Genomic DNA, 109,922 nt, shown 5'->3' with positions numbered 1-109,922 from the left:
AATGTAGTCAGTTCCTTTTGGCATCGCTCTAATAATTAATGACAGGCCAACGTATAAAAAAACGCAACTATGTGGCTCCTCCAATTAATGTCCATTTTTGGAGTCGGACAGAAATCGTTAAATAAAAGCTCACGGTCTCCCCCTGGTGGTTCCACATGAAGACGAGATAAACTCAAGCTCAGTCACGCCAGCTCTTACATTATGAAAATTTGCTTTAAATTGTGCGCAAAACAAAAGTTTTTTTATTTTTTTTATTTTTTTTTTTTTTTAAATAAAGGCGCCAGAGTATTGATGCAGATGTAGATCAAAGTCATGATTCAAAAATCTGAATGTAAGAGCACAACAAATAATGTTCCCTGGCATTGTTCTCTCATCATGCATTATTCAAGTGAGTCCACATAAAAAGGGATGTTTTGATAAATTACTCAATTCGAGCCAAGGGAACTGCCCTTTTCAAATGTTCAGCATTTTAGTGAATCACTCTCCCAACCAACACCACATTGCTATGGACATGTTTTTCTGATTTCCATTAAAACAGATGGTTGTTTGAGATTTGTGATCATCTCTGTGGCATATTGTGTTGCTTGCGTAATGGTGATTGTTAATTGCCTTGTTTCCTTCTGTGATTTTAAATGAAGCCTCAAAAATACAAGAATCTTCTTTTTACCATTCCATGACACAATGAATGAGAAATTGTGAACTTTGTTATTCTAGCACTCTCTTTGAATAATCAATTTAATGGGCTTATGAGATTTGAAGTGTTAATCATATGCATTACCTGTGGACTCTTGAATCTCTATGGGACTTGGGGAAGCATATAATTGTAATGAGTTGTGGCAACTCAACAATGTTGATTAACTGTGTATCATGATGGCATCTGGAGTCCAAACACATAATAGATGTTCAATTTACATGCAGATCTTCACTGTCAAATAATGAATGTTTGAAAAACAATTCTAAACTACTTTTGTGTGCGATTTTTGATGCTCACCTGGTTCAGTTGAAAAGAGATCACTTTGCTTCTGCTCCTATCAAGGCTGAAGTGATGAGGAGTCGATTACAGGCTCAATCTTCATAGTAATACTGTAATAACAACAAAATTGACAGCAAGATACTCTAAACAGTATCTACAATAAGTTGCAGTTGGAAATACAGTAATAATACTGTCAAAACAGCAAATAATATTTACTGTGAAGTGACTTTTTTATTTTTATTGTTCATCCATCTGTTGCAACTCAATTATGGGGAATGACTGCTTTGTTGAAGTCTAAAAACGAAATTATGAATTTAAAATAACTGCCAATTTTGGGAGGGAGGAGCATATTTCTCAGACTATTACATTTATTTAGCAATGCAACATGAAATTGTTCAGATTTGTTCTATTTCTATTTTATTCTTTATTTTAGTGGTTCAAGATAGACAGCCCTGAACTTAATTTGCTTTGTGTAAATTCTGATTCAACTTACTCATCTGTGACTAGAGCAAACAGATGCAAATCATATTTCTTAAAATTTGTCATTGATTTAGTCAGTACCGCCGCTCCCTACATGCATACAATGCAGTCTGCGTAGGGCACCAACTTCTTAGGGGGGCACCATCTTACCCAGGAGGGCACCAGAAAGTCCACCGGCTGCACTTACTCATTATACGTTATTCAAGGACCCGAAAGCAGTTGAGGAACACAGACGATAGCTTCACTCTCATATCACGCGAGCCCCCTACATAGCATTTGCCATACTGCCATTGCACCTGGCTGTTCTCCTTTTACAACAGTGTTTACTAAGTCTATTGTTACTGAATGTTACACACTTAATAAGAGTGATGTTATACAACTCATTCAGGCATGAGTCAATGAATGTCAATGATAAAGCAGTGACTGATTCTCCAAACGTGTTTAAGTATGTTTAAATTAATCAGCTAGGAGCTTTTGCCCTGCAGTGAAAAGGTGGAGAGTACTGTGAAGAAAAATACTTTTGAAAAATGTAATTACAACCTCAAGCTACCTTAGAGATAATCAATGTCTCTGTGAGAGCTGTGGTGTTGTATGTGTGTATAGAAAAAAAGGGGGATTTTCAGTGTATTGCTAAAAGAATTGAACTGCTGCTAAAGGATTACAGATTTTGTGATACAATAGACTTAGAGATGTATTTTCTTTCCTTGTCATTTTTAAGAGGGTTTAGTCCTTCAAGCTAGACAATACTTGTTTTATAAATGCTTAATCTGTTATCTGGCAGCAGGAATGTCACTAGAGAAAAAAATTGGGAGCTCGATCTACGAATAATGTTAGTCGAGTGAAACTGAAGCAGGACTAATTAAGTAGGCTAAATGTCAGTTACTGTTCCTCAATAAGTGGTTATTTCATACAGACGGATTGTTGACTGGCCAATATCTTAAGAAAAATTATTTTCTGGTGTCTATTTCAATATTGCCCAATTCGCAAATGAATTTGTCTTTTGAGTCGGTTCTTTTCAAGGAATTGCTCACGTGTTGGCAAAACGGTCTGAATTGGTTCACAATTAACTCGTAACCATTTGGATGCATCCAAACTGAATTATCTGGAGCTGTTTCTCACACCGTAAAACAGTAATGATATAATTTAGAACACTAATACACACACCATCAGTTCTGATATTTTCAAATCCTAGAATCACCCCTGTCTGGCAGGTATAGGCTGGAGTCTCATTTCATCATGATCACAGTCGGCATGTTGTTTCCCGAGAAGCCTATTGTGCCCTAGGATTGGCTCCATTACGGCGATTAACTGACAAGGGGCATCTCCTTTTAGACATTTTTGCATCATCTCCAATGTGTTTACCTTCTGTTGTGGTTTGACTGGAATTTCGTCTATGAGGGACACAGGTCTAAATCCCGTGCTGAAACAAGGAAGTAATCGCATTTGCTTAATTAGAGAAAACTCACGAGAGTGATTTGGAGTTTGCATTTTCCCTTCTAACAATTTCACTCCACTGATGTTTAGGTTTGGGGTTTGGGCTGGGGTACAGATATGCATTTCTCTTCACTGTATTACAGTTTGTACATCTGAAAACAAGTTGCTTCACAACTTGCTTTTGGTGCCGCTGTGTGTACATTTCACCCAGAAAATAGAGCTCACATTTGCTTATACATACAACACCGCTTTGGCCACTGAGACTGCTGTGGATATTACTTCTCAATTGCAATTAGGTACTGATTACAAATTACATAACACAAATTGCATTCAGTAAAGTAATCTTGCAGATTACATGTTTGGGGTAATCTAATCCGATTACTTTCAGATTACTTCCAACCTTACTTTTTTACTTAATGTCACTTGCATTACTTATGTAAGTTTCTAGAAATATGGACAGGTTCCTGGGGCACGTTACACAAACTTGGTCATGCAATTTTGCCATTTTACAAATGCCATCCATGTATGGTAAGAGATCAGACTAGTTATATTTGTGAAAAATGCCCTCAAAGTTATCACTAAAGCAAAATTGCATTTTTGAAGCGGAGTACAAAAGCAATTCAGGAAACGAAAAAATGTTTTATGCCACTAATGCAATTGAATTACATTGTGAATATGAAATGATGTGTATTTGGGTATTTTGATTCATTTGATGGACAAAACCCTTCCAAGCACATAGTGACACATGGTTACATTACACACAGAGTGATAATTCAAGTGATGTTTTTTTCTTCCCGCATGCCACCTTAAAAGTGAAATTATCTCTGTACATCCAGTGGTCAAACACTGATTTAGACTGCTCCATCTTCGCCTGGCAAATGATGAGTATCAGGTCTGTGGGCAATTTGACAGCCCTCCTCCTCTCACTCTCATCTAAAAACACTTGAAGAGTTAATGAACATACATCATAGTTAGGCTGAGTAAAAAATGTAAAAGATTTAAAAAAGAAAAAACATTCCATATAATGAACAATTTACTGTTGTAGCCTAATTTAATCCAATTACAAGCACTTGATTTTCATAATCTGATTACGTACAACCCCAATTCTAAAAAAGTTGGGACAGAAAGAAAAATGCTAATAAAAATATAAAGGAGTGATTTATAAATTATATTCCCCCTTTGCTATATTGAGAGCACTACAACTACACCTTATATTATGTTTTTACCTTGTGAATTTCATATTATTATTATATATTTTTTTTAAATGTGCAGTAATTTCAAATCAGTTGATCGCAACATGCTCCAAAAGAGTTGGGGCAGTCGAGTGTTTACCACTGTGAAACATCACACTTTCTTCTAATAACACTTATTAAGCATATTGGCACTAAAGACACAAGCTTGTTACATTTAGAAAGTGGAATTTCATCATTCATCCATTATGCAGGTTTTCAGCTGCACAATTGTATGGGATCTTGATTGCCATTTGGTGTGCTTCATAATGCGCCACATGTCAGGACTGCAGACAGGACAATCTATTACCCACACTCTCTGCTTACACAGTCATGCACTTGTAATCCGGGAAGTATGTGGTTTGAAGTTGTCCTGTTGGAAAATGCAGGAACAACCTTGAAAAAGATGGTGCTGGATTGCAGTATATGTTGCTCTAAAATTTTTACATATCTTTCTGCATTAATGGTGTCCTCACAGATGTGTGAGTTACCCATGCCATGGGCACTGACATACCTTTGGCCTATACAGCCACTGGCTTTTGGACCTGATGTTGATAATAGCTTGGATATTCCTTTTGACCCTGAGAACACAATGGCAGTGTTTTTCAAAAACTATTTGAAATGTGGGCTCGTCGGACCAAAAAATATGGTTCCACTGTCCTACTTTCCATCTAAAATGAGACCGAGCCCAGAGAAGTCATCAGCATTTCTGGACAGTGCTAATCTAGGGCTTCTTCTTTGCATAGTAAAGTCTTAACTTGCATCTATGGATGCAGCAGTGCGTGTTGTTGACTGACAAAGGTTTACTAAAGTAATCCCAAGCCCATGTTCAAGAGATCCATTACAGATGAATGACATTTATTAAAACAGTTACATCTGAGGGATCGGAGATCATACACATTCAGAAGTGGTTTTCATCTTGCCCTTTACGCTCTGAGAATCTTTTAACTATATTGTGCCCTGTAGAGGGTGAAATTACCAACATTCTTCCAATTTGTGTTTGGGGAGCATTGTTCCCAAATTGCTGGATTATTTGCTGAAGCATCTGTTTGCATACTGACAAATCTTGAATGATCCTGGCTGTTTTTGGAGGCTCCTTATATACTATGACACGATTGCTTCGAATTAAACTCGTCAAATTGTTATTAGTTTTAAATTGCCCCTGTCATTTGGAGCATGTTGTAATCATCCGATTTTAAATTATTGTATATTTTCAGAAAACAACGAAATTCACAAGACCTAGTTGAAACCTCTCTGCAATAAAGACAATATTCTAATATTGGGTATGGTGTTTGAGCACCGTCTGTTTTGTCACAAAACTGTCCACTGTAAAAACAGATGCACAAACACCATTTCCTAATTTACTGAGAACAAGGAGCACATCACTCATGCCTCAAGAACTCTTGTCTTGTTGAGTCTTGTTGTGCAGCTAGCATTCACAAGTTTGGTTATGTACATAACCGAGATGTTCCCTTATGACTCGGTACAATTGACATTGCATTTATTAATGCATATGGGGAACAGAATCCCATCACGCCACACTACACGTCATAACCTCCCAGAAAGGAAGCATGACACCACAGTCTCTTTGGATGGAGACTGACATGAGTATGCCGTAGTGAGTTACCCTCATGTTGGGTCAGGAGGGGAGCACTCAAAATGAATATATGAACGATAGTTATATAGTATGAATTAACTTCTTCACGAACCCACTAGGGAAGGGAGTTTATTTATAATGTAAGTGCTTGTGACAAAGTGCTTGTAAATTACAACGGCCTGGATGCAGGCAGTTATATAAAAAGATAGGGAGCTTGTCCTTAAAGGGAGGAACATAAGTAGAGTATATATATTTGGCCAATGATTAGCATGCACTCTAAACAGAGAGGACTTGTGTTTTGAGAAGACCATCCTGCTGCAAAACATATGTCTTGTAATGGCACACCATTCGTCCATGCCCATGAGGAGGCCATGCCTCTAGTTGAGTGTGCATTAACACCAGTTGGGCAAGTCTTACCCAGCGACTTATAAGCCAGGGCAATTGTATAGACAATCCAGTGAGAAAGTCTTTGCTTGGAGACGGACATTCCTTTTGTGCATCCTTTATATCACATAAAGAACTGATCAGACACTCTGAACTGGCGTGTAAACTCAACATATGCGTGTAGCGCCCGCACAGGGCATAACAAATGCAGTGATTGTTCCTCATCTGAATTAAATGGAGGGAAGAAGGCCTGAAGGTGAACCATCTGCGCTCTGAAGGGTGTGGTTAGGACCTTAGGCACATAGCCTTTTCTGGTTTTGACAGTGGCTTTTGAAAGACAAGGGCCAAACTCCAGACATTAATGGTTGATTGATAGTGCATGCAGGTCAAAAACCCGTTTTACTGAGGCCAAAGCCATCAACAGAGTCCAAAGGCTCGAAGGGGGGCCCTGTGAGTGCTTTTAGGACTAAAGTTAAGTCCCAAGTCTGGACTGTAGCCAGCCGAGGTGGGTTTAATCATCTTGCTCCTTTAATTAACTTTATGTCAATCCAGTAAATCATGATTGCCTATCGCAGGCTTCATGTGCATGATACGCAGATATAGTCGTCATACTCTTTGAGCGTCAACGAAGTGAGTCCTACGTCTAATCGCATCTCATGGATGGTGCTCTGGCCTGTAAAATGGAGTCAGTTCAGGCGCATTTAGCGCAATCTATTCAGAGGATACATATGCAAGTTCCACGGCTTGAGCTGGGGATGCCAGATTGTGCCTTGCGCCTGAGAGAGGAGAAACCTCGTTAGCGGTATTTCCCATGGCGAGCTGTACAGCATCTCTATCATTTCTGGAAACCATGGCTGGTTGGGCCATTTCGTCGCAACCAGTAGAACTGTTTTCTTGTCCTCTCTGTCTTTGCATGTGACAGAGTGAATCAGGCACACCAAGGGAAATGCATATTTGTGTTTTTCTGGCCATTTGTGGCCCATTGTGTCTGCTTCCAGCTGGGCTTGGGACTTTGAGTACAAGAGGGGACAGTGGGTATTCACCACTGAGCCCAAAAGATCGATTTCTGCTTTGCAGAATATTTCCCAAATCCTCAATACAGATTGAGGATGAAGTCTTCATTCTACCGGTATCACCCCTTGGCATGACAATAGGTCCGTGCCATAATTCAGGCGGCCTGGGACATATGTCGCTCTCAGGGAGAGGAGATGACGCTCACTACATAGGAGGGGGTAACGCGTCAGTCTCAACAGTGGTGGTGAATGAATTCTGCCTTGGCGGTTTATGTATGTCACAACTGTCATATTGTCTGAGCAAACCAGGACATGACAGTTTGCTATTTCTGACTGAAAAGCCTTTAAGTCTTGGAATACATCCGCCAGCTCTAGGTGGTTGATGCGCCAACCTGAGTTGGAATACTGATCCAGCATGTCCTGCCACTGAGTAAGCTTTTCCAGCCAGTGCAGATGTTTGCAGACATGCTTGGAAGGATGTATGGGGCATAATTTCCACGTCCTGTTACTCTCTGGGCAGAGGTGTACCGCTACCACCCCCTCCACAGGGGGTAGTTGGGCATAACCATTATGACCACATTAGAGAGAATGGCTGAGAAGGGCGCATGCCAGGACTTACAGTAGACAGTTTGTTATGTACTTTGAGGAAGAATGGGGCAGATATGCAGAACGCGGCCACTTGACGGTGCACACTCCTCTGCCCTCGCTGGGGGGAGGGGCAGCAGCATCATCCACAAACCACTCGCCTGATGGTGTGCCTGATGCACACCATCATTATCATCCCCAGTGTCAGAACTGCTGAACGAGACATGGCCATGCGTTCTTTCAGAGGGCTGGAGCTCGTCTCGCACATAGCGTAACGGAAAACATGTGCATGGAGAATGAGTGTCTCGCGGGGCGTGTGCTGGCACAAGGACCAACTCAAATTCATCCTGCTCAATCTCGCGACCCCGCCATGCCTCGTGTGAATCCTATGGAATCACAGAAGAGGTGGGTGGGAGGGCACGTGATGCTGAATTGTCCCTGAGAACAAGGGCAATTTGCAAACGAAGCATCTTGAGACTCATGAAATGAGAGCTGACTCTACGTGGGAGCAGCCCAGACAGTAAACGCAGCTCTCTTGCTGATATGATGGCAGGATGTGCATCTCGCAAAAGGAACACTTAAGGAAGGACATCTTTAAAAAAATGCGAACACGTATGTGACTCTTTTAGATATATAAATAAATATATATTTATATTTATATCTCACAACATACAATTGTTTTGTAAGAATACACAGCACCTGCCGAAGCACTGCGGGGAATCAGGATGCCTTGTTTAATTGCATATTCATAGTTTGCAATTTTACTTTGTTGTTGGTGCTGTATTTTATTGCATTGATTACATTTTCCGACACTGAGCAATGTTTTATTTGTCTTTTTTTCCATCTATAGAGGCATATAACGATTCAGAGGGACTCAGCGGTACCTCATTTGCAGCAATGCAAAAAATGCTGCAACAATTTGTGTAAAGGGCAAAGGGCAAACCCTTTTTGTGTTGTCAGTGTTTTTAAACCGACCAGATGGGACTAATTGAATTCACACATTCAAACTCACTTCTTGAGTTATTTGTTAATATACAGTGGCAAGAAATAGTATTAAATAGTAATCCCTTGATCATGATTTGGTCATAAAATGTCATCTCATCTTCATCAAAGTCATAAGTTTAGACAAACGCAATGTACTTAAGCTAACAAACACAAACAATTATAGTCGTTCGTGTCTTTGAACACATCCCATTAAACATTCAATCAAACCCACAACAGGGGGTATGTTTAAGTAGGGTTGGAGTTACACTCTGCAGGACTCCAAGTATTGTTTGCTTACTTTTTGTTTTTTTCAGATTTCACTTTTCACAGATGTGGATTGGCTGCAGACCAACACAACATTGCCACTGTCTCTACTGTACAGCTACAATTTTAAGGAGAGATGATTTTCAGAATCATTTAGATGTTTGTAAATGCAACCAGCATCTCACTTCATGCAAAATCCTGTCACTCACCAGTGCAACATTTACCATACCAGGGGTAGCAACCATGACCATGACAGTGATTACTGCGACCCCATCAGCCACCAGTACAACAGTCAACATGCCAGCAACCACTGGGACCCCATCAGCCACCAGTACAATACTTAACATGCCAGCAACCACTGGGAACCCATCAGCCACCAGTACAGTGACTGCTACAGCAATCTCATCAGACACCATTGTTTCTTCAGGTAGGGTTCATGCACAGCCTGTTATTAAACAGAAATGCCAATGTGCAGTACCCTCATGAATAAAAAAATATAAAGATTCGTATTGACTGTAAACACACAAACCAACAAATTAAGGACATTAATGCCAGATTCCAATATGCCATCTTGCAAGCCAGTGTATTGACAAAACTAATGGCATATTCACCGTGCTTAATGTTGCAAGAGGTCACAGTATTCCTCTTCATATTCAGTACCAAACATGGGGAGAACAACAAAAAGTCTTCTGCCTTTCAAATGAATGCCAAGTAAACATGGATGTAGCACAGAGGATTGGTCTCTTATCATATCAATGTAAGCATGTCAGATCAGCAATTTACTGCACATCCTCAGCTGAACCAGTCACTCTAAAGGAAAATGTTTTAACGGAAATGGTGAGAGCAACGTGTTATGGTAATGAGAAGAAAAAGCTATGCCTTGCTCATCAGCAGCTTGCCAATACTTGCAGTGTATCACTGTCTGTAGAAACCACAATTGGCAGCCCTCAAACAAAAAAGTTAATTTCAGTTTTTGAGCCAAATGTGTTCTATTATAGCCGGTTGGGGCGTGTCGTTGTTTACAACACCAAATTAAACCCATGGCTCTGCCCCTGTGCCAAAGTGCGCCATTTGTGTCTGCATACATATATTGCCAAATGGCATCTATTTCAAACAGACTGTGAGCTTTTCTGTACTGTCTTCAGCAGAGAAGAATCCCCACTTCAAAAGGCACATACACATTCAGAGGAGACCAATGTCACAGATCCTGTGTACATCCTTTGTATACACCACAAGATCTGGGACTGAAACAAATGTTGCAGTACATTCTACAGAACAAGAAGATACTTGCTGTCCTACCAGACAATATACGTGTACCAACACCAGGCAAAGAATACCCAAAAAATCTTTGTCCAGAAGAAACTATATGTCACAGATGGCCAGATGTCATCCCCCTCAGTGACCCTATTCTGATTGCAAAGAGGGCTAAAATACCCTCCAACTGGTGCATTGTCGAAGGTAGGATGGTGTTATCAATATGCACGTGTGCTATGCAATTACACTGTCCTCTGACGTAATACTTGTTTTGAATGTGCCCACTGTGTGGAATGTTTTATCGCTACCAAGAGTGGAAAGACCAACTCCACAACTTTAACGACTACATCATCCTTGACATACACTTATGCCTAACCTTAAGAAACCTTCTCCAGGTAACCTTCAGTCAATGTATAATTGTGGTCAATAAGAACAGTACTTTTCAATGTCACAAAGTGTGTACTTCGATTATTTTTTATAACACTTTTTTTCAGGTCCATACTGCTGTGAGCAGAGCAGTTCAGTTTTTACAAGATACGATATCTGTGAAGTTTCCACCAGCCGACACAGTGCTGCATGCATACTTGCACGTTGAAGCCCTTACAGATCATGAGTACAAGTATTCCTGCTTTACTTGTGGTGATCACCCCCCAGTGGTGATCATGGATTTACACAAAAAAGGGGTTTACCCATTTATCAGGTATGACTATTGTGAGACTCCCTGCTTGCTAATTGTATTTACATTAACATTTATGTATTTGGCAGACACTTTATTCAAAGCGACATACATTGCATGCATTTTTTTCTGTTCATTGTAAAAAAAACATTTTTTAAGGTTTTCTCAGTTTTATGATCTTGTTATAATGCACTATTTATGTCACTCTTTAGTAAGTGACATTCAAGGTCCTGCAGAGAATTATAATGGCGAGGTCAAACTGGAAACGTTTTGGGAGGCCATGTCCAGTGATTTGTTGCAAGTATGAACACAGTGCTTTGTACACTATTGGAAAGCATGTCAAAAATGCAAATGGAAATAAAATGCTATTTTCAGTCCATTTGCGGTATCACCAACATATCATTTTTGAGCCCCATACTAAACAAAGAGTCTGAAAAGATTCAAACTCTTTCAAAGTCTGTATCCGAAATCTCAGAAATTACAGTTACAGAGGACAGACTCAGAGAAGAACTATTCAAACAAAAGGTAGTCAAAAACACCCAACTGTGTTGTGTTTTTTAATATTACCTTATTAACAAGACTACATTTCTAGAATAATATTTATTTTGTTAGGTTGAGGTCATTAGAAAGTTATGCAAATAATGTGGCTTGGACTCTTCTCCTTCTGAGGTTGTCAAATTAAATGTAATCCAGACAAAAGTATGACAAAATCTTTGACAAAATCTGGGGTGCCTCTGGTAAGCTTAAGTTGTGTTGCCCATAATGTTTTCATTGCAATCTAGTTAATGTGTGGTTAGAAACAACAAACCAAAATTATACTTTGATTTACTCATTGGATGTGACTAATATCTTGTCTCTTATATATTTTCTGTCCTTTTAGGAGGCTGGGCAGTGATCATGTGCCCATGTGGGATTGTTTACATTCTCAAATGTAATCAGTGAGCTGAGAGCTCTCGAGACATTGCAGACTTTCTTTAATACTGGAAACATATGCCAAATGTCATAATTTATGACTTTGCACGGGGTCTTGCAACACACATCAATTTAAGGGCATCAGAAAATGTTTTGAGTAAAAATTACCCAAATGAGACAATTGCTCAAGGTGGAAATATTACACTGCACTGAAAAGATTTCTGGACCTTGGGCCTCAATGAAGAGCTTGAGACGACAGTAAATGGACACACAATGGTTTCAAAAATAAAAAAACATTTACTGTACAAATGACATGTTCTTTTGAACCAAAAAAAAAAAAAAAAAAACAGATTGCAAATAGCTGTCTTGAAGGTATTGCCATGGTGGCTAAGGAAAAGGTATGTTTTCCTACAAATAATTCATGAACACCTGGAGACATAATTGTCTTTTGTAATGGTTTTGCAATTGAATGCTATGCTTAGGGAATGGATGTGTTGGCAGTGGATTCCTATGTTGTAGTTACCTGGCTACAACCACTTGATTTGGACCCATTTTGATCATTTCCAGTAAGTCAATAAAGTTGTATTTTATTTAAAACTGGAACTAAAGTTAAATACAGTTACAACAAATTACTGAATCTTGTGTTACCCCCAGAATAACATTGCACCCAAAGACTACATTCTGCTCCCTGCTTGGAAGCCAGGACTCTGGATGCTATGTGTATGTTTTTCCTTAATTATTTCTCAATTTAATGTTGCATAATTTTCTAAAAATTGCATTAATTTCTAATTAAACTGATTATTTGGATTAAATGTAATTTAAAGTAATATTAGTATTCAATACAATAACAACTGTATTTCACAGGTTCTGAAGCCTAAAAACAACACAATGTACTTTCTTGATTCAAATCGCCTTACGGGATGGGTGATACACGATGTGTGACTGTCTTCAGGTTGCACAAACAAATCTACAAAATTTTTTTACTGAGTTCACAGTTAAAACAGGCGGGGGTCAAACTCCATAGCCAATATTAGAATATTGCTATTATTATAGAGAGGTTTCAACTAGGTTGTGTAAGAAGGCACTCCCCATATGCATTAATAAATACAATGTCAAGTGTAGAGCGTTTGTAGCATCATATATATGTGTGCATTCAATTTAGCAGGTGACTCTAATCTATCATATCTGTCTATCTGTTTGTCTATCTATCATACTCTATCTATCTATCTATCTATCTATCTATCTATCTATCTATCTGTCTATCTGTCTGTCTGTCTGTCTATCTATCTATCTATCTATCTATCTATCTATCTATCTATCTATCTATCTATCTATCTTTTAAATATCTGCTGGCCCTTTAAAGGATTTGTCCACTACATCATGTTGTTTTGGTGGTTCGGACTTGTTATTGGGATAAGAGTTTGCCGTACACTTTACAACTGCAGATGATTTTTTAAAAACAAGTCAACGGAGTCGACAGCAAAATTGAACACTCGAAGGAAGTAATCATGGTGCATTCACATGCTTCTTAAAATATGTCAAGCGGTCTGTCTTCTCTAAGAACAAAGGCTGATTGAGTGTTAGCGGCATCGGCTAATAATATCTGAATGCATGGAAGGCACAGGCTGAACTTAGTTAATGCTGTCACCATGCCGTCCTACGAAGAATGGAGGAAAACCATTAACTTCTATTATTTCGTGAAGTTCTCTCTAAATGTCTATTCAATGCTCTTCTCGGTAAGTAATCGTTTAAAATGAAAGCTGTCCTAGACTGGCTTTGTTTTGCATCTCCCTCCTATACACACACACACGCGCGCGCCCTCATTAAATAGGCAGTTTTGTATCGAATTTATAAGCAGTGTTAATAAGTATAAGTCATGTTAAATTACCGTGTTTACATTTTTTTTTAACCTTCTTTGCTTTGTGGCTCAGCAAATGCAAGGAAATGTGTTGCTGACAGACTTAAAGGTGCAGGACGCTGTTATTGTTACAGCAGATTAAACGTGTGTGAATGTGTCTCATTCTACTGAAGGACCGTATTTATTGGTTTGTTTATGATGGTTCCTGTAATTTTGGAGACTATTTTTAATAATCATCAAATGAAACCGTGACATATACATGTTATTTACACTGGCGGCCAAACGTTTGGATTAATGTACATATTTTGATGTTTCGGAAGGGAATTGGCACTTTATTTCACCAAAGTGGCATTCATCTGATCACAAAGTATAGTCAGGACATTACTGATGTAAAAAAAAAAAACTGCATCATCATTATTTGAAAAAAGTAATTGTTGATCAAATCTAGACAGACCCTATTTCCAGCAGCCATCACTCCAACACCTTGTCCTTGCCATTATACAGAACACTGCTGAAAGCTATTTTGTTCAATAAATGAAGCTTAACTTTGTCTTTGTGTTTGTTTTTGAGTTGCCACAGTATGCAATAGACATGTCTTCAAGTCAATATTAGTTCAAAAATTGCTTTCTCTAGAAACTCGTCAGTCAATCATTGTTTTGAGGAATGAAGGCTATAAAATGCTTGAAATTGATTTCTTACAAAGGTGTACACTACAGTCTTCAAAGACAAAGGACAACTGGCTCTAACAAGGGCAGAAAGAGATGTGGAAGCCCAGATGTACAACTAAATAAGAGGATAAGTACATCAGAGTCTCTAGTTTGAGAAATGGATGCCTCACATGTCCACAGCTGACAGCTTCATTGAATTCTACCTGCTCAACACCAGTTTCATGTACAAAAGTAAAGAGAAGACGCAGGGGTGCAGGCCTTATGGGAAGAATAGCAAAGATAAACAAATTTTGTAACAGAAAAGAAAAAAAAGGCAAATTGGGCAAAGAAACACAAACATTGGACAACAGATAATTGGAAAAGAGTGTTATGGATCTTAACCCCATTGAGTGTTTGTGGGATCAGCTAGACCGCAGAGGTGCATGAGAAGTGCCCGACGAGACAGCCACATCTATGGCAAGTGCTACAGGAAGCGTGGGGTGAAATGTCACCTGAGTATCTGGACAGACTGACAGCTAGAATGCCAAGGATCTCCAAAGCTATCATTGCTGCACGTGGAGGATTTTTGAAGTACTTTTAAGAAGTTAAAATTGTAATAGTAATGTATCACGTTATTAATGTCCTGACTATACATTATGATCAGTTGAATACCACTTTGGTGAATAAAAGTAACAATTTATTTCCAAAAGCAAAAATCCAAACTTTATTCAAAATTTTGGCCACCAGTGTAACTGGATAGTTCACCCAAAAATGAAAGTTCTCTCATCATTTACAAACACTAATTCCATCCCAGATGTGTAACCTTTGACTTTTACTTCTGCAGAACACAATTTTTTTTTGAAGAATATTACAGCTCTGTAGGTCATAACAATGCAAGTGAATGGGTACCAAAAATGTGAAGCTCCAAAAAGTACATAAAGGCAGCATAATAGTAATCCATATGGCTCCAGTGGTTAAATCTATGTCTTTAGAAGTTAAATGATTGGTGTGGATGAGAAACAGATAAATATTTAAGTCCTTTTTTCTATAAATTGTACTCCCTGTCCAGTAGGTAGTGATATGCATGAAGAATGTGAATCACCAAAAATAAAATAAGAAGAATGTGAAAGTGGGGATTGATAGTAAAAAAAAAAGACTGAAATATTGATCTCTTTCTCACCCACACTTAAATGGCTTCTGAAGACATGGACTTAACCACTGGAGTCCTATGGATTACTTTTATGCTGCCTTTATGTTCTTTTGGAGCTTCAAAATGTTGGTAGCCATTCATTTGTGAGGAACAACAGAGCTGAAATATTCTTCTAAAAATCTTTGTTTGTGTTCAGCAAAAGAAAGTTAAACACATCTTAGATAGCATGCATGTGGGTGCAACATGATCACAAGGAAAGTCGGCATGCTGTTTCCGAAAGTTCTGTTACCCTAAGATTGGCAACAGTATGCCGACTCACTGACATGTCCTATATCCATTGGACATATTTGGAACGGCTCAACAGTGATAACTTTCCCTCATGGCTCGACTGGTAGCGCATTGCATCGGTTGCATGGGAGACCACAGTTCAATCCCCAATCAAATGAGGAAGTAGTTACGTTTGTATAAGCAATCACGAGCATGATAAGGAGGTTGCATTTTTGTCCATGAAGTTGCATTTTGTCTCTACTAATGGTTGCCGTTAGATTTGTGTTTTGGTTGGGGGGTAGATTAAAGAAAATAAGCATTTCTCTTCACTGTTTTACACCCTGTTCAACTGAAAACAATTATTTTTACAACTGGCTTCTGGCAACCTCTCCTGGAAAAACATTTCACACTTGTTTATATTCTCTGAAACACTTACTGCTTTAACCTCTAGAGGCAGTGTTTTCAATTTTGGTCAACGTATACTGATTTTGGCTAAAGAAAATCAGCACATACTTGCCGATTTTTATGTGAGATCAGGCTGGTGGGTGAGTAAATTATGAGAACTTTCATTTTGGGGTGATCTATTCCTTTAAATGATTTTTGCCTGGTCCTGAAATAACACCTTTTAGGTTTCAATCAGTTTTTTTAGTTGGCTAAATGATGTGTTGTCTTACCACAATAGGTTATGATTATGATATTGAGTTAAAGAACACCATAAACTTTAATTTGTAAAGTTTTGGGAATAGGAAAACCCATTATTCTGCTGAACCCACTATCCCACTAACCCACTGAAATGCTATAAATCGGTGCCTTATGGGAGTATCATTACTATTAGAGTTTCAGGAACAGGATGATACAAGCAGAAAAGCCTCTCAGGATACTCTCCAGTTCTCTCTCTCTCAATTCAATTCAAATTAGCTTTATTGGCATGACAAATTGTACATTGTATTGCCAAAGCATTTATATGAGCATGAAAAATAAAACAAATGAACAAAGTAGAACAAATTCTGTCTCTTTCTATCTATCACCCTCACTGTCACACACACACATTTCTGTCCCTATCTCTTCTCATAAGCTCAGCTTGTAGTCTTTACTCTTGCTTTACCAAACAGGTACATCTGTGAATACCACCATCTGTAAATGAAAAGAAAATTAATTGAGGTTGTCAGGAAACTGAAATTGCCAGATGATAAAGTTAATCAGCCAACCAGACATGTTAAATTAACCTTCCAGGAAGAACAGTCAGGAAAGTAAATTGGAAATTAAGTGGTTTCAATAAGGGTGTCTTGCACTAATATATTCTTTTGTTCATATACAAGCTGATATTAAGCTTGGTACATCAATCTTATTTATGATTTGCGTCATTCCATTGACATTGTTTGTGAGTTTTAACTATGTGCTTTGAGAATTAAGTCTGTTGTACAGTGATTAATGTGAGGAACCCACATGAGTCATCATCATTTAGTTTGTTACCAGTTGATAATAAATCAAAGACTTACCTTTGAACAAGTTCACAAATCTTTAATATATGTATAGTTCTAATTCTGTAAACATAATTTTATAAAAATTGTAAACTGCTGTGACCATAATAGATATGTTTTATCAGTCCTACCACTGTCCCCGTCCTCTCAGTTACTAGGTCTGTGCGTGCTAAGTATTGGAGTGTATGCAGAAGTGGAAAGGCAGAAGAATCGGACCCTGGAGGGTGTGTTTCTGGCTCCTGCTGTAGTCCTTATACTGCTGGGTCTTGTCATGTTCACAGTGTCCGTGATGGGTATGGTGGGCTCCCTCAGGGACAACAAGACTCTACTGCATATGGTGAGGATTTTACTGACATATGTGTGTGTTTATTCTACCATTTTATCCAAGGTTATATTGTGCTCTGCTAAAAGTAAGCATTCCCATGCAGTTCCTGTGCGTGCTCTGTGTTCTGCTGGCTCTCCAGGCTCTTGCCCTCATCATTGCCCTCATCTTTGAAAAGACGGTAAGATATGGGAAACAGTTGGAGAGAGCGATGGGGATTTTGTGTGGAAAGGCTCTGTGCTAATGAGTTAAATTTGTTTGTGTCCATAGACAATCAAGTTGTTTCAGAACAATATACGAGAGGGAATCAAGCACTACTATGATGACCTGGACTTCAAAAACATATTGGACTATGTGCAAGAAAAGGTTGTTTACTTAACTGTTTTATTACTGAAACCTATGGGATTATATACTGATAATAAAATAATACCCATCATTTCCAGGATAAATGTATAGTTTACATCAATATAAACCCCCATTTTGATTGCTCAAAAGTCTTTATAATAATTATTGTAATAAGCAAAATAATTATATTATTATTATTAATTAGTATTATTTGTATAGTTATAATAATTGTACTGTTTATAATTATGTATAATGTAGAACTGTAATAACTTATAAGTGTTTTTATAAAAATATTATGTCAAGAATTTCTGTTTACAATTTTTTTATTTGTACCAATACTATCACTCAAATTATAATTAAAATTCTGCTGTTTGTGCTATTGATTTCCATCACTTTGTCTTTGCAGTTTTCTTGTTGTGGGGGAGATGAGTATAAGGATTGGGAAGTAAACCAGTACCACTTCTGCAATGGCACTAGTCCTTTGGCCTGTGGCGTTCCTTACACCTGCTGCATCCGTCAAAGTGTTAGTCATTCTGTTCACTTCTCCCAGTCATGATACGTTAATCAGTGCACCCCCCGGGAGTCCGATGAGAAGTCCCACGCCACAGAACATTTTTCATGATTTTGCCTCCCTTGCCATTCTCATTCCCAAAGAATGCGTATTTATGCAGTGGATTGCAGTCTGACCCACAGGTCTCTGAGTGCAGGGAGCTGATTTCTGAGCTTTTTTCTGGGGGGTTTAGAGTGCTGTCTAGAAAATGCTGTTCTACACGAGTAGTGGTCTGAGTCAGAGGATAGTGCGTCATGACTGAAAGGATTCAATTAGCCTGCCCTCTACTCCATAAGTTGTTTATTAGCACCGCTCTCTCTTTCTGTCGGTCTCTCTCTTAGTTAATGAATGTTGATTGGACACTAATGCACTGTTGTCTTTATGGAATGGCAGCTCGTTATGATTTGAGAGAGTACAGGCCTTTCCAGGCCAATTCTGAAAGATCAGCAAAACATCTTCCTCAGAGTATTCTTCTTTATTTAGTCCTTTCTTAATACAAAATTAGATTTATTTTATTTGTGGCTTCAATTGAATATCAGGCTTAGTTTGTTTTTAGAATATTGGGCTTAGCCATGTTCTCCATAACAAGTTCAATCTTGTCAAATTGGTAGAGGGTACTTAGGGTTATTATTAGGCCCAGACAGAATCATGACATTTTTGTTGTTTTCGTCTTTGATTTTAGGGGGAAAATTATAACCAAATGAAGACCGCAGAATACTACACTCCCATTAGTAGCTGAAAGCATCATCAAATTAGCCAAAACGTTTAATAAACAAATGCTATTTTGTTCAGTAAAAATATAATTCTCTTGATCCATGAAAGATGGATGTTTATCAAATAACACGGCTTCTGGTAGCTGATATCCTCCCTCTTTTATTTATATATATAAAGAGAGAGAGAGAGAGAGAGAGAGAGAGAGAGCACTGTGGAAAAGTCTTAGGCACATAAGATGTTTCACAAAATCATTTGTATTAAGATGGTTATTTAAATCATCAGCTTTAGTGTGTCAATAGGAAATATAAATGTTAGACTCCCAAACTTTCTTAGAATATTATCCTTTCTATTTGAAATAATTTGTAATCTGATTAGATGGGCTCCCTGCTTATCGGTCCTATTACAGAATCCATCTCGTAAATGCCACTCTTATGGTTTATAAGAGTGTGCTGTCCTTGTGAAATTCTGCAATATGTGATTCAGCATGAGGGCATAAGAACACAACTTTTACACTCAGCCAACACTCTTCTACTCAAACAGCATCTAAATGCCCAGGGATCAAATGATCTCTCTAAGAGTTTTCAACTGGGATTTCATTAAAACATATTTAGATACATAATACATAATATACATAATACATAATACAAATGTAATACATAATACAAACTCAGTAGTGTTTCACAAGAGAGTTGTGTGTATTTTTCCATCAGGTTGGAGAAGTTGTCAATACACTTTGTGGCTATAAAACTCTCAATCAGCAGGTGAGTGGAGCTCCAAATGGACATTTCAAAATGCAATTGATTCATCCTTTTCAAAGCAGAGAAATATTAGCTCTCTGGGGTTTTGTTTTCCAGAACACAAATGTAGCAATAGCTACACTGATGTGTAATGGCTTCTATAATTTACTTAATGCTCACCTTTGTTCTTTTTTTAAAGTAACACTTTTGGAGATAGAACCATTGCCAGACCTTTCTATGAAGATATCTTTTGAAAAGCTGTGATAGGAAAACAAAAACCTCCAATAGCCATTTCAAGCGCAATCATCTGTAATGGTGGTTTCATTTAGTTGTTTACTCAGTAGATAAAACCCAACCAAATCACACCAGAGCCATTACAAGCACCAGCTCTGCCATCATGCCATTACTATGGCCTCTTGTGGTGGTGTTGTCCTTGTTTCCTTGAGAGAATCAGTACTCCCCTGTACATGTTAATTTGATTTATTTTTCTCTTTATTACAGCGTGAAATTTTAGATGGTATAATCCATGTGCGTGGCTGTATCCATGCTGTGAATCTGTGGATGGGTGACAACATTGGTGCTACAATTGGAATTTGCTGTGCCGTCGGGCTACCACAGGTTGTAAGATCGTCCTTTCTAGCCTAACTTTCCCTCTTGTGCTTTCTATTGATCTGTATCATCTTGTCCTCAATTAGATTTATCTCTCCATCTTTTAATTTTACTTCTGCACTTTCGCTCTCCCTCAACGTGCCACATTTCCATTTTGATTGCCTACCACCTATTCTGTTTGACTCTTCCCTCATTAAGGGAGGCTCCTTTGCCAAAGAATAAATTATAAAAATATTTGCATCTGCACTGACCAGATGCAAATTACCAAAGAGGGGTGCATGAGAATTTTGTGCCCAGTTTTCCTAAAGGGCAAAATGAAAACTTTTTCCTGTAATTACTGGCCAGATCATTCATCCCTCTCTTTCTGACTCATCTGGCCCTCTAAGAGAGAAAGTAGCTTGCATTAAATAGAGCCCCCAAGGCTGTGCTGCAAAATTCCTCCATTTAAACTTTAATCCTCTAATTAGAGCAGAGGAACAGTTCACTTCCACAAATATAATTGATTGTTTGAAGGAGAACCTGTGCAGTAAATCACAGTATGCATTTAAGTGTTAACATCCTGCCTAACATAATAGTTCACTCAAAAATCTCAGCTCTGTAGGTCCTGACAATGCATGGGTATGAACATTTTTAAGATTCAAAAGCTTTTTACTCTAAAATGTCCTCCTTGCCCAGTCGGTGGTGACATTTATGAAGAATGCCATCAATCCATCTTCTATAACCGACCGCTTGGCCTATGAGGGTCATCGGTAGTGCTGGAGCGTTTCCCAGCTCTCTCGGGCCGAAGGCAGGGAAAAACACTGGACAGGTGGCCAGTCCACCACAGGGCAACACACACAGACATAAACATTCACACTCTCAAACCTAGAGGCAAGTTAAGATCTCCAATTAACTTAACTGTTTTTTTTTTTACTGTGGGGGAAACCAGAGCACCCGGAGGAAACCCACACGAACACGGGGAGAACATTCAAACTCCACACAGAAAGGCCCAGTTGAGTCGGGACTCGAACCCCGGGCCTTCTTGCTGTGAGACAGTGGTTTCCCACTGAGCCACCCCATGTATGAAGAATGTGAAAGTGGAGATTGATAGTAAAATAACTACTTAAATATTGATCTGTTTCTCATCCACACCTATCATATCACTTCTGAAGTCATGGATTTAACCACTGGAGTCGTATGGATTACTTTTATGCTGCGTTAATATGCTTTTGGAGCTTCAAAATTTTGGTCACCATTTACTTACATTGTGAGGACCTACAGAGCTGATATATTCTTCTAAAAAATTCAGCAGACAAAATTATATTAGAAAAGTCATGATGAGAGTAAGCTCATTTTTGGGGGAACTATTCCTTTAAAATGTTTGCAGTATTGTTATATGATATATTTAGATAAAAGTGGTAAAAAATATGGATTTGCTTTGAAAAATTACCGGTGGTATTCTAGACTAGAACGGTGACCTTATTTTAGCTATATTTAGCTACAGCTATATAATTACATATATCATATAATCAATTATTTATTTTTTCCCCAAAGTTCCTCTTATAATGTTAGTAAAGACCAATCTCCCTTACAATTTAACAGGCTCCAATTTATTTATGCTTTATTTTGCATGTTATGCTAAAAAAGCTTGATGCAGCGCAACAAAAGTTCTGAAAAGTTGCCATTCCTTTTAACCTGACGTGGTATCTAATATGCCATACTCCTGCGTGAGACGCTGAAAAACAGCAAGACACAGCACAACTGTCAAAGTTCGTATATGTGCTCCGTGTGAATGGCCTCTAAATCCTAAAGTTTAATTTTGTTTTACGGTTAAGCTAGCTTATGCGACCAGGACAAGTGATGTACATTTCATCAGCAGAGTGCTCATGCGCTGCATGCGTGTGGCCCAATTTTATTCTAACCATGCATACTCCGTATGCATAGTCTGTGCATGCGCCTGTAATTTGTTTGCACTCATTAGTAGTTCCACAAGGTGGCAACACTCACTGTTGGGCTGTTGCTTTCACAAAGTAGTGCAAGAAGATGATGTAAAAGCAGGAGAACAACAGGAGACAAAGGTGGAAACAACAGCGGTGGATGTGCACATCAGTAGCGCGTGTGCAAGGAGGTCAGGAGACACCTGCATTTGGATAACTTGAGACTAAAAGTCTATAAAGACATATTATGTCTAAACACCTGAGGAGAAATAGTTCAGTATGTCATAGCATAGAGCATAATTTGAAAGCCTAGAGCTTTTGACTGTACGTATATGCTAGCACTCGTGAAAAAAAGTATACTTTGGGCTTAAAACTTAAGACTTAAAAAATCCTTAGATGTCCAATGAGAAACATCCTTTGTGTTGCACTCACAAACAGGCTGAAGGTTTGCTTTGAAGTTCAATGTAGTTTTAACTGGATGCATATAGTACGAGTAATTCTTCTTAAAAGGCATTTCTGACTCCTTTAAATTTCAATGTCTCTCCATAGCTTCTGGGTATACTTCTTAGCTTTGTCTTCTGGAATCTTCTGGTGGAAATGAGTGAGTCTGTAGATATGGTGGACTTCAAAATCCTGAAACGTGCCGGATTTAAATACAGCGATCTAGACCTCTCAGGGGCTGGTTGGTGTATGTGTCTACCTCGAGATGGAGGTTACCTGCCTGTACCTGTAGCAGAGCCTGACACCTGGTCTCCAGACCCCATTCCTTTCGACCTGGAACAAGAACAGTCCAAAATACCTCTCACATATTCCCAGCAGGAGAGCCAAAGAGTCGAGTCACCAATGGGAATGGATGAGGTAGACAATCAAGCTTAAGAACCACACAGAAAACGAGATTGCGTCTTCAGTTTAATTTTTTTACATTTTTATTTTTTTTTGTACATAAGGTTTGCCCTTTTGCACTGTGCGTTGAGATAAAGAGAGTTGTTATTTGCACAATGTGTTGGCAAAATTGGCATGAACCAACCAACAATTCATTATTTATTTAAGATGATATGACACTGAATTTGGAAAGCAAATGTTTTGGAAAACATTTGGTAACTGAGGGAATCTTGGTAGTATGGAAATCTCCACAGGCTTGTATTTATCTAACGTTTAAGAACATATCACTTCAAAATGCTGTTTACTTAATCAGTTATTTTTCACATCATTTTTATTAATTCTGTGTCTTTAAAAAGTTAAGGGAGTTTGACTTGTTTTATTGGTCGTATTGTTTTAAATATGTTAATTTATAAGGGAAATGATTAATTATTGGCAATCAATAATGTTTTTGTTTTTTTATAATTTATAATTTTAAATATAACTTATGCCTGTACATCAATCAATTCAGGGAAAAATTGGTAGCTTTGAAATTCCTTATAAATGGTGTGACTGTCAGATGAAGCTGTGCGTTCATCACAAGTAGGTGCATTGTTTCTATAAAGTTTGACATGTGCATTTTTTAAGGCAGGTGCTATTTGCACCCTGGTGTAAATAGTGGCAGATATTATTTGCACCCCAACCCTAGTGCAAATAATGGTAGATACTAATTGCACCCTGGTGCAAATAGTGTCAGATAATATTTGCAACCATATTTAAATACTAACATACAGTATGGGCATCACTGCAGTATGTTTATTGTGTGACACACTACATTAACCCCTACTCCTAAACCTTACCTTAAATTTGTTAAAGTTAAAAATTTAGTTTAGTTTAAAAAAATAAACTTTGTTTTACTGCAGTAACCATGGCATTTTTGTACATTTACAGTAACCACAAAATGGTCTGGGTAGCTAAGCAATAAAGATGCTGACTACCACACCTGGAGTCACAAGTTCGAATCCAGGGCGTGCTGAGTGACTCCAGTCCAGGTTCCTAAGCAACCAATTGGCCCGGTTGCTCGGATGGGTAGAGTCACGTTGGGTAAACCTCCTAGTAGTCACTATAATGAGATTCTCGCTCTCGGCAGGGCCGCGGAGAATAGCGAATAGTGGAAACAGGAAATCGGTAGGGGAAAAAGAGTGGGACAAAATACGGTCGCTAGGACAACCGTAGACATTCACATGGTCTTTAGACCCCACACCACTGCAGAGACATCTACTGTTTAGTGTTTTGTATATTTCCAAGTGTCCCTGGCTGCAGCTTGCAGAACGGGGTGGGGCAACACATTGGGGTGTGGCTACACGTGTCGCCCCACCCATAACTTACTCTCAGTGGCTCATCTTTTATTGGTGTAGATGCATTTTAAAATAGCGTAGCCCGGTAATATTTATTATAGTGCTGTGGTTCGTTAGTGATATGAAATTGTGTTGTACCTCACGGTTCATTGCAAACAGATGTAGTAGGAGTCTGACTGAGCAGCCTGTTTTTGTTTCAGTCGTGTTGAAAGCGGAGGGCTAAATTACTAATCCTACTATGTTGGTTGTAGTCAGTGTTGATATAATTAGGAAAAAATACTTTTATTTTAGTGCTATGACTCGTAAGTGACTTTGTTGAGTCGCATGGACCGATGAACAAACTCTGTTGATGTGTCTGCTGTCATTCAAATCTGTAAATGCAATTTCACAAAGCAATTTCACAAGCCAAAGACATGAATTATTAATTAAATTAATTATAACATTTTAATTGAGTGAAAATGTAAAAGTATCAGTGTTGTTGTAATTTGTATTTTAATTTATGACCCAACATATGGATTATGAAGCTCTGTCTACTGCAATTTAATTGTAAATTACACTCCAATTCTCGCAAAAGTTATATAGATGTAATGTAAACGTATTTTCAAATTTTCTAAAATTGGTAGACAGAATACAAAAACCCACATTGTTCAGTCATTTGTTCATAAGGCATATGCTTGTATGCAATGGGCACTTCTCTAAAAGCTTTTAGTCTCCAGGTTTGTGCCGCATCATCATTAGTGAAAATTTTCCATGATTAATAAATAATAGATTCTTTCATTGACCAAGTTTGCTTTATGCACGCCGTCTGTATCTGCTCGATCTATTGATTACTCTGTATTTTAGGAAGTTAGTCTTTTAATTTATGCCATCAATAATAGCAAACAAGAGGCTGATGAAATGATGAAAATTGTTATGCCATTCTTGAAATAAAATCCATGGAATTTAGGATTGAATATCACATACAAGTAATCAAATGGTTTGGCTCAACTATTCAATATTTCTCAAACTGATAACACACCAGCAACGATGACCACATCTCCTATCATGTATGTCTATGAAAGATGAACGAGCCAATGAGATTATGTTATAGGTGGTTGATGCGTGTAGCCCCGCCTCATTCTGCAGGCTGCAGAAAGGTCCTTCCTCAACATTATGGATCTTCTTTTATTTTAAAAAGGGCAAGTGGTTTTTGTCATTTCATTTGATTTTAGTATCCTTTCTTATTGGTAAGATGATGAATTAAAATAATATTTATTGTAGTGTTGCCTTAATTACATCAAAAGCTTTTTCCCCCTGTACCTCAGGCTGTTCTGGAATAGCCACCTTGATTTACAGGTCATTTATAGTAATGATTTTTAATACTAAAGGAAGTTCTGGCCTTGTGTTTAACACTACTTGAAGTTTAATTTGTCTATAGATAATGCTCATAATTAACATTTGGTTGTTGTAAAGTGCTGTCCTAATGTGGAGTTCATGCTTTATCTTTGATTTTTGATGATGGAAAAAACTGACAAGTTTAGCTTGAAGGATGTCATAATGCAACTGCCATTAATGCATAAAAAACGCCTTTTAGTTGCATGTATTCATTTTGAATACCTCACGTTCTCACCTCTTTGCTAATACTGAATTCCTATTGATGGTGTTGTTCAAAATAGATTGCTCTGCTCCAGCTAATGTAGCTCTGGTTTTGTAGTGACACTAATGTGACTTTGAATAAAATGTGCTTGAATTAACCTTTTAAATATGTCTCTCTGGTTGATGTTGCATTCTGAAGTCTCTCAAGCCTTTTTACGATTACCAGAGCTGTGAAAACTGTGAGAACTGGGCCTTTGGATAAATGCAGTGTATTCTTGGAAACTGCCCAGAGACTAGCTGTACTCTTGAGTATATAAACTGTTTGCTTGTGAGTAATCATTCTTTTAAGTCTTTCTGATGAGTGAATGTTGCGAAAAGACTGTCGCATTGAATCTATGAATGAAATGTTGCCTACACAGTTCGAAAAGGTTCTAAATGCGTCTTTTAGGAAAATTGAAAAATGGAGAATTCAGAAATTAGAAGTTACTACACTGACAGTAAGTTCTTGACAAATTAATGATTGTCTTATTGATGCTGATTTCTGTGCATCATCATAACACATCTATGCTATCATATTAATTCCTCTGCAGAGTGATCACTTTATAATCATTCTGCAACCTCTACCATTGTTCATGGTGATGGCCATCAAGAGTTAGCATGATGAGTAATTATAGCGGGTGCCTCAGTGGGAGGAAATGAACTGCAGCACCAAAAATAACACTCTGTGTGCTGAGAGCGTGGAACAAAACGCATCCACACTGGCATAATTATGATAATAATAGTGTTAATTACCGTAATTAACAATTGCTATCTCGGGGCTGTATAAGGACAAGTTCTTTATTCTCTCTGGCAGACAGATGAATGAGTGCATCAAAAGAGGATGAGGAAAGGAAGTGATGCACTGCAGGTGTATTGCAATACTCAAGTAGATTTTAAGAATTGATTTTCTTTCCTGCCTGTGAATCCAGTGGTTAAAACCATGTGTTCATACATGATATGATAGGTGTGGCTGAGAAACAGATAAATATTTAAGTAATATTTGATCATAAATTCTTCTCCGTGCCCAGTAGGGGGCGATATGCATGATGAACGTGAATCACCAAAAACAGAAGAAACTTAAATATTGATCTGTTTTTCACCCACACCTATCATATCATGTATGAACACATGGATTTAACCACCAGAGTCATCTGGAGTACTTTTATGTTGCCCTTATGTGGATTTTAGACAACATGATCACACGAGAAGTTGGCATGCTGTTTCCAAATGTTCCGGTACTCTAGGATCGGCAACATTTTGTCGACTCACTTACATACCCTATCACCCATCGGTCATATTTGGAAAGGTTCAACAACAATACATTTCCCTTGTAGCAAGACTGGTATCGCGTTGCGTCAGTTGCATGGGAGACCACAGTTCAATACCCATTCAAGCAAGGAAGTAATCACGTTTGTTTAAACAATCATGAGCATGATAAGGCAGTTTCATTTTTATCCCTAACATTGCATTTTGTCTCTACTAATGGTTAGGGTTAGATTTGGGTTTTGGTTGGGGGGTAGATTAAATAAAATAAGCATTTCTCTTCACTGTTTTACACCCTGTGTACCTGAAAATAATTATTTTTACAACTGGATTCTACAACTAGTCATCTATCAACTTTGGCTTGCAACTTTTTCAGATAACGTTAAAGCTGCAAAAACCTCCTATTACCAGACCAAGATCAAGAGCACCACAGCTTATTTAGAACATTCAACACATTTCTCTGTCCTCCCCCTCCACCACCTGACACATCACTGATAGCAGATATCTTCGCCACATTTTTTACAAATAAGGTTACAACCATCATCAATACATTCACTACACCACACCCTGTCAAACACCTGGCTCCTGTATGCAACCATTTTTTCTCTATGTTCTCTCCTCTGACACTGAGGTCTCTAAACTCCTCCTCTCAAACCACCCCACCACCTGTTCCCTTGACCCCATTCCATCACACCTTCTCCAGGCCATCTCTCCTTCCATCCTACCTGCACTTACACACATAATTAACAAATCTATACTTACAGGCACTTTTCCCACTACATTTAAGCAGGCTCGAGTAACCCCACTGCTGAAAAGCCTGCACTTAACCCCACACAAGTAGAACACTACTTTTTTATCTCTCACAGAACAAGCTGCAGGATGACAATCAGTCAGGCTTCAAAAGTGGACACTCCACCGAGACTGCCTTGCTGCTGTCACAGAGTCGCTGAGACAGGCAAAAGCTGAATCCAAATCATCTGTTCTGATTCTGCTGGACCTTTCTGCAGCCCTTGACACAGTCAACCATCAGATCCTTCTCACCACCCTCTCTACTCTGGAAATCAGTGGAACTGTGCTTGACTGGTTGATCTCCTATCTCTCAGATAGGTCCTTCAAGGTATCCTGGAGAGGTGAGGTATCCAAGCCACATCAGCTACTTACTGGGGTACCTCAGGGATCAGTACTTGGGCCACTTCTCTTCTCCATATACACAACATCACTGGGACCCATCATTCAGTCACATGGTTTCTCTTACCACTGCTACGCTGATGACACGCAACTCTACTTGTCTTTTCATCCCAACGACACCACAGTGACTGCTCGAATCGCTGCCTGTCTGGCAGACATCTCAGCCTGGATGAAGGAACGCCACCTGCAACTCAACCCCACCAAGACCAAACTCCTTGTCTTTCCAGCCAACCCTGCTGTTGAACACAACATCCACGTGCAGCTGGGTTCAACTACAGTATCGTCTTCCAAAACGGTCAGAAATCTAGGGGTAACCATCGATAACAAGCTAAATTTCACAGACCACATCTCAAAGACTGCAAGATCATGTAGATTTACACTCGGCAATATCAGGAAAATAAGACCTTTCCTCTCTGAACATGCCACACAACTGCTTGTTCGGTCACTTGTCATAACTAGACTGGACTACTGTAACTCTCTCATTGCAGGCCTTCTTGCATGTGCTATTAGACCTCTGCAAATGATCCAGAATGCAGCAGCACGTCTGGTCTTTAATGAACCAAAGAGAGCACATGTTACACCACTCTTTGTCTCTCTCCACTGGCTGCCGGTTGATGCACGTATTAAATACAAGGCTCTGATGCTGGCATAAACAGTCACTGGGTCTGCTCCAGCATACCTAAAATCATTTATGCAGATCTACACTCCTGCCAGAAGCCTGCGGTTGGCTAAGGATCGTCGCCTTGTTGTACCAACACAAAGATGCACCAAAACACTTTCCCGGACTCTCAGTTTCATCATACCACGTTGGTGGAATGACCTTCCCAACTCCATCTGTGAAGCAGACTCACTCTCTGTCTTCAAATAATGGCTAAATACACATCTTTTCCAAGAGCACTTAACCAGTCACTAAAATAAAAAAAAATTCTTGTTGCACTTAAATCTGTTTTGAATGCTATTCTGATGCTAGTAAAACTTAAAACACTTTTCGTATGTCTCCTTAAGATGATTCGCTTATGTTTTCCTCTTTTGTAAGTCGCTTTGGATAAAAGCGTCTGCCAAATGAATAAATGTAAATGTGGATTCTGGCGACCTCTTCTGGATATAAATGGATGTCACACTTGTTTATATGCACTGAAACACTAACTGCTTTAACCTCTGGGGGCAGTGTTTTCAAATTCGGTTAATGTATACCGATTTCGGCTAAAGAAAAATCGGCACACACTTGCTGGTTTTTATGTGAGATTAGGCTGTTTTGCATCCATTCACTTGCATTGTGTATGAACCAAAAGAGCTGAGATATTCTTCTAAAAACCTTAATTTGTATTCTGCAGAATCTGGGATGGAATGAGGGTGAGTAAATGGGTGAACCTTTCATTTTTGGGTGAACTTACCTTTTAAGTTTTTCCAAACCTAAATTACTTTCTTCTGTGGAACACAAAAAGTGGACCTCACCATTCACTGTTATTGCATAGTTTTTTCCATACAGTGAAAAAACAAATGGTGACGACGGCTAACCTTCTGCCTAACATCTCCTTTTGTGTTTATATGATGATATTATTTTTACTTTAGTGAGCCAGCAAGGGCAAACACATCAGGTTGGATCACAATACAGAGGAGAAGATGTGGTGTGGTTCAAATTGACATTTAATTTTATGTGACCTATTTAACAAAAATTTCTGACAGTAATTTTTATGCTGTTACTGTGAAAGTTTAACACTTAAAGGCCAGAGCTGTTTGTGTCTAATCAAGGGGGAATACGGCTTATTCCGGCAGCAGCTTAAAATGCTGTGTGTCTTCTCTAAGTAATGATCCCACAACCTCTATCTCTAAGGGGATTGTGAATCTTACAGTCAATTCAACGAGATCAGTGATAGCACTTCAGCAGGGATTTCGGGGGTTTGGTTAAAATGCTTTCATCTCCAGAAGAAGATATATCAGTGTTGATCTGAGACTGGGATCTTTGAAATATGAACCTTACACATGGTGTGGCACAAGTTTTGAATCAAACATTAAAAGGCAACTTCTGACACACTTGAATGTTTCAAAAGACATTCACTTGACCGATAGGGCTAACAATGTTCCAGAGTGACTGTAATACAAATGGATTCTAAGCCTTTGTTGAGTTTTTGGAAGGGTAACCAATTCCTTCTAAATGTTTTCCGTTTCACAGCTGATAACTTGTCCAAGGGCCGGTGCAATTTGAACAACAATTGCTGGGTATTTGTGGGTAACAAAAAGATTGGCATTTCAGTATTTACAGTAGTTGAGTATGATGAGAAGAAGAAATGCTCTTTGAAACAGTGAAAGATCAGCTTATTACATGTAGTTGCACTCAGAAGTGGTCAGCAGTAACTGCAAGTGACAACACTTCTTTCATCCGCACCATTGTGTGTTAAAGGGATAGTTCAACTTAAGATGACAATTTTGTCATAATTTTTTCTCCCTCATAACCCATATGACTAACTTTCTTCCGTGAAGGACAAAGGGAGATGTTAGGCAGAGTGTAAGTCTCCGTTCACTTCCATTGTATGGAAAAAAAGATGCACCAAAAATCTCAAAGTTGACTGAGGCTAAAGGCTGATTTATACTCCTGCGTCGAACCTATGGTGCAGCCTGATGCAGGGGCGGATTGGCTATAGGGAGAACCAGGACTTTTCACTGTGGGCCGACTGCGAAACGGGCCAAAATGGACCACAAAACATCGCATGTTGTGTTTATAGTATTATTGCTGTATTAACTCTACCGTGCCTTTATTGTAGAAACAGTTTACAGTATGTTAATGTCAAACGAAGCTGTATTCTTTAGGAAAAAATTAGCGTGAGTATAATTACAGTAATTTACTCTTAAATTGCATGAGAACTGGCCCAATCTCAAACCTGTATATACACAATATAGAGAGATTTGTGGTATTATTCAGTGATCTATTATCAAAAAGACGAACCCCTGGAGAAGTCTTCTGAAATTAAAAAGCAAGGCTTTAAAACAACACCTATTTTGTGTTATTCAGGGGAGTAGTTATTAATTTGATAATTTATTTTTCAGCATGGAAGGTCAAATGTATGACAAAATATTTATGCATTATTATTTATTAACTCAAGAGCAAGCATACAGTTCTTTCCTAATTTATGTTCTGCCTGCAATGCTGGTAACATGTATAATAATTAATATGTACCTACATTTAAACATTTATGAAACATAAAGTTAGCATTTTGGCTGTGTACTCACAGAATGAAAAGAGACCAACGCAGACCTATAAATGCAAACCAGTTCGCTGGCCACTATGCGGAGCATATGCCAGTTTCAACTCAGAATCATAAATCACCTAGTCTGCTTAACATCTCCTTTTGTGTTCACAAAAAGAAAGAAAAACTCATTTGTCTCACTAAAGATTTGATATACAGTGCAGGCTGGGTTTTAAACATCAGTTCAAACTTTGGTTTGCTGGCTGGCTTGCTTGCTTCTGAGGTTTACTAGCAATAGGTAATAAGTATGCACTGTGCCTTGGCTTGCCATTATCCCTGAAGTAATAAGCACTGAGGCATCTCTCATCATCTCCTGACAAAAAACCCATATGGTGTTATCAGTGAAAGAATTGGACTGGGACTGCAGAATGAGTCCAATCTCAGCAATGAATATCATTGAGGTGCCCTGATTATTCACACAAATGCGATGCAGAAAGTGGAGTGGATTTTGTCCAATGTGCCACACAATGAAAATAGCTTTTTATATTCATCCACAAGCCAGTACTGCTGGAAATATTCTGTTTGCACAGAGGATTAAAAACTGTCCATTGATTGATTAGTGAATTTCCTTCTGCATGAGTTGCAGCTGTGGAATGTGTTTGTGATGGACAGGTCAATAAGGACCTTGTGCGCATGATGAAAAAGTGATAGTGTGTCATTATTTACATTTTATACAGAGATGAGTAAACACAGTGAAGAATCATATACTTGACTTTAGGTCCTGCAGTCTTTGGGAGAATGTCATTAATATCAAAAATATTTTTTTTAAAAGTCACCAAATTTTGCTTAATCTGTTAAAGGTTCTTCCAAAAGATTATATCAGGTCAGGAGCAAATCACAGATAATTCACATGTCAAAGCCTGAATCCTACAGAATGAGGTCATCAACTAATGAATTGCTGGATACATTGTATCTTGAGTCTTTCTTAAAAAAATTATTACGTCTGTGGAGAGTCCTCATAAGGATGGCCGCACAAATGTGTGTATGTGTGTGTGTGTGTGTGTGTGTGTGTGTGTGTTGCGTTTTGATGGACAAAGAGAGTGGAGTTTGTGCACTCAGTTCAACAACTCTTATAGATTATAGGTTTTTCTTTGTAGTCAATAAATGTCAAAGCACATATCCTGACATTATCCTGTCATTTGTGTTTGTGGAAAAATAGCTTGAGGCCACAGAATTGTGCATACCAGCTGAATGATTTTCGGTGTAAATTGTTAACGTCCATTCTTACGTCCATTTCTCTTGGTTGGTTATACATGAAGAGATTTTGCTATCCTTTTAATAGCCGTTTAGAGATGCAGGTGTATCCAGACCAGTGCCATTACAAGAGTTGGATCTTTCTGGCATTATGACAACCCCCTTGGTTGTTCTGCCATAAGACTCAGGAGGGCAGCGGGGGAGGGAGAGGGGTTGGATTGGTGTTGGGGGCTCAAGGACAATCTAGCCCCCCAATAGACCCTGCCATGCTCAAGACACATTATTAACAGTTTAATTTGATTTCTAACTTGACACACCAAGCTCCTGCCAGAGAATCTAAAAGCATGTCAAAGGCATTGTCTAGCTTGTGTTCACATTGAAAAACAATTAAACCACAGCGCTGACTTACACAAAGCACGTTCAGTGTGAACGGCTATTAATGTAGAGAAGTTTGTTCTTCACACTTTTCATTAATTAGGCCTATTGGCTAATAATCTGATGATGAAAAGGGCTATATTCTTTATAAAACATCCATTTTTAAATGTATATGCTCCAGTTGTGAAAGAGAACTATAGGACAATTATACAAATACATACAACAACATTTTAATCTAACATCAATCAACTGTCCAGTCGATGCAGGACTTTAATTTCCTCTATTGTAGTATGATGAAAACATTCCAACATGACTGGTTCCAAATGTTTTGGAGAGGATTTGGTGAAGGGATACCCGCCCTTGGGGGGAATATGAGAGTGCACAGTGAGTTAGAATTATGCCCCTTAACACAACTCTCAATGGTCCATTTGCCTGAGTCCCAATTATTGACTGTGTCACCAGTCCATACCATTGACTCAAACTGTGTGTGTGTGTGTGTGTGCGCACGTGTGTGTGTAAGAGATAGACTGTGAGAGGGTTACAGATTCATTCTGTAGCATGTTCAGTTTTTGTCCCGTATCCCATAGAGCTGCGATCTTCAGTCATTTCCTGTATTGATGAATCCTTTTGATTAGCAAACCACTTCACCTCTCCATCAGTGCACTGCAAATGACATCAGGTAAGACATTTTACAAAGTTTTTATTTTTAAGCATGAAACTACATTGAAAAATTAATTTAAAAGAAACTTGACCGCACGCAGTGAGAAATTGAATTCATTGTGGCAGTGATCTAAATGATTATAGGCTAATTTACTATGCAACATAAAATATGCTCTTTGGTCTGTGATTCTGCATTTACAGTACATTTGGAAAAATGTTATCTGCATTCTGGTTGTTTTGATATCTCTGCTTGAGGTTTATGTCACCATTTGCACTTTTATTCTTTATCTCTCTGTGTTTTTGATGTGTAAGAAGGCAAGTTGACAAATGTAACTTTGCTCAAATGTAATTTTACCATTATGGATGTTTGTGGCTCAATTCATATTTAAGTGGATACCGCCCTCATAAGTAAAAGTTTTTAAAAGAGAGAGGCAGATGGTAGTAAATAATAAAAAAAACTAAAACAGGCACAACAATGAAAAATGAAGATAAAAATGTATTTTATGTACAGAGAAAACTTTCTTTTGTTCATTTTTCATATCTTTTTGTGGAAAGTAGGATTTAAGAACATGCAGTGGAATTTTGAGGACCAAGACATTTATGGGTGGAAAAAGTTGAAAGTTTTAAAGAATGAATTAAGAAAATGTGAGAGAATACAGAAAGCGGCAAATCAATCCAAAAGCTAATACAACGATGAGCGTTTTCATAATTTTTGAACTCTACATTGAGATAACACTACACTACATGAGATAATCTGCAGATCTGATTATTACCCCCATTATTACTGAATCTGATAAAAAAAAAAATCTTGATGGATATAGTCATGCTTCTGGTCAATGGCTGTCACTGTACATTCTATTTAAGGGGTCCTAGAAGCAAGCCCTATTTCATGCATTTTAATCACTAATTTGACACTGCAGGAATTCGATTAGTGTTTGTGTTAATAGCCTCATCACATGCTGGCAATGGAAATTAATATGTTCATGTTGAATCAGAAATGTTCTGTCAGTATTTAAAATTCTGTTTATTTTTTCTCTTTTTTTAGTGGATTGTTGATCATAAAGTAATGAGCAATTGGAATAATGTGAAGGGAAATTTCCCATTTATTTTAGTGTGTGTGGAGGATGGGGACTTGGGGATAGAGAGAGATAGAGAGCGAAAGCGCTAGAAGTTGAGCAGGGAGATTAGAGAAATGGAAAAGAGGCAGATTCACAGAGAGAGTGATACATGCAGGAAAAGTCAACACTGTGTCAAAGTGGGTTGTGTGTAATTTGCTATGGGGGTCCAATTGATTGGCCGACAGCATTTCTATTTCTCTCCCTGCTGGCCATTGGGTGTGAAGGACACTAATGTGAGAAATATTTATCCAGTTTGTAATCCAACAGAGCTAATCAAATGCAGAAACATGCCTCCTTATTAGAAAGTGTGACTTTTAATTCCTCGTCTGAGCAAGAGCAATGCTGTTAAAACAAATTTATTGCAGTATTATGAAAAGTTTGATGAAAAAGACCATTTTTGAACATCAAAATATTAGATCTTTTCATTTATATGGAGAACCCCAATTAGCACCTTAGAGAGAAAGAGCATGTTGTTTTTAACAATAGCTAAATTTTCATTGATAGGTTGAATAATGAATTGCAAATTGAAAGTTCAAGAATGTTGCACCTTAGAAAGATGGATGGATGGACAGATAGATAGATAAAAAAGAGTGACAGACAGATAGATAGATTACTAATATAGAAAGATATTAAATTGTTAACAAATATTATCCTTTGCACATTAATTATTAACATTTAAGTGGGCGGCTGTGACTCAGTTGGTAGAGTGGGTCGGCCACTAATCGCAGGGTTGGCGGTTCGAATCCCGGCTCACACATGACGAAGTGTCCTTGGGCAAGACACTGAACCCAAAATTGCTCCCAATGGCAGGCTAGCACCTTACATAGCAGCTCTGCCGCCACTGGTGTGTGTGAATGGGTGAATGGGTGAATGAGATGTGGTGTAAAGCGTTTTGAATACCGCAATATAAGTGCAGACCATTTTCATTTGTAAAGGCTAGAGCCAGTTGTAAAACAAATTCAGTAATTCAGATCCAACATAAGTAGTTTGGTTTGTGCCACAACAAAATCATAACCAGGGAGTAAACTAAGGAGGATACTATAGGCCTCATTGCATGAGATTTCCTCTGGTCCTGTAATTATGCATCTTTCCATTGGTGCTGTTAATTATTTCACAATTGATCAGTGATTGACAGAGATTCAGCAGGCAGTTCAATGGCCAGTGTGTGCTACTGCCACCTGCCACGCTCCTGACCTCTTGTTGTGCATGACCAAAGAGTGGTAACAAGAGAGGACATCACAAATTATTTTAATACTTCCAAAATATGAACTATGACTTGTACTTGTGTTTAGACAAAAATGCATATTTTATTTGCCATTTATTTATCCATATCAGAATTCTTTCTTATTTGCATTCTCTCAGGATGGACCATGATCGAGGCATGAACAACAGTCGTAACCGCTATGAGGAGGGTGAGTACCCTTAGGCATAAACACACACACACACACACATGCAAGAGCTAAATTGTTAAACATATGATTACTGTGACAGTACTGAGCAGTAGTTACATATATTTCAATGTCAGAGCCTTGAACAGGACGGTTAGCTTAGAACACTTTGTCCTAACTCACACAGGGGCTTGAGACAGCATGGCAATATAAATGTTAACAGTGAATTACAATGAGCATAAGAAGGATTTTCCAGTTAGGCTGAAGAAACAATTTGGTTGATGAAAACAAAAATTTAAAAATCAATCTGAAATGAACTATGGAATTGAACAGAACCTGTGAAAAGCTATGAAGTTTAAATGCTAATTTCTGCATTTGTCTGTATTGTAATTACATTCAAAAGAAAAATTCAGGATGGCAATGACAAATGGAAATGAAACACATTTTAAAATTGCATTACTTACAACACAACAGCACTTGGGAACTATTAACTACAACAACAGAACGTGTACATGCGAAATGATGCGACATCAACATTAATGAGCAAAGTCAAACACCAAATGGAACGTACAGTTTCCTGAACCTTCAAAAATGTTAACTGCAAGATTTGTTCCGTTTAATGTGCAAACATTAAGGGGCATCCCTCAGCTTTCTGAGGTGGAAGTGTTTTTTTTAGGCAAAATCCTGCATAATTTTCTTTAGGAACAAAGGTAGTTTAAAAAATATCACTTATTAGAGTTTCCTGCTTAGTAAAATCTAGTTTTGGTACCAGAACAACATTTTGAGACTATGTCAAGGCTGTCAAAATTACTGTATTTGTCATGTTCATTGTTGTCCTTTGTTCTTTTGTGTACTTTTATTTTGAAATTCCTGTTCAGTTCCTAGTCTTGTCACATCCTGTTTTCCCTCCATGTTTTGTATCTGGTTTTTATTGGTTCATTGTTTGATTACTTTGATTCAGTTCTTGTTTGTCATTGGTTTTAGTTAATTATCTTGTTATCCTGTTTCAGAGTTCTGTTTGTTGACTGGTCTTGTTACCCTTGTCCTTGTGTATTTAAACCCTGTTTGTTCCTCCATTCCCTTGTTGGTCGTTGGATGTTTGCACATCACGTGTATGTTTATGGTTCCTTGTTCGTGTCGTTACGTGGCCTGCCGTGTTCCTCCGTGGTTTGTTTTGTTATGTTATCGTCTTTGTTATCCCATCGTGGATGTTTTATTTATTCCCAGTGTTTTGTTTCATTCTGTGTTTACTCAATAAAGAGCTGCGTTTAGATCCCCACTCCTCGTCTGTAATCCTTACAGTATTGCTGTTAAAAAAATATATATATATATATATATATATATATATATATATATATATATATATATATATATATATTAGCTATAAATAATAGATGATATTATATGTTGGCACTTCACCAACATCTCTTTGCTTTGACACAAGACTATAACCACCATAGACAATTCAGGGGGACACTCCAATATTCAGATTAGAGCTCAATCAATATGATTTTTCAATGACCGATTCCTATTTGACTTACCATTTAGGAAATTTACTTAGACATACAAAAACATGTTTTTAGTATAAAACTATACTTTGCACTTTCCCATGTGCTGCTCTCCATCATGGACAGCAACATTTGGAAGGACTTTCTATTTCTATCGCATTGCAATCACATTGGGAAATGAAACACTGTCAAATAAGCTTAAAGCACATTATGTTGAAATGAGTCAAGTTATTTTTACTGTGCCAAGTCTGACAACATCTAAAACTTTATTTTATTCACATTTCCTCTCGCTTTTGCAATTAGCTAAACAGTCTGTCTTAAAAACAAATGTTAAGATTACAATTATAGTAATCACATTTCTTTCATCCGTGGAACACAAAAGGAGATGTCTGGTTATCTCAGTCACCATTCACTTTCATTGTAAAGAAAAAAGATTCATTGAAAGTGAATGTTGACTGAGGCTAACATTCTGCCTAATATCACTTTTTTGTGTTTCATGAAAGAAAGAGAGTTTTATGTGTTTGGATCAACATAAGGGTGAGTACTGTAAAGTACACATTTTTATGTAAGCAATCCCTTTAAATACTCCCCCTTCCTTTATTATTTATAATAGTATGTACTTTCATAGATTATCATTTTAATAACGATCCTTAAAAAACATTTCAATTAAGACATGGGAATTCATGGGAATATCATCTATTTTGCTGGATTAATAGGATGGAACCTTTAAACAGATGCTTTATTCTTATGATTATATGAATGATAGGTTGAGAGTCATCTTGTACATTTTGCTCTGGGTAAGATATTCTCTTGCAGTAGTCTCTATGCTTAGACATCACTATAAGTTTTCTATCAAAGGTTTAAGTCATAGTGCTAATGAATATGTATTCAACATGTAGTATCAAAACTGGAGGAATGGAAAAATGTTTCTGCTTGTCAATAAATAAGCCAGATCATGTCTTTTGGTCTTGATCGTGTTTGCTTGAATGAGCAGAACAAGTATTTATATAGCGCATGGAGTCATCAAAGTTATATTCCGGTACTTTTTTAATTAATTTGTTTAGTTGGTAATATTTTAGGGAAAGTTTATTAAACTTCTCATTAAAGGATCTTTACTTTTCCACCCACAGACCATCAGTCTATCTACATCGGTGTGCCAGTTCCCCGTGGTTACCGTCGCAAACGCAGGCGGAGACGCCCGTCCATGTCTAGTCGTGATGCAGATGTAGAACAAGGACTTCGTCATGACCATCACAGACACGAACACTATGACCGTGATGACAGAGACCTATATGATGTTGAGGCAGGAGGCCTGGATCAGCCAGAACACAGCCTGCCACCAAACATCAGCAGGACCAGTGAGTCCTCAGTCTGTGCTTGAATGGATTCACATTATTGATTTATAAAATATGTTGCGTATTACATCATGATGAAACAATACGTCTTATATTACATCATGTATTACACTATAATTGAACACTTGAATTATAGTGTAACACATTTTAAGACGTATTGTTTCATCATGTCCACATTATCACTCAAGAACAATATCTTAAAGACCCTATGAATTCACTTGATGAGAGCAGTTTACCTATTTGTGTTCGTGTATTTTGAAACAGGAAGTTGTGACACATTTGGACATATAGAAGGGACTGGCCCTTAAATATCGAACAGGCTTTATTTACATCACAGCCATGAACCATGATTTGCTATTTGCTAGTTAGTTGCAGGTAATATTAGGGGAAGGGACATTCTCATTCTAGAGAGCAAGTGATTGGACAAAAATCTTTGTTGTGTAGCATGTCATCAATATTTTTTATCTGTTTTCTTTGAAGAGAAATACTACACATTTCTTTCTCCCCAATTTGGAATGCAAGTCCTAAATCCTCATGGTGGCATAGTGACTCGCCACAATCCAGGTGACAGAGGCCGAATCTCAATTGCTTCCGCGTCTGAGTCTTGATATATTTGGTAGACCCAAGAAAATGTATCTGAATGTGAGAATGCCAAGTAGGTGAAATATAAAGAGCAATAATGCCATACATTTCTATGTGCTTGTGTGTGTGTGTGTGTGTGTGTGTGTGTGTGTGTGTGTGTGTGTGTGTGTGTGTGTGTGTGTGTGTGTGTGTGTGTGTGTGTGTGTGTGTGTGTGCGTGCGTGTGTGTATTACAGCTGCACTCAGTACATCTGATACACAACCCCACACCCCAATTCTTAATATCATGCTGTGCCGAGTGCAGGAAAGAGTCATAACTACATTACTGCATAACTGCAAATTATGGTGATGTCTTGCTGAATGCTTGAGAGTAAACAACTTTACTCAACAAGGGCATCAAAGTTTGCAGTTAGTATTGAAGATTGAAAAAGCATTCAGACAAACATTCAGACGAAACTCACTTTAATTTCTTACATTCACGATAAATGAGTACACTAATGATATGCTTCTCATGTATAAAATTGGCTACTTTTTAACAGTTCATTAATTCATATCAAAACAACATCCCACGTTAATTAGTTTTCTTCACAAACTCTGATTTATAAGTTCCGTCCCCATTTATAATCAATGAAAATATCAAATTTTTTCAGCAATAATGCCTCTGACAGGGACTAACAAACAAAGGCCATTATCTCAGTTCCTGTTGACATGGAACTCAATGCTATTGATCTTTTCCTGCCCTGTGCTCTGCGTGATTACAGTTCACCTCAATGCTGTGACAATAGATTTAGTAGACATAGCATCTGTAACTTATCTGAAATAAAATACAAAAACCAATCAACAGTTTTGACACACCAACTCACTGTTCATTATTACAATTTAGAATAATAGTCAATTCATCAAAAGGTGCCACCTCAAGCTTTCAGCACATTACTGAAAGAATTCCAATGTATGCTAGGCACACATTGGCTACTTCTCCTTTACTATCTGGCCTAATAAATACATTTTTAAAAATACATTCTTGTTAAGAAATTAATGCATAGGCACAATATAGAATGATCTACATTGCTCCTTTAAAGCATTGAAGCATATGCCTTTAGATCAAAAGGATTTGAAGATAATGAGAAAACGTCTAGGTTACGTATGTAACCTCCGTTCCCCGATGGTGGGAACGAGACGTTGTGTCAGAGAAGCGACACTAGGGGTCTCTCTTGAGCGCCGATATTCACCTCTGAACTATGAAAAAAGGCCAATGAGAGTTGGCAACCAGTATTTGCATGTCCCGCATCCAGACATACGGGTATTTAAGCGGCGGAAATACGGGAGTTCATTCAGGATTTTTCTGAGGAGCCAGAAATGGTCCGGCCACAACAGTGGCTCGGCTCAGCGACGTGGCAGGGGAGACACAATGTCTCGTTCCCTCCATCGGAAGTGACTGCCTGACCGAACTCCAGGCAAGAGTCGCCTGACCCTCTTGATGGAGTCGAGCGCGATCAGCAGGGCGGTCTTGAGAGAGTGGGCCCTGAGTCCAACTGAGTCTAGCGGCTCGAAGGGGGGGTCTCTGGAGTCCCGTGAGGACAACCGAGAGATCCCAGGAGGGGAACAGGTTAGGCCAGGAGGTAGTCAACCTCCGGGCACCTTTTAGGAACTTGACAATTAAGTCGTGCTTACCAAGAGACTTGCCGTCTACCGTGTCATGGTGGGCCGCGACAGCTGCGACATACACCTTGAGGGTGGAGGGGGACAGCCTCCTCTCCAGCCTCTCCTGTGGAAACACGAGCACTGACCTAACCGCGCACTTCTGTGGGTCTTCGGCTTGGGAGGAACACCAGTCTGCGAACAGACGGCACTTTAGGGCATAAAGATGCCTGGTCGAAGGGGCTCTGGCTTGGTTGATAGTCCGGTGGTAGGCCGGCTAGCTCTTCTACATCCCGTCCAGGGGCCAGACATGGAGGTTCCAGAGGTCTGGGTGTGGATGCCAGAGCGTGCCCCGTCCCTGAGAAAGAAGATCCTTCCTCAGGGGAATTCGCCAGGGAGGGGCTGTCGTGAGGAGCGTGAGATCCGAGAACCACGTCCGGGTGGGCCAGTAGGGGGCCACCAGAGTGACTTGCTCCTCGTCCTCCCTGACCTTGCATAGCACCTGTGCAAGAAGGCTCACTGGGGGAAAAGTGTACTTGCGCAGCCCCGCGGGCCAGCTGTGCGCCAGAGCGTCTGTCCCAAGGGGAGCCTCAGTGAGGGCATACCAGAGCGTATCAGCTATCACATTGAGGTTGCCGGGGATGTGAGTGGCGCGCAGTGACTTGAGTCGCTGCTGACTCCAAAGGAGGAGACGACGGGCGAGCTGTGACATGTGGAGGGAGCGTACTCCACATTGGCGGTTTATGTAGGCTACTTCCGTGGTGCTGTCTGTCCTGACTACGACATGCTTGCCACGAATTAACAGAAGAAACTTCTTCAGGGCAAGAGAAACAGACAGCAGCTCTAGGCAGTTGATGTGCCAACGCAGCGGGCCTCGGTTCCACCGGCCTGCGGCTGCGCACCCGTTGCACACGGCGCCCCAACCCAATTTGGAGGCATCGGTTGTTACCAGAACGCATCGGGACACCTGCTGCAAGGGTACTCCTGCCCGTAGAATGCAGAGGTCTGTCCAGGGTTTGAAGGTTTGGCGGCAGGAAGTGGTAACTTGTGTGTGTGTGCCAATTTTATCGAACCGTAGGAAGGGTCGATGTCGAGGGCGAATTGAGACGTGGAAGTACGCGTCCTTCAGGTCTACCGCTGCGAACCAATCTAGATGCCGGATGCCAGATAGAATTTCCGTCGAGTGTGGCGAGGGCGGATGAGCAAGTGGTGGTGCGACGAGTGGAGAGGGGTGCTCTCCACGAAGACATCAGCTCATCATGCACCTCCGGGAAGAAAGGAACCGGGGGTGGGCGAGGCTGTGAGCGGCGCCCAACACCCAAGAACCAGTCATCCAGCTGTGATGGCTGTGGGGAGGATGGAGGGTTCCAATCCAAGCCCACGCTGTTGGCTGGCCGGGAAAACATATCGGACCTCTGTGCGTCGGCCTCTTCCTGGGCATGCAAGCCCGAAGGTGGCAGCCCAGAGGAGTCCTCAGCATCAGAGCCCACGCCCTCCGATGTCGCGGCGAACTCGTCTGCTTCCATCACAAGAGGGTAGGCAGACTGGCTGTGAGGCGAGTCGCCGCCACCTCGAGCGGGGACGGGAGTACATGAGCGAGCCAGGGCGCGGGTGGTCCGAGGGGGCGTACTCTATCGCCAGCCGCATCGTCCTTAATCCCGTGGGAAGAAGGAGCGACGCGGGGGGCGGCTGGAGTGGCTTGCTTACGATTGTAAGCAAGCCGCGACCGCAATGTTGTCATGGTCATGTTCTCGCAATGAGAACATGAACCATCCACAAACGCAGCCTCGGTGTGATCGCTACCCAGACACACGAGACAACGCCTGTGGCCGTCGGAAGCGGAGAGTACTCTACCGCATCCAGGAACGACACAGGGGCGGAAAGGCATCTTGAAAAAGACGCATCCTTAAAAGGACGTTCAACACCGCTGTGTTTTGCTCTTTTATGAAAAAAACTTGTGAGCGTTCTTTAATCTGCGCTGTCGAAGCGCCCAGGGGCAGGAAGTGCACAGCCGTGCAACAGGAGAAAGTCGCTGTTGTGCACCGTAGAATCCAACAGAATGCAGCAGAGGGATAGCAGGAACTCGGTGTGTACACGCAGCAGTTGCAGACATGACCATCGGCTCCGAAGAAATTTTCTGAATGAACTCCCTTATTTGCGCCGCTTAAATACCCGTATGTCCGGGGGCGGGACATGCAAATACCTTGCATGTAAGGGCCCCGGCTGTAGTTGCTCTATGCGAGAAACATAGAGAGAAAAGAGGCCCAGCCAGGCTGGCCCGTTTCCCATGTTGGCGGCCATCACCTTGTTCCCCCCTCCAGGGTAACGATAAGGAGCCTGATGGCTTGAATGGGGCATTGGGGAATGGTACGTGCAGCCTGATACAGTTGGTCGTTCTGCACGTAAGAATACCTGCTTGCTCCTGTATCAGCAGTTCACGTACACGGCTCAGCGCATGGCACTTTTATAAGTGGACCCCTAGTGTCGCTTCTCTGACACAACGTGGAGAGAGCGACAGAAGGGGAACGTCTAGGTTACGTATGTAACCTCTGTTCCCCGATGGAGGGAACGAGACATTGTGTCTCCCCTGCCACGTCGCTGAGCCGAGCCCCTGTTGTGGCCAGACCATTTCCGGCTCCTCAGAAAAATCCTGAATGAACTCCCGTATTTGCGCCGCTTAAATACCCATATGTCCGGGTGCGGGACATGCAAATACTGGTTGCCAACTCTCACTGGCCTTTTTTCATAGTTCAGAGGTGAATATCGGCGCTCAAGAGAGACCCCTAGTGTCGCTTCTCTGACACAACGTGGAGAGAGCGACAGAAGGGGAACTCATTTCAGTCAAGTGTTTCCAGACATTTGACGTATTGTATGTAACCAGGGTTGATTGATAGCATAAATGCTGAATCTATGATTTGACTCTTTATAAAAGTTGTTTAATAGCTTTAAACTTCCATTCAATTCATCAACAGCTTCTTAGTTATCACTTGGTTATCTTTCATATCACTGTTAATTGAAGTGTCCATGATAGCAGAATTTACAACGTTCCCTCTTGCCCTTTTTAATTGTAGTTGGATGTCTCCTTAAGAAATGCTCCGGGTTCAATACAAGATCAGCTCAATTGCCAGCATTTGTGACATAATGTTGAGCACCACAAAAAAATATTTGTACTCACAAAAATCAAAAATCGCTGTTACAGTGAGGCATGAAAGTGAATGGGGCCCATTTCTGGAGGGTTTAAACAGAAATTTGAAGCTTATTGTCACGAACCCCTTTCCTCTGCCCCATCTCAGCTTCCTCACACACGCACACTATCTCCCGTCTCGCACACAGGCACTCATGAGTGCTCGCTTCCCGCTCCTCGCTCGCGCCCCTGAGCCTGAACGCTCTTTTCCTCCATCGGGCTTCCACGCCTGGTTTTGCTTTTTACGTAGCTCTCGCCAGTAACGATCTCCCCTCTGGCGACTCGGCTCTTCAGCCTGAACATTATGACCACTTGCACTCACCGCCTCCTATCTTCACACATTGTTTACACCTGCACTCACGCCGCTTCTTGTCCCCACACATTAGGTACACCTGCACTCGCCTCGCCACCTGTCATTGTCTCACACCTGCACTCGCCCCTATAAATACACTATCCCTCCGCTTGAATCCCGCTGGTTATTGTATTTAGATTCCTCGTGTTTTGACCCTCGCTAGTCGCTGTCTAGTTTTGACTTCCCCACTCTTGATTACCCTCGTAGCTTGCCAACTCCCTATTCCTCTCGCTTCCTGTCTTTCGCTCCCGCTTATCCCGCCTTGTCTTGTCCATAGTTGTTAACTGTTTTCCCACTTCGACCCCTCGCTATCGCTCACCTCCCTCACTAGATCTGCCCCCTTGTTCATCTCTTTGATTCCCCGCTCTTGACCCCACGCCTCCCACTCACTACTCTTCATTGGATTTGCCCCTTGTATGTACTTTTGCCTGCCTGCAAATAAACGCAGTTTTTGACTTACATTGTGACTGTCTCAACTTGTGTGCGTACAAAATAACCAACCTCACCGCTGACAGTCACAATGCCCCACGCTAAGGAGTCGCAGAGCTCACTAGAGCCGAAGTGCACGCCACATTCGGGCGCTGGAGCTACAGTGTGGAGAGATGACCACGCCCACGCCCAGGGGCAGCAGGTATGCGCTATTTCTGATTTTTTTACCCGGTTTCACCTGTGTCTGCCCCTGAGCCCGCTTATGCATGTCTGAGCCGTGAACTCTCCACCCCGGAGAGGTTTTATGGCTCTTCCGACGCAGACCAAGGGGTTTCTATGCAAGGCAGCTACATTATGGACCCAGCTGCCCAACTCGTGGGTTTAGCGCCAGGGAGCCAAACCGTGGAGGCTTATATTATGGATTTTTGTGTCCTGGCGCATCAGGTGAAATTTAATGAGGTGGCTCTGAAGACCATTTTTCAATGTGGTCTGAATGAGCCAACCTCATCATTAATGCCTGGTGGTCGCTGTCCCCTTAACCTGGCTCAGCTTATTGACCTCGCCCTACTGTACTCTGGTTCCTCGCTCACTGTGGGGAGGCAGACACTGAACCAGCGCCCACACCAAGACCCCCGCCTCGAGCCTGACACAGCCCCTCGCCTCGAGCCTGACACGCCCCCGCCTCGAGCCTGACACGCCCCAGTCCCTAAGCCTGACACGCCCCAGTCCCTAAGCCTGACACGCCCCAGTCCCTAAGCCTGACACGCCCCAGTCACGCAGGCCTGTCACGCCCCAGCCTCGGCCTGGCACGCCAGCGAGTCAACGCCCATGCCCGCCACGCCAACGAGCCAGCGCCATGCCCGCCACGGCCAACGAGCCAGCGCTCATGCCCGCCACGGCCAACGAGCCAGCGCCATGCCCGCCACGGCCAACGAGCCAGCCTCATGTTCGCCACGGTCAGCGAGCCAGGGCCTGTAGCCTCGACCGCCCTCATGGCCACGCCCCTGTTGGTCAAGACGTAAGAGAAGGAAGAGGGCCCTTCTCCCCAGTCTCGCCTGGTGCTCAAGACCTCTGCTCTGCCCTCAGAGTCTTCCACGGCTCTGCAGACCTCTGCTCGCCCTCAGAGTCTCCCACGGCTCTGCAGACCTCTGCTCCGCCTCAGAGCCTCCCACGGCTCTGCAGACCTCTGCTCGCCCTCAGAGTCTCCCACTGCTCTGCAGACCTCTGCTCCGCCTCAGAGTCTCCCACGGCTCTGCAGACCTCTGCTCCGCCTCAGAGTCTCCCACGGCTCTGCAGACCTCTGCTCGCTCTCAGAGTCTCCCACTGCTCTGCAGACCTCTGCTCCGCCCTCAGAGTCTCCCACGGCTCTGCAGACCTCTGCTCCGCCTCAGAGTCTCCCACGGCTCTGCCAGGTTCTGCTCCGCCTCAGAGTCTCCCACGGCTCTGCCGGGTTCTGCTCGCCCTCTGAGCCCTCCCGGCTCCGCCACGAAGTCTCCAAGGGCCCCTCACGAGCCTCCTAGGGCTCCTCCTCACGAGCCTCCCAGAGCTCTACCCCTCAAGTCCCTCAGGGCTCCACCCTTCAAGCCTCTCACGGCTTCGCCTCGAAGTCTCTCAAGGCTCCATCCCTCGAGTCTTTCATGGCTCCACCCCTCAAGCCTCTCATGGCTTCGCTCTCGAGTCTCTCAAGGCTCCATCCCTCGAGTCTTTCATGGCTCCACCCCTCAAGCCTCTCACGGCTTCGCTTCTCGAAGTCTCTCAAGGCTCCATCCCTCGAGTCTTTCATGGCTCCACCCCTCAAGCCTCTCACGGCTCGCCTCGAAGTCTCTCAAGGCTCCATCCCCGAGTCTTTCATGGCTCCACCCCTCAAGCCTCTCACGGCTTCGCCTCTCGAAGTCTTTCATGGCTCCACCCCTCAAGCCTCTCACGGCTCGCTTCTCGAGTCTCTCAGGGCTCCATCCCCGAGTCTTTCATGGCTCCACCCCTCAAGCCTCTCACGGCTTCGCCTCTCGAGTCTTTCAGGGCTCCATCCCTAGAGTCTTTCATGGCTCCACCCCTCAAGCCTCTCACTGGCTCTGCCTCTCGAGTCTCTCAGGGCTCCTCCGCCTCTCAGGGCGCCCCTCTCGAAGTCTCTCAGGGCTCCTCCGCCTCTCAGGGCTCTGCCTCTCGAGTCTCTCAGGGCTCCTCCCCTCCTCAAGCCTCTCAGGGCTCCCCTCTCTCGAGTCTTTCAGGGCTCCTCCTCCTCTCAAGCCTCTCAGGGCTTCGCCTCTCGAGTCTTTCATGGCTCCCCCTCAAGCCTCTCGAGCCTCCCAGGGCTCCCTCCAGAGCCTCCTACGGCTCCACCTCCCGAGCCTCCCAGGGCTCGGCCACTAGAGGCTCCTATGGCTCTGCCTCCCGAGCCTCCTACGGCTCCCTCCAGAGCCTCCTACGGCTCCACCTCCCGAGCCTCCCAGGGCTCGGCCACTAGAGGCTCCTATGGCTCTGCCTCCCGAGCCTCCTACTGCTCCCTCCAGAGCCTCCTACGGCTCCACCTCCCGAGCCTCTCATGGCTCTGCTCCCAAAGACTCCAGAGCTTCCTAAGGCTCGCCTCTTGAGCCTTCCACGGCTCCACCACCCGAGCCTCCTACAGCTCTGCTCCCTAAGACTCCAGAGCCTTCTAGAGATTCGCCTCGAGCCTCCTACTGCTCGCCTCTCGAGCCTCCTACTGCTCCACCTCCCGAGCCTCTCATGGCTCTGCTCCCAAAGACTCCAGAGCTTCCTAAGGCTCCGCCTCTTGAGCCTTCCACTGCTCCACCACCCGAGCCTCCTACAGCTCTGCTCCCTAAGACTCCAGAGCCTTCTAGAGATTCGCCTCTGAGCCTCCTGCGGCTCCGCCTCTAAAGCCTCCCTTGGCTCCACCTCCAGAGCCTACCAGGGCTTCACTCCTGGAGCCTTCTACGGCGCCACCACCCACGGCGCCACCTCCCTCGGCTCTGCCTCCAGAGCCTTCCAGGGCTTCACCTCTGGAGCCTCCCACGGCGCCACCTCCATGGGCTCCACTTCCAGAGCCTTCCAGGCCTTCGCCCCTAAAGCCCCCCTTGGCTCCACCTCCAGAGCCTTCCAGGCCCTCGCCCCTAAAGCCTCCTTCGGCTCCACCTCCGAGCCTTCCAGGCCTTCGCCCCTAAAGCCTCCTTCGCTCCACCTCCAGAGCCCACCAGGGCCTCGCCCTGGGGCCTCCTGCGACTCCACCTCCCTCGGCCCGCCTCCTGAGCCTTCCTCGCCCCTGCCTCCTGAGCCTCCCTCGGCCTCTGGTCTCTCACTCCCGCCTGCCGAGTCTCTCACGGCTCCGCCTTCCAAGGCTCAGTCTCCCAAGTCCTCCACGACTCGCCTTTCACGTGCCCGCCCCTGAAACCTTTCCTCACTGGGTCTTGCCTGCTCCCCTTGTTACCGTTCCTCTACCTGTCCTGTGGCCTCTTCCCTGGCCTCCGGACCCTATTCCTGTCCGGGTGGTCACCTTCCAGACCCCCGACCCAGTCCCTGTCCTCCAGTCTCCTTCCAGACCTCCTGACCCAGTCTCTGCCCTAAGGCTGCCCCCAGATCTCCCGACCACCCGCCTGTCCACTATGTTCCCCTTGACCTTGCATTGAACTGCCCATTTGACCCCCATGGACTGTTTCATTTTTCCTTTATGCCTTCTGTCCCCATATGGTTTGTGTGTTTTGTGTGTTTCTGTTCCCTCATGAGCTCACACGCTCGTTTCTGTTCCCTCGCGAGCTCACACGCTCGCTTCTGTTCCCTCGAGCTCACACGCCGTTCTGTTCTATCGCGGCTCCACGCAACCCAGCGTGGCCGCCAGGAGCCGTCCTTTTCAGAGGGGGAGTACTGTCACGAACCCCTTTCCTCTGCCCCATCTCAGCTTCCTCACACACGCACACTATCTCCCGCCTCGCACACAGGCACTCGCGAGCGTGCTCGCTTCCTCGCCTCGATCCGCCTCCTGAGCTCGAACGCTTTTTTCCTCCATCGGGCTTCCACGCCTGGTTTTGCTTTTACGAGCTCTCGCCAGAACGATCTCCCCTCTGGCGACTCGGCTCTTCAGCCTGAACATTATGACCACTTGCACTCACGCCGCTTCCTATCTTCACACATTGTTTACACCTGCACTCACGCCGCTTCTTGTCCCCACACATTAGGTACACCTGCACTCGCCTCGCCACCTGTCATTGTCTACACCTGCACTCGCCCCTATAAATACACTATCCCTCCGTTTGAATCTCGTTGGTTATTGTATTTAGATTCCCGTGTTTTGACCCTCGCTAGTCGCGCCTAGTTTTGACTTCCCCACTCTTGATTACCCTCGTAGCTTGCCAACTCCCTATTCCTCTCGCTTCCTGTCTTTCGCCTCCCGCTTATCCCGCCTTGTCTTGTCCATAGTTGTTAACTGTTTTCCCCACTTCGACCCCCGCTATCGTTCACCTCCCTCACTAGATCTGCCCCCTTGTTCATCTCTTTGATTCCCCGGCTCTTGACCCTACGCTTCCCACGACTACTCTTCATTGGATTTGCCCCTTGTATGTACTTTTGCCTGCCTGCAAATAAACGCAGTTTTTGACTTACATTGTGACTGTCTCAACTTGTGTGCGTTACACTTATGATTTTATAAAAGCTATTGCATTAATTCTTCTGTTAAAACTCATGTATTATTTGAGCTGTAAAGTTGTTTAAATTAAAAATATTACAGTCGTTTTAGGGTTTGTTGACATTACATTGTCATGGTAACAAAATTGTAAAACAGAAAAGGTTTGTAAGTGATTTTATCACAGTAAAATCATGTTTACACGCATATTGTTTATGTCTTATGGCTGTACTTTTGAAAAGGTGAGTGTTTTTTTTACGTAAAAAAAATTGGCCCCCATTCGCTTCCATTGTAAGTGCCTTAATGTAACCTAGATATTTGCTTTTTTTAAAGAAAAGGAGGGACGAGTCAAAATAAATTTTTGTGGTAATCAATATTATGCCACAAATGCTACAGACTAAGCCAATTGAGAACTTGTATTGAACCTGGAACATTGCTTAAAGCAGTATTCTCAGTATCTAGTCTAAAACATGCTCTTCTTCACACATAATAAAATGGAAATTCCAGTGTTCCTCATAGTTATAAGGACTCTTTTCTCACTTGTGGTGCTTGAACTGTAATTTCATTCAGGCACATTGGCTGCCACCACCAGCTTTGGCCTAGGTGTCCTATCTTAGTGAGCTAATTTGCTAACTCTTTATTATGCTGACACCTCTTCAATCTCAATCTGAGGAATGGGCTTCAGTTCTCCACAAGTCTTTTTGAGGCCTTTCTTATGTCCTTACAAAGCCTGTAATTTGCCCCTGTGCATAGAGAATGAAGCAGACAGTGATTATCAAGCCATGGTGGAAAATAAACATCCCACCAAAAATCCCACCAATAAAAGATGCCTTACAGGTGTTAGGGCTCAGGCCCAGGCAGCGATCACAACACCACATCAAACCCAGTCATTTTATCTACAGGGCTGTTTCTTCATAACTTGCTGTTAAGTTGTGCTGCATGCAACAGCACTTTCTATTTGCAAAAGCCATCCCAGGAAGCTCTTTCAATCTACCATCTCACTGATTTTTCAATCTCTTCCCTTCCTATTAATCTCTAAGTGTCCCCAGCAGCAGAGCGACTGCGCTACATTCTTGGAGATGAGGAGGAAACCATGCCCACACCCACTCTGTTCACTGAAATGGACACGCTGCAACACGAGGGAGACGAGCTGGAGTGGAGAGAATCGGCTAGGTATACAAGCGTACACACTGAGAGCAAGACAAAACTGGGTAGTTCATACAAATAGCACCTGTAAGAATAAATAGCAACTGTAAATGAAAAATCTTTATGTTTTAAGTGTGTCATTTCTGCCATTAGTGTCATCAAATATAATTGAATAAATAAAACAGGCTTTTCAAAGACTCCCCTGTCTACCATTGACCGGATAAACACATTTCTTGTGCCATTGGCTGAGCCTTTCTTGCTTTGTCAAGCTGGTCGGTATGCTCAACTAAACAAAGCAAGGTTTTGATAATGCCAAAAGCCACACTGTTTAAACTTTTCATGGAAATCCATGAATGGCTTATTTAGAGTTGTCTCTGCATATGAAGCTGGGATGCAAGAAAGTATTTAGTAGAAAGTCACCTGGTGATTCATCAAAACTAGAAACATAAAACTAGATTTCTTTTTTCCTTTTTCAAATGTTTGCGGTAAGGTAACACAATGCGACATTGTCCATTATCTGTCCCAGTTTGCACAAATAATCCAAACCTGATTTTGGATTAAACTTTTAAACACGCCCGTGTTTTCTGAAAGAATTTACAACGGTGACTTAGTGACACTAGCAGAATGGATCCTCATTTTCACCTTTCAATAATGGTAAAATGTTATTCTTGTTTGATATATGATTGTTGGTACTTCTAAATTACATAAAAAATTTAAATCATCTTCTGTCTTAGAACTCAACCATCACTAGTGGTTAATTAATATGCACACAGTTAATAAATATGTGGTTTGGCTTGGATTTATCTAACACTACAAGCTCATGACCAAACAGTTGTAAAGTTATTACATGGATGCTATGTGTTAAAATCATTGTCTATTTATTATGCTGTGTTTACGAAGAGCGATCCTTACTCAATATCTTCAAATACGCAAGCCATGTTGATAAACGATAACAACAACAGAGAAAACAATTCAATATGGCACGTTACTTTGTAAAGATGAGCTACTTCTTATATATTACTCTTCTATAGACTATATGCTTCTCAGCCACGGTAGCCACTTTTTAAATTCAAAATAGTATATCTTATTAGTAACCTTAAAATCTTAATCTTGTTTTACAACTCATTAAACTCATTAAACACAACTCATTAAAAATTAAAAATTAAAAATGTTAATAGATATATCGAATTATTCTGTGAACATTGTTTGTGGGGAGATGGCTGATGGAGTAAGAGGACTTTGTGAGAACTTTGTGTTAATTTGAACACTCCTGTGTTTGTGTATTTGTATATTTTAGGTGGGTGAAGTTTGAAGAAAAGGTCGAGGAAGGTGGGGAGAGATGGAGCAAACCCCATGTTTCCACACTGTCCCTGCATAGCCTGTTTGAACTGCGGACATGCCTACAGACAGGCACCGTGCTGCTAGACCTGGAGGGTTACTCACTCCCACAAATAGTTGGTGAGCTACAGATCAGATGTGTATGACTTTCTATCTTCTGCTGAACACAATTGAAGATTTTTAGAAGTATATTTCAGCTCTGTTGGTCCATACAATGCAAGTGAATGGTGACCAGAACTTTAAAGCTCCAAAATCCACATAAAGGCAGTGTAAAAGTAATCCATACAACACCAGTGGTTAAATCCAAACCTTCCAAATTGATATGGTAGGTGTGTGTGAGAAACATATAAATATTTAAGTCCTTTTTTACTATAAATTCTCCTCCCTGCCCAGTAGGTTGTGATATGTATGAAGAATGTGAATCGCCAAAAACAAAAGATGAACTCTTAGGAGGGCGGTTTTAAAGTGGAGATTTATTGTAAAAAGTTATTAAATATTGATCTGTTTTTCAGCCACACTTATTATATTCTTCTGAGGATTTAACCGCTGATGGCTCATTCACTTGTACTGTATGAAACAACAGAGCAGAAAATTCTTCAAAAAAAAATTGTGTTCAGCAGAAGAAGGAAAAAAAAGGGGTGGCATGAGGGTAAGTAAATGAGAGAATTTTCATATTTTTATGAACTATTCCTCTATCTACACTCTGAAGAGCATAAGGGTGTCTGCCACTCAGTGGGGGGCTACTGGGGTGCTAAGCACTTAGAATCATGTGTATTTAAAGCTTTCACACCTGTTTCATGTAGATGACATCATCGAGCACCAGATAGAGGAAGGGTTGATTGGTCCTGAACTGAGAGAAAAAATCAGCTTTGTCTTGCTGAGAAAACACAGGCATCAGACAAAGAAGCCCATCCATCGCTCCCTTGCAGATTTGGGCAAGTCTGGCTCAGGAGCAAGTGAGTTTTTTTTGTCTCTGTACATTTCCTATCGTTAAGTGTAATAAATGAATGGATGAATGAACAAGATCTAATACTACAGCACTGTAGTGGAATTACAGCCAAGTTCATGCTGTCATTGTCAAGCTGATTCAAAGTCAAATGATTGTTTATGCATCTTCAAGTATGATACAGCATATCTGCTTGAAGTGATCACCAAAAATTTAAATTTTATGAACACACCCTCATGTTGCTCAAACCCCATTAGTTGTTTTCCCCCATGAAACATTTTGAGTTATTTAGCAGAATGTCCATCCTGCTTTTTTCCATCAGAAGGTGACCTGGCATTGGCTGTCGAGTTCTTAAAACACAAAAAAAGGAACAGACCAAAATTTAAGCAAGAAGGAGATTTGAAAGATAGGGTGGAATGTATGATTTTCAGTGAATAATAGCTTAAATTATGATTACTCAAAGCTAATCAATGGCTTTAGAATACACGGAATGTAGCAAACAAGTCGTATGGACTACTTTTACTGTACTTTGATCTTGACAGCCATTGGTCACCATCCACTTTCATTTCCTGGAAAAGATCAGCCTGGGCACTCTGTTAAATAACTCCTTTTATGTTACATGGAAACAAAAAAATGGGGTTTGTGTTTCATTTTTTGGGGTGAGCTATACCTTTAAATTCTTACAGTGGTTTCTGTAAATCTTTCACTGTTCTCCTTTTTCCAGAGTTCATTAGCATCAGCTTATTAGAAAAACGTTGTCTGCTTAATAGTTGATTAAAAAGTTAATGAATTTGTAATATTGCTTGTCTCTCATAGCTCGGAGCCCAGCCCGAACTCCTGTTGCTAGTGCTGCAAATTTTAACCACTCTACAGAGGATCTGCATAGCAAACAAGCAGCCAACTATGGCCGACTACGTAAGTCAGTGTGGCCCTTTCCTTCCTGTAATGTTTCTTTTAGTTATTTTTCTTGCTTCAACTTGCATATTCTATTTATCCAGAAAGTGCCAGTGATCTTTATCTTGATTACTGACTTAAGCTATGGTGGAAGTTTGTTTAAAACTAATACCAAAGTTAAATCTGTTCAGGTTTGAACATTTTTGTCTTCTAAAGGTTTTTTTATGCTAATCAGCATAAGAATGTACAAAAGTACAGAAAAGGCACACACATCCAAATAAAAAAAATAAAAGGGTGCTGTATCCAAAAAGCAACAATCTCAAATTTTCAGGAATAAGAGGCTCAGGACCCAAGCACGGAGATTCAAAAAACAACGAATTTATTTAAATACAAGAAAGAATCAAAAACAAACCAGAACTCCCTCAAGGGGGAAAACAAACAGAAACAAAACATAGGGGGAAACAAAAAATCCAGGGCTGGGGCAGAGGGTAACAGGGAATCAGGGATACCGAACAGGACTGGTACTGAAAGCAAGACCGACTGGAAACACAAGCACACAAGACTTGAAAGAAGGTGAACTGGCCCTGGACAGTTAACACGAAGAGACTAAAATAGGGAGAGAAATCAAACAAGTTAATGCAGGGCTGGTGTAACAAATGAACGAATAATGGGCAAACAAGGAGGTGGGATATGACGTTAGACAGAGAGGCATGTGGCGATACAGAAAGAAAACAAAGCCATGTGCTCTCACAAGACAACAAAATATCCGAATGGCATGAGTGCACATCGCCAAGGCAATATACACCCATGCCAACTGACAAACAAGATGAGAGAATGCATAGCAATGGCAAACAAAGCAATGCCACGCATTCTCACACTAGACGAAGCCTGAGCGTACATCACGAGACAAACACCACACGAGGAAACACACACCTGTAAAGCTCCCATGAACCGGATTTATAATAGATGGTAGTGGCGTTTCGAGCATCCCACTCTTCCTTAGACTTAAAATACATTCACAAAAGCATCATCTTAAATAGCATAGAGCACAGGATATCACATAATATGTCATATTTGTTTTATTTATTTGTAAAATGCTTTTCACAACACACATCCTTTCAAAGTCACCAGATCAAGCTACACCAATGTACACTGTGCTATATACAGCCGTGGCCAAAAGTATTGGCAGTGACATACATTTTGTGTTTTGCTATGTTTGCTGCTTCAGCATCTGTAGATTATTTTTAAACATGTTTCTATGGTATACTGGAAAACAACAATATGCGAAAACGGTCAATATATGCAAAGAGTCAATATTTACAGTGATGACCCTTGTTCTTCATAAACTTTACAATTTGCTCTGGCATGCTGGATATCAGCTTCTGGGCCAAATCCTGACTGATGGAGATCCATTCTTGCCTTATTAGTGCTCAGAGTTGATCACAATTTGTGAGCTTCTGCTTGTCCACTCACCTTTTGTGGAATGACCACAGGTTCTCAATGGGATTAAGATCCGGGGAGTTGCCTGTTCACGGATCCAAAATTTTAATGTAATGATCTCTGAGCCACTTCATTATTACACTTGCCTTGTGACATGCTGCTCCATCATGCTGGAAAATGCACAGATAATCACCAAATTGCATCTGGATCATTGGGAGAAGTTGCTGTCCTTGATGTTTTTCTTGGAGAGAAGTGGCTTCTTTGCTGCCCTTCTTGACACCAGACCATTGTCCAAAAGTCTTCGCCTCACTGTGCGTGCAGATGCACTCACACCAACCTGCTGCCAATATTGAGCAAGCTCTGCACTGGTGGTGACACGATTCCGTAGCTGACTCCTCAGCAGGAGATGGCCCTGGCACTTGCTGGACACTCTGGTACGTCCTGAAGCCTTCTTCACTGCAATTTAACCTCTCTCCTTGAAGTTCTTGATGATCCGGTAAATGGTTCTTTCAGGTGCAATATTCTTTGCAGCAATTTCCTTGCATGTGAGGCCATTTTGATGCAAAGCGATGATGGCTGCACATCTTTCTTTAGAGTTAACCATTGCAAACAAGAACACAATGATTGGAAGCACTTCTTCCCTCCTTTTATAGCAATAAGTCTGCTCTTATTATCCAATCAGAATGATAGAGTGATTTCACCCGACTAGTACTCTTTCACACTTTCCCAGGTGCTGCTGATATGATTAGTGAAATGATGGGGCCAAACAAACAGTGAAATTTGTGTTTTTGTGATAAAGTTAATTATTTTGGCCAATGAAGCTTTTTGCAATTATTTAAAATGCATCTGATCACTCTGCGCAATAATCTAGAAACAATGTGAATCAACACCACAACAACTGAAGCAGAAAATGTTGCGAAACAAAATTTATGTCACTGTCAATACTTTTGGCCATGGCTGTAAATATCATGTCCATAAAAAGCATAATATGCAACTTATCAATTGTGTTATACACCCTTTACAAAATCCTGTCTTATTACACCATGCATCTTGTTATATACTGGAAATATATTGTATATTAACACCAATGAAAAGTTACCAGATGCATTGTAAATGTTAATTCAATAATCTCTATCATTTAATTGTATAAATCCAAAGAATAATTACCATGTCTGATTTATATACAAAAATATCTTTAAGAATTTAATACATTATTAATCTTCATTCAAGAATCTTTAACATTTAATTTAATATTTAAATGTTTAATTTATGTTAAAATAGGTCTATGTTGATGGGCTGCCATTGAAAAGAGAATTGTTCTGGATTTCATGTGCGCTATACTATTTAAGATGGCAGTTTTGTGAATATGTTTTAAGTCTGAGGAAGAGTTGGACTCTCAACATGTCACTACTCATCTATTAAAAATCCTGTTCATGGGAACTTTGCAGGTGTACACTTCCTTTTTTCTACTTTAGTTAGAGAACAGCCATGCATTGGAATGATGTCAGAGTAGTTGTCAGGGAGCTAGTCAGCTTTGTTCTGTTAGAGGTAGACATTATGAATAGTTATACTTTTGCTCTTATGTAATTTGTCAGTTATTTGTGAAATGTGAAAAGGCACACCTGTGTTTTGCTTAAATGTCATGCAGTTATGTATAATTGTGTCTCTGTGTCCTTATAGGCCACGCTCAAAGCAGAAGTATGAATGACATTGCAGACTCACCAAGCACAGACCAGGTCAGTCACATGATATCAGTGTGTGTGTGTGTGTGTGTGTGTGTGTGTGTGTGTGTGTATTTGTACACAGTAAGCCACAACTTGACAAGTCAGAACAGCCTTTGTTTTGTTCATGATACGTTTAATCAGAACATTTCTGTATGCTTGTGTCTAATACAGTAATTTATATTTGCCATGACCGGTTTTTCAGATTGACAAATTCAAGCAAGACGGATTTCAGAAATAAGTGCCTCGTTTGATTCATTAGCCATCAATATATTTAATTTTTTATACAATAGCTCTATAATATAGATTAACCTACATTTTAGACACAATGTGATCAGTTCTGAATACAGACAAGTAGAGTGATACAAACAGTGAATTGTCCCTGAGCATTCCTTGAACGCTGCTAGTCCAAACAGATTACTGGACCAGAACTAACAGTTGTATTTTGGAATTTATCGAATACATTTAGGTCCACACAATTTCAGTTTTTTTTTGCAGTGGCAGTGAGATCTGACCACATTTTTGAGGTCACAGAAAGAAGTGATTGTGTAGTTCTCCAGAATCATTCATTCAAGGGTTACATTAATCTTTTGTGAACTGACCTGATTTGGTCCAGAACTCTTTCAACATCACCAAAATAAGAAAGTCCTTCCATTTAACATGAATGGATTTTGACTTTCTATTTGTGATAAAGAAGCAAAACCATTTACAAGGGTTTTTGTGTCATTGCCAAGTATTGATTTATTTGACATAATAATTACTCAGTTGATTGTATTGTGCATGTAACAAAGTCAACTACACTGGTTCTCAACCAGGGGGCCGGGACCCACTAGGGGGCCTCAGTACACTTCTAAGGAGGCTTATAATTTATTTAAAATAAGAAATATTAAAATAATCCAACTTAGTTAAAATGCTAAATATACTTTCAGATGTATGCTCACAAATTATAAACAGACTCTTTCTGAAACTTCTAGAATAAAAAATTATCCATGATTAATTATTTTAATCAGACACGTCTAGTTTGTGCGAGGGGGCCTTGGAGTCGAAAAGATTGAAAACCACTGAGCTACAGCATGTATGATTGTGTGTGTGTGTGTGTGTGTGTGTGTGTTGCTCTGCTAATTTGATATGCGGTGCTTTGCTGTGGCCTGGTGTCTGGGTCAGTATTGATCTGTGATCGGGGACACGTGGCCATCTGACTATGTAGTCCTCGTGCTGAGCTCTCACGTGCATAGAGATACCCGGGAGGTGCGGGCTGCCCCTCTGGAAAATGGTGTCACTGTCTCCATTTTGTTCATGGGTACAGACAATGTACAGCTATATTAATTTATTTATTTATTAGTGTCCTGCTTTTGTTCCTTGTTCATGAAGATATATTAAGATACTGTAGATATATTACAAGAAATGTTTTCATCATTTTAGATCACATACTTCTCTACTGATTGCTTTATTTAAAATGTTCGATGCAGAAGAGTCCATTAGGCTTTTAATATCAAGGTTTATACTTTTTTTTTATCTTTATAATTAGCTTGATTTGATTTTTCTTGTGCCGGACCAAGAAGTCCCCATTAGCAGGACAGAAACAACAACATGATTTTGAAAATAAAACCATTTAGCAAGACAATTGGGAAACACTGAAACAGTTCTTTGAGGGATAGTTCACCTAAAAATGAAAATTCTCTCACTGTTTACTCACCTTCATGCATCCTAGGTGTGTCTTTCTTCAGCAGAACATGCAAAGATTTTTAGAAGAATATCTCAGCTCTGTAGGTCCATACAGTGCAAGTAAATGGTGATCAGACCTTTGTAGCTCCAAAAATCACATAAAGGAAAACAAAAGTAATCCATATGACTCCAGTGGTGAAATCCACATCTTCAAATGCGATATAATAGGTGTGGGTGAGAAACAGAACAATATTTAAGTACTTTTTTAGCTCTAAATCTCCACTCATTTGTGAGAGTGAAAATAAACCGGCACCACATGTGACTTTCAGATGTAAAAGTGAAAGTGGAGATTTAGAGTAATCAAAAGGAATTAAATATTGTTCTGTTTCTCACCCAAACTTATTACATCACTTTTGAAGATGTGGATTTAACTCTGGAGTCTTATGGAATAATTTATGTTTCCTTTATGTGATCGTTGGAGCTACAAAGGTCTGATCACCATTTACTTGCCCTGTATGGGCCTACATAGCTGAGATATTCTGCTACAGAAAGAAAGTCATACACATCTGGGATGGCGTGAGGGTGAGTAAATGATAAGATAATTTTCATTTTTGAATTAACTATCCCTTTAAGGGCAGGCTGACACTGAACTTAAAATGTATAAACGGAATGAGTGAGCATACATCTATGAGCATACATCTATGAGCATACAACATAAATACAAAAATGAAAATTTGATTTAAATCATATATTGCTGTTGATTTAAAGCACGTATGATAAATTTGTCATTTAAAAATCAAGCCTTGTTATAAAAATGAAAAACCTAGTTTCACAACCTCACAATGCTGTCAGTTTACAGATTGTAGCCCAGCTTCCAAACTCATTTCAAATGTGTTATTGGAGATTGTCAGAAAGATTTATTTTTTATTTTTCCATAAGCCAATTCACATTCAGCTGTGTTTGCCTGATAAGCTAACTCCATTCCTCTGCATCTTTCAGGTTCATTGTAGAACCTTCCACAAGAATGACATAATACCTGAGTACATAGGCCTACTGTATGCTTAGTGTACAATTTGTTCAAAATAAGAAGGTGGCATTTGCTTAATTTAAGTCCAGACTTTACTCAAGAACTTCAGGAGGAGGAATGGTTCTGTCCGTGCCATGATAAAGGCAGAAGACTTTTTTGTTAGAGAGTTTGGAAGGAAGAATGTGTGAATTGCAGATCTTTTTTGAGACTGACAGAGTCAGGCTTTTGTCATTAAATCATGTCATTCAGATTTTCTGTTTAAGAATCTTTGGTATAAAATACAAGGAGTGCACTACAAATTAAATAGAATAAATAAATAAGTACAGGGGAATAAGATAATTCTGTAAAATGGGATCTAAATATTGTTTTATTAAAAGGGAAAAATATGACCTATTATGTTATATCTTCTTTGTTTGCCTTGATTTCAGCTGAAGAACAAATTCATGAAGAAAATCCCTAGAGATGCAGAGGCATCCAATGTTCTGGTGGGAGAAGTGGATTTCTTAGAGAAACCCTTTGTTGCATTCATTCGGCTAGCTCAGGCCACTACTCTTGGGGGACTGACTGAAGTCCCAGTGCCCACCAGGTAACAGTTTTCCATACAATGATAGTATAAAATGACAAAATGCATACGTTTCAATAAGGCTTCATAAAAATAAGTCCACACGACTGGCATGATACAAAACTCATATATTTAGCTTTGTGTGAGGAATCTTTCTGTAAAAACATTCTGAGATTAATTAATGAAAATAATGTAAATAATTCATAAAATTAATTATAAATAATTAATGTTTTCTCTGACAACAGATTCTTGTTTGTGCTACTTGGGCCTCCTGGTAAAGCCAAATCTTACAATGAGATTGGCCGTGCCATTGCCACACTCATGGTGGATGATGTAAGTTAGATTGTTTTTTAATTTTTTACTATAGCCTTTATCATTAATGCTAAATTCGTTGGGGTAAAAATAGACAAGAAGAGTAAATATCCTACAATATCCTTTAAAATGGGCGAAGTTACATTGATTTCCTTATAGAAAAGGTCTCTATTTTATCTGCAGCTCTTCAGTGATGTAGCATATAAAGCCAGGGACCGGGAGGATCTGATCGCTGGCATCGATGAGTTCCTGGATGAGGTGATTGTGCTTCCACCTGGAGAATGGGACCCCAAAATTCGCATTGAACCCCCCAAAAAAATTCCCTCAGCTGACAAAAGGTAAACCTCACTCTTCTTCAGAGGATTTTTAAACCTAAATACTAAGTTGTCATTTACTCATCCTCATATTGATCCAAATTCGTATGACTTTCTGTCCTCCATAGAACACAAGATGTTGATTCTGCTCTTTTTTCATACAATGAAATTGAATGGGGAGTCTTACAGGTTTGGAACAACATGAGGGTGACCAATTACATTTTTTGTGTGAACTTTCCCTTAACATTGCTCTTTGTTTGTTGAGAAGGAAGTCTGTGTTTTCCCTCAACGAGTTGGGTCAGATGAACGGGACAGCAGGTGGAAAAGGAAACGTTAGTGAGGATGAGGAGATGCCTGTTCCACATGAGCTTGGTGAAGAGCTGTCATATACTGGGAGGTGAGTGTGCAAAGGCACTGATTGAGTGGCAGCTATAAGCCCTCTGATCTTGAGTGGTTTAGGTTCAGGAGTGGTAGATGTTCCTATCTGTCTTTATGCATATTTTAAAGGTACTTCAGTGCTTCAAGGATCATATCTTGATCAATATGTCAATAAAAGGAAAATGTAATGGGCCTTTTTGGCACTTCTTCTAGAGGGTGTGTGAGGATAGATTAAAAAAAGGTGCCTTCTGCCAGTTCTCTGTTTAAAAAATAATGGATGAAGCAGCTATGTTTATGGGGCAGGTTCTGTGGTGGACTTTTCCTTGACATCAAGAGAAAGCTCCCCTGGTACCCCAGTGACATTTATGAAGGCTTCCACATTCAGTCCATCTCTGCCGTGCTCTTCATCTACCTGGGCTGCATAACCAATGCAATCACCTTCGGGGGCCTTCTAGGGGATGCCACAGACAACTACCAGGTACGCCCTACAATTTTCTGCTTGACTCGGCACATGACAGTTAGTTTAAAGTTGAATGTCTAAATGTTTTATGGAGCAGTTTTCAAAAAGGATTCTGACCTAACTTATATATAATGATTTATGCATTTCAATTCAATAACAAAGTCCCATAAAATTGAATTCAGTAATCTTTAATAAAATCAAATAAAAACCTCAATATTTTAAGTTTTGTTAATTACAATTTGTTAAGCATTACACAGTTAAATTTGATGGAATTTTGCTATGAAATTGAAATGCGTAAATATGCTTATAAATATGCTAAAATATTTTTTGAGTGTTCTCTTTAAACCCTTTTCTAATTTAACTCTAGGGTTATTATAGTTTTAAATGTTTAATTTCATTTTTATTTAAATTTTATTTTCAATTTGTCATTTCAATTTTGTTTTGTTTTCATTAATTTTCACTTGCTGATTGTTAGTTTTAGTTCTTTTGGTGTTTTGTACTTTTGGTTTATTTGTATGTTTTTAGTAAATTAGTCGAAGGAGTCCTTCATTGTAATTTTAAAGGGATAGTTCACCCAAAAAGGATAATTCCATCATCATTTACTCACCCTCATGCCACCTTAGATGTGTATGACTTTATTTGTTCTGCAGAACAAAAATGCAAGTGAATGGTGACCAAAACTTGAAAGCTCCAAAATGCACATAAAGGCAGCATAAAAGTAACCTATATGACTCCATTGGTTTAATCCTTTTCTTCTGAAGAAATATAAACATTTTGGAGGAGAACAGACCAAAATAATTTATAACGTCTAGGTTACGTATGTAACCTCCGTTCCCCGTTGGAGGGAACGAGACGTTGTGTCAGAGAAGCGACACTAGGGGTCTCTCTTGAGCGCCGATATTCACCTCTGAACTATGAAAAAAGGCCAATGAGAGTTGGCAACCAGTATTTGCCTGTCCCGCCCCCGGACATACGGGTATTTAAGCGGCGCAAATACGGGAGTTCATTCAGGATTTTTCTGAGGAGCCGGAAATGGTCCGGCCACAACAGGGGCTCGGCTCAGCGACGTGGCAGGGGAGACACAACGTCTCGTTCCCTCCATCGGGGAACGGAGGTTACATACGTAACCTAGACGTTCCCCTTCTGTCGCTCTCTCCACGTTGTGTCAGAGAAGGGACACTAGGGGTCCACTTAAAAAGAGCCATGCGCTGAGCCGTGTACGTGATCTGCTGATACAGGAGCGAGCAGGTATTCCTACGTGCAGAACGACCAACTGTATCAGGCTGCACGTACCCTTCCCCAATGCCCCATTTAAGCCATCAGGATTCCTTATCGTTACCCTGGAGGGGGGAACAAGGTGATGGCCGCCAACATGGGAACGGGCCATCCTGGCTGGGCCTCTTTTCTCTCTATGTTTCTCGCATAGAGCAACTACGGCCGGGGCCCTTACACGCATTGAGGGAAAGGGGTCTTAGCCCTTATTAGGGTGGAGAACACCCTGCGGAGGCCACACCTACCCGGGAGGGGAGGCAAATTTTGAGTGGCAAATACATCGCATGGCCTATACTTAGGTCTTATGCGGAAAAGTAGTGCGGTGGTAGATCCAGCCTCGCAGAGGGGGGAAGCATACAGCACGGCAACCGGGAAACACGGAGTCAACTCGTGAGGGGACAGAACCGTGGTTTTACACACAGGGGGAGTCCGAACAGGAGGCCTTACCTGTGGGGCACCTATACCAGTACAGGGTAGCTTGCGGTACCCGCAGTGGTTTGGGTCGGCGAGTTCCTCCGCAGAACTGCGACCCACGAGGGCCAGGGAGGAGTCAGCCAGTGTCCCAAACCTGGGATCTCCTGGGAATGAAGGCACACTGTTTCCCCTGGTTAGGGGGAAGGGCGCTGGGTGCAAGCGATTCACCCGGTCAGATCGTGGACGTGCCACCGAGTTCTACGGGCTCGGTACCTGAGAGAACACGGGACGATACTGACTCAACTCGGAGATTGTAGAATCTCGCAAAAGTGTTAGGTGTTGCCCAGCCCGCTGCTCTACAAATGTCTGCTAGGGCAGTGACCCTAGCCAGTGCCCACGAGGACGCAACACTCCTGGTGGAGTGGGCTCGGACCCGCAAAGGGGTGGGGCACGGCCTGGGTGTGAAAAGCCAGGGAAATGGTGTCGACAACCCAGTGGGCGAGTCTCTGCTTGGAGACAGCATTCCCTTTCTGCTGTCCCCCAAAGCAGACGAAGAGCTGCTCAGAGCGTCTGGTGCTCTGTGTGCGGTCCAGGTAAATACGTAAGGCACGTACTGGACACAGCAGTGAAAGGGCTGGGTCTGCCTCCTCCCGGGGCAGCGCTTGCAGGTTCACCACCTGATCCCTGAAGGGTGTGGTAGGAACCTTGGGCACGTAGCCCGGTCGCGGTCTTAGGATCACGAAAGTGTCCGCCGGACCAAACTCCAAGCAAGCGTCGCTAACAGAGAACGCATGCAGGTCCCCGACCCTCTTGATGGAAGCGAGCGCGATCAGCAGGGCGGTCTTGAGAGAGGGCCCTGAGTCCAACTGAGTCAAGCGGCTCGAAGGGGGTCTCCGGAGTCCCATAAGGACGACCGAGAGATCCCAGGAGGGAAACAGGTTAGGCCGGGAGGGAGTCATCCTCCGGGCACCTTTTAGGAACCTGACGATTAAGTCGTGCTTACCAAGAGACTTGCCGTCTACCGTGTCGTGGTGGGCCGCAATAGCGGCAACATACACCTTGAGGGTGGAGGGGGACAGCCTCCTCTCCAGCCTCTCCTGAAGAAACATGAGCACTGACCTAACTGCGAAGGTAGGCCGGCTAGATCCTCCGCGTCCCGTCCAGGGACCAGACGTGGAGATTCCAGAGGTCTGGATGCGGATGCCAGAGCGTGCCCCGTCTCTGAGAAAGAAGGTCCTTCCGGCCGGCCGGTTCAGACGAGTCCAGAGTAAACTCAGAGTGCTTTGAGTTTATTCTCAGCACCAGAGCTGGCGGTTTATGTAGGCCACCACCGTGGTGCTGTCTGTCATGACTAGGATGTGCTTGCCACGAATCAACAGAAGAAATTTCTTCAGGGCAAGAAAAACGGCCAGCAGCTCTAGGCAGTTGATGTGCCAGCGCAGCGGGCCTCGGTTCCACCAGCCTGCGGCTGCGCGCCTGTTGCACACGGCACCCCAACCCAATTTGGAGGCGTCGGTTGTAACCAGAACGCGACGGGACACCTGCTGCAAGGGTACTCCTGCCCGTAGAAAGCAGAGGTCTGTCCAGGGTTTGAAGGTTTGGCGGCAGGTAGGGGTAACTTCCACGCCGTGCGTGCCGTGGCGCCATGCTCGTCTCGGGACTCGAGTCTGGAGCCAGTGCTGAAGTGGTCTCATATGCATCAACCCCAGTGGCGCGGCCGCCGCGGAGGATGCCATATGCCCCAGGAGCCGTTGGAAACGTTTCAAAGGGACCAGGGTGCCTGGTTCGAAAGAAGTGAAGCATTCCAGCACTGACTGAGCACGTTCGTTGGAGAGACGTGCTGTCATTGAAACTCTAAACCGAGAAAAGAGATGCTCTGGACCGGGGTGAGCTTGCTCTTTTCCCAGTTGACCTGAAACCCTAAACGGCCGAGGTGCTCGAGCACCTGGTCTCTGTGTGCGCATAGTAATTCCTGCGAGGAGGCCAAAATGAGCCAATCGTCGAGGTAATTGAGTATGCGTATGCCCGCTCCTCGTAGCGGGGCAAGAGCCGCCTCTGCGACCTTCGTGAAGACGCGAGGGGACAGAGACAGGCTGAAGGGGAGGACCTTGTACTGATACGCCTGGCCGTCGAACGCGAACCGTAGAAAGGGTCGATGTCTAGGGCGAATTGAGATGTGGAAGTACGCGTCCTTCAGGTCTACCACTGCGAACCAATCTAGATGCCGGACGCCAGATAAAATTTGTTTCTGGGTAAGCATTTTGAACGGGAGTTTGGACAAGGTCCGATTGAAAACTTGCAGGTCCAAGATCGGTCATATGCCGCCGCCTTTCTTGGGTACAACGAAGTAAGGGCTGTAGAAACCCTTCTTCGTTTTGGTCGGAGGGACAGGCTCTATCGCGTCCTTGATTAGAAGGGAGGCGATTTCCTCACGCAGGGAGTGGGCATGTTCGCCGTGCACTGCGGAGGAACGAACACCCACGAAGGGGGGCAGAGACCTGGCAAATTGAATTGCGTAACCGAGTCAGATGGTCTGGTGCAGCCACCGTGACGAGCTGGGCAGTGAAAGCCATGCCTCTAAGCTCCGTGCTAGGGGCACCAAGGGGACGAGTATTTTGGACGTACCCGGCGGGGCTTCGCAGCGGTGCGGAACAGGTAACGCGGCGTCGGGAGGCGCTGTGGCGTCCTGAGGCTCTGGTGCTGAGAATAAACTCAAAGCACTTACCTTGTTCCGCGCACCCGGCAGGGGGCGGGTTCGTGACTGAGGAGGAGGTCTGATGCTGGCGTCCTCTGGACTCGTCTGAACCAGCCGGCCGGGGAACAGTCATGGGGCTGAGGGCGGGAGCACCGCATCCTGAGCGCCGAGACTGTTGAGGCCTGAAAGCACAGTGCCGTGAGAACGGCATTTGCGGGTCATGTGACCCAGAGGTAAAGGAAATAGCTCTTTTATTGAGAATTTGGGTACGGGGCGCGGCAAATGAAAAAACAAAAGATTCTCCTCCCGGCCCTCCACCGGGGGACGGAGTGGTCTTACCAGCTCCGGAGCTAACTTCTTGTCCTCTGGGTCCGCTGTCTCAGGGACGCTTGGGAGCCTTCCGGGTCCTCGAAGGGGTCCGTGAGGCAGGGGGCGTACGCTTCCTGCGGTTTGTTCGACGCCGGGGCTGAGAGCTGGGCCCAGGTTGGGGCGGAGCAGAAGGTCTTCTGGCCGCGGGAGGACGCCCTCGGCGAGCAGGTGGGGCCTGGGCCATGGCGGCAAGCTTGCGGCGCGGCATGATGTGCAAAATGGCCTCCGTCTGCTTCTTCACCAGGGAGAACTGCTGGGCAAAGTCCTCAACGGTGTCGCCGAAGAGGCCGAACTGGGAGACAGGGGCGTTGAGGAAGCGAGTCTTGTCAGCTTCACGCATCTCAACCAAGTCCAGCCATTGCTGACGTTCCTGGACCACCAGAGTGGCCATCGCCTGCCCGAGTGCCTGCGCTGTGACCTTCGTCGCTCTCAGGGCGAGGTCGGTCGCTGAGCGCAGTTCCTGTAGCGTGTCGGGATCAGGGCCACCCCCGTGCATATTGTGAAGTGCCTTGGCTTGGTGGAACTGCACGAGAGCCATGGCATGCAGGGCGGAAGCGGCGCGTCCGGTAGCGCTGTAGGCCTTCGCAGTGAGCGAGGATGTTGCTCTACAGGACCGGGAAGGTAGTACAGGGCGGCCCCGCCAGGTGGTAGTGCTTCCGGGACATAAGTGGAGCGCAACAGCTCTATCCACCTGGGGGATCTCCGTGTACCCGTGGCGCGCTCCGCCGTCGAGGCTGGCGAGGCGGATGAGCAGGTGGCGGTGCGACGAGTGGAGAGGGGTGCTCTCCACGAAGACGTCAGCTCATCATGCACCTCCGGGAAGAAAGGAACCGGGGCGAGGCTGTGAGCGGCGCCCAACGCCCAAGAACCAATCGTCCAGCTGTGATGGCTGTGGGGAGAATGGAGGGTTCCAATCCAGACCCACGCTGTTGGCTGCCCGGGAAAGCATATCCGACCTCTGTGCATCGGCCTCCTCCTGGGCGTGCAAGCCCGAACGCGGCAGCCCAGAGGAGCCCTCAGCATCAGAGCCCACGCCCTCCGATGTCGCGGCGAACTCATCTGCTTCCATCGCAAGAGGGTAGGCAGACTGGCTGTGAGGCAAGTCGCCGCCACCTCGAGCGGGGACGGGAGTCAACGAGCGTGCCGGGGCGTGGGTGGTCCGAGGGGGCGTACCCGGCGGAGCTGCACCCGCTGCCATCCCCGAATCGCCTCCATCGCCAGCCGCATCGTCCTCAATCCCGTGGGAAGAAGGAGCGATGCGGGGGGCGGCTGGAGTGGCCTGCTTACGGTTGTAAGCAAGCCGCGACCGCAACATTGTCATGGTCATGTTCTCGCAATGAGAACATGAACCATCTACAAACGCAGCCTCATTGTGATCGCTGCCCAGACACACGAGACAACGCCTGTGGCCGTCGGAAGCGGAGAGTATTCTACCGCATCCAGGAACAACACAGGGGCGGAAAGTCATCTTTATAAAGACGCGTCCTTAAAAGGACGTTCAACGCCGCTGTGTTTTTGCTCTTTTAGAGGAAATTACTCTTTTAAATAAAATCACTCTTTTATGAATGAAAGAACTCGTGAGAGATCTTTCTTATCTGCAACTGTTGATGCGCTCAGGGGCAGGAAGTGCACAGCCGTGCAAACAGGAGAAAGCCGCTGTTGTGCGCCGTTCACGACCATCGGCTCCGAAGAAATTTTCTGAATGAACTCCCGTATTTGCGCCGCTTAAATACCCGTATGTCTGGGGACGGGACAGGCAAATACTGGTTGCCAACTCTCATTGGCCTTTTTTCATAGTTCAGATGTGAATATCGGCGCTCAAGAGAGACCCATAGTGTCCCTTCTCTGACACAAAGTGGAGCGAGAGACACAGAAGGGGAACTCCTTTTTCACTGTATATCTTTCCATTGCAGTTTCTCGGCTCTGTCAAGATTTCAAGTTTGATTACTTTTCCTAGTGCTAGATGCATGTGCAGAGTGCTAGGAAGTGTAATCAAGCTTGAAATCATGATCATGCTGAGAAATTGCAATGGAATGTTATACAGTGATGTGTAGATTTATAGTGAAAAAAGAGTTATGTTTTGATCTGTTCTCATTCAAAATTGATTGGATTGATTCAAAAGACATGGATTAAACAACTGGTGTGGTATGGATTAACTTTATGCTGCCTTTATGTGCTTTTTTAAAGTTTTGGCCTCCATTCACTTGCATTGTATGGATCTTCAGAGCTGAGATATTCTTCTAAAAATCTTTGTTTGTTCTGCCTAAGAAAGAAAATCATACACATCTGGGATGGCATGAGTGTGAGTAAATGATGTGAGAATGTTTATTTTGGGTGAACTTTCCTTTTAATATTTTACATTTACATTTATGCATTTGGCAGATGCTTTTATCCAAAGCGACTTACAGTGCAATTATTACAGGGACAATCCCCCCGGAACAACCCAGAGTTAAGTGCCTTGCTCAAGGGCACAATGGTGGTGGCCGTGGGGTTCGAACCAGCGACCTTCTGACTCCACCTACACCAACACCACTCCGCATTTTATATCTGGAAAAATTGAATACGTTAACTGATATCATTTGAATAAGTTTAACACTGATAAAGTTCTCAGGTCTGTCTTGTTTTATTGTATATCTAGTGCCATTTTCAAGAAGGCAGATTGTAAAGGTTAATTTTATATACAGTGTATCAAAACTAAAATTAACTTTTTTTAGCATTTAGTAAGTTTTGGATTCATGGAAATATATTTTAGTTTAGTTTTCTCCAATTAAGTTATGTTTATTTTCATTTTTATTTAATAATACAATAACAACATCTCTTTTCCTCCCCATCTTGTTGTCTTGTCTTTCTCCCTGTTTATCTTTCTCTGTCTATTTCTTTGTCAGGGTGTGATGGAGAGTTTTTTGGGCACTGCACTAGCAGGAACTGTATTCTGCTTGTTTGGCGGTCAGCCTCTCATTATTCTCAGCTCAACAGGACCCATCCTCATCTTTGAGAAACTGCTTTATGAATTCAGCAAGTGAGATAGCAATCCACACCATTCCATTGTAATTTCACAGTCCTTTATTGAGGACAATAATCAGAAAATCAGCTTTGATTGCTTACTTTCATCAGAACAGCATAATACATAATTTATAATCTCTCTTCATTGATGCAAATAACGGATTTCTCACTTGCAAAGCAAATTTGTTTATCTCTTTGTTTATTGTTTCTTGAAACGTTCTTTTTTTTTTTCAGAAATAATGCAATTGATTACATGGAGCTTCGGCTGTGGATCGGAATGCACTCTTGTGTGCAATGCATCTTCCTGGTTGTCACAGATGCCAGTTACATCATAAAATATATGACCCGCTTCACAGAGGAAGGCTTCTCGAGCCTCATCTCCTTCATCTTCATCTCCGATGCCATCAAGAAGATGGTGGGAGCCTTCAAATACTATCCCATCAACACCGACTTTAAACCAGACTACGTGACTGCCTACAAATGCGAGTGTGTGGCGCCAGACCCGAGTAAGTCCATTCTCGGCGGAGAGCACATCAGTTATGGAATTGATTTTGGAGGACTTATTTTGAAGTGAATTAGATATAGACCAAATTCACCTTGATTTATTGTGTTTGGATTGTGTGATTTAGAGGCTAAGCAAAATACTGAACTGTCAGTATGTTTGACTATATGGACGTTTCCAATACTAATTTCTTGATTAAATAATCTTCCTCTAGGTGTTTGAAGAGAACTGGCTGAGTGCATGTGATTATTGTAACTTATTTGTTTTATGTTTGTTTTTGCTGCAAACCCCCAACGTGGCCGCTGATTGATGTAAGTATTTCTCAATATGCATGAGTTTACACTTGACAAATAGCATCTTTTATCATGTGCTTATTCAAATGGGCTTGCAGTTGTGAAGGAAATGTAGCACTGATGCTTTATTAAAGCATATTTAGGCACTTTTGATGGTTTTCAAACCCATATGGAAATTTCAGTGGTGTCACACCTGCAGTCAATTACAGTTGCCAAAGCTGGCTTTGATCTTGTATAAATCCTTCTAACAAAATACAATTCAGATTTCCATTTGTTCTGATCAATGTCCTCGCTGTCTCTCCCTCACTTTGTTTGTTCAGTGGCACCAATGATCTTCGGTGTTGTAGTCCCAGTGCCAGATAATACCTCTGCTAACTTTGGTGTAAGTGCCTAATGTCTTCACCTCATGCACATCTGTGTCACTGAAATGTAGCATGACCTCATATTAGATTAATGCCTTTGTGAATTCACATTTGTATCACTATATCACTGTATCTTTATCATGTAAGGCTGTCAATCCATTCAAATTTAATCACATACTGTAAATCAATACTAAGATAAGCCCCCAAATAAAGAAAATTCAATACATATAATAATTAATACATAACAATTAAAATAATGGTAAATATATTATATAGCCTATAATTATTATAATACTTACAGATATTAGAAATCTGTATTTGTATTGGATTATTGAGGCAGTTGAGTAAAGAATTAATTAGGCAATACAAATAGTGGATTATTTCCATATCAAAGCACTGTCCCACAGTTACATACATTTGCTATTACGGATGTGTCAGACAGACGATTGAGAGTGTTGTATTAGATTGACATAAACGCTGCTTTTTTTAGGACGCGTTATCAAGTTAAATGCAGTTGAAACTTTGAAAATTGCGCCTTGGGATTATCACTTGGTTTTTTGCCATTGTGCAACTGACAAGGGAGCTCGATAGGTTTGTGTGAACAGCTCTCTTTAAAGCTCTCTTTAAGGCTCATGAAAACAATGCATGTACTTCAAGCTTGAATTGCTCTAATGGTAGGAAAATACATGCTTTTATTAAGGAATTTACGTACGGGTCAGAGGGCATGATTAATTGCGTTCATTTTTTTAATGCGTTATTTTTATGTAGTTAATTACACTAAACTAACATGTTAAATTGACAGCCCTACTTAAAACACTCAATGTCTATTATGAGTGAATCCAATGAGATTATAACAAATGGATAAAATCTGTATATTGTATTGCATTTTTGGCCCTGTCCTGTTTTATTCTCTCTTTTTTTTCCTCTTTCATTTTTTGGCATTCATCTACCTCACATCAAACCCTTCCATTCACCCCCTTATCTAAATGCCACCCTCCTATCCCTGATATCTACCTCTATCTACGTGTGCCTCCTGTCTCTCAGTTAAATGTAACAGCTCTGGACTGGACTCAGCTGAGTAAGAAGGAATGTGTGAAGTACGGGGGCGCACTGGTGGGAAAATCATGCAAGTTTGTCCCAGATCTTGCTATCATGTCTTTCATCTTGTTCTTTGGGACCTACACTATGACTGTCACTTTGAAGAAGTTCAAGTTTAGTCGATACTTTCCCACCAAGGTAAGACCAGTGGACAGTGGAGGAAATTTATTTTAGGAGTTTTTCCTCCTTTCCAAACCCATTTTTCTTTTTTTTCTCTCTTTTTTTCACATTTGTTCCTTTATCCTTACAATTTTATGCCAAAACCCTTGAGACTATCTTCTGCTTAAGATAAATGTTGGCTCTCTATATTTATTCAGAATGATCCTAACAATCAACTATAGGATTTAGTTGTGCTATGTTGTGTGGCATGGACGTAAGTAGTATCTTTCATTGTGATAGATCATATAATATAGATACATAGTGGCTCCAAAAAGTATGTGGACCATTAAGCCACACTTAAACTGGTGCATTAGATAATGAAATATCAAAGCATGTATCATGTATTTTAAGGAGATATAGGAGACCGTGCGCGTCTGCGCTGATTATGGATTGCTCGTCAACTGAGCCTTCCTCGGTCAGAAGGAATAGGCAAATCCAATGGTGCAGTTTGAGTATTTATTGAGGAAGAGTCAGGTACATTGAGGTGATGATGGTTCACAGGTATTAATATAACCAAATAGGTGTGTTTGTGGGGGTATGTATATGTATGTGTGGTTATATCTTAAGGACGCACACAGCACTCATACACACAAGATTCGCGCAGGATAAACAAAGGATGACAATTCTCTGCACCGTGAATAATGCTCTCATGGCACTGTACCACACCCAAAGTGAAAACGCCTACCACGAGCGATCAGAACTACCAACGAACATATGCATTATGGGTAACGTAGTCCATGTCAGGGCACAGACTTTTAACAGCCGCCCCTGTATTTGCTTAGCAAATACACTCATTCAAAAGTCAACTAGTTTGGATAAGTGCTGCTTGAATCCTCAGGCATTTCAGGGAGTTCCACCAATTTGGTTACCGGGCGAATGTAGATACTGTCTTTAACCTTCACCTCCGCAGCTCGAACAACACCATCTGTCCCTGGGAAAACCTTGGTGATAGTCCCAACAAGCCAAAGTCCTCTGGGAAGGTTGGAGTCAACGATCATCACAATTTGCCCCACAGTAGCATTATCAGTGGATTTCCTCCATTTATGTCTCAGCTGAAGCCCTGGGAGGTAGTTCTGGACAAAGCGTTTCCAGAAATGATCACTGATCACCTGACTGTGTTTCCATCTTCTGTTGGAAAGGGCATCATGAGGGCCGTATACCGCCTGTGGTAATGCAGCGTCGCGCCGCCCCATTAGCAGCAGGTTTGGCGTGATGGGGTCGGGGTCAGCCACATCAGATGAAGCATATCCGAGTGGTTTAAAATTAAGGAGTCCTTCAACTTCTATGAGAGCTGTTAGGAGCACTTCCTCTGCAACAACTTGGTCTTTCAGGACGCCTTGCAAGGCTGACTTAACGGATCGGATTTCCCTCTCCCAGGCTCCCCCAAAATGAGGAGAGTATGGTGGGTTGAAGTGGAAGTTGATAGTCTGATTAGCCAGTTGCTGCTGCAACTTTGGTGCCATGCTCTCAAAGGCGCTCTGTAGTTCTTTATGGCCACCCCTGAAATTGGTGCCCCGGTCGGACCACAGCTCGTATGGCTTCCCCCTGCGTGCAATAAACCTGCGTAATGACATTAAGAAATGAGTATCAAGGCTAGGGATGAGATCTAAGTAAATGCATCTAGTGGTGAGGCATATATAGATGATTCCCCAGCGTTTCTCTCTCCTACGCCCAATCTTAATCAGGTATGGACCGAAACAGTCTACGCCTGTAGACCAGAAGGGCAGTTTGTAGAGTCTCAACCGAGATAAGGGAAGGTCAGCCATCTTTGGTGTGGAGGGTGAGGCACGCCATCTCCTGCAGTCCACACACCGGTACTGATGTTTCTTAATGGCCTGGCGACCTCTAAGGATCCAGTAGATGTGGCGTAACTCTGCATAGAGTCTCTCTGTACCAGGGTAAAACAGCTGAACATCATAGTGCTTTATGATGAGCTGAGTCAGAGGGTGATCAGGTGATAACACAACTGGGTGGATGCTGTCAGGATCTACATCTGTAGCTTGACGCAGGCGGCCTCCCACTCTGACTAGTCCACTGAGGCTGTCATACTCAGGGGAAAGGGCGCTGAGACGACTGCTCGGGCGAACAGGGTTACCTGCTTGTAGGGCTTGGACCTCCTCTGAGAAACTATCCTTTTGCGCAGATTGAAGCAGCTGAGTCTCTGCCTCCAGGCGCTCACTTGCAGTGTAGGAGGTGGTAGCCACCCCTTGCAGGGATTGGTGAGTGGCCAGAATCAAATCATCTAAAGATGTGTACTGTGCTGAATCTGGCAGACTTGATGATACATTTGTAAAGCCACAGAAGGCGGTCTTTCTGAGTTCTTCACTGCCACATTCTGGGAACTCTGTCGGGGACTTAGGCCAGGTGCCAGGAGTCTGTGTGAGAAAGTGTGGGCCCTGTGACCATCGGCTGGAGACCGTGAGCTCTGACAGTGGTTTCCCTCTTGTGATGTCATCGGCTGGATTATCATCAGAATTCACATACCCCCAATGTTCCGGAGAGGTAAGCTCCTGTATCTCACAGATCCGAGTCCCCACAAAAACTTTGTACCTGCAGGAACTGGACTGGATCCATTGAAGCACTGTCGTGGAATCTGTCCACAGGTAGACTGAGTGAAGGGGTAGTGAGAGCTCAGTTTGGAGTACCTTGGCCAGTTGGGCTCCAGTGAGCGCAGCACACAGCTCCAGTCGGGGTATCGACACCTGCTTGAGGGGCGCTACTCTGGAGCGTGCCATGATGAAAGAGGTGGAGATGTGAGCCTGCTGCTCTATGACTCTAAGGTAGGCTACAGCTCCATACGCCTTCTCTGAGGCATCACAGAAGATGTGAGCCTCATTGGTTGCACTGTTGCTGTTGTGAGGAGGAGCGTAACATCGAGGGATAGTGATATACTGGAGATGAGACAATTCCTTTTCCCATTCGAGCCAGGACTGAAGCAGGTTTCCTTCTATGGGCTCATCCCATCCTCTCTCTGTGCTCCACAGGGCCTGCACAATGAGCTTTGCTATTGTAGAGTAGGGGCAGATATAACCCAATGGGTCATATTGACTGGCCAGTACTTTGTAAATATTGCGTAGCGTCACAGTTGTGTAGGTTACAGGGCGGTGCTTGTATCCCAGGACGTCAGTAGTGCAGTGCCAGCTGAGACCCAGTGTTGACTCCTGAGGATCAAGACTTTTAAGATTTAGCCACAGTTCACAACTATCTGACCTGGCTGTACCTGGCAGATGAGCGACCACCTCAGGGATGTTGCTAGCCCACTGGCGTATCTCAAATCCACCTTGGATAAGCAGCTCTCTCATTCTGACAATGAGCAACTTGGCCTCTTGTGGGTCAGAAAGGGACTGCAAGCATTTATCCACGTAGAAAGCTGTGTGGACAGAGTCATAGACATCTTTATAGGTGTCTCTGTGCTCCCTTACGTGGCTCTGAAGGGCAAAGATAGCACAGCAGGGGCTACACGTTGTCCCAAAGGGCAGGACTCTCCACTCATATACATCCGGGGGCATCTCTGTTTCACCGTCTCTCCATAAGAACCGCAGCAGGGGGCAGTCTTTAGGGAGCAGGCGGATTTGGTGAAACATGGCTTTTATATCTCCGCTCACTGCTACAGGATACTGGCGGAAACGCAGGAGTACACCCAGCAGTGTAGGCCCCATAGGAGGTCCTGGCAGGAGGTAGTGGTTAAGAACGGTCCCCTGGAACTCAAAGGAGCAGTTAAATACCACCCGAGCTTTATTGTTGTGATGTACAATATGGTGTGGTACATACCAAGATTCAGCAGAGCTATGAATCTCTTCGTGAGTCAGCTTTACAACATAGCCAGAATCTACCAACCTCTTGATCTCTTGGTTATATGTGAGTGCCAGGTCAGGATTCCTTGCTAGCTTACGCTCAGTGGACCTCAGAAGGCTTTTAACTACTTCAGAGGAAACGTGTATCTGTGGGAAGTCCTTCTTCCTGAGCAGGGGGGTGGCATATCACTCTACACCATCCACAGGTACTCTGATGGTCTTTGCCTCTAACATGGCTATGGCCTCTCTGTCCTCTTTTGAGCGTGTGACCTCCTTCCCAGGCCTATGAAGGGGAGCGTCTAGTTGCCACAGACGCTGTACATCCTGTTGAAGGGCAATGGCAGGAGAAAGGCATGATATGTTCAAGCAGTGCGCCTCCCCCTGCTGTGTAGTCATACTGCAGCTCGGACCCTGTATGGCCCAGCCAAGCTTGGTGAAGACGGCAACAGGTCCTTGGGCTGAGCCTCTCAGGATAAAACTGACAGGAGTTATGAGGTGGGCATTGTCAGAGCTGATTAACACAAGTGGCTGTATCTGATTGAATCCTTCAAGCTGCACTCGTTGTAGGTGATGATACTTCTCCTTTAAGAGCTCCACTGGGCATGACTGTTCAGCTAGGCTGAGCTGTTGGGCGGTGAAGGCACGCGTGATCTTGTAACGGATTTCTGGCTTGGCCTTTGGGGACACATGGAAAGAAACATAGCCTCCTTTAATATGGATCACATCTTGACGAATAGTACGCAGAGACAGAGTTTCCTCCTCCTGGATTAAGCCTAACAACTTGACAGCAGCAGGGAGTATAATGGTTTTCTCTGAGCCATCATCAAGAAGAGCATATGTGTCCAGAGATTTCCTTTGATAGTGTAACTGGATAGGCACAACCTTAAGCATTACACGGCCAGAGTGACTGATAGGAGCCAAAAACACTCGGCTGGTGCTCACTGTTAGGATATTCAGGTCCCTCCTCTTCGCTTCAGACAGGTCATGAAGCACTAATATGTGCTGTTCTCCACAGGTACTGCACATCTTCTTAAGAGTGCACTGCTCGGGGGTATGTTTACGGCCACAGCGCCAACATTTGGATTTTTCCTTTATCCACGAAGCTACCGCTTTGAGGTCTAGCTTCTTAAAATCTACACAGCCACTGAGGTAGTGCTCTGTCCCTTCACAGTATGGGCAGTATGGCTTAAACTGCTTCTTCTTAGAGGAGGGATAAGGATTAGTAATGTGTGTCTTAGTGTCTATCTTTGGCGGTGTTTGAGCAGGATCTGACCCATAATATATGGATGTAGACTTACTCTGTGCCCTGGACCCTGCAGAGGCTCTGGGGTTGCCCCTCTCTCGGCGTGGTCTGTCTAAGGGCTGTGGCTGAATGGCTTGCCGTGATAACTGTAGAACTTGGGATTTGCGCTCGAGCCACTCGGAGAAATCGTACATATTGTAGGTACGACTGCTGCCAGTGCGTATGATGCCACGTGTAATGCAGTACTCGAGGAAACTGTCTCTGTAGCTAGGCGGAAGCTTAGTGAGTAACCTATCTACGTGTGAACCACACTGGAGCTCACTGGCTGCTACATCGTCCATAGTACTGAGGAGGCCCACTAGGCTGGACACCGCCAGGGAGAAATCTTCAAAGGCTTGAGGTTCACCCGCCTTAATAGGAGAGCAATTAAGTATAGCACTCAGTTCACTCTGGACTAATTGCCTGGGTTGCCCATATCTCTGCTCCAAAGCTTTCATTGCACTAGTGTAGGGAGTGCGGTCGTGAATATAGCATCTGGCCACTTGTAACGCACATGGATGCTCTAACTGATCTATCAGAATGTGATATTTATACTCCTCTGTGAGATGAGCATGTGGCCCAAGTAGGCTGTCCAGTCCTTTCTTCAGTAACACAAAGTCACTATCTCTGCCTGATTTGAATGTCATCAGTCTAGGCTTCGGGATGCCATATGAAGATGCTAGGAGCATCTCCATCAGGTTTGGCTGGGCGACTTCAGCTGCAGGAGGTACTGCATCTTGTGCAGTAAATGCAGCAGGCAGTGAAGGGTAGGCAGAGACTGGTGGATTGGCAGCAGAGTAGTAGCTGGCAGAATCAGGAGGTGGAGCTGCATAAAGCTGGCTATAAGTCTGCTGCGCTGACATCCCCGGTGGTGGCTGATACAGTGACGCTGAGACTACAGGGAAGTCGTGGGATTGTGCAGAGAGTACCTGGGTGGAGCTGCCTGGAAGCTGTGAGTGTTGGTACCTCTGATTGTATAAGGGTTCAGCCTGATGTGGTTCAAGCCTCCTAAACTGTAATGATTGGGCTATTTGATTGACAGGTTGTAGAGCAGGCTGAATCACATGATTCATTCTGGGGGGCGGAGCATATAGCGGTGCCTGCTGAATACCTGGATGGGCCACAGGGATTCTCCACTGGGGAGCAAGCTGTGGCACGGACCAAGGTGTAGACTGACCTGCAGGCTGAAATGCAGTATTCACCCTGGGCTGCAGTGCAGGTGGTGTCACTGTCGGTTGCTGAAGCACAGGTTGAGGTACTAGCACTGCGCCTGGTTGCTGTGCAGGTTGAGCTACAGGATTCGGTGACAGCGGCCTTAGCTGAATATTTGAAATAGGTTGAATAATAGGGCTTAAGGTTAGTGGAGCTGGCTTTGGTGCTGAATGAAAAATGGGGTTTGAATTTTGCAGTGGTGAAGATGCAATATGTTCTACTGGCCTTAACAGGTTCACAGGCGTTCTAATGTCCTGCCTCACTGCTGGTGCCAATACGTGTAGCTGATCAGTAGTATGGATGTTGCTCATGCTCACACTGCTATGCTGTGGTGTTTGGAGTAGAGCAGGAAGCGAAGTGGCCCTATCTCGCTGTTGAGCATCACTCTGAGTTGGTAGAGGATTGCATGATACGCATGATCGCTCCAGTTGTTCCACACCCTTTGTTAATGCGCCACTGGTCTCCTTCATAGTGATTTGCATCTCATTCATCGTTTTCAGTACACTGCCCCAAGCTGCCTCCATCATTTTCCATTTTTTCATCTCCTTCTTCTCCTTATAAGATTCCTCTGAACTGCTGCTGCTTAAAGACTCTGTCTCCTCTGGATCAGGTAGGTCATGCTCATACTCCGCCAAATGTCCAGGAAGCTTTCTGCTGCTTCTTGGACGGGAACTATACTTTGGACTCTTCTCCTGAGGAAATTCATCTTGTGGAGTTGCCATCTTGTTGACTCAGCCAATAAACATCCGGCTCGAAGGACCAATTATAGGAGACCGTGCGCGTCTGCGCTGATTATGGATTGCTCGTCAACTGAGCCTTCCTCGGTTAGAAGGAATAGGCAAATCCAATGGTGCAGTTTGAGTATTTATTGAGGAAGAGTCAGGTACATTGAGGTGATGATGGTTCACAGGTATTAATATAACCAAATAGGTGTGTTTGTGGGGGTATGTATATGTATGTGTGGTTATATCTTAAGGACGCACACAGCACTCATACACACAAGATTCGCGCAGGATAAACAAAGGATGGCAATTCTCTGTACCGTGAATAATGCTCTCATGGCACTGTACCACACCCAAAGTGAAAACGCCTACCACGAGCGATCAGAACTACCAACGAACATATGCATTATGGGTAACGTAGTCCATGTCAGGGCACAGACTTTTAACAGGAGATATAGCAAAAAAATCAAGCAAAACATTGAACAAAAATATATTTTTTTAAGTTTGAAATGATAAAACAATAGTTATGTTAGTTATGATAGTGTAAAAATCACTTTGACACCAGTTTAACCATTATTGTAAAAATGGCTCAGAAAAGTGAAGTTAGTTCTGAGAAAAGCTCTAGCATCACTTGCTTTGATATTTTTTTCATATAATGCAATGATATTCATGGCTAAATTATTTTTGGGTTCACTTTATTTTACATAGCCCTTGAACAACAATGTGTTCAATTGCTGCAGTTGTATTTATTAATATTTCTTTTTATATATATATATTTTTTTTTCAATCAAGCTGAGAAAGTTGATCAGTGACTTCTCTATCTTCATGTCCATCATGACATTTGTGGGGCTGGATATGCTTATAGGTTTGAAAACACCAAAACTCATAGTGCCCACAGAGTTCAAGGTAAGAGTAAATGAAGTTCAACTCACAAGTGAATAATCCTGATCTTGATTGTTTGTGATTTTCCTTTAAAGGTATGTCTATACATTTTCTCAATTGTGTATTGGTGATTTTCTTTTAATTTCATGTAGCCCACACGCCCGGAACGGGGTTGGTTTGTGATGCCATTTGAAAAGAATCCGTGGTGGGTTTACCTGGCAAGCTCTGTGCCTGCTCTCCTTGTCACCATTCTCATCTTCATGGATCAGCAGATCAGTGCAGTCATCGTCAACCGCAAAGAAAACAAGTTAAAGGTAATAGTGCAATGTATGGAATACAGACTTACTTCCTGAGTTTGGATGAATTTGTTCTTTTCTTTCATTAGCAAAAATACAATTTTCTAATTAGTAGTTTCTGATGCTTTTATCCAAACTGACCGACAGAATACTTATTACAGGGTAACCTGGGGTTAAGTGCTTTGCTCAAGGTCACAATGACAATAGTTAATTGGTTGTGCAATGTGGGACTTGAACCTATTACGTTATTGTTACCTACCAAGATCTTTAACCACTACATCACACTACCTATATTCTACTCATTTCCACTTACTTCATATTTTCTTACTGTCTCTTACAGAAAGGTTGTGGGTATCACCTGGACCTATTGTGGGTGGGCATTCTGATGGCAGTCTGTTCTTTTATGGGTCTGCCGTGGTATGTGGCTGCCACTGTCATTTCCATTGCCCACATCGACTCACTGAAGATGGAGAGTGAATCTAGCGCTCCAGGGGAGCAACCACAGTTCCTGGGCGTGAGGTGAGACAGAAAAAGACAACTTCAATATTTAGCAGCCATTTCTATAGATTTCTCTAATGTATGACCTATCAGTTACAAATTATATTTGTATGTATTAAGTAAAAAATGTCTACATCACTAAATATGCTCACAAATAAAAAGTAAAACATATTTGATAATTTTATATTATAGGGTGTGTCTTCAACTTTGTCTACTTTCTTGTCCCAGGGGTTGATTTTTATTAAACCATACAGATTTAAACTTTTTTATTTTGATACTTGAATGTCACATTACAACTTGACATGTTTAAAACTATGATCATTTCAACAAAGAGTGAAATAAACATAAATCATTTCCATATTTGTTATGTGAAAATTATTGAAAATGTAATTTCCGCCATACTAAACAGTTTTGCCCCTAGTATTTATTTATTTATTTATTTTTTCCAAGTTAGTGTAAGCAGAATACTTTTATTGGACGTAATTTACAATCAAGCTATAATTATGCAAACAGTGTGAAAATATTATTTGATTGTGTGTATTTCGGATACATAAAATGTTAGCTATAAAGACAAAGAGAGTAGTAGTAGGCAAAGTAGTAGAGACAAATTAGTAGGACATTTTTTTAAATATTTAATTTCATGTGCATCACTGTCATTTCCATCACATAATTCTGTTAAATACAATATAGAATTTGAGATGTTGTGTAAATGGCACTGTGGTGGGAATTTTCATGACATTGAGAAGAAATGACAAAAATTATATGAATCTCCTGTGTGAAAATTGAAAAACGAGACTTTACGAGCTAAAAGTGCCCAAAGTTTGATGAACCCAATAATTTGATGAAGTGCGTTTGTTATTGTGCATTATAATTTTGGCACAAATATAATGAGGTACACAATACACAAATTTAACCCTGTTGAAAAAACAAAACAAAATAAAAACTGGTTAAACCCACCTAAGCTGGTTTGCCTGTTTAAGGTGATTAAAGGTAATCTCTTTAGTGCCCCCACCTGACCAAGCTGGTTAGCTGTTAAGATGGTCTACATGGGGCTCTATTTTCATGAGTGTGCAAAGTGTAGATCTACGCGCAGTGACCATGCACTACATCTTATCACATTTTCGTGAGAGCGCTAATTCTAAATGTAATTTTTATGCCAGCACAAAGTGCAAATGGCCGTGGGTGGGGAGTGTTTGCAATATCTGTGGTTGTATTGAATGTAAATTAAGTAGCCCATTGCACTAAGACATTTCAAAAGCAGGTCTGTTTTCAGCGCCAAATCTCAGTTTAGTTCCTACAGTTGGAGTTTAGAGATTCCACCAGCAGGTGGTAAAAAGCTCATGTCCAACTTTAAAAATATCAAATTATGTCTCTGTCATAGGCATTTATGAAACAAAGATTTATGAAATTTGGGTTAACCTATCTATAGGTCATGGTTGTTTTTCAATTATTATTATTATTATTATTACAATTGTATTTCTTATTTCGTAATTTGTATTTGAATATTTCCATCTGTTGTCATAGAGTGATTTTTGCTGGAGAGGGTAAAACGTTTGGATTAGATTTTTTTTTACTACTTCGTTATTTTGATTATATTCTTGTTTCGTTTAATGAGTAATTTGAACTTAGAAATGTTTTTGGTAAAAAAATGTTGAGGTTCAATTAATGTATTTAATTTGTCAAAATCAACCGGTAGAATTGAAGTGTGTGCTGATATAATCACTGTTACTACATGCCATGATTTGTGTGTCAGTAGATGAAAATTATGAATAATACTTACTTCTATACTTCTATTTATGAATAATAAAATATTATATATAATTTAATGGAACGTACATCCAAATCCTGATGAGAATTTTTTTTTATGCATATAAAAAGAGCGTGTCACTGTCATAGAAATATTTCTATTAAATATTCAATTCCTTGCATACAGTCTATTTACACTACCAACTTCTTAGGTATCTTTGTTTATATCGCTGCACTGGTGCTTGACAGGGAATGGACCATATAGTACAATTGTGCAATAACCGGAGAAGAACCTCCAAATTTAATTGCACTTGTCCCAACCTATTAGCGCACTGCATATTCAAGGACATGCCCATTGACTTTGCTCTTATGACTTAAAACATAACGCTGCACTTAGCGCTCTTAAAATAGGGCCCATGTTCTCCAAGCCTGGCCAAGCTGGTTTAAGGTGGTCTAGCTAGTTTCCCAATCTGGCCACGTTGGTGCTCAGCTGGTTTAGCTGGTCAGCCTGCTTATTTCTGAGCTTGACCAGTGCAAAACCCCTCTACAACCAGGAAATCATTCCGGCCTGGGAGAAAACTGTTCAATATATATTACAGTTCTGCACTTATAATATGCCTTTTTTATCTCTGTTACCACTCCCTCATGATCACTGTGTCTCTTCCAATTACAGAGAACAAAGACTGACAGGTATCCTTGTCTTTGTACTGACAGGCGTCTCTATCTTCCTGGCCCCCATTCTGCAGGTGAGCTTGTAATACTGATTTATCATTCAGGTCAGATTATCAATTATTATTATTATAATAATGTTCTAATATGAGATATGTATGATCCACTCAGCTTTAGCTGTGTCTGTTTTAAAAGGATAAAGAGAAAATAAATATTATGGCCATTATAAAAGGTATTTACATGTTTTTTTATATATATATATATAATTCATTATTCACAGGTGGTTATCGCAAAGTAGCCTGAAAATCATCTTCAGATGGTCAGATGCGATCACAATTTACAGCCATGACATAAAAAAAAGAAGTTGTTTTTTATTTCATAGGACTTTTAATGTCGTTATACTGTAGTGTTAAGGTCAAACATTGTTAGAAAAGCTGAACACCCAAAAAGTAAAATCTAGGGCTACATCGACACTTTTTAATTATGTTTCTCTTATAAATTCTCTTTTTAAACTGGGGAGGAAGTTTTGAGTTCTGAAAATTACAGTATGTATTTATAGTACAGTTACATCTTATATGTCTAAATATCAAGGACAATTTGATTTTCCATTTCATGACCCCTTTAAGTGTAAGTGCTGTTGCTTGTTGTAACAACTGAAGTCTATGGCTTGTTTTCTGCTTGTAGTTCATTCCTATGCCGGTGTTGTATGGAGTATTCCTTTACATGGGTGTTGCCTCTCTCAGTGGCATCCAGGTAATTGCTTTTTAAGTGCCCCCCTCCCCCAAAATTGTGTTGAAAACCTAGTGTACATTTATGGTTTTTAACATACTTAAGCTTTAATATCAGACCACAGTTAAACTTTCAAACTCGCAGCACCCGCAGCGTGGGACATTCATTCGCATGCACGCTACGACAGTGTATTTAGTGATTAAAAATGAGTGACTTCTACACACTGTTACAGTGCAGCAAAGCAGAGAGGGTTGGGAAAATGTGTGTTGTTAGTACTGATATTTGCATGCTGGCTGGGTTTACTGAAGCAGTTTAGAGCTGCATTTTGATGAGGCTGTCAGCATGTACAGAGAATCTAGCCTCTTGTGTTGCTTGGCAGTGGCCAGGTGCTGCTTTGCTGTGCTCTAGTAGTCTAGTTTAATGTCAGCTAGAGAACAACGAAAGGACAAAAGCAAAGTGATGGGACTCGGGATGCGACCTGTAGAATCTACAGTATGAATACAAATGCGTTAACGTCCAAGTTGCTTTGAAGCTAACTGCTACGATATATCTACAAAAAGCAAAATGGTCATTTATGTTCAGCCAGCTTTGGCACACAAAATTGTAATTATTTTTATCAACCAGATTTGAATAAAAAGGAGGGCAGAAAAAGCTTATAATTAAGCAATATCACTTGAGCAAGAGTTGCAAGTGTGATATTGCTTTTATACAACAGTTCTATAAACAAGATTGATTAACTTGCATTTTAGACACAGTATGGACAGTTTTTGCTCCACTAATTAAAATAGTTAGAATAACGAAGCCAAAGCAGGATCAACCATTCCAGCCTATCTGGAATGCCGCAAACACAAACAGTAAAGTGTCCCAGTGCTTTAATACAAAATATCAGCACATGGGTACACCACATGCCCAATCAGATTAGAGCACCAGACCTAACTGTTGTATCACGTTAAAATGAGTTTCTGATAAGACATTTCATCTTCAATAGTTCTGGGACAGGATTAAACTGATCATGATGCCAGCGAAGCACCAGCCAGACTTTGCATACCTGCGTCACGTACCACTGAGGAGAGTCCACCTGTTCACACTGGTGCAGACTGTGTGCTTAGCTGTGCTCTGGATCCTCAAATCCACATTCCTCGCCATAATCTTCCCTGTTATGGTATGAAAACATGTTCTACTGCATTGTCCTCTTTTAAAAAATACCTTAGAGGGATAGTTCACCCCAAAAAATGTTATTCTCTTATCATTTACACCCTCATGCCATCCCAGATGTGTATGACTTTCTTTCTTCAGCAGAACACAAACAAAGATTTTTAGAAAAATATGGTCCATGCTATGCAAGTGAATGATGTACTTGTACAGACTTGTAGCTTCAAAACTGACATAAAGGAAGTATAAAAGTAATCCATATGACTCCAGTGTTTAAATCCATATCTTCATATGCGATATAATAGGTGTGGGTGAGTCCTTACTAAAACTTTTCCACTCAGACGTGAAAGACTCCACATGTCACTTTTATATCCCTTCTGAAGATGTGGATTTAACCACTGGAGTCTTATGGTTTACTTCTTTATGATTTTTGGAGCTACAAAGGTCTGATCACGAGTCACTTGCATTGTATGAACCTACAGAGCTGAGATATTCTTCTAAAAATCTCTGTTTGTGTCTGCTGCAGAAAGAAAGTCACACATCTGGGATGGACTGATAATTAGTAAATTATGAGACAATTTTCATTTCTGGGTATACTATTCCTTTAAGTACATGTATCTCATGATTTATTAAATGCTATTAGTTTCCTTAATGTCTTTATGAGTGTTGTACTTCATTACTTTGTGTTAAATCACACTGTGGACAGATTGCTCTGTTCATCAACTGAATTTTCAGCTGTCTGCAATTAATATGTGTGTCACTTCTCATGGTTACTGAGGACAATGAACAGCATTGAAGCGTTAAGGGTACAAACAATCAGTCTTTGCCTCTCAATTCCTCAGATTCTTGGTCTCATGGTGGTCCGTAAAATGTTGGACATGGTCTTCTCTCAACACGACCTGGCATGGCTGGATGATATTCTGCCTGAGAAAGAAAAGAAGAAAAAGGATGATGAAAAGAAGAATAACAAGAAGGACAAAAAGAAAGGAGGCAAAGGAGGAGATGACTGTGGAGAAGATGTAAGTGGTATTTTGAACATCTCAAGTAGACACATTAAAGGATACCCACACTCCTGGGACTTTAGCAAGATTCTAATATTTTATTTGTGATTCTTAAAAGATAGGCTTGAGAAAAGTCATCTCTAGTCCTCAGGATCTCAAAAAATGGTAGAAGTAATTACAATATTATTGCATTGTGTTTCACTGGTGCCATCTTCTGGTGGAGAAAAATCTTAATGAGCGCAATGAAAAAGACCAATGCAAACTTGAATGTTCTGTCATCATTTACTTCACATTATGTTGTTCTAAGCCCGTGTGACTTTATTCCATCCGTGGAACACAAAAGAAGCTTTATGGAAGAATGACAGACTCAGTCACCATTCATTTTCATTGCATCTTTTTTTTGTTTTGTTGCATACAATCAAAGTGAAAGGTAACTGAGTCTGACATTGAGTCTAACATCTTTGTACCATGGAAGAATACAACATGAGGGTGAGTAAATGATGGCGGAATTTTAATTTTTGGTAAACTAATAACAGGTTCTAAATGTGACTGGTATATAAACTAATCATTATCTTTTCTGTACCCCACAGGACAAGTACCATCCCTATTCAAACTGCTCCCCCAATGATTCAGACTTGGATCGCAGGTACTGTGTGCTCAAACTACATGTTCCCTACCGCGACCTCTTACAGGCGTCAGACTCCAACTCAGAGTGGGCAGCACGATGCCAACCAGGCAGTTACTACAACTGATATTGATGCACACGCTGTTATCGTGTGATTATTACAGATTAGAAAAATGTGAGAGTATTTCCTCTGAGATACATGTCTACTGCATCACTCTACATTTAAAAATACTCTACTTAAGACTGCACTAATACTTTCATAAAAGTAGATGCCATGGTTAAGTTGCGCATGTAAAGAAGTTAAAAAAATTAAATACACTCACAAATGCAAGCCTTTGTATATATTGGCATATATTGTTTGATTGTATTTCCCTTCTATAGAATTATACCCATTGCCCTTGCCATGCGCTTTGAAGCAATGCAGATTGTTTTTTTTTTTTCATTTTTTTTTCTTTCACACTCAAAGAAACCGGACACATAAATTATAATCCTATAACTATATGTTCCCCACTTGGGTTACTTTTTTTAAGCTTTTGATTTTTTTTTTATAGATCTAAAAATATATATATTTATTAAACAGATTTTTTTAAAGTTTTCAACTAATGATTTGTGCTTGTGTAGAATGAAAATACATTAGCTCTTTAGAAGATTTTTGGTTGTTTCTTTCTCCTGTGTGATTGTGTTTCCGACAAGAGTGCTTATACTGAGTAACTCTTTACTTATATCTGAGTTCGAATTTGATGTAGTCATTTCTACCATTGTCTATTAAGGGTTTCCTGCCTAGTCTCTCTCACACTATATCCACAGCCACTCTCCTTGTCCAAATATGTGCCTCTTTATCACATTGTTGTAAACCAGATGTAAAATCTGCTGGGTTTCATGTCTGCATTGCTGTTCATGGGGCATGGTTTGGATGATACAGTATTAGATTTTATCACATTCAAACACTTAAGTTAACAGGTAATATCTCCTTAACGCATGAAATAAATATAGCCACTGTAACACCTAGCCACGCTGATAACATGCATGTTGATACTTTTTCCTTCCCAGTTCGGTTGTCCTGATCCTAAACATTTCCTCTGGAGCATATGTGCAGTTACACCTTCTATAAAATCCTTTGACACAGTGTTTCCTTAAAATACGCCACTCCTTCATCTGCTCCTTGCATCCTCTACCCCTTTACAGCCCCCTACTTTCGCCCCATTACTCCTCCTCACTTTTGTAACTGGAGGTTGCTGTTCCACAGCATCACTCTGCACCTGAAGATCTCCTGTCCGTCCTCCCCGGAGATGCCAATGCCCAGAGGGATGTCCTGCCCCATGCCCCAGGTGAAGATTGAGATGGAGTCGGACTACGACAACACTGATATTAACCCTAGAAGCAGACACAGAGAACACAGAGATCACAGGGAACACAGGGAACACAGAGATCACAGAGATCACAGGGAACACAGGGACATGAGCAGCGAAACAACTCTCTAATGAAAGTTTTTCAATTATAGAACGGTGAACAATGTGAAGTGTGGAATGTTACACAGCACTCCGTCTCCGTCTTGACTGAAGCTCCTGTGTTGCTAATACATGTTCATGTTCAACTTACGATACAGAGTGTATCAGGCAACACTTTAAATGGGTAGGAATCAGACACTGTAAAAGTCAGACACTGAATTGTTTTTTAAAGTGCAAAGATTGAGCCAAAGTCATGCATGCATTAAATATGGGTTTTGTTTCTTATTTTAAAAGCCAAAAAAATTTTTAAATAATACTAACTGGAATCTGTATAATGCCACAGGTAATAGAACAAATACATGAAAGGGTAGGAAGTTTATTTGCACACTACAAATGAAAATATATTCCACAATTATCAATTTATACATATGCTATAAACTGAACCTTTTACACTTTAATTTTAGAAAACTAGTCAAACTGTATATTCAAGAATCCAATATTATTGTGAAAATTATTATGATTTTGTTTTCTCCTGTAACTGCTTATACCTGTGAAGTAGTGTTGCATTTCTCCAAACAGTCATTCTTTTCCTTCCTTCCCCTTCTTTTCCCTGCATATGACTCTCAAAAATCAAAGTTGGGGAAATGAAACAACCAAAACATTTGCTTTGAAATAATACATGAAAGTTTTGGGACTTTAACTTTCTTTAATTGAAATTTTAAGAATTAAGAATCTGAATCCTATACAATTTAAGTGGAATGCTATTGTCTGTATTATGTATGCTGTGCAAGAATATATACAAATGTGCAGTGTGATGGATGTAGGTTGATATGAGATTTAAGATCTGGAATAAGAGAGAACAGTTTTGATATGCAATAATTGTCTTCTGACAACTTAAATTCTGGTTAAGGAAATGAGGTGATAGATTGGAAATAGTTATTTATTGTAATTTATATGCTATTGTACATATACCTTAGGATGAAATGTTATGTAAAATTGAACTGATGTTGTATGTTATCTTAAATTCCTTGTATATATTAATCATTCATCAAAAGATACAAAGACAGTGATTTCCCAAATAAATAGCCGGTTTAAACACTATATTTATAATAAGAATAAATATCAGCTGTGTCTGCGACCGTCAATCTGTGCATCTTATCACGTGGCTTGCTGAGTGTGTTACCACATAGCACTTGTGGAGGCTTCACTCTATTCTCCACGGCATCAACACATAACTCACCACATGCCCCACCGAGAGTGAGAACCACGTTATAGCCACCATGAGGAGGTTACTCCATTTGACTCTACCCTCCCTAGCAACCGGCCAATTTGGTTGCTTAAGAGACCTGGCAGGAGTCACTCAGCACACCCTGGATTCGAACTTGTGACTCCAGGGGTGTTAGTCAGCGTCTTTACTCGCTGAGCTACCCAGGCTGCCCCTGTCTAAAGCATTTACATTTTACTGAATTAAAGGTAACAAAAATTTGATTGCTTAAACTGATGCTTAAACTGTTTTAATAACTATGAAAGCAGTTAGTGTAGAGTTGTGACAAACAAAATAGTTCAATAAATGTGTGATGGTGTATTTTGGAAAAGACAGGTTACAAGAAGACTGCTCTGAATATTTTTAAAGGTTTAAGCAACATTTCCATAGAACATTATTGGCAGTACACAAAAAAACAGGACAATTATGTGCAAAATTGTTCAACATAATTTCCCCATCTTTTAACAGATTTTCCATTTTCACCATAATGCTAATCTTGCCAAAAAGTTACCTTAATAATCATCAACAAACATAATAATCACATAATTCAAACTCTATTCAACAACTAGCAGCACCTGTCTCATGTCTCCAAAGAAAAGGTTCCCCTCTGTGAACTCTTTCCCCAGTGATACATTGAGAGTCACTTCAGCGTTGTCATAATGATAGCTAAGGCCCAAGTCTTCCCGCATTGCGTACTTCACCACAAAACCCTTGTGACTGTCCAGACAGCTTCCTCCATAGTCACTGTAGAGCAATGTTGTGAGTGGACAAATGTAGTGCTCCCTCAGTGGGGTGATGAAGCTTGATGAAGTTCATTAAGGAGAATCTGTATTAATTTAAAGAGATCATAAATGATCACTATGGAATATGCTAAACATGTTCAAATCTTTTCTTACATATAATGAACGAATGCATCCATAAATTATTTTATGAGTATATTTAAATATGCAGTATATGCTAAGAACTTATACCCCATAATTAATTGTTCATGGTGTTTGGCCTGCGCTTTGGTGACTTAGACTGTTCAAAATCCACAAAAGCTCCTCTATGAGGTCCTTGCAGAATTCATTTTTGAACACTGGAAGTTGGTAGATTCTCTGTGCTGCAACACATCATTCATTCAGCAAATAACCACATTACTGACATGTGAGTTTTCTCCAAATTGCTGATGTTTAATTGGTTTAAATTGGAACATCTCTAAAGATCAAGCCTATCTGCCTCTGTCTGGAAAAGTTTAATCAGTCCCTCCATGGTTGCTTCACTCGAACCAGCATATTTAACCATCTGTAACAGCTCTGGGGCCAGAAACAGTTCCTGCAGATTAATATGAAATATCAACATATATATTACAGTATCAGAGTGAATGATTGTGAATCATAGACTATCTATACACTTAATTAGACTTATGCCTACCTGTAGATGATAAACATGCTGATGTAGAGGTTTATAAATCTCTTGGATGATAGCTGATCTCTCTGCTGATTTCAATTTATGTTTCTGCCTTCTCTCGATTTCTGCTTTAATTTATGGGTGACAACTCATCAGTATAGTGTAGTAAGAGGTAGAACGTTTTATGGTATACTCCATCTTATGGAGCAAGAGTGATTTATTTTTTCTCTTAAGAGCTCACTTACCTTTCCAAGCACGTAGTTAAACTGAGACCCAGACACAACTAAGGGATCTAAGGATCTTGTAAAACAATTGCCATGCCTTTTTTACAGAAATGGTACTTAACATTGAGAAATCAGCATAGTGTTGCTGCAGATCACTTACATTTACATAGTCCTTACTTAACTGGCTCTCTGATAAAAATCTTTTCTTTAAATTTTTTTTAAGGTTTTTATTCTTAAAGAAAATTAAATGTAAAAAAGCAACTGCATGTGTAAAATCTCTCCAAGGGGACTGCCGGACTTGATAAATACGAATGTCATTAGCTGGTCTAATTACATGAGGTCATATCATGAGTTTAATTTAACAAACATGCGTCTTGGACAATATTTACACATTTTAAAAATGTATTTAAAAGAAAAAAGGCACATTTTGGACGAGACCCTTTGAACTGTCAATCTGTTCAGGGTTCCGCCCCTTGGATCCGCCCCCTGTTTAATTATTTTGGTCCATCAAGAAATATGTCTGTAAAGAAACCAAGGCTGTTATGCGAAAGTGAAAACACCACCCGTGCTATTTACACTATTAAAATGGCATAGGTGTTGCCCTGCTTACTGGTATAAATATCCGAGACAAATATAATAAGAGTTCATATCATAAAAAAATTGAGATAGATAAAGACGGAGAGATAAAACAAGTAGGTTACGTTTCCTTCCTGGTACGTCACTAAATCCCATCCGTCCGCCGGTTGTTTTTTGTGTGCAAGTTCACGGTAAAACTCGAATTGTTCAGAAACAAGTTTTAAATCCCGTCTTTTCGGCGCGCTTTAGAGTTTGGGTTTTGAATATAAAAATTGGGTAATTAATTTGGCTGCTATATCGGTTATGTATTTAAAGCCTCGGACGGGATTTTTGCACCAGAATGTTGAGTATGGACGCGCTGCAAGTTGCCGAAGAGGAGGTGGTGGAGTCCAGTTCAAACAGACTGGGGGACATTTACACGTTTGTCTCTGAAGGCTGTTACCCTCAAACTATGAATCCCATTCGCAAGAAAAATCTCAAAAGATATGCTCAGAAATTTGTGATTGATGGTGAGTGCAACTCTTGCACAAGTTGGATTCGGAATTACTCTTTGGATTTAACAATTAGAAATGTTAGCCTATCTTAAAATAATGTTGCAATACAACAAGATGGTAAATTGAGCTATTATAATTGCTTTCGGTGAGGTAAACGGCTATTATTATTATTAATTAATTATTTTACGCACGACCTCCCCATTTAATTCTACAAATATCACGATTTTAACAAAACTATTATGTTAAATATTCATAGCATATTGTGTGAGTATGTACGTATTTCTTGCTTTGGATGAAGTTCCTCAAACCTATCTATATTTACATATTTCATTTTATGTAGTCTCCCAGCAACTCTGTCTCTGAGGTGCCTTTTCTAATTTCCAAAGTGTGATATGGGGTTTGTTGATTTGACTGCTTAATTAACTTTTCTGTTTTATAAATTGTAAAGATGGTCTGTTGTATTATGTGGGACCAAAGAAAGAAGAAAAGCGAGAAGTAGTGATTGAGGCAGAGCGGAAGAGACAGATATTCCTGGAGTGTCACTTCAATGACATCGGGCATCACCTGGGACAGAAAAAGACTGTTCACAGGATTCAGTGTAAATACTACTGGCTTGGCATTGTCAAGGATGTTGTGGATTGGGTATGCAGTGAATGTCACTATCCTGACCCCTTTCAAAGACTTTTGTGATGCACTGTTAATTATTCTCACCTTTATCTTCATGTCTTTGTTTCATCTGTTTAAAGATTAAAGTGTGTGAAACATGTCAACACGCAGAGCGAAATAAAAACCTGGCTAGAACAATAAGACCTGTCAAGGTGGATGGACCATGGGAGATTCTGGCAGTTGAAATAATTGGTAAAAGTTTGTAAAGGACTTTAAAGCATTGCTATCTGTTATCTCGATATGTATATGGACAGTAATCAAATACCCTCACTTGTTTTTATTCCAAAACAGGTCCGTTTCCAGGGAGTGTACGTGGTGGGAATACGCACATTGTTGTCATCACAGATTACTACAGTAAATGGGTAGAGGCTTGTCCCATAAAAAAGAAAGATGGTCTATGTGTTGCAAGATGCATTTCATCATCCATTTATAGGTTAACTAAATCTGCACTATTTTAATAAAATTATAAAATTAAAATGATTTGGATAATTACAACACAGCTGTGTATGTACCTAACATGTGAACATTTTCTAGATTTGGCCCTGCAAAGACAATATTTTGCTCTCAAAGTGCTGACTTCTGTGAAGAGGTGAAACCCTGTGTTATATTACAAGAATTTTAAACAAAACAAGTGTTTTACAGTTTTGTAACAGCATTATTACTGAATTATTACTATTTTAGGTTACAAAGCATCTGTGTGACAGGTGGAACATAACGCAGAGTGTGTTGTCAGTAGACCAGCCCCAGCGGAACGCTCTGCATGATCGTAGCAATAATCTGCTGAGAGATGCCATAAAACAGATGGTGGTGGAGAAACAGGTGGAATGGGATGATTTTCTCGATTCAGTTTTGGCTGTCTTTAGGAGGTCAAACAACCCTACAACAAAATTCACACCACATTTTCTAATGTTTAACAGAAAAGCCAGTATATCTAGTGCGGTAAGAAAAGAAGATTTTAAGTGATGTTAATTCAGTTTAATTGATGACATGGAATGTAGAATGCTATAGCTTGAGCTTCCATTGGTGCCATTTCTGATCTGTTTCTTTTTTATACATTTTTTTAAGATAAAATTTGAGCCACTTAGTTACAATCAGGACCGGAAGGAGTATACCCTTAATGAAGAGGACACAAGCTCTTTCCTTTCTTCCATGCAGGAGCAACAGAATACTGTCAAACAGATGGTAAAGTCTGAGCATTTGTTTTGTGTGGCTGAAATATTCACTGTCCTTGAATTTACTGGAGAACACATGAATGGCTTTAGCGCTTCATCAAATTTCTGAGAATGTTCATTTTTGCTTTCCAGGTGATTACAAATATGAACGTCGCCTACAGACAGGAAAAGAAGAATGCAAAACGCAAGGCTAGAAACATCCCCCCCATTACTCTCACTGTGACTGACCCGTTGTTTAATGCAGAGGTGTCACCCTCAACAAAAAAGCTTAAGGAAAGCCTGTACCTGTCATTTCCAGTAGAGACAGTCTTAACCACAGTCCAGAATGTACCCGAAGACAAGAAGAATGGCTTAGAATATCCTCTAACAGGCTCTGATGTACACTGAAAAACTTGCTTTGATTGGACTGATATTATAAAGGCACTCTTACAGCCTCCAAATGTGTATGTACAGTCTACAGCTTCAAGTATTTGGATCCTGGCTGTAAGGTGCTCCATAGGGAGCATTTCAAGTGGATGTTTAAGAGGAAAAGTGGATCACCCTGTGCTCCCTTTGAGTTTCAACACATAATGTAGTGAGATGAAATGGTTGTATTTCGATCCAAGGCCTTCATTAACATTGATGAAGTTCATAGGTTTTGCTGCAGAAAGTATTTTCACAAAGTGAATGCATTCTGTTAGACATTCACTGAACTACATACCAAAAGATGTTTGTATGCTTTTGTGTTGAATGTGTATTGCTTATTAACTAGTATCCCAAAAATCTTTTATTTGATCTGTAAATGTGGTGAAATAATAATTTTTATGTATCACCTTGGAAAAGTATTATTTCATATTTTTATTAAGAGAAACTTCTTTTGAGTTATTTTTGTCCAACTGAATATTTTTGTTATTGTATAACACCATGTTGAATGTTTATATCTAAACAAAGTGTTTTTCACTATTATTGCTGGTGGGTCTGAATCTGCAAAGGACAGTTATTGCTGATTGCTAGACCCAAAAATAAAGTATTATTAAGTAATACTTAAAAATAAAGGAAATCCCCCCTCCCCCCAATATTTATACAATGATCAATGGAAACATGCAGATTCATTCACACTGTAACCATTTATGGCATAAAGTTAATTACCACACAAATTAATTTAGACTCGCCCCTCCTTTTCTTTAAAAAAAAGGGTAAAAAATCTTAATTGTAAAGCACTTACAATGGAAGTGAATGGAGCCAATCCAGAAATATTTAAATGCGGTTTCAAAAGTACAGTCACAAAACGTAAACAATGTGTTTTAATATTATTTTAGAGTGATAAAATCTCATACTAACCTTTTCTGTGTAACGTTATTGTATATCCAATTTTACAACAAGGGAAAAAAGTATTTGATCCCCTGCTGATATTGTAGGTTTGCCCACTGACAAAGAAATGATAAGTCTATAATTTTAATGGTAGGTTAATTTGAACAGTGAGAGACAGAATAACAACAAAAAAATCCAGAAAAACACACATTTGAAATGAAATGCGTGAATCTGAAAACTATTAAAATGACTTTTTTAGTATATATGGTATATATTTAGTATATATGTAGTATGCTTATATATTCATTGTTTTTCTAATGAGACAAATCATAATTTGTCAAATGTTCAACAGTATTTACTGTATCAAATGATATAGATAGACCTTTTAATCATATTCGCAAGAGAGCTTGTGGTTTTCTAACTTTTTAATTGCACACAATTGCAGTGTTGTGCAGAAGTGTGCTGTGATCACACCGGTTGTGAATAGTTTGATTTGTTACACTTCCTAAATGGTATGTTGCACAACAACCACATGAGGTCATTTAAAAGAATTATATCTCTACAATATTCCTCGGAGTGTAAATGTTAGATTTTTTTTCCCACAGGTGAAGCCGCTATACCTTATTACATGGACAAGCAACTGATAGCATTGTTATACATAAAAGAATGGATACTTCTGCCTAGCCAAAGATTACTCTTACCATGCTGACTCTGGTCAGGTGAGCCATTAGGTTTTATATGCATTAGTTTACAGATTCCATTAAACACACTGGTAACACTTTTGCAACAAGGTTATCAGTTAACATTAGATAATGCATTAGGTATCATGAACAAACACATAACACATTTTTTTTACAGCATGCATTAATCTTTGTTAATGTTAGTTAATAAAAGTACAATTGTTCATTGTTAGTTTTGTGTTAGTTCATAGTGCATTAACTAACATTAACAAATACAACTTCTGATTTTAAAATGTATTAGTATATGTTGAAATTAACATTAACTAAGGTTAATAAATGCTTAATAGGTATTGTTCTTTTTTAGTTCATGTTAACTAATGTTGTTAACAACTGAAACCTGATTGTAAATTGTTACCCACATGTCTCCTTTTGCAATGTCAAGGTGGCTGCAGTTTTGGCCAGCAGCTCCATGTCAACATTTTCATGATATTTACATATATATAACATGACAAATAGTAATGTAAAGGCTCATACCATACACATAGGTGCCCAACCCAACTACCTTCCTGCAGAGTTTATCGATTTATTATTTATTTTTGTTGTTGTTGTTTTCCCCTAGATCCATAGCCATTGGGTTCCGTGGAGGAGTCTTTTCAATTACATTTGCCAGGTTAAACATTCGGCTCAGAACCTACTTTTCAGATCACTAATGCATCAGGAGATTGGTTTCTTTGATGCCAACCATACAGGTAATGGAATTGCCCCCATCATGGCTTACACCAAACATAGATATTTTGCTCTTTGCTATTTGTACTTACATAAATATATACATTTTCAAAACATAGTGAAAAGAGAGAGACATTGTAAAACAAATCATGTTGTTTTTTTATGTTATTTTTCCATTGGCCACCATGACTGGAGATGGTCAATGCTGAAGTGATTCATAAATGATTCAGGTCTCAGTGGTTGGCTCACAGGTGACCTCTAGACTAGACACTACTCTGATCTCACAAAATATGAACCTGTTCCTGCGTTGCTTTGTGAAAGCTGTGGGCATCTTCATGTTCATGTTTGGCATGTCCTGGAAGATGTATCTAGTCACCATTATGGGGTTCCCATACATTGCTGAAGTTTCCAAGCTTTATGTTGAGTATTGCAAGTCAAGTTATGCAGTATATTCACATGTACAGAATTATGACTTTCTGTCCCAACACACCATGTTGAAAACATTGACACTACATGAATTAAATAGAAATGGAAAGTTTTATATTGTAGTTTATTCTCAAATGTATATTATTCTTGGCTCATGTATATTATTATAGCATATTTCACATACTCATACAAAAGATGTTCTCATAAAAAAACGATAAGCAAGAAATGTGCTGAAATTAACCAAAGATGTTCAAACAGCACCAGCCCAGGCCAATAAAATGTCTGAAGAAACAATATCAGCTTAAGGACAGTGCAAAGTTTTACTAATGAGGATCAAGTGGATGACACATACTACAGCAGACTGCAGGAGATGTTCAGTCTTAACAAGAAGCAAACAGCATAGTATGAAGTCTAATTTCTTTCTCTTTGCTTCCTGTCACAATGTCTCCCTGTGGAAATGTCTGAGGCATTTTTAAAGGAACAGGTCAGCCAAAAATTTATATTCTGTCATTTACTCACCCTCATACCATCCCAGTGGTTTATGACTTACTTTCTTCTGCTGAACACAAACAAAAATGTTAACAATATTTTTCACAGATCTGTTAATCCTCATGATGCAAATTAATGGTGGCCGAAACTTTGATCTCTCCTCTCTCTGCATTTCCATCTGTTTTTAGATCTCCGAGCTGGCCTTACAAATAGCGTTTTTATTTTATGGAGGTCACTTAGTGGTGACGAATCAGATGAGTGGTGGGACCCACATTTCCTTTTTCATCTATGAGCTGGAGCTTGGAGAGGCCCTGTATGTATGTTGTTGTTGTTTTAATATGTATGAGTCCTAATGGGGTACCAATATGATGGATCTGAAAACACTCATGTCTTTTGGTCTTTTACAGAGTATATCATCAGTGTAAACAGGTCTGATGCAAGGTGTTGGCACTGCAGAAAAAGTGTTTGAATATGTTGACAGGAAAACTAAACATGCCCTTGATGGTCAAGAAGCTCCAGAGACATTTGAAGGGCATGTGGGTTTCAAAAATGTGACATTTGCCTATCCAACACGGCCAGAGATGGATATATTAAAGGTTCTTTTTTAAAGGCTTTAGGTGGAACATTTAGATTTAATTTGGAAACATCTTACTACTTATTTTATTTCATGTAACAGTAGGAAATTATAAAGTGGATTGAACTGAAAGGATTATTTCACCTATAAATTAAAATTCTGTCATCATTTACTCACCCTCAAGTCATTCCAAATCTATCTTCCATGTTGCAACAGGAGAAACATTGAAGAATATACTTGCCACTTATTTCCATATAATGAAAGTGAATGGGAATTACAAGTTTAATAAAAGTAGTGAAACAACTCGCACACTATATTCCAAGTCTTCTGAAGCCATATGGTCGCTTTTGTGTGAGGAATAGATATAATATAATTATTAACTGAAAATAATGCGCCCCTCTATTCATAACCATTTAAATATGGCGCCTTAACAGGTGACGTGCTGTGATGTTGTGTTAATGCGACATGACCAGTTATCATTGGTGTCAAAAAAGATTTGATGCGACACATCTAACACTGCTGTATTTGATTTGCGAGCTACAGTGGAAGGCATGATTTACAGAATATTTTTTTGTGTCCCACTAAAGAAAGTCATAGATGTTGGAAATGATATGAGCGTGAATGACGACAGAATACAAAGACATGTGTGAACTCTTTGGAATAAAAAAAAAAAAGGTTTAACGTTTCATTGATCTCAGCTAGAGAAGCTTTAAATCAGAGTATTACTAAGATTGTTATCACTATTTATCACCATTTATCAGCATTGTGCCCCTTAGCAAAACACTTAAAGTTTAAGAATTAAAGGAATAGTTCACCCAAAAATGCATAATTTACTCACCCTCATGTCATCCTAGATGTGTATGACTTTCTTTCTTCTGCAGAAATATGTGGATTATGATTTCTAGAAGAATATCTCCGCTCAAGAAGAATATCTCTGATAAATTTTTAAGCCCTAGTTTGCTTGAAATACTTCTACATGCCCAGTAGGGGGCGGTATGCATGATGCATATGAATCACCAAAACCACAAGAAGAAGAAGAATGTGAATGTGATCTGTTTCTCACCCACACTTATCATATCACTTATGAAGACATTGATTTAACCACTGGAGTCTTATGGCTTACTTTTATGCTGACATATGTGATTTTTCGAGCTTCAAAATTTTGGAACCATTCACTTGAATTGAAGTAGATACATTCTTCTAAAAATCTTTATTTGAGTTCAGTTGATGAACGAAAGTCATACACATTTGGGGCATGAGGGTGAGTAAATCATGATGGAAATTTCATTTTTGGGTGAACTATTCCTTTAACTATTCCAACACAAGTTGCTAGGTACCACTACCATTGTAATTACTACATTGTACTAGTGTACTACATGTTGCTTTCCATGAAATAAGCTGAATGCAATGTAATTCGCTTGTTTTGCTTTTATTTTATTGCATCAGTGAATCAATAACATATTTCCTAGATGTGAGAAAGAAACTAAACCCACAATTTGTTCCCAGAATGTATCCTTCAGTCTCCCACAGGGCGAGTAACTGCAAAAGTAGGGCCCTCTGGTGATGGAAAAATGCTCATATTGGAGAACTTCTATGCCCTTCTGCAAGGCCAAGTGCTAGTGGATGGCCGACCTGTGAACACTTACCAGCACAAGTTTTATCACTCTAAGGTGTGATTTTTACAGGGCTTAATCTCTCATACTGTATTTTGCATAAGTTTATTTTCCTTGTAGAATGTAAACACAATTTTAGGTTATATTGGTTGATTCTGCAGCTTGCAGTACCTTCTCTTACCATAGGATGTCAGTATTTGCTGATAATGTAAATAGGTGAATTGGCCTAACAATAAGTAAATCAGAGATCTAAGTGCTTTGTTTTGTTATAGGTGGCACTAGTAGGTCAAGAGCCTGTTCTATTTGCCCGAACTGTTCAGATGAATATCTCCTATGGTTTGCCTGAAGCTCATGGAGGTAGTCATCAGAGATGCGATTAATGCCAATGCACATGACTATATCTGGCCTCTCCAAATGCTATGACTCTGGTGAGTTCATTTCTTTGTAGTTGTTAACTGTACAATACAGTGGTATTTTGTATATGTTACGTGTGAAAAATAATTTTTAATGTGTGTAGGCCTACTAAAATTTTGTTAGAGCTCACTCCAACTTTTCCAATTCCCATATATAGTTTTTGAATGCCTTTCTGCATTGCAACAATAATAACAGTAGATATTTAAACACATAATTTATATTTGTTTGATTTGCTCCTCATGATTGTAGATCTATTTATCGGTTTTGCCAATTAATGGGTACCAATATTTGCTTTTGAAAACGATTGGTTTTTGGCTATTGGAAGCTATTGGTTATAAAAATAGTCCACTAGTGGTTATACAAATAGTGGAGTCTGTTTCACATCTGAACCTGTTTCACTATAATCTGCCTAGAGTGGCAATGTTTTAAGAGCACACACTATCCACCTCGCACTTCTACCGTGTCAAGCAATTCAAACAATGGGAAGAAATATGTTTTATTAGATAATCAAGTGTTCTGAATTGAAGTGAGGGCATGAAAAAAATTGACCTTATGGAAATGTGCCCCATCAGCAAATACTGCACATCATATAGCCAACTTCATATCTTATGAATAATAATAAACTTTATTACTTATTAAACCACATTTGGTGAAATATACATATTCAAAACCCTTAATCTGATTATATATAGGCTATGAAAAGCTTAATTTTGTTAATACATAATATAGAGCATTTCAACACAGCCAAGACTCCATCATTTCAAAATAAGAGTTCCTGGTGTATTTCTGGCTTGTTTATAGTTATATATCCTGCTTTATGCACCAAATCTTAGATTTGTCTGGTTATTATTGGGATTTTGGTTCATTTTGGACTCTTGTAGCCGCAGTGTCTGTGCTCATCATAGTAAGGAAAGAGTAAGAACATTTTTATTATATAAATCAATTTGAAAAAGTATCATACGATTAATTGGTTATCAGCCTTTCCCACCACCTTAGTTATTGTTTCAGTAAAATCCTTTATTGGTCAACCTGCAGTCATCTGCATTCTATGTGGTATTTAATTTTCATTTGTCTGTTTCACTCCAGAGTTTGATGAAACATATTTATCCTGCTGCTCTGTCCTCTGTTATAGGGGTTGGGGAGAAGGGTACTCAGCTGTCTGAGGACAAAAGCAGAGAATTGCTATTGCCCGAGCTCTCATCAGAAAACCCTTGCATTCTTATTTTGGATGAAGCCACAATTGTACTGGATTCAGAAAATGAATACATTGTAAGACATGATCATTGCACTGAGAGGCCAGGGCTAAAGTAACCTTTTATAATTTAACATTACATCTAATATAATTTTCAGTCTCACATTCAACATCATTTGTGTCACTGCTTTGTAAAGTTTCAGCAGGCTCTGAGCAACTTAATACGAGAGAGCACAGTCATGTGATAGCTCACAGGCTGAGTACAGTGGAGAGAGCAAACAACATCCTAGTGATTGGTGAAGGCTTTATGCTGGAGCAGGGCCCTCATGCTGAACTCATAGAGGAGGAGGCCAGGAGGAGGCCTCTACTGCAAGTTGGTGCAGAGGCAGAATCTGGGCACTGAGATAGAGGCGAAGGATCACACCCCACCCCTGGCCCCACCCTGGGTGCTGAAAAAGATAAGGAGAGTGAAGAGGACTGTTAGTGACTCTGAGCATGAAGCGTGATACTAAGAAAGGGTTGATATGTACTCCACTTGATTTTTGGTGTGAACACCTTAAATCTAAATGTATTTTTTTATGGTGTCTTGAGATATGTTTTTTATGGTGTCTTAAGATAGATTACAGTGTGCATGCCAAGTGTGTTTACTAGACTGGGAGACTACTTTGGATAAAGATTTATACAATAAACACTTGAAATACATGATGTACTGTACAATTTTTTTCACCTAAAGTGAATATCTGAAATAATTTGATCATATTATAAAACTTAAGGAAATAAAGTGAATTGATATGCAATTGCCTGCCTCTTAAGAAAATGTGGTGTCTTGATCTACAAGCATATACCTCATTTTGGATAGTAAAGAGTCAAACATAGTTCATAGAAGTGCAACAAAACTATGTACAAAAGGGGTATACAGTACATCTTAAAATGAAACAAGTGACAAAGCTTTACAGATCTTCAGTCATCTTTGCTTTATGATTCTTTAAATTTTTCAAAGTTTTTAAATAAAGTTTCACTTCTGTCACAAAGAGGTTTTCTTTTGCCCATTTATGTTTGTGTATATAATATTTTCCATAAATAATAATTAATAAGCCACATTTCCTTGAAACTTGTGTTTTAATCAAAAATTAAAAACATATCTTTACTGTACAGATAAATTCTCCTGTCTGTTAATCTGTAAATAAATACTCCCAATTCCATCCAAAACATTTTGGTATAAATACACTCATAAAACAAATGACATATAGTTTCTTCTGACATATTACAAAACACACACTTTCCATCAATATCAACCTTACATTTTAGAAGCACCTGGCTAACAGGCTATATAAGATTCATTATTTTAAAGGAAACTTTATTGTGCACATACTCCTAATCAGGGCCATAGCAAGGTATTCTCTGGGCCCCTTTCCTATTAAAAAAAATACAGTTTAGAATTTATTGTGGAGCCCCCTGGAACTGTGGGCCCCTAGAATCGTTGTCACATTTTATTACGTGGCTCATTGCGCATGACATCGCGGAGACTCCCAGCATGTGGAGGCTCATGCTACTCTCCTCGATTCACGCACAACTTACCACATGCCCAATTGACAACGAGAACCACTAATCGCGACCACAAGGAGGTTCCTCCATGTGACTCTACTCTTCTTAATAACTGGGCCAATTTGGTTGCTCAGCAGACCTGGCTGGCGTCACTCAGCACAATCTGGATTCGAACTTGCCACTCTAGGGGTGGTAGACAGCGTCAGTGCTGAGCTACACAGGCCCCCACCATTTCCTTGTATTATTCTCATGAGACCGCTTGGAATTGAATCAAAAACTGTTGCATAGTCTTCAACCGTCACTGGAATGCCATATGCTTGAAGGAATTCTGAATAGTAGAACATTTGACCATCATCTTTAAATAGTTGGAATAAACCATTGTCTATTCACTTTTTTATAAACAAAGTTTTATTCTTGTAGGCCTATTTGACATCTCCATTGTTCCAAATAAGGCATTGATGGGGAGATTTCTATATATATATATATATATATATATATATATATATATATATATATATATATATATATGTGTGTGTATATATATATATACACTCACCTAAAGGATTATTAGGAACACCTGTTCAATTTCTCATTAATGCAATTATCTAATCAACCAATCACATGGCAGTTGCTTCAATGCATTTAGGGGTGTGGTCCTGGTCAAGACAATCTCCTGAACTCCAAACTGAATGTCAGAATGGGAAAGAAAGGTGATTTAAGCAATTTTGAGCATGGCATGGTTGTTGGTGCCAGATGGGCCGGTCCGAGTATTTCACAATATGCTCAGTTACTGGGATTTTCACGCACAACCATTTCTAGGGTTTACAAAGAATGGTGTGAAAAGGGAAAAACATCCAGTATGCGGCAGTCCTGTGGGCGAAAATGCCTTGTTGATGCTAGAGGTCAGAGGAGAATGGGCTGACTGATTCAAGCTGATAGAAGAGCAACTTTGCCTGAAATAACCACTCGTTACAACCGAGGTATGCAGCAAAGCATTTGTGAAGCCACAACACGCACAACCTTGAGGCGGATGGGCTACAACAGCAGAAGACCCCACCGGGTACCACTCATCTCCACTACAAATAGGAAAAAGAGGCTACAATTTGCAAGAGCTCACCAAATTGGACAGTTGAAGACTGGAAAAATGTTGCCTGGTCTGATGAGTCTCGATTTCTGTTGAGACATTCAGATGGTAGAGTCAGAATTTGGCATAAACAGAATGAGAACATGGATCCATCATGCCTTGTTACCACTGTGCAGGCTGGTGATGGTGGTGTAATGGTGTGGGGGATGTTTTCTTGGCACACTTTAGGCCCCTTAGTGCCAATTGGGCATCGTTTAAATGCCACGGCCTACCTGAGCATTGTTTCTGACCATGTCCATCCCTTTATGGCCACCATGTACCCATCCTCTGATGGCTACTTCCAGCAGGATAATGCACCATGTCACAAAGCTCGAATCATTTCAAATTGGTTTCTTGAACATGACAATGAGTTCACTGTACTAAAATGGCCCCCACAGTCACCAGATCTCAACCCAATAGAGCATCTTTGGGATGTGGTGGAACGGGAGCTTCGTGCCCTGGATGTGCATCCCACAAATCTCCATCAACTGCAAGATGCTATCCTATCAATATGGGCCAACATTTCTAAAGAATGCTTTCAGCACCTTGTTGAATCAATGCCACGTAGAATTAAGGCAGTTCTGAAGGCAAAAGGGGGTCAAACACAGTATTAGTATGGTGTTCCTAATAATCCTTTAGGTGAGTGTATATGAGTCATTCTACCAAACGGGTGCCATTTCCACTTTGCAATTTTCAAAATTTTCATTAAGAACAAACTTTTTTTTTAAACTTACAACTTGAAAGATATGTTAATCCTTCAAAAAAAAAAAACATATTTTCCCACCTCAGGCACAAAATCCTTATTAATATGATCCTTTTTATTCAGGCATGGGAGCCTTTCTCATACAACCCCCCGTTACGGACAATATGTCTGCCATTAGAGTAGTAAAACAAGAAACAGATTTTTTTAAATCGAATGTTTTCCTAATAGTAAAATGTCCCTTTTTTGGAAACCATCAATAGAAAGTCTTTAATTTTAATAAATATTTGTATTTTTAGATTTTAATCTTGAAATATGAATTCGACATTTCAATGGCCTCATTTTTTGTACTGAAAAAACAGATTCACTTAAAAAATACAAATAAAGTTACATTTGTCTGATTAGTCCACACAACAAGAACATCATTCAACATTCATTTATGTAAAAGTGAATTTTCTTTCCATAAAATAAAAAAAAAAATGGAGATTGGCGATGTAATAGAAAACTTTGGTCATGCTCTGAATACCTTAAAAGTGCATCATAATGGTGAATGGGAGTGTCGCATCCACACATCCCTCTAAACTACAAAAAAAAAACTGCTCAAAGAACACCCAAAGAGGTTGGATGAATATTTAATGGAAAAAGATACAAAGATATTATTTGAGAACATTGCTATTACATTCAGAAATGGGGATGCAAACTTTAGAACCAATGATATTTTGAACATTTTACAATAAAATTATTAACAAACAATTTTTGAACATTTTCTTCCTTGTAATAATGAAAGAACATTTTCTAGACTTTGATCATATACATCACAATACTTTTTGCATTCAACTGTATAAAGGAAGTTGTACAGTAAATAAAAAAGATAAATGATGAGTGACTGAAAGAGTGAGCAAGTAGTGACTGAACGAGATAGTGAGTGAGTGAAAGATATAGTGAGTGCATGAGTGATTGAAAGAGATAGTGAGTGAGTGAAAGATATAGTGAGTGCATGAGTGATTGAAAGAGATAGTGAGTGAGTGAAAGATATAGTGAGTGCATGAGTGATTGAAAGAGATAGTGAGTGAGTGAAAGATATAGTGAGTGCATGAGTGATTGAAAGAGATAGTGAGTGAGTGAAAGATATAGTGAGTGCATGAGTGATTGAAAGAGATAGTGAGTGAGTGAGTGAGTGAAAGATATAGTGAGTGCATGAGTGATTGAAAGAGATAGTGAGTGAGTGAGTGAGTGAGTGAGTGAGTGAGTGAGTGAGTGAGTGAGTGAGTGAAAGATAGTGAGTGCATGACTGAGTGAAAGATATAGTGAGTGAGAAAGTAGTGACTGAAAGAGATAGTGAGTGAGTGAGTGAGTGAAAGATATAGTGAGTGAGCAAGTAGTGACTGAAAGAGAGAGTGAGTGATTGGCTATAGAGACGGGCCGCCGCAGACAGACATGGCTACCCCGCGAGGACAGATTGTGCTCCCAATGCATCCTGGGAGTGATTGAGACAGAACTGCACTTCCTCACAGAATGCCCAAAATACCAACCAATTAGAAACAAATATTACCACAAATTTAACAATATATACCCAGAGTTCAACGAATGTACCCCGACACAAAAAATGTGTTTTATTCTGGGTGAAAAGGAAGAATGTGCAAATATAGCTGCAAGATTTGTGTCATCCTGTAGAAACCTGAGGGACAACCAGAGCTAAAATAAAATAAATAAATAATACAAATAATAATAAATGAATGTATTGATGACCCCTGACCCCAATCCCCGACCCCTGTATCCAAACCTGTATAATGTTGCATAAATGATGAATGTTATCTCTTTATAGTTATTATTGTTCTCATGTCCTTGTTCAGTTCCTGTTCTGTTTTTCTATGTAATTGCTTTGGCAATACAAAATGTCTTTGTCATGCCAATAAAGCGCGTTGAATTGAATTGAATTGAATTGAGTGAGTGAGTGAGAGAGAGAGTGAGTGAAAGATATAGTGAGTGAGCAAGTAGTGACTGAAAGAGATAGTGAGTGCATGAGTGATTGAAAGATATAGTGAGTGAGCAAGTAGTGACTGAAAGAGATAGTGAGTGCATGAGTGATTGAAAGATATAGTGAGTGAGCAAGTAGTGACTGAACGAGATAGTGAGTGTGAAAGATAGTGAGTGCATGAGTGAGTGAAAGATATAGTGAGTGAGCAAGTAGTGACTGAACGAGATAGTGAGTGAGTGAGTGAAAGATATAGTGAGTGCATGAGTGATTGAAAGAGATAGTGAGTGAGTGAAAGATATAGTGAGTGCATGAGTGATTGAAAGAGATAGTGAAAGATTTAGTGAGTGAGTGAGCAAGTAGTGACTGAAAGAGATAGTGAGTGAGTGAGTGAAAGATAGTGAGTGCATGAGTGAGTGAAAGATATAGTGAGTGAGCAAGTAGTGACTGAACGAGATAGTGAGTGAGTGAAAGATATAGTGAGTGAGCAAGTAGTGATTGAAAGAGATAGTGAGTGAGTGAGTGAGTGAGTGAGTGAGTGAGTGAGTGAGTGAGTGAAAGATATAGTGAGTGAGCAAGTAGTGACTGAAAGAGATAGTGAGTGAGTGAGTGAAAGATATAGTGAGTGAGCAAGTAGTGACTGAAAGAGAGAGTGAGTGAGTGAGAGAGAGAGTGAGTGAAAGATATAGTGAGTCCATGAGTGATTGAAAGAGAAAGTGAGTGAGTGAGTGAAAGATAGTGAGTGCATGAGTGAGTGAAAGATATAGTGAGTGAGCAAGTAGTGACTGAAAGAGATAGTGAGTGAGTGAAAGATATAGTGAGTGATGAGTGAGTGAAAGAGATAGTGAAAGATATAGTGAGTGATGAGTGAGTGAGTGAGTGAGTGAGTGAGTGAGTGAAAGAGATAGTGAAAGATATATTGAGTGCATGAGTGATTGAAAGAGATAGTGAGTGAGTGAGTGAAAGATATAGTGAGTGAGCAAGTAGTGACTGAAAGAGATAGTGAGTGAGCGAGTGAGTGAGTGAGTGAAAGATATAGTGAGTGAGCAAGTAGTGACTGAAAGAGAGAGTGAGTGAGTGAAAGATATAGTGATTCCAAGAGTGATTGAAAGAGATAGTGAGTGAGTGAGTGAGTGAGTGAGTGAGTGAGTGAGTGAGTGAAAGATAGTGAGTGCATGAGTGAGTGAAAGATATAGTGAGTGATGAGTGAGTGAAAGAGATAGTGAGTGAGTGAAAGATATAGTGAGTGCATGAGTGACTGAAAGAGATAGTGAGTGAGTGAAAGATATAGTGAGTGCATGAGTGATTGAAAGAGATGGTGAGTGAATGAAAGATATAGTGAGTGCATGAGTGATTGAAAGAGATAGTGAGTGAATGAAAGATATAGTGAGTGCATGAGTGATTGAAAGAGATAGTGAGTGAGTGAGTGAAAGATATAGTGAGTGAGCAAGTAGTGACTGAACGAGATAGTGAGTGAGTGAAAGATATAGTGAGTGATGAGTGAGTGAAAGAGATAGTGAGTGAGTGAAAGATATAGTGAGTGCATGAGTGATTGAAAGAGATAGTGAGTGAGTGAAAGATATAGTGAGTGCATGAGTGATTGAAAGAGATAGTGAGTGAATGAAAGATATAGTGAGTGCATGAGTGATTGAAAGAGATAGTGAGTGAGTGAGTGAAAGATATAGTGAGTGAGCAAGTAGTGACTGAACGAGATAGTGAGTGAGTGAAAGATATAGTGAGTGATGAGTGAGTGAAAGAGATAGTGAAAGATATAGTGAGTGATGAGTGAGTGAAAGAGATAGTGAAAGATATAGTGAGTGGTGAGTGAGTGAGTGAAAGAGATAGTGAAAGATATAGTGAGTGCATGAGTGATTGAAAGAGATAGTGAGTGAGTGAGTGAAAGATATAGTGAGTGATGAGTGAGTGAAAGAGATAGTGAAAGATATAGTGAGTGGTGAGTGAGTGAGTGAAAGAGATAGTGAAAGATATAGTGAGTGCATGAGTGATTGAAAGAGATAGTGAGTGAGTGAGTGAAAGATATAGTGAGTGAGCAAGTAGTGACTGAACGAGATAGTGAGTGAGTGAAAGATATAGTGAGTGATGAGTGAGTGAAAGAGATAGTGAAAGATATAGTGAGTGATGAGTGAGTGAAAGAGATAGTGAAAGATATAGTGAGTGGTGAGTGAGTGAGTGAAAGAGATAGTGAAAGATATAGTGAGTGCATGAGTGATTGAAAGAGATAGTGAGTGAAAGATATAGTGAGTGAGCAAGTAGTGACTGAACGAGATAGTGAGTGAGTGAGTGAGTGAGTGAGTGCGTGAGTGAGTGAGTGAGTGAAAGATATAGTGAGTGAGCAAGTAGTGACTGAAAGAGAGAGTGAGTGAAAGATATAGTGATTCCAAGAGTGATTGAAAGAGATAGTGAGTGAGTGAGTGAAAGATAGTGAGTGCATGAGTGAGTGAAAGATATAGTGAGTGAGCAAGTAGTGACTGAAAGAGATAGTGAGTGAGTGAAAGATATAGTGAGTGATGAGTGAGTGAAAGAGATAGTGAGTGAGTGAAAGATATAGTGAGTGTTTGAGTGATTGAAAGAGATAGTGAGTGAGTGAAAGATATAGTGAGTGCATGAGTGATTGAAAGAGATAGTGAGTGAGTGAAAGATAT

The 109,922-nt window shown here is 40.8% G+C and overlaps 3 protein-coding genes and 2 pseudogenes across 4 annotated transcripts; 4 read left to right on the top strand and 1 right to left on the bottom strand.

The window, feature by feature from the left end:
- The first annotated feature begins 13,188 nt into the window (after window positions 1-13,188).
- On the top strand, window positions 13,189-26,326 carry LOC127634798 (tetraspanin-15-like). The gene is made up of 8 exons (XM_052114478.1): window positions 13,189-13,521; window positions 17,340-17,525; window positions 17,617-17,691; window positions 17,781-17,876; window positions 18,262-18,378; window positions 19,830-19,880; window positions 20,358-20,474; window positions 22,931-26,326. The coding sequence occupies exons 1-8, from the start codon at window positions 13,393-13,395 to the stop codon at window positions 23,255-23,257; spliced, it is 1,098 nt and encodes a 365-aa protein (XP_051970438.1). The 5' UTR covers window positions 13,189-13,392; the 3' UTR covers window positions 23,258-26,326.
- A 13,012-nt stretch (window positions 26,327-39,338) lies between these two features.
- LOC127639070 (electrogenic sodium bicarbonate cotransporter 4-like) lies at window positions 39,339-89,640 on the top strand. Its single transcript, XM_052120914.1, has 23 exons — window positions 39,339-39,508; window positions 51,342-51,474; window positions 52,745-52,905; window positions 53,589-53,774; window positions 57,746-57,801; window positions 60,907-61,064; window positions 61,286-61,373; window positions 61,536-61,690; window positions 61,935-62,063; window positions 62,348-62,522; window positions 70,140-70,273; window positions 70,492-70,763; window positions 71,400-71,434; window positions 72,459-72,650; window positions 80,474-80,587; window positions 80,716-80,877; window positions 81,200-81,378; window positions 83,777-83,849; window positions 84,457-84,525; window positions 85,490-85,663; window positions 86,496-86,672; window positions 87,245-87,300; window positions 88,526-89,640. Exons 1-23 carry the CDS (start codon window positions 39,355-39,357, stop codon window positions 88,758-88,760), a joined length of 3,267 nt encoding a protein of 1,088 aa, XP_051976874.1. The 5' UTR covers window positions 39,339-39,354; the 3' UTR covers window positions 88,761-89,640.
- A 905-nt stretch (window positions 89,641-90,545) lies between these two features.
- LOC127637392 (2-oxoglutarate and iron-dependent oxygenase domain-containing protein 2-like) lies at window positions 90,546-92,336 on the bottom strand (annotated as a pseudogene).
- Window positions 92,337-92,344: 8 nt separating this feature from the next.
- Window positions 92,345-95,637, top strand: zgc:113436 (uncharacterized protein LOC503528 homolog). Of its 2 annotated transcripts, none has more exons than XM_052120925.1 (8): window positions 92,345-92,689; window positions 93,123-93,316; window positions 93,421-93,532; window positions 93,632-93,773; window positions 93,875-93,929; window positions 94,022-94,279; window positions 94,406-94,522; window positions 94,645-95,637. In XM_052120925.1, the coding sequence occupies exons 1-8, from the start codon at window positions 92,521-92,523 to the stop codon at window positions 94,897-94,899; spliced, it is 1,302 nt and encodes a 433-aa protein (XP_051976885.1). In that variant the 5' UTR covers window positions 92,345-92,520; the 3' UTR covers window positions 94,900-95,637. The 2 variants fall into 2 exon arrangements, with proteins under 2 accessions (XP_051976885.1, XP_051976889.1); XM_052120929.1 differs by having other exon boundaries at window positions 92,568-92,689; window positions 93,152-93,316.
- An 80-nt stretch (window positions 95,638-95,717) lies between these two features.
- Window positions 95,718-102,422, top strand: LOC127637386 (ABC-type oligopeptide transporter ABCB9-like; annotated as a pseudogene).
- The last annotated feature ends 7,500 nt before the right edge of the window (window positions 102,423-109,922 follow it).

Source organism: Xyrauchen texanus, chromosome 4, assembly GCF_025860055.1.
Source record: "Xyrauchen texanus isolate HMW12.3.18 chromosome 4, RBS_HiC_50CHRs, whole genome shotgun sequence".
NCBI lineage: Eukaryota > Metazoa > Chordata > Actinopteri > Cypriniformes > Catostomidae > Xyrauchen > Xyrauchen texanus.
Note: the sequence above shows the minus strand (reverse complement) of the source record. Positions and strands in the feature narration are given on the sequence as shown.

Bases quoted from the DNA above. Each gene is read 5' to 3' on its own strand.
- LOC127639070 (XM_052120914.1), top strand. From the start codon at position 39,355: ATGTCTAGTCGTGATGCAGATGTAGAACAAGGACTTCGTCATGACCAT. The intron at 62,523-70,139 runs GTACGCCCTACA...TTTCTTTGTCAG, and splicing joins ATGCCACAGACAACTACCAG to GGTGTGATGGAGAGTTTTTT. The intron at 87,301-88,525 runs GTACTGTGTGCT...GCTGTTCCACAG, and splicing joins GATTCAGACTTGGATCGCAG to CATCACTCTGCACCTGAAGA.
- LOC127634798 (XM_052114478.1), top strand. From the start codon at position 13,393: ATGCATGGAAGGCACAGGCTGAACTTAGTTAATGCTGTCACCATGCCG. The intron at 17,692-17,780 runs GTAAGATATGGG...TTGTGTCCATAG, and splicing joins CCCTCATCTTTGAAAAGACG to ACAATCAAGTTGTTTCAGAA. The intron at 17,877-18,261 runs GTTGTTTACTTA...TTGTCTTTGCAG, and splicing joins TGGACTATGTGCAAGAAAAG to TTTTCTTGTTGTGGGGGAGA.
- zgc:113436 (XM_052120925.1), top strand. From the start codon at position 92,521: ATGTTGAGTATGGACGCGCTGCAAGTTGCCGAAGAGGAGGTGGTGGAG. The intron at 93,533-93,631 runs GTAAAAGTTTGT...ATTCCAAAACAG, and splicing joins TCTGGCAGTTGAAATAATTG to GTCCGTTTCCAGGGAGTGTA. The intron at 93,930-94,021 runs GTGAAACCCTGT...TTACTATTTTAG, and splicing joins GTGCTGACTTCTGTGAAGAG to GTTACAAAGCATCTGTGTGA.